Source organism: Gymnodraco acuticeps, unplaced genomic scaffold (genome assembly GCF_902827175.1).
Source record: "Gymnodraco acuticeps unplaced genomic scaffold, fGymAcu1.1, whole genome shotgun sequence".
NCBI lineage: Eukaryota > Metazoa > Chordata > Actinopteri > Perciformes > Bathydraconidae > Gymnodraco > Gymnodraco acuticeps.
The window spans coordinates 17,107-118,129 of NW_022992032.1; the positions used below are offsets into that span (position 1 = coordinate 17,107).

The 101,023-nt window shown below is 40.8% G+C and overlaps 2 protein-coding genes across 2 annotated transcripts; one reads left to right on the plus strand and one right to left on the minus strand.

The window, feature by feature from the left end:
- Positions 1-21,591: 21,591 nt before the first annotated feature.
- Positions 21,592-75,667, minus strand: nudcd1 (NudC domain containing 1). Its single transcript, XM_034201612.1, has 10 exons — positions 75,456-75,667; positions 74,314-74,468; positions 71,476-71,661; positions 68,093-68,276; positions 64,829-65,017; positions 55,605-55,812; positions 48,072-48,216; positions 44,563-44,688; positions 24,965-25,124; positions 21,592-22,272 (listed from the first exon to the last, which is right to left on the minus strand). The coding sequence occupies exons 1-10, from the start codon at positions 75,568-75,570 to the stop codon at positions 21,983-21,985; spliced, it is 1,758 nt and encodes a 585-aa protein (XP_034057503.1). The 5' UTR covers positions 75,571-75,667; the 3' UTR covers positions 21,592-21,982.
- A 181-nt stretch (positions 75,668-75,848) lies between these two features.
- On the plus strand, positions 75,849-78,191 carry LOC117536662 (transcription and mRNA export factor ENY2-2-like). The gene is made up of 5 exons (XM_034201614.1): positions 75,849-75,949; positions 76,059-76,129; positions 76,228-76,298; positions 76,376-76,450; positions 77,924-78,191. The coding sequence occupies exons 2-5, from the start codon at positions 76,062-76,064 to the stop codon at positions 77,998-78,000; spliced, it is 291 nt and encodes a 96-aa protein (XP_034057505.1). The 5' UTR covers positions 75,849-75,949; positions 76,059-76,061; the 3' UTR covers positions 78,001-78,191.
- Positions 78,192-101,023: the final 22,832 nt, after the last annotated feature.

The following is a 101,023-nucleotide window of genomic DNA, read 5'->3' on the forward strand; positions in this document are numbered from 1 at the left end:
TGGAGTTTCTCTCAATCATAGAAAATGTGGTTGTTAGTAGGTGACTAAATAAGACTAAACATTACGTCAAGCATTAGCCACCTTTAGCTTAGCGGTGGTGACCATAAGTCATGTGACTTGTGATGTAGTCCGTTTATATAGCATAATGATAGCTTTTTAATCCTGGCAGTTACGATAATAGGGGTTTAATTATGTAAATATGAATCCCTATTTCCAGGTCTGTCTCCAAAAATATGTCATCACTGCACCATTTTATATACTATTTTAGTATACTTTTAAAAACTCAAACTTTGTCTACACAAAAACGTTACCAAACACAGCTATGCCACCACCATTGTTTGACTGACAGGTGATTTCTGGCAATTGCAGAGCAGAAACACCACAGCAATTATCCATTAACAACAAAAGGACAAAATAAAGAACCTGCAGATTGAAATGACTCTTGAATATGACAGGCTATAATTAGCATGCGGGCTGGGGGCCTTAATTAGATACATCACAGCACTGACCCTCTGGAAGTGAGCATCCTCGCTATAATATGAAGAAGTCTGAATCAGTCTTAATGAAGTGTCAAAACAGACAAGGTGCAGAGGAGGCACTGAAGTGAGAGGAAAGGGAAAGGGAGAAATATAGCACAAGAGGGCAGGGGGAGAGAACATGAGGGAGGATGAGCAGGACATTATTCAGGTGCACAGAGCTAGAGATAAGATACTTTCTGGATCATTAACTATGTAATAAAAGGGTTTCAGCACAATACAAAGAGGGTTGTTCTTTGATAATGGCACTGTAATGTTCCTTAGGACACACTGGACAGAGACGGCAACAAAGACAAAGGGTGGTGTAATTACAGCTCATGCATTCTCTTTTTATGAATAATTACAGAAGAAGAAAAACGCTCTGTTCGAGGAAGAGTCAGATCTCCAACTTTTCATCAGAGTTACAGTAAGCGGCATTATTCTACATTTGTATTATTGTCAATAAATCCTAAATGACTAACAACATCAAGGAATTGATCCACCTACCTTTGAGTTGAACTGATTTATAACTCAAAATGCCTAACTGGGTGACATGTCCTTTCATTACAATGAACAAGGGCACTACATTTGATTTTGAATGAATCATAAATTCACCCTCCTGTTACCGTTAATACAGACCACAGCACTATGTGTATTAATCCACAGATAGTCCTTAGCAAACCTGGGGACAAATCACCTTTGCTAAAAACGACACTTTCCGTCTTTTGTTGGAATATACTTTTTTTGCAAACAAATTGTAGTTTTGGTCTTTTCGTGAGATTTATTGATCATAATAAAAATATAAAAGTTACCAACTTCTACTTTTAAAGCTGCTTTAATCAATATTTCACATCAACAATGGATCAAAAGACAGTGTGTCATGTGACAGTAGGCGATAGATAAATTGATGATAAAAACAATTTTTTCCCCCGTTATAGTACAGCTAGTGTTTAAAGAATAGTTTGACATTTTGTGAAATGTCAAAATACCTTCTGCAGCTAGTAGCTAAGCATAACAAAATGAAATGGGGGAAACGGCTAGCCAGGCTCTCTGTGAAGGTAATAATACCACCTACAGTACCAGACCCTATCAATCTCACTTTCTTACACACTGTTTGTTTGGCTTATTTTAATTTAATATATCGATATTTGTCTTGAGTTTTTTTGTGGTTTATTGAATATAAACCACGATATGTTGTAATGGATAAAGCCCAGGGGCAGACTGGCTATCGGGACGTTCGGGACGAATCCCGATGGGCCGGTAGCCCGGTACCGAAGTGGGCCAGTCGGACCACTCGACGCGGCCCACTGCCCCACTCCGATCGGCCCACTTCGGTACAGGTGAAATTGTAATCAGCTTAATGCTTGGCCCATGTATACGAGTGAACGTGGATCGCTTTATTTAGTGATCGGATACGATCGGAAAAGCATTCCATGTAAATGGGGCTATTGATAGGTTGTCAAACTTGTCAATCTTATGTTTTCGAAAGTAGGCTAATAGATGAACTGAAGGGGTTGGGCCGGGAGAGATGAGTCGTCTCTTCCAATTGGAAAGAGGGCGAGGCCCGCGAGGTCCACTCATCAGACAAGCTCCCTAGCTCCGTATGATGATTGATCAGTACATTAGCTAGCGAAATTGAGAAAGACAAGATGGAGAACAGTAAAAAAAGAAAGGGTGGGGCTGAAAAAGCCAGAATGAAAAAATGAAAATTGCTACACGAAGATGCTGGAACATTTTCGAAAATCACAGAGCTGTTTAGTAGAAGGGCTCCCGCTCCCAGTCGCAGTAATAAGGAGGAGAATGTGTGTGGGGCTGGTGCATCTGAACGTCCCGGGCTGAATTTGTGTCCCAGTCCGCCCCTGATAAAGCCTCAGCTAAAGGAAATGTAATTCAATGTTACTGTGTCTTTTTCACCACAATAAATCTTTTGTGATCACTGTGGGTGTTTCTCAATGTCGAGTAAAGCTGCTCCAGAGCCACTATTTCAAGCATACGACGTTATCGAGTGCCACCGAAGGACTGTTCCAATGTCCAGCATACCAGGGCTGAAGTCGAATAGTCCATTTAGCTTAGGAACCTTCCTAACGGAGTGAAATGACCCGGAAGTCCCTCAGTGGCAGCCATGATAAGTGCCGTTCCAATTCTCTAGATGATAGGAAACTTCCTTTATAACCTCCTTTAGCTTAGGAACCACTGGACCGCCCTCACCAAAAGGAGAGGAGAAAATGCTGCCCCACAATGCCTTGCAGCCGCAGCATTTGCCGTCACACAACAGTCGGCCGTTCACGGAAACAACCGATTATGACCGAGAAATGATATCATGAATGTTACGGTGCTTATTAAGCATTTTAAAACGTATGTGGTAAGTTGCCAAAGTGCTTTTTTTTGAACGTTCATCAGTATTATAATCAAAAAGAGAAATATGAACGTTTGTTTTTACTGAAATGATCAAATAAAGTCAACATCTCACAGTCTTTACTGAGCTGTGTGGGGTTTGTTCAACTTTTAAAATATGTTTGAATGGTGATATACACAGTGATAGATGTTAAGGACTAACGTTTATAATAAATACATTTGTATTGATTTTAAGATCTTTTCATAGTTCATACAATCATACGTATTGGGATCATTTGTATTAATGTGGACCGGAGGGAGAGGGTGAGAGCATACGTTTCACTTTCCTTTTTTATTTCAATTCCAACTTTGGTCATGAAGAATATGTTTCTCTGTTGTCCACGTTCATAAAGCATAAAGCAACAGCATCAGAGCACGGTGCAGAGTCTCTAGATGAGTTTACAGTAATCCATCGTTCTTATTATACATCCATGTTGTAGTCCGCTGCATAGAAAACTGTAGTTTCCATAGTTTCCCCCAGTGGCGTAGCCAGGAATTATTGTATGGGTGGGCCTGGAGAAATGTAGGTGGGTCAGGGGGAGACATATTAAGCGTGGGGTCTGAGCTGAAACTTCATTAATGATTTTAATGATTTTTTAATGCACTAATAGAACATAAGTATAAATTAGCAGTGAAAACAAAAAACATAGGCACGGCGGCCTCAGAATGTGTGTAAAACTGACATCCACATAGGGATGGTATCGTTAAGGTTTTAACGGTACTACTACTTTTATCGATAGCGCTTATCGATCCGGTCCTTTTAACAGTACTTTTATCGGTTCTTTTGGAGAAAAAGAAAAGAATAAGGTAAACTAACTAAACAAATTGTGAACAAAACTAACATTGCTTTTTATTTAAATTAAATACATAATATTTCACATCAAAAGAAACAACAATGTTTTAACAAATCGTATTAAATAATCTGATGACAGAATTGTAAACAGAATAGCTGAAACTTTAACAAAATAAATAACTCAGTTACCTCTAATCATTAACCCATGTTTGTATAATGGAGTTAACTCCGTGTGTTGCTGCTAGCATAGGCTACATAACATACCTGACGTGGAAACGTTACTCGTGGATGGCCGGGGCTACATTTCTCCGTCTGAATGTGGTGTACTTTTGCAAGATGTTTTGACAAATTGCTCGTGTTACCGCCCTTACATGCTAAACTCTTATTCCACTTTTGGTAACGAGTATTGTCCACATCGACATGGCTATAGTTTAACCACACCTCGGAGCGCGTTCTCTCCGCCATCTCCTCCGTGTGTGTGTGTGTGTGTGTGTGTGTGTGTGTGTGTGTGTGTGTGTGTGTGTGTGTGTGTGTGTGTGTGTGTGTGTGTGTGTGTGTGTGTGTGTGTGTGTGTGTGTGTGTGTGTGTGTGTGTGTGTGTTGCTGCATGTAGCAGCTGCAAGGGCGGACTGGCCATCGGGACGTTCGGGACGAATCCCGATGGGCCGATACTGAAGTGGGCCGGTCGGACGATGTGGGCCGGCCGGTAACCGGCAGGGCTCGACATTAAATGGCCCGCTGGCCCGGAAGCACTATTTAGACACCCCGGGCCAGCATAACGTACTTTCCACTTGCCCGCTCGGGTCTCTAAAAATATTTATTTAAAAAAAATTGTCCTGTGGTATTGATATTTTGACTAGCAATTTAGTTAAATTGTTTCGTTTATCAACGCTACAACATAGCGTTCCGTGAGTCGGGTGTAGTTGTTGGGTGAAACGCAAACAGCTGTTTGCTGCGGAGCGCAGCGGGAGCAGGCTCCCGTGAGCGGGAGCGCGCTCCTTCACTACAGACTGTCCCGCCACCTAACCATTCGCCAAATGTTTTTAATACCAGCGGTAACCGGTCAAGCGCCGGGCAAAAAACAATCTTCAAATAAAAGAAAGTCACCGGAGGAGTTAAAGGAGAATGACAGGGAGCATGAGAAGAAGAGGGAGAGACAGTTTCAGCCAGCTTGATCGATGGAGTTGGCTGCAGTGATGCGTCCTAAAACCCTTTTATAATCTATCGATTAGATTTATGATTAGAAAATTATAAAAGTAGGGTAGACATGTGGAGATTATCCGGCTGAACAAAACGTGCATTTATCAAACAGGTTTGTTTTCCACAGACCTTATTTCCAGCTATTTTCCAAAACCCTTGTCGAGGGAACCAGCAGCTTACTTCCTGGTTTTAGGATGCGTCACTGGCTGCACCTCTCAATATGATGCCAATATAAACAAGGCTTTCTGTCTGCTCTGTACGTCAATGCCGACCTATGCTGACAAGTAAGTGAAGAGTAGACAATATAAAGGTATTGGCGAAATGTCCCAGCAGTTTAGGATAATGAAGGTTCTAATCAAATCAAATCAATTACATAGCCATTACATGTCTAACTCCTAATGACAGGAACACTGAAAAAATTGTTATGTTAAATTTACTTAATTTTATTAAGGTAAGTGGTTGCACGAAATTAATTTATCTAAATCCAGATATATTTTTTAAATTCACTGTAGGCCTACTTATTATTTTTTGAGTAATTTCAACTTAATTATACTGATAATTTTCAGCTTAACTATTTTGAGTAGAATTTACTCTCTAAACCCATGTTAAGTATACTAAAATGGACAATGTAACTGTAACCCTTTTTGTACATTCAGATCAATTCAATAGTTTAATTCCTACATACAAAAATTAAGTTGAATTTAATTAAACATTTTCAGCCATTATTACTATGTTAACTTTCAATATATTAAAATAAAACAAACATATTTGATACATACTCTTACTTTATTATCTTGTACAAAATGACGTAACATGAAGCATGTGTCTTAAACATCTTCTGATTCGATAAAAACAACATGCAACTGTCATGGCCTCCACCTCCTGTGTGTGAGTGTAGGAGTGGAGACAGGTGTGTGGGAGCCAGGCGTCCACAATCCAATCACCTCTGCTATAAGACTCCGGCCCTGACTCCTCCAGATCGTAGACTCTGTACCCACAGTCAGTCTCTAGCTTTGGAAAGTCTTTGATTGCGATTCCCTGTTTGACCTGTTTTCTCCTGTGCCTGCAGCTTCAAGCCAGCCTGACTCCTAGCTCCTGTCTCCAGACCACCTCCAACGTTGGACGCTGTCCCGCTCCTCCTGGCTCTTCTCCCTGCACTCTCCAGCCTGGTCAGACCTCCGTTCCCCTCTCCCTTGGACTCCGTCGCTTCCCTGGCCCAGACCCCCCTGCCTACTGCCCAGTATTATTCAATAAACTGTTTTATTGTGCTTGAAACTCTTTCCTCCTGTCTCTGCTCTGCTCTTGGGTTCCCTGCTAGCCTTAACAGTACAATCTGGCCACTGTTAAGGCTTGCAGGGAACCCAGGAGCAGAGCAAGACAGGAGTTTCAAGCACAATAATAACATTTATTGAATATTACTGGGGGTCTGGGCCAGGGAAGCTAGACGGAGTCCAAGGGAGAGGGGAATGGAGGTCTGACCAGGTTGGAGAGTGCAGGGAGAAGAGCCAGGAGGAGCGGGACAGCGTCCAACGTTGGAGGTGGTCTGGAGACAGGAGCTAGGAGTCAGGCTGGCTTGAAGCTGCAGGCACAGGAGAAAACAGGGAATCGCAATCAAAGACTTTCCAAAGCTAGAGACTGACTGTGGGTACAGAGTCTACGATCTGGCGAAGTGGAGGAGTCAGGGCCGGAGTCTTATGCCAGAGGTGATTGGATTATATACACACACACACACACACACACACACACACACACACACACACACACACACACAAACACACACACACACACACACACACACACACACACACACACACACACACACACACACACACACACACACACACACACACACACACACACACACACACACACACACACACACACACACACACACACACACACACACACACACACACACACACACACACACACACCGTTTCTCAATCGCGCGTACACATGCTGCAGAGCCACTATTTCAAGTATACTACGTCATCGAGTGGTGCCGAATGCTGGGCATTTAACATGCATTCAAACAGTCCTTCGGCGCCACTCGATGACGTAGTATACTTGAAATAGTGGCTCTGCAGCAGGTTTACTCGACATTGAGAAACGGCCACTGACTAGGCAGAGGTGGAGGCCATGACAGCAACAAAGTGCAGTGGAAACAGACATAGTGAATAAATCCTGACGTAACATGAAGCATGTGACTTAAACAGCTGAGGAGGATGTAACCTTCCTCACACTAATACATGAAACAAATGTCTTCCAAGTCCATCGAGATTTCCACATTCTTCTCCCAACCTTTGAGGTTTGACTGGTGTTTTTGTAATGCTTTAATGGCATTGGTTCACAAGAGCGGCTGAAGAAATCCTACAGTCCAGCATGTATCTTGTTCTTCAGTCCAAGGACTTTGGGGGAAAGCCTTTCACCATCCATTTGCAAGAGCACTTTCTGAATGAATTCATAGCAGTACCTTAGCTCTTTGGGGTAAGCCATGTTCAGTGTATAGATGACTCCCAGCATGATGGCACAAGCTCGGGCTACAGATCCAATGTTGTCCAGAATAATTAGTCCTTCAACAAAAATCCCAACGTCGTCATAATGTCCAGGTTCTCCACCCTCCTTGTTGATGACATATATGCCCATGGTAGATTTCTGCAGGTCTCTGGTGACGTCATCTCCTTCGATGTCCTGTATATTTAAAGAAAAAACATGTATTTATTCAATATATGTAATTTTAATGACATACTTTATCGTATAATTTTTTTGTAATATTGCTCACATACCTATTAATCCCTTAAAACAAAGCTGGTCATATTGTATATATTTCTGAATCAAACTAAATATGTGTGAGGTGTTTTTAAAGATTTACGTAGGAACCAATAAGCTTGGTGCTGAGTTTCAGGAGTCAGAGACGATTGACAGATGGATTAAGACATTGTTGATTATGGTCTTTCCATTGGACAATAAGAAAAACTATGAATAAAGCCAACCTCGTCGTATAAATAACCAAGCTGATGGTTTGAAATGCTTTAGTCTGTTGTTGAATATCAACATACATACATACATATAAATATTCTCAACCTTCATGCTCCTTATAAGGTAAAACATAATGATCTAAAATGGATGCCTGACACTAGGATCATAAAACACTACATGTGACTGGCAAATGCAATTACAATGACTCACCATATACTCCCGAATGAGATGTCCATCATCCTCACCAAGGTGGATGCAAAGAGCCTTGAGGATTGCTTCCCTTTTAAAGTTAACATCACTTGTTGCCTGTGTAAAAAAACTGCAATTATTAAAATATTTCTAAATACATCAATAATAACAAAATTGTCTATAAATTGTAGAAGATTTACAACCTGTAGTAACCTAAATATACAATATAATATATACAATGACTTCATTATACATGTAAATGGGATGCCCTAACTTAAGTATGTTAAAGAATTGTGACTTACTGTAAATGTATTACAATGTCAGAGGTCTGAATGTGTTAGGGCGATAGCACTGTTTACAAATTCTACTCATCCAGGGGCTTTTCACCAAGACCAATGCTCCGTTCTTCACAGTTCACACCTGGAATCTGCCTAGTACAACCACAGTCTGATCTGTTGGCAACTGAGGATTAAGTGACTTTCTCAAGGCAGGTTCTGCTTTTTCACTTTCCCCACCTGAGGATTGCATTTGCACCTTTCGGAGAGAGAGAGACCGGAGCATCTGCTCACTACGAGGGTCAGAGAGAGAGAGACCGGAACGTCTACTCACTGCGAGGGTCAGAGAGAGAGAGACCAGAGCGTCTGCTCACTGCGAGGGTCAGAGAGAGAAAGACCGAAGCATCTGCTCACTGCGGGGGTCAGAGAGAGAGAGACCAGAGCGTCTGCTCACTGCGAGGGTCAGAAAGAGAAAGACCGAAGCATCTGCTCACTGCGGGGGTCAGAGAGAGAGAGACTATCCGTGCTGAGTGTGCTGACTTCTCGTACAATGTTCCACTGTCTGGCTTCCTGCATAAAGTCAAGTGCTCGGCGCAGTTGTGGCGAAATGTCGCTCCTCTGTTTTCATTTAAACAGCTCCTTATATCTGTTAGCGCAGCTTGCTAGCACCAGATGCTAACAACAACAATGCACGTAAGGTCTCTCTCTCGCTCGGGCCACACATACACACACCCTCCCGGTCCTCCCAATAGCCAGTCGGTGCCTGCCGGTGAGCCTGGAAGTGTGGTCTGCCACAAGCGGGCGGCAGGAGCGGTGTTAAATGGTATTTTAAACTCGATGCGCTCTGAAACTACGGGGCGACCGAGGAAAAAAAATACACATGCGTTAATCACGTTAAAATAATTAGTGGCGTTAATTTTGTTTTGCGTTAACGCGTTAATAACGCGTTAATAACGCGTTATTAACGCGTTAACTTGACAGCCCTAATTTTAATATATCGCCCTCCAGGCAAGAATGGCTCTTTTTTATCCGATCTTGGTGACTTACTCCATCATCCGCTATGAAAGAGTTCTTCTGTACGGGGATTTTAACATTCATGTAAATGACTGCTCAGACAAATTTGCCAGTGATTTCCTTAATGTCACCGAATCTTTTAATTTCTGTCAACATGTGTCTGGCCCAACGCATAACAAAGGTAACACATTGGATCTCGTGTTCACAATTGGTCTAAATATTAGCAACGTTTGTTTTGATGAGCTATCTGTTTCCGACCATAAAGCTGTACTATTTGTCATGTCGTTGGATAACGCTTATGTTCAGGGGAAGCGAGTAAAAACCTCGCGTATTTTAAATGGCGCTGCGGTTGAGAAATTTGTAACAGCAATGTTTTGGTGTTGCATGTTGATGATGTTGATTGTCTAATCAACGCTTTCAATACACACTGCTCCGCCATTTTAGATGACGTCGCTCCCATGGTGACACGCAGCTCTCTAGCTGTAAACACATCCCCCTGGTTAACAGAGGACACCCGTATACTGAAACGGCTTTGTCGCAAAGTTGAGCGGCTGTGGAAAACCACAAATCTCCAGGTACACCGCCTCCATCTGAAGGACCTTTACTGTGATTACAACAATTTGGTCAAAAATGCCCGGGCTACCTATTTTTCTAATCTCATCTCCTCTAGTAAGCACAACCCCAGAGTACTATTTAAAACCATAAATACCATTGTAAACCCGTCCACCCCCTCAGTTCCTATTTATTCAAACGACGACTGCGACCGTTTTCTCACCTTTTTTATAAACAAGGTAGCTGATGTGAGGTCGAGCATCACCCCCTCCCACTCCCCCCTCCCTATCTGTCCAATTAGGCAGGCCACGCTGAGTAATTTCTCCTGCATCACCATAGCCGACCTGACCTCTGTAGTGAGCACTATGAAATCTTCCTCAAGCCCTCTGGATGCTTTACCAACGTCCATGCTAAAATACGTTTTTGCATGTGTAGCTCCACCCCTGCTCCACATTATAAACATCTCCATTGTCTCTGGCTCCGTCCCATCATTTTTTAAGCAGGCGGTTGTTCAGCCCCTTCTCAAAAAAAACAATCTAGATCCCTCCCTCCCAAATAATTACAGGCCCATCTCAAAGCTCCCATTTGTGTCAAAAGTTTTAGAAAAAGTTGTTACTAATCAACTCAATACATTTCTGAATGACAATAAAATCCATGACAAATTCCAATCAGGTTTCAGAAAACACCACTCCACAGAATCAGCTCTCCTCAGGGTCTCCAATGACCTCATGATGGCATCGGATGCAGGCAGTGGCGGCGCCAGGGTATGGCTGGGGTAGGCTACAGCCATACCAAGAAATGGCTTAGCCCTACCTTAGCCCGACCATGAAAAAGTATGTTAAAGTAAGCATGTTGAGAACACGGATTGCGAAAATCTACCGGTCGTGTCCATAACACACAAACTGATCCTGCTGTAACAACAAGTGCACGTTACTGACGCAATATGGTTGAGACCATTCGGGCTTATGCTAGAGGGGTGCAAGGAATAGTCTAATGGCGCGTTTCCACTGCAGCGGGGTAGCCCTGTTTAAGCGTCCCTAAGCGTCCTCGCTCTGGCCTCGGGCTGCCTCGCTGGCCGGCCCAGGCCGTGGCGCATTTCCATTACAGTTTAGGACCTGGGGTAGCAACGCAGTGTAGGCGGGGCGATCGGCTTTGTTTTTGTTCACATTTCGAGTTGTTCCGTCGAGCTCCCGCTGGATTTGATCATCCCCAATGAGATGTAGGAACGTCGTCACCTCCTCGGTCGACCACGGTGTGCTTTTCTTATTAGACGTAGCCATTTTTGTAGCTCATCCGTTTACAAAATGCTGTTTATAAAAATGCTGCAAGCTTGCTTCTAGATATATATGCGACGCTAGGGATGAACTCGCGCGCAGTCGCCATAAGTAGTGGGGGAGTTTTATACACTAAAGGTGTGGACATTCTCTCGCGTTATAATATCAGCGCGGCCACGGTCAGATCAAAATGCCTCCGAATGCAATTTGAACAGACCTACAGCCAATCAGAGCAACGAAACGTTGGGTCTGCTGCGTCATGCATTATTGATTCGTCACGTTCACAGTGAAAAGTCCCCAAACTCGCGCCGAGTAAATTGCAGCAGACAGACAGCAGAACTTCTAGGATTAATTGTATATTTCGGATGGATAGATTTGTTCTTAAACGCCCTCGCATTGAGGTACAAGTCGAACAGGTGCCAGAGTCACACGACCCACCTGAAGAGTGAATAGTGAGTTTTGAATATATTTTGTAATAATGGGTTATTTGAAAAAGTGTTTTGTATGACAATAGAGATACAGGCTACTTGTTGTGTGCTGTGTCTCTGTCTCTCTCCCTCTGTGTCAATTCTATATGCCAACTTTTCTTGTTTCTGCCGCTGCGTAGCATGTTGTAACAACGTGGAATTAGCAGAATAGGCTATTGTATTGTTTAACTCACACCTGTTGCTCTCGATGTAATTTAGCTGATAAAAGGAGACTAATAAAAGCTAATAAAAGCCTCACGCGTGCGTTTCACTGTCAAGGGGTGCGATATAGCGTGTATGTAATTACATTATAAATACTGCTTGAGCCCCACCACTGTATGGGTTAGCCCTACCATAGATTACCCAACAAAAATACTCTGGCGCCGCCACTGGATGCAGGCGATTGCGTGGTTTTGGTGTTGTTGGACCTGAGTGCAGCGTTTGACACAGTGGACCACGCCATCATGCTAGATAGACTCAGGGAGTGGGTAGGCATCTCAGGGTCTGCTCTCCAGTGGTTTGCCTCGTACCTCAGTGGGAGAAGTTTCTCTGTGGCGGTGGGCCCGTTCTCATCACATAGCACTCCCCTATCCTGCGGCCTGCCCCAGGGTTCTGTTTTAGCCCCCCTTCTTTTTGCCCTGTACATGCTTCCATTGGGCCACTTAATTACCCAATTTGAAGGTGTCTCGTATCACTGTTACGCAGATGATATCCAGATATACTTCTCCTTCAAACCTGTCAAAATGTAAAAAGTAAACACCCTCATCACATGTCTGTCTGCAATTGAGGAGTGGATGTCAAGCAACTGACTACAGCTTAATGCATCAAAAACGGAAGTCTTGATCTTGGCGGCTGATAACATCGCCTCTAAGGTAGCAAGCCACCTGGGTTCATTCAGTGGTAACATAAGGGCAAACATAAAAAACCTTGGTGTTACCTTCGATCAGTCAATGCTACTAGACAAACACATAAAACTTCTGACCCGTACCTGTTTTTTCCATCTCAGAAACATTGCCAAGCTCAGGGGCTTTCTATCCAATGCAGAACTGGAGAAGGCTATCCATGCCTTTATTTCATCCCGGCTTGATTATTGTAATGCTCTGTTCTCCTGCCTCAACAAAACATCAATAAACCAGTTACAACAGGTCCAAAATGCTGCAGCCAGATTGCTGACTCGGTCCAAAAAAACATGCCACATCACTCCGATTCTTTCTGCCCTGCACTGGCTCCCTGTCCATCTCAGAACCCAATTCAAAGTACTGGTCTTCACATATAGAGCTGTCCATGGCCAAGCCCCAGCCTACATCAATGACCTTATCCACCCGCACATCACAACCCGGGCCCTGAGGTCCCCTGAGCAAGGCCTCCTAAGGGTGCCCCGAACCAGGCTAAAGACTAAGGGTGACCGTGCCTTTGAGGTGGTGGCCCCAAGGCTTTGGAACAAACTCCCCCAGATAATAAAAACCTCGGCCTCAATAGAGATTTTTAAGGGGCAGTTAAAGACACACCTGTTCTGACAGGCCTTTGGGTTGTCGGAGGAGGTGAGTTATGGCGCGTTTCCACTGCAGTGGGTAGCCCCGTTTAAGCGTCCTTAACCGTCCTCAAGCGGCCAGGCCGGTTTTTGGTGGCGTTTCCATATAGCCTAGTACCGGCCAGCGGGTACTTTTTCCCTCTTTTTCCGGCCTCATAAAATCGTGGTTCCCTCAGACCAGGGCCAGGGCTGAATTAGTGACGTCAACACTCTCGACTGCTGATTGGTCAGAGAGAATCGTCACAAGATTGCGCGCGAGTTCATCCCTAGCGTCGCATATATATTTAGAAGCAAGCTTGCAGCATTTTTATAAACAGCATTTTGTAAACGGATGAGCTACAAAAATGGCTACGTCTAATAAGAAAAGCACACCGTGGTCGACCGAGGAGGTGACGACGTTCCTCCATCTCATTGGGGATGATCAAATCCAGCGGGAGCTCGACGGAACAACTCGAAATGTGAACAAAAACAAAGCCGATCGCCCCGCCTACACTGCGTTGCTACCCCAGGTCCTAAACTGTAATGGAAATGCGCCACGGCCTGGGCCGGCCAGCGAGGCAGCCCGAGGCCAGAGCGAGGACGCTTAGGGACGCTTAAACGGGGCTACCCCGCTGCAGTGGAAATGCGCCATTAGTGGCTGTCTTTTTTTATTGGTGTTTTATCGTATGTTTTATCCTATGTATTACCTGCTGCTGTGTTATGCCTTTTATTCTACATTGTATAGTTGTACTTTGAATTGTGTCCTGTGTACTGTAAAGCACTTTGTACATCCGTGTTGAGAAGGGTGCTATATAAATAAAGTTTTACTTACTTACTTACTTACTTACTTACTTATCAGCAGTTCAGGATCCATGGTAAGTTGAATGTTCTCGTGGTAGCGTTTAGCTTGTTTGAACCGTGACGACGCGCGGCGTGAATCACGGTCTGACTGTCAGTCCTTTAAAGGATGGAGACGAGCAGTGGCCGGAAGTTTTGCCGGATATAAATAGGGGTGGCCGTGGTTCGAGGCGGAGTTTTAGGCGTGGCCATGCTCCTGAACCTATGTTAACAATTTAACCTCATTAGCTCTAACTCGGGGCCGATATTCCGCATTTGACCGATTATCGGTATCGGCCTTTTTTTAATCAAATTGCCGATAAAACTTTGGCTCTGATGCGGCCGTTTCTCTGGCTGCAGTCACCACTCTGTGTACACGAGCAATGTCCCGCCCACAGCGCTATCTGATAGGCTATTACTGAAGATTTTCCGGGCGGGAGCCAGCCAGAGAGGAGGGACCTTCTCAGATTACAGGCAGGTGCGAAAGAACGCAGAAACAGACTGAAGCAAGCAGCAGCGCTGAGCGGCAGAGCCATACATGTGTTAAACCGAAGTTCAATAAACATCCCTATCCCCTATGCTGAAGTTGCAAAAACACCACGATCTTATGATCCAATTCTATCAGTTTCCCAGTTACACAGGGACGCGGGAAGTCAGTCAGAGTTGGGGGTGCGTGCAGCGTCTCGCAGCGGAGTAACTGTGGTGCGGAGGGGGGGGGAGAGGCTGCGAGTGGAGCCTCGCAGTTTTTCAGGTTGATATGTGAAGCTCATTAGCTAGCCAACATGTATCTAGCAAATGTTTAGCAAAATATTAGAAGTGAAGCTACTAGACTAACGTTAGGTCTACTGTAATAGCCTCACTTTTAATAGTTTGCAAAACATTAGCTAGCACTAGTGTTTTGAAGTTGCTAGCAGTTTATTGGGATTTTATGCTAGATAGACAGATATAATAAATTAAGCATTATTGTTAGTTAAGCATGTCAGCCTGCAGCCCCACTTCTTGTCTCTCTCTGACTCATTGCAGATGGCTGCACTAAAGAAAAGGGCACAGAGAGGAAACCAGTTGTAAGATGTTTAAAAGTTAATTAAACATAATATATGCTTAAATGCATTTTAAAGAAGTTGTGTTGAGTTGTGTTGGAGTTTGTGTTATTCTACATTTTGACACCAAGATTTTCTGATTTGACTGCAAATGTATATCGGTTCCAAATATCGTTTATCGGTCTCCTTGATTACTAATAATCGGTATCGGTATCGGCCTTGAAAAAGCCATATCGGTCGATCCCTAGCTCTAACGCCATCGAATAGGACGTAGATGTACCTTCTTTCTCCTACGGAATCATCAAAAGTTGATGATGATTATAAAGAACTTTTGAATGTAGCATGTAACGACTGTAAAGTTGGTAGTAAAGTCGTCCCATTTCTTCCATTTTGTTTCGACAGAGCAAAACGAGTAGCGCTTCAATACAATCGGCCATTGTTGTTGTTGTCGTCGATGTGATGCCGCGCGGTTTGGCTTTATGAAGCAGGCACGCAAACGGTTAGGTCATGACGCAAACGATGACGCAATGACGCAGCACCAGTCGGGCTCTGAGTGGTGTGAACAGAGCGGGAGCTGAACTGAAGAACCGGTTCCGAACCAGAAAAGCTCTAGCACGGAGCTTGAACGGGAAAAACCTTGGTGTGAAAGGGGTACGAGTCCTTTTGAATTCTCCTATCCACTATCCCTTAACCCCGTGACGTTTCACACAGAGGTCAAGGAATAGAGTATAGACGATAGGGTTAGACGTTAGGAGCTGATTTTTTTACTAACCGACCGCAACCTTGGAATTCTACCGAGCCCGGCATACTTCGTAGCAAGAAATGTCGAGGCTGCACATGTGTAGACTCAGTCTTAAAATCCCCACAATGCTTTGAGCATGGACCAATTTCCCCAAATCTGTGGTGGAAAATGTAAGGCGGGGCCTCTCATATGACGCACACCTGCTCGCCTGTTCCACTCTTCGTTTTCCGAATGCCAGGAAGTATTCTTGCCTCGCTTCTGAAGCAAGTAACTCGGAAGACATGTGCTACCAAGCAAGCGTACTCGACATTGAGAAACACCCACTGATATAAAACATGAAGTACAAGCAACATAAATCGGCCAGTGAGAATCATGTTGTTTTAAAGCCTGCACCTTCACTTTGCCGTTCCACTCAGTGCCTTTGGAGAGATGAGCACAGGCCGCAGCTATGATATCCATTACTTTCCCTCCGTCTGCTGATCCCATCAGGGAGGATCTCTATTCATTAACAAAGAATGTGCAATCAACTCAAAAATGAATTACCTTTATGATTGTCCTACTGGAGAAAATTGTGGGTTTGTTTACTTTAATTGTTTAATCATTTATAAAAGGTGCCAATTATAGCTGCAGGGCAGTCTCATCATGAGGAGCACGCTCTCATTACGAACTGATTGTTTTTTCAAGAACACTCCTACAGATGATTACATACTGGTACTTATGATAAAGATAGTAACTTAAATAAAAGAAACCTAATAAAAGGTTATTCACAACTAGAGAATACAATTCCTGAAGAAATTGCTAGTGGGAATGTTTTATGCTGAAAAGCTGACGCTGAATTTCTATGCTGAAATGTAATGTGTAAGAAGAAAGTGAAGAATTTAGATTGAAATTATACATGAACACTGGGGGCTTGAATGTGTGATGAGAGAAGAAAAGAAAGTAAAAACGCTTGGAAAAGCAGCAGAATCTTTGAACTGCAAACTTTTTAACTAACTTGATGGCGAATGATCTGTCGCCATGGCAACGGCATTTGATGACACCCCATAATACGCTTAGATGTGTTGATGGCTGCATCGTTACCAAACCTGGGAAGTTTTTGGACCATTTCGAGCATTTGAACTGAAGTTGTGAGAAAACCGTGTTTGAGCATTGTGTTGCCAAGGCAACGGCATTTGAAGAAATCTTAAAACTGTCAAATAGATGTCTTCACGGCTGGACTATTAGCACAAGTGAAGTTTGAGCACTTTTTGACCATTTGCATTATTATAGCAATATCGTGTTTTACGGCAACAGCTTTTGAGGAAAACTCACTAATGGCACATAGACATGTTGACAGCTGGTCCATTAACCATTATCTGAAGTCTGGTGCTGTTTTGACCCTTTTCATAGGCGTTACGACAACATCGTGTTTTATGGCGAAGGATTCCATGGAAACGGTATATGGTGAGATCTCAGATTTGACGTAGAGCTGTTGAGGCACGGAGAGGTGATAGACAGGAGAAGATTGTGGGACGTCAGGACCGTGTCCATTGGAGTTACAGCGACATCGTGTTTTATGGCGAGGGAAGTGTTTCCATGGCAACAGCCTATTGTGAGATCTCAGATTTGGCGTAGAGATGTTGAGGCATGGACTGGTGATATACAAGCGAAGTTTGGGGGACGATCGGACTGTGTCCATCGAAGTTACAGCGACATCTTGTTTTATGAAGACGGATGTGTTTCCATGGAAACGGCATATGATGACACCTCATAATTGACATAGAGCTGTGTTAACCATTATCTGAAGTCTGCTGCTCTGAGCATGTCAGTTGGAGTTATGACATCATCGCGTTCCATGACACAGGTGTTTATATTTGAGCTAACGACATGTCCAGAGATCAAAGGTTTCCATGGTGAGATGAGAGCATGTTCATTGTTCTGAATGAGAGATAAACCTCTTACATGTGAACGTTTTGTTGAAGAACCGTAACAGATATCGGTAACATTTCAAAGCGTGAAGCATGTCAAGGAACTTGAGCATCTGAAGTGTACTTTTTGTGTACTTTCGGGTTAATAATGTGGCCTTTTTGGCAGATTAACTAAAGGTGTGCGGCTGAACTTACAATGGGGTTTAATGGACACATGTTGAACGTTTTTGTCACTTCATGCCCTCAAGAGGCACTTTATTTAATTATTTTGCTTACATTTTATTTTTTAAGGTACTAGATGTTTTCCTACGTTTCTCATGAAAAATTATGTCTCAGGAATGTAGGGTTTGGGAATTATGGCAGGTTTAAAAGAAAATATGAAGGCAAAATTCAATCTAAATCTAAATTAAATCTGTGCTCCACTCTAGCTGTGACATCACGCACTCTAAAATCTGAAGAAGGCCTGTTTACCAAGGTCTAAAAGTAAGAATCAGATTTAAAAGTTGTGTTACACGAATAATGTCAGAAAGATCTGTAACATTTTAAAGTTGGAATGAGGTTTCTGAGTGAAAGAATGAACGAACAGTTAGCAGTTGAAGTCGCATGAAGATTTGTTGAAGTCTGAAGATTTCCTCCATTGACTTCAATGTTAAAAATGTGATGTATTATGGGATGTATCTCTGGAATTATGAAAGTTATGAATGAGAAAAGTAACAGCCATCGATTCCTGACCGAGCTGAACGTTTTGATGTTTGAACGGAGTTTCTGCGATGTTCAATGTGGAGGAAGAAGAGGCGCAAAATAACCCAGCAGAATAATAAAGAATTGTGTGCGTAGCATAACAGTTGGAATGCTGTATCAGCATTCCCACTAAATAAATTGAAGACCCATAGTTACTTTAACAATAATAATCCATATCAACATATTTCATGTATTTACTTTACCCTCTGCAATTTGATTCAAAGTGGCCATAGATAATAATGTTTATAATGAAGTAAATATTGATTTCACACTGAATGTCACCATCAGTGTTAGGATTGGTTACCTATAAGCCTTGCTTCATAATGCCGTTCGATCTGCCTCCAGGTTGCTATCTCCCTTTCACAATAAAAGCCCTACAAATCGGAACAACTTGAGTAAATGTTAACAGTTGCCGCCAAAATAGCCCCACTGACAGAGGACACAAGGAGGAAAAGAGAGAGGGAGAGTGACTAAAAAAAAAGAGGGAATTCTACATACATCGGTAAGTAAAAAAAACGTTCATCTTATTAATCCTGAGTATTTACTCTGCCTTTAAAATTGTACTTAGAAACAAGTTTCGGGTTGGTTCTTGGTTTGGATCATACGTTAGCCAGGCTTCTAGTGTTAGCCGGAATATTCACTCCTGAACAAAATCTTAAGACCTAGGGAAAAATTACAAAAATTACCATTTTGCAACGGTGGATCGTAACCAGGTTGTAAATAGAGCTTGAAAATGCCAAAAGAAGAAACAGGAGCAAGAGAGCAAACTAGAGGGTAGGCAATTTAATAACATAAAAAAATAGTTTAGGCATGCTTGATGCAAGTGTTTCCATGAGGCTGGTGGGAACGTTGCTCCATGTGGTGAGGATGGCTTCAAGAAGGGCATCCACGGACAGGAATTGACGTCCGTTTTTGTAAACTTTCCTTGCCATCAATCCCCAAACATTCTCAATGTGATTTAGATCAGGGGAACATGCAGGATGGTCCAAAAGTGTGACTGCAGCGTTGTCCTGTTGAAAGACCCAGTCATCACCGCACAGACGAGGCCCTCAGGCAAGAGGGACGCCCGCTGCAACATCTCCACGCAGCCAGCTGCCGTTTGACGCCCATGCACAACCTGAAGCTCCATTGTGCCATTGAAGGAAAAGAACCCCAGATCATGATGGAGCCTTCTCCACTGTACCGCGTAGAAAACAGCTCCAGTGGGATCTCCTTGTCATGCCAGTAACGTTGGAAGCCATCAGGACCATCCAGGTTATATCATGACTCATTGAAAAGGTGAAAAACGTTCTTCCCCCCTTTCAATGTCCCATGTATGTCCCTTGCAAAGTCCAGTTATTTTTCGAATAAATGTTTTGTTCTTTAAGCCCTTCTCTCGCAGATACCGTCTTATGGTTATTGGGCTGCAGTCAGCATTCGTAACGGCCTTAATTTGGGTCGAGGATTGGCCTGTGTCTTTACAGACAGCCCGTAGCACAGGTGCATTTTGTTTGCGTCTACCAATTAACACTCAGGATCTTTTAAGACATTTAAATGACCGCGTTAGTGAGTCCAACCTTGCATGTAAGACATGGCATGCCTGAGAATACAAACACTGGTGGTGAAATAGAAAAAGGTCCCCGAGTCGTTGCTCTCTCAGGAAACACGATTTCAATCACGATCCGGATCAAATTTCCCTGACCCTGAAGCCAATGAAACTCACTCGGAGGGGCTGATTACATTGAGGGAAAGAAAAGAATGGCTGTCAATCTTGAAAAACACTTGTTTAATAAAGTCCTCAAAGAGCCCACTTTGTGAAGGGATGTTGTGATGGCAGCGAGGAGAAGGGTTATGGAAACACAGGAGCGAGCGTAACTAGCTTCCATTACTCAATTCTCTGTGGTCCCATAGCTTGATAAAACGATTTTTGAGTAAAGACAGAGGCCATCCGCGGAGACATTTAGCGGTTTTGACAGACCACCTTCAAGTATTCTAGGGATGCTAGTCTGTACAGCTAATGGATACAAGCGGTGGAGTCTAACTCAATTGCACAGCAGTAATGAAATAAAAACAGAGCAAAAGCGGATTTTCTTGAGAACAACATTGACGGAGAAGAGAGAAAAGGGTGATTATCCACAGCCTTCAGAGTGGCTTAGCTGAGGAAAACAAACCGCCTTGTAAACTGGCAGCACTCGGGGGAACTGAGGACACAAATTGCACATAGTCTTCAGAAAATTGCCCGTCCTGATGAATACTATTGAATGGTGAAGCTGAACTGCTTTCGACTGAGACAACAATGTTCTTTTGTTGGTTCAGTTTACACAACAGGCCATTTGAATCCTGATCAATACCTTTGTTAGAGCAGTTGTCCTATCATTTCTGAAGATCCAAATGTTTTAAAAGGCTGTCTGAATGTTGTTTATTATTGCCTCCAGCCTACCATGAAAAGTCACTGATATGGATCTATTTCTCACAGGAGTCGAAGGCTTTGTTGTGTTGAAGCCTTTTTCAGGTATAATCCTAAGAAGACTTTCATCCCTGTATCTCCCCTGATTGTGTCCCTCTAACCTTTTCTTGTTTTGCTATTAAAGAGAATAGGAAATGGACCATATTTCACTTTTAACATAAAGTCCATTAGTGTCTCTCTTGAATCTTTTTGCATCTATTTTGACGAGTTGGCTCAAGACAGGCATTTTTGTTAACTAGATGGATCTTTAAGATGTGAGCTAATGATGCTGAGGAAATGTACAAAAGTTGAAAACCTGAACTTTTCTGTATGAACCGTTTCTGGTTTCTAAAGGCCACATGTATTGTAGTGTAATATCCTAGAGGAGCAATGCATCAGATGCATTTATAAACATACTCCAAGCATGTATGATTTCCATTTCAACCTTCAACTCCTAAAAAGCCATGATTGCATTTTTAGACCTCCTGAGATGTTAGGCTTCAGATATGATCCGTCCAAGATTGAGGCTAATGCAGCAGGAGCCTGTGAGATGAGTGAAACATGTTAATGGGAATGTATGGAAATCAATGTTGGCTTCTTTCATTCTTCCACAGTAAAGGCTGTACAATGAGCCAAGCAGAGGGATTTCCTCAGTGTCCACCTCCCCACAGACCATCTGACAAATGACTACGACCATACCTTGGTGCAACACTGCAAGCCTTCAGAAAAAACATTAAGACTGATGCACACATTTATATTTATGAGCCGGAATCATGGCATTACAGATGTATGTAATAATGCAGAGAGCATTCAAAGTTATCACGTGTATGACATTTGACAAAAGCGTAATAAAGCATTCAAATTGATGTGATTATTTAAGCATTTACATACATTTTCTTAATGATTATCCTGGAAACAATCAGCTCTAGTAAACATGACATGGCTCCTTGATCTTAAAGACATTTTGCAGCACAGAAGACTAGTGGGAGTTGAAACATGAGTAAACCAACATTGAGAACAGAGAGTACACATTAACACATAAGGAAGTTCAGATAAAACATCTTAAGTTTGGAATGATCACGCTCCGAGGGGGAGGTGAGATGAAGATCTAAAACTAAGAGTCCCAAATCTAATTATTATTGACCTTTAGTATAAACAGGTTACTGGAGGTCAGGATGTAAAGTCTCTCATTGGTTGCTCTGAAGCCCAGGATTGGCTTATCGGAGTCCAGGCTGGCCACCTGTTGCTTGGCAACCTGTCCTACTTGCCGGCCCTGCTTCCTGTTAAAGAGGACGGTTTCCACCAGCGACGGCTGTCTGTAGATGAATGCTCGGCGGAGACACTCGCACAGTGAAGCGTAGGAGAAGTTAGGAGGGCAGGTGGCAAACTTTTTATCCCGTTTGGAGGCCTGGACGTAGCCTGTGGAAACACAATAGTGACAGATAAGCAGATCTGTGAAAGGAGACACCTTCACATTGGAGTGGTGCAGGGATTTTTAGGCTGACCGGGAAGTTAGCAACACAAGGTGTTCTTTAAAAAAAAATCAATGGGATATCTCCATTGGATTAACGATTATATATATAATACACACGTTCATTATACTTACACGTTTTGTTCAGTAGGACAATATCAACATATTAAAACCATTTTTTCAAGTTCAAGCGTAAATGCAATCGTCAGAAGTGAATAGCTTACCTATTGCTAGAAACAAACAACATCACGGTTGTACCACCACGAAACTAAAGGCGTGTGTTAGCTATTGACTCGTAATTATAGCTAATTCATTGTTAGCTATTGCAACAGGGTGATACATCGTAGATTGTACAAAACCACCCACCTTATTTCAGGCATCTAACCAAAATCTCATTCAAATAAAACATTGACTTCAGGGCGAGGGCACCTGAAAGTGATAAATGCTAAGCTATTCCGGGTTTAGGACTCAGAGTAATTATGCAGTGACATGAGCAGTTGGGTTCAGTGAGAATTATGCATAATGTTTTTCAATGATTGAGTATTCTTGTAATATACTCGATTAATCATATGGAGAAACAAATCTACCATACTTGCCTGACTATAAGAAAAAACTAAACAGGAAGATAAAAAAATGCATTTAAAGCATAACGTTGATCCTGCATTTGTGTACTGTGGCTTGTCACTTAGTCAAATCGAATTGATTTCTCCCAAGGCCATAACCAAGTAAGTATTGGCAGAGGAGATTTGTCACATCTTTCATGGGCGCACCCCACATACTCAGCTCTGCTGCTCATCCCACAAATGCTTGTTCCTCACCAATGTGGTACCATTGGAAAGGTCAGAAAACAGGCTTTCCAACAGTATAAGATCTATTGCCAAAAAGCATTGTTACAACATATAAGTCATCTATCAAACACAAATTGCCTTTTAGTTTAGATTGAACTGTCTCACTCAGAGCTTACAACAATTGTGAAGTCCTCGACTATAATTATTCCCCAACATTGTCAAAAAATATTGCTGAAAAATATATATTACATAAGGCTGAGTGGCGACATTTAAACACCTAAGAATTAAATACCTTAGGTTTTGACTGAAAGGAAAAAGCTAGTCATTTGAAGAAGACGTTACCTTGGGCTCTAGATAATCAAACAATAATTGCTACTTTATTCAAGGCCCTACAAATCCCATTCAAACCTTCAACAGTGACATAGCTTCCAGTTTGTATGCTTACACACAGCAAGTTCATGTTTTGTTAAACAGAAGGTCTTATTTCATACCACGAAAACAAGAGAGGACAAAAGACGTGGAGATTGATGAACCCGATGAACTGAGCTTTGTTTTTAGACGGTGCTCCCCATCTCTGCTGAAAAACTAATTATCTTTCACTCTTATCAGATTAGCTACTTCCTGTTTGTCTAGAATCCCCATCTGACACCAGGGTGTTTCAATAACTCTACTGCTGCTCAACATTGGCATTTACTCTAATGACATTAGTTTTAAGAAACAATGTTGCCTAGTAGAGCTTCAACCTGCAGAATCAATACCAAACCAATCGTTGCGTTGTGTAACTCCCATGTCACAAAACCCAGGCTTATTAGACACCTACTCCAGTGCAAGGAGAACAGAAAGAAACTCAGCATGTCATAATGCAGCAACCTTGAGAGCCTTGAAAGGCACCTTAATACATCAAATGTATTATTATTATTATAAGTTTGATTTAAAACAAACAAGGGTTTATATGCAGAGCGGATCTGTCATAGATTCTGTTTCAATTCATTCGTCCCCTTTAGGCTACAAGCAGTGATACAAGCTAAACAGATGGGTCATTCAAATCAAAGTGTCATGATTCATCAAAAAGTCAATTAATGAAGGCCTTCACTAAAATGCTTCTTACGTCTTCACCTACACACATTGACTAACTCACGTCTTAAAGGGACCTTGTGGACCATTTGACCACTAGGGGCACTGCAGAGTAATGTGTTCAGCCATAACAGTTTCTTTAAATGTATTCCTAGTGTGAACTATAGCTTTTGACCGTTTCACCAAATATTTAAAATACATTTTATTGGCGGAATATAAGTCAGACTCTAGAAGATGGCATCAAATGGATGCAAATACAGATATAAACACTGTAGCATTAAAAACATATGTTAGCAAATATTAAATGAAGTGAGAAACGCATTAAGCATGTTATATATAAAAGTAGGTTACTATTAGTGTCGGTATTCATTTCTCATTTGCATGTTGTATTCATTTGTATTTTCTTATTACATTTGAGTTTTTTGTTTCTTTGGTGTGGTTTTCTTATACTTTATTCAAAAACATGAGTTTACATTCTGAGCGAAGTGCATCTGTTACAATAAATAAAAAGGATTAGAAAGGATTAGAAAATGTCAGCATTAAAACATAAATGGCTCGCAGCTCACTCACAGCGCTTTGACATCTAAACCTATACTAGCAGTAAAAATGTTCTGACCTGTAATATCCCCACATTTCTCGACTTTGTGAATCACACATTACGCCTAAAAACGTAACATATTTAACATACTCTGTGTTTTTAGAAAACACTATTGCAAATACAACATATGGACCCCTAAATAGAACCATCAGAAGGCGTGTTTTTGGTTTCTGATCTTACCTAAGGCGTTGAACGTGGCGATGTGCTCCCACATGTTGCCGGGCTGTTGGGGTCGAGGCTGCCACAGCAGAGCGTCCACATCGTGCCTGAGGCAGAGGCAAGGCATCTCAGAGGGGTTCACGTCCACTGTGAACAGGTACTGATGGCTGCCCAGATTCACCTGTGGAGAGGGGGAGAGAATGTCCCCACAGCAAATTAGTGAATGTACCTGCTGCGTTACTATTTCACAACTTTGGCCCTTACTTGCAAAAATGTTCCATTAATAGAGGTGAAACTAATCTGCAGTGTATCGTTTCACACTTCATATATAATTGGCATTTCTGACAGCTGAGACGTCAGAGAAATGCAGCACAGTGAAGCTCTCAAGTTTTCAATGGAAATGAAGGTAGAAGAAACCAGGATTACATTAAAGCATGGAGACATGTCACAGTAGAGGGATAAAATACAAATATTAAGCCCGACATTTTGCATAATATGTCCTCTTGCTACAGAAAAATATATATCTACTATGTATATTTTCTTTAAAAAGTTTTTTCCTGTTTAAAAATGTTTGGGTCAAATACAAATAAACCACCTTAAGGATTTAGCCCATTTAAAACCAATGCACCCGCACTTATTATGGTTTGGCGTATTTCAAGTAAATGTAATGTTTATGTGTGTAGGTCAGATTGTGCGATGTGCTGCATGCTATAAATGTGTTAGCTGTTTGCTGCCTGTAACAGCTTTAGAGGCATAGTCATTTGTAAAACATACATACACACATTGAAACATACACACATGCATTTCATGTGTTGTATACTTGTATTTGTTTTTTAAAGACCTCTTCCTTGTTCTATAACTGGAAGGAGTTACAGTTACAGTTCGTGGCCATTGTGGGTGTAAAGCTGCACTGAATAGAACGAGATACGATGATAATCCGTGTATTGATCCCACATACACTTCTCCATGATTGATGTGCTTGACATGATTGCATGTGTGTGGTTCCAGGCTATTCCAGTTTGACTCCATTTGCTTTGGAGAGACAATGACCGTTGCTCTGTCATAATTGCTCCTCCACATTTGACTGTTCACACAGATCCCTCTCTGAGTCAACCCACAGGCTGCGGGTCTGACTGCCAACATGTCTCCCAGGCTGTCCTCCCCATCTCAACACACACTCGACAGGCATTGAAAACTCAACATAAACCAGCACATATGTTGGTGGTTGACGATCTCTCCCAATGACAAGCCATCACGCCTCCACTCTAAAACTCATTTTCCTGCCACTTGTGTTTTGACTTGCAGCATGCAGCAGACGTTCACTCACGCTTTACTGGAGTGTGTGAGAGTTGCCTGACAATGGCGACTGCACGGGTCAGGATTTGTGAACAATGAAACAGCATAACAATAACTAGAAAACAAACAAAAAATGTTGATTTAAATCAGAAGATTGCTTCTGCTGTGGAGGGCAGAGAGGGTTGAGGATTTCAATGAGTTCAATGATTAGAGATTCTTCTCTTATATCAGCTGCCTTAAAAATGGCAGCCATCATGGCACACAGCTGCCATAGGGAGTATTATCGTTATACTTTGTGTTGTGCCAGGATTATAAGACCATACTTTTGAAACCTATCAATTTCTGCCACCACACCATAACATTTAACTGCATTTGTGCTCATAAGAGCATTAATGAAATACAGATGAAAAATCAGCAGACCTCGAAACAGCTTTCATATTTCTTTAAAAAAAGAAACTAAAGGAGGTTGTCCGTTAACCCTTAATTCATTGGTCAACCCAAAGCCTAACTTTGTGTTTTGGAATGCTGGTCAGGGAAAAAAGGCCACTGTTAGGAAACGCCATGGCCACTGGAGACTACTTGCAAATTGAACAAATAAATGGTTGATTTATCAATACTGAAAGTAGTCATCAGTTCAAGACGTGGTTAAAAGTTATTTCTATAAAAAACGTATGCCAGTGTAAATGAGAGGGGATCTTGGGGCAAGTCATTAGACACACATCTAGTTCTATCTTGCACCATGTGGTCCGTGTCATATTGTGTTGCACCTAACACGAAACCTTTACCAACCGCATGTTTCTTATTTGAAGGTTAACATATATTTTGTCAGTAACTCTTAAAAATCCTACAGCGAACACTATTTTCAAGATAACATTGGAAATACAGAAAGGAATGAAAATCTTCTCAAAGTGTTGCCATCTGTTGGTGGCCCACTACCCACGGATCCTTCACTGAGACCCTGTAAATAGATGTCTGAAAGCAACACGTACACTTTTCTATACCAAATTCACCAAAAGTGTCCTACTTAAAAAAAAAGGTATCTCATATATTAAAAGATTCAATGATCGGGAAACATTTTACACAAAGTAGCCTGAAACATACAACTACCACCAATATTCTTACTTTGCAAGTCCCTTTAAAACATTTAATACTAAATATAGTTTTTATCCAAAAAGAAGTCTTGAATTTGAAATAAATAAAAACAATCTGGCTTAATGACTTGACACAAATATACACTTTTATGGAAAACCTTTCATACTTTCTGAAAATCAATATCTTCATTATATTCATTTCAATCTTACAGCTATGACATACATTTCAGCACGTATTCATAGATGCTGGAAGTGGATGTATCCTCTATTGTTGTTGTTTGATATATATATTTGGTAACTGTAAGTCTGCTAAGTGTCTTAGGAATTACATTAGAGGTCTTCAACAGGGGGTCCGCGACCCCCAGGGGGTCCGCGGAGGTACTGCAGGGGGGTCGCAAAAATCTTTGGTTGATTAGACAATTTTTTATATTTCTTACATTTATTTTTTTCAAATTTTTTTCCCCCACAAATTTAAATGTCTTTAAATGCACATTAACATGAATTCAACATATTGTAGCGAACGGAGAAATGGAGGCAGAAGACGTTATCTTTCAATCAGCAATGCACGCATTCAGCTACACACAGTAGCTATCTCAAGCTAGGCACCGGTTCACTCACAGCAGGAGACGACCCCAGACCTGTCCCACCAGGCCTCCTGTATACAAAGGGGAGGACCCGCCCCTATCGCTGCTGTGCCAATCACGAGGCCGCATGACACACGCTGGCTCTGTCAGGTTCCCCGTGATTGGCCGAGAGCCTATTCAGTCCCCAGTTTACTAAGGACCCAGACACAAGGATGCACGCTGCGATATTATTGAGAAGACCATACCTTTGGATCGTTTTGTAACTCGACCAGAAAAATCCACAAGCACAAGAGAGATACCATCCACCTCAGAAACCACCAGTGAACATGCAAGTGGCGAGGCGGAACCTGCTGCTGATGTAGCAGCTAATAAGGGTAAGCGCAAACGAGAGAAGACCCGAAAATATGCAGATAATTATCTGAAGTTTGGTTTTACCTTTAAGGAGACAGATGGCATTGAATTTCAATGTGTGTCATTTGCTCTACTGTTCTTTCAAATGAATCTATGAAGCCATCAAAGCTGCAGCGTCAACTTGGAGACAACACACAGCCACTTAAAAGACAAACCTGTTGAATACTTCCAAGCTAGCCTCAAATCCCTCCAAGGTCAACAGATATTGATCAGAAAATCAGCCAAAGTTGGTGAGCTAGCTTTGAAATGCTCTTATCAAATTGCTCTTCGGATTGCCCAGAAGAAACAGCCATACACACTTGCAGAGGATTTAATATTGCCTTCAGCAACCGATATGTGTAAAACAATGTATGGGAATGATATTGACATTAACAAACTGAAAACCATTCCAGTGTCGGACACAACCATAGCTCGCCGTATAGACGAGATGGCATCTGAAGTGAGATAGAGATAGAGAAGCTGAGGTTGGCAGTAGCATTTGCATTACAATTAGACGAGTCAACAGATGTGTCTAAGGACGCCCAGCTTCTGGCGTATGTGCGCTTTGTCGATGATAAGGAAATGCAGGAGGAATTTTTGTTTTGTAAGTACCTCCCTCAACGCACAACTAGTTCTGAAATCTTCAAAGTGATTGATATTTTTTTCAAAGAAAATGACATTCCGTGGACAAAATGTATTGCGCTGTGCACTGACGGTGCAAGAGCCATGGCTGGTTTAAAAAGTGGACTAATCGCGCTTGTAAGGGATGCGTCTCCGCATGTGATTTGGACGCACTGCATGCTACACAGGGAGTCACTTGTTGCCAAAGATATGAGCGCTGAATTGGCAGATGTCATGGACTGGGTAGTGAAAGTAGTCAATCTAGTCAAGAAGAGCGCATTGCAAACGCGTCTCTTCTCTAATCTCTGTGCTGCTGAGGGAGAAGAACACACTGCGCTACTGTACCATTCTGAGGTTCGATGGCTTTCACGTGGAACAGTGTTGTCACGTGTGTTGGAATTGCGCAAGTCTATTCGGGAGTTTTTACTTCTCCAAAAGCGCACAGAGCTGGCTGCACTTTTCAGTGACAATGTTTGGGTCACCAAACTTGCTGATGTTTTCACTGAGCTGAACAAACTGAACAGTTCAATGCAAGGCCCCAATACACATGCCATTCATCTGTATGACAAAATGGAAGGCTTTCTAAAAAAAAATCAAAAGATGGAGGGAGCGCATCGGGGAGGAAATATTTTCCATGTTTCCATCAGTGGATGAGCTTGGAGATTCTGCTGGGCTCTCGCCCCCCGTAACACGCGCAATTCTTGCGCATTTGGAGGCGCTCGAGGGACAATTTGGGCACTACTTTTCTGAGGCTGACTCCTGGCGCAGGGACAAGACATGGATACGGTTTCCATTCACAGACAACGCAGCAGACGGCACACGCCTGACAGTAACAGAGGAGGATCAGCTAATCGAACTATCCACGGACAGTATGTTCAGACACATATATGACACAAAACCACTCACCCAGTTCTGGATCTCTTGCCAGAAAGACTTTCCGCAATTGGCAGGAAAAGCTATGATGAGCCTTTCGCCCTTTGCAACAACCTATCTTTGCGAAAGTGGATTTTCCTCACTCACTTACTTGAAAAATAAATACAGGTCAAGGCTGCAGCCTGAGGCTGATATGACCCTCTGCCTGACAACCTCCATCCGTCCAAGGTTAGATAAGCTGTGTGCTACTCATCAGGGTCACATCTCACTAATGTGGGAGTACGTGTGCCATCCACAGATGGTTTGAGGATCCACTGTCCCTTCTACATGTATGTTTAAAGTTAATATCTGTGAATTATTTTTAATAGCTCTGTGTTCCATGCAAGATGTATGTTTATAAATGGCAGTGGCACGGCCACCCTGTACCTTGCACATGTTTAAAATAAAAACATGAATATATTAACCTGTGTATTATTTGAATAGCTTAGTATTGAATGTACAGTAGCTATGTTTATACACGGCACTAGGCCCCGTTTAATATAAAACACAATTGTATGCCATACATATAGTAGGGGGGTCCCTGCTCCAGCTCTCCATCAGTTTGGGGGTCCCTGGCCTGAAAAACGTTGAAGACCCCTGGGACACAAACATAAAACTCAATTTCCGTCTCTAACACATCTCAAAGGTACAATTATTTTGACATTTCAATGTCAGCGATTAAGTATGGCTTTTGAATGACTTAAATATGTTCCGTTGCCTGGTCTGAGTTTTTGAACATGAAACCATTCCCTCTGATATTCTGTTGCTTATTATTGGTCATATTCTTAAAAGGGACAATCTATCATGAGGCTTTTATCAGATTCTTTTCAGTCTGACCTGCCCTCTGTGCACAACCCAGGGTTCAGGTCCTGCCCTACAAACTGAAGAAACAAAACCTCTATCAAAAGTTCATCCGAGCAACAGTAACAAGACAAATATCAAATAAACGTATTTCCTTTTCTATTGAATTGCTTCACAAAGCCTCCTTTGAATGAGGAGGATTTCAGTGCAGGCAGCAAAACAAAGCATGGGAATCACCTCTTTAATCCAGAATCTAAATTCCTGCTAGTTCTTGTGTTTCCTGCTGAACGGAGATATGGTTTCCATTATAGAAAGACACAAACAACAACAAAACACATGAAAGGTAAGCTCAGCTTTAATAGAAAGCTCTGTTCTCTAAGAACTGAGCTTTCTATTAAAGCCTGTGGATGACCCGGACACAGCGGAAACGCTCTCATGGTTCAATATTTTTAAGGATCAAATGAACATTTGTAGATCAATTATTCACCTGGTCTTACCTTGGATTCATTAGGAAAACAGTGTTTTTGTTACATGCCTCTTTTAGCTCAAGCTTGCGGAGAAGAACAATTTGCCCGGAAACCGAGTGCACCATATAAAGCGTGAAATGGTAGTGGAGGAGCGGTTTTCAAAGTACGATTTGAACAAAAATAGAGAAATGAGCATACTGTACATTGTACAGTATGCTCATTTCTCTATTTCCAAGTCTCATGTATCTGGTTGTACAGTGTACAACCAGATACATGAGACTTGGATTGCTTGTAAAAGGATGTTTTTCATGTATGCAGTTTCGTTGTTGTAATACGTTGTACAGATTTCCTTCAATTCATCAAGACTTTTCTCTGTTTATGCTGCGAAAGAGTTTGAGGTAACACAGGGTGAGTAATTGATATACAAATAATCATTTTGAGATCATTTTATTTCTTTAATGCATCCATGTAACAGAAACAGAATGGTGTTTATATGTTTTGTCATTTTGCTGCTTTTTGTCTGCTCATTACACAACTTAGCTGAATACTCCATTCTGATTTGAACAATCTAGAGGTTGTGAATTTTCACTAACAGACCGCTGCTAAGGAGAACTAACCGTTGCTAAGGTGGATCAATGTGCGTTCACATCAATCAACAGAAAGAAGTCCATTAAATGTAACGTTGGTTGGCCGTTTACAATAACTCAGTTTCATCCGTCACTAAACACAGTGGAATTCCTTTTGAATATTCATTTTTATATATATTGGAGAGCGTTAGAGAAATCAGCAGAAAAGGAAGTCAACGAAACAGGAACACATTACGGGCTGTGGCAGTGTTTAAAGACTGGTAATGGAAAAGAAAATATGAACAGACTTGGCAGTTCCAGCTGTTGGTACGCAGTGCAATGGACCCATATTTTCTCTTAGCTGAAGCAAATCAATAATGTCATTTTTAACATGGTGGAAATCTTGTGTTGAAATGTTTTAGTTTAAGATACTTTATATTGTCTTGTTGTATGAGTGTACTTGCTGTACATAATAAGAAATCCTACAGTTGGACTCCGGCTAGGCCAATACCTGTTCCCTGGAAGAAATGTCCTGTTCCCAGTTTTTTTTTAAAAGAAGCTTTTAGCCAATACCCTTTGGTTTTTATCAAAGGTTTTATAGGCTTTGAAGATAAGGGACAGAAAGTGAGGGGATGGTATTACGCAGCCAAAGCAAATGCATCTGTACACAAACGCCAGTCGGCTGTAATAACAGCTGAAATGCCAATTATCTGTCATCCTCATCATCACTTCCGTCACGCTCCTGTAAGGCTGCTGCTGTTCACTTGCTTTTACAACAAGCGGAGACATGATGGGTTATTTGACCTTCCTTTAGTCAGAGACGTGAAACTTTCAGTTCCGTTTGACTATAAAGACATGTTGACCTTGTATGTGATCATAAATGTACAATAGGCATTTTATTATTTTCATTTTCCCTTATTTCAAACCTAGAATGTCTTTTTTTTAACACAACACACATTCACTGTGTTAAGAGATGCCGATCTTTCTCACGGAAAGGATTTTATTGCATCACAGACTGGACACATGTTTTTTTTATTAATAGTTGTTAATATTCTGGATCAAAGTGGTGGACCAAATGACATTTATATTACAACAGTAGATCAATGCGGCTAGTGTGTCTAATATATTTAAAGGATAAACACATCACTTTAAACTAATATCTGCAAATGTAAGGATTCAAACATATAATATCTCTTTTATATAATATGACTTAGTTTTACGATGGTGTTATCAGTAATCATAGGAAACTGAAAATGTCCTAATCTTTTTTAAAGATAGCCAAACCTTCAGTAAATACTGTGAAGAGATGTTCATATTACTCCATTGTAAAAAGATATTACATCTATGGCCAGTGGATATGACTCAGCCTCCCTCTCGGAAACACATATAAAAAACATTATTTTCAACCGGGATCGGAAACCAAAGATAAGCCCATCGACAAAAGGTGCGAAAATTACTAAGAGGTGCCACAATTTCGAGCTGAAAGGTTTTATAAAAAAAGGTCATGGCCCATGTCCTAGTGGGCAGGCGAGCGACTGAAGCATTAAGGCGGATACAATGAGGGTGGGAGGGGAAGAATAGAAAGGTAAGAATCCCTGGATAGACCCAGGCAAACACATACGCTCACACATGTATGGAACAAATAGACCACTGTCCTTCAAAAAGCTGATGGCACAGGTACCATTACAATCCCCTGATATAAGTGCAGCAGCTCACCTGCACTATTTGCAGAGTGAATGGAGGGAGAAACATTAAAGGGCTTGCATTCACATGAAGCCCTTCATCACAGCAGAAACACTGCAGCTTATATTCAATACTCATGAGTCTTTCATTACAAGGTGAAAGGCTGTATTATGGCTGTTTTGAGAGATTTGGTGATGGGGAATTCTTAACCATCAATTATTTTGGGGAAATGAAACAGAGGAACTGAAAGAGGAGAATGAATAGGGCTTATTAAAACTGCTACATATCTGTTTTGGAAAAGGCAAATATTCACTTATGCTTAATATGTTGTATACTTCTTGTAGAGTTATATTTGTATTTATTCATGTTAGCAAACTATGGATAAGCTTAAAATGAGAATAATTTGGGTAAAACTGTGAGCTGCATTTGGGGCCTGTTGACAGGTGTTTTTGAGGACAAAGGAAGATGGGGGAAGGGGAGAGCATGTCCTGATTTGCATTCAACTTAGATCTAGCTGCAGTGTTTGTGAGGTTAAGAGAGGTCTCTTGGGTTTCTCTGGTGCTTATCAATAGTAGCAGTTAAGTGAATACTGTTCAAACAATACCTGTGTTTGTGTTTTATATTGATTTCTCTGTTTTATCCTTTCATAAATGTAAGGACTACAAATGGCTATAAACATTCTGGGCTGGTTGGAGTAAACAGGGTTTTATGGCTCTGTGGGGGAGGTGTAGGTATGCAGGCCTTGAGACCTTTTGTTGGAAAGTGAGCCTGTTTGGTTTCCTGCTGCGTTTCCTGCTGCGTTGCGTCTCCCAATGAGATGACCTGAAAAGATGACCAGCTGACCTAACACCAAACCCCTCCTTCTTACTCTGGTATATATCCGGTGGATCCCTGGCGTTCGGCCTCTTCTTCACATGCTGCCCTCGGGTGAAAGTAGCTCTGCAGTATGCGGACTAGAGCAGGAGTAAGCCGGCATTACTCCTTAAGCATTGCAATATAACTGTAATATATCATGTTGTATTGTAATGATTGTATTGCATTGTCATATTGCCATTAAAGTAGATTATTGTTAACGGTTACTTTGTAGATATGGATTCCTTCCTGTATTATAACCAGCTTCATAGGAACGCGCGGAGATTTGAAAAGCGGACCAGTTATCCCTCCAAATCTCCAACAAAATGGTGACCCGACGTCTAGAGATAACGAAGCTGAGGAAGAATTCAGACGCTTTCAAACATCTCAGACAATCAGCAGGACTCTGCAACTTTGCAAATAAGGTAAGCAGACGATGAAAGTCGCCTGTCTGTAATTGGATACGCTAAAACTTTAGGATTGTCTGTAGGCGTTTCACAGTGTTTTTATAGTTTAAATGGAATATACAATGCATATTTTACTATGTTAGGAAAGTTATATACAAAAACGTAAACGTTGATCGACAGGTAGACGAAAGTCCTGCGTGACGTAAAATAGAGCAGTTTGGCGTGGATCTGCAGGTGTTTATTCCTGAGTGGCGTAGAAATGGTGCAGTTTGTGTGAATGCGAGGTTTGAATCCTGCACGGCAAAACCTGAAAACTCGATATATCAGATCGAGTCGCCGTTTAAAACTGGGGTTTAAATAACAGACCAATGCTAAAAGCTTAAAGCCAGAGGTCTGTTATATATTAAACCAAGGTAGAGCGTTTCCCTTTGTCTGGAAACTTCTGCTGCTGCCATCTAGTGGCTGAAAGGGGGTATCACACCCTTGAAACTTCTGCTGCTGCCATCTAGTGGATGAAAGGGGGTATCACACCCTTGAAACTTCTGCTGCTGCCATCTAGTGGCTGAAAGGGGGTATCACACCCTTGAAACTTATGCGAGCTTAGAGTTTAATCATTACATTGCTGGCCGGTATTGTTTGGTAAACTGGTACAAAACAATAAGGGATTGAACATTTTTTACAACGACAGCACCAGGAGATGAGTAAACTCAAGAATCTGTAGAGTGTAAATACATTGTGCAAAACACATTTTACACTCGAACTGTTTGCAAATGTAGACAATATAAATAAATGTTCAGAAAGAAGACATATAGGCCTACACTTGATTCAAATTTCATTACTGTGATCCGATTGGTGTGCTCTGCAGGTTTACTATTGTTCGAAGTAACAGTGGGATTTAAAATGAGAGAAGATATGGAGATGTTCTTTCATAGTGTGTGGAATATGTGATGCTGGAAACATGTAAGTATTTCAGAGTTGTGTTGGGTAAATATGTAACAATGGATGAAACAATTTTTGGAGTTGGTTTTTGTAATATCATAAGTAGACATTAATTATGTTGTTTAGATGGCATTTAACAACTAAGACAGATAGTATGATTAGAAAGAGACAGAGTGGAAAGGGTTGGATTTATTTAACATCAGTGTGCTAGACTTCTTATAGGTAATGTGTACCGGGACCTGGACTCCCCCTCTGAGTTAGAAAGGCTTTGATCCCGACCCTCCAAGCAGACAACGAGACCTAACCCAACAGGAGACTCCTCCTTCTCCATCGTACAGACAGAGAACCAGAGCTGAACCAACAACAACAACAAGACTACATCAAGACTGCAGCCAGAACTATCTCCACCTGTGGCATCCAGAACCAAACCAGCATGCTGACATACAGAGAGATACTCTCATCGGTCCCTCAAACAGGACATGAAGTTCCAAACTGCGCTGCGAGATTTGGCACAATAGACATGAGAGCAGAATCCGCCCTCCATAAAAACAGCAGAGAGACTGTAAAGGAGGAGTGCAACAACAGTGGCATGATGGGGCTGCAGATGTGACTGGGCCAATGGCTGCCTACAAAAGTTACAGTGGATGGATTCAACAGCTGATGGACTGAAGAGAAGACAGAATCAGAGGAGTTGGCATGGTCGATTAGAAGTGAGGAGGCCGGGGTCACGGCTTGAGAAAACCAGGGGAGGAGGAAAGGAGAACGGGAATGAGTGAGTTACACATAAACACACTTATTCACGAAACGCACATTTAAATAACTTGAATTAACTTCATAAATACGTAAAGACAGAAAGATTTATTAATCATTTGGTAAATTAAAAATAGCAGTAAAGAGGAAACTATTAAAGTAAAATGATAATCATCCTAAAACACACTGACAGAGTAGAACCATATTCTTCAATATTTTCATCATGTTAACAATTCATTCTTTAAGACATTTTTATTCACGTGTGAATAAAGTAGTGATCTCATTGGTTACAATATTGATCACCATTAAAAGGATAGTTTTAGGAACCACTCTATAGGACAAATCTTTGTTTGTATTAATGGCTAGTGCCAAGCCACATATTAAATTCCAATCTAAAGTGTTGATTTCACCATTGTGGCATAGTTATTACCAGACTTCGGTTTTAAATCCTTGATAAAGGAGGAAGTAATTGTTGCATGTTCGGACACCCAAGGTTCCACACACTGCTAAAGAGTTTAACATTGTTTTTTAAGTAGACCAGAATTATAATGAGCTATGAAATGCAGAGCGACACAGATCCTAGTAATGTTTTGACTCAAGATAATAGTTATGTACAAAAGTTTCTGAAATAGATCATTAGACATTTTAATTAGTAGTGGTACTCGAAGGAAGTGAGTTTTGTACCAAGTTTCAGGAAAAGTGGGAGGCGGAAGTCCCAATGACAAGTGAGAATCATCTTGAAAATTATAGTTGAAATCGTGACATATTTTTGTAGACAAAGGATACTGGCCTATGCTGAAATGTCAAAGTCTCTGCAGAGCACGACACATGGCCAAAAAAGACGGAGACCAACTGACCTTTGACCCTGACCGACAGTGTAACTTGACAAGGCACTGTGGATGACTGACTCTGGGGTGAACCTGACCAAACTTGACATGACAACCAGACAGTGTGAGTGTGAATGTATGCCGGCATGTGATCAGTGTAACTGCATGATTCTAAAACAATAACTAACCAAGCATGTTTTTGGACTAACATATTATTTTGGAGCTCCAAGGGAAACGAGAGGTTTCCTAAAAATTCCACAAAAAGGGGAAACCGCACATGTGATATTTTACTCTCACATGAGTTGGCGGTTTGCAAATGTAAAAGCTGAAGATTCTGTTTCTTTTAGGCCTGAAGGACGGAGAGGAACACTTCTTTTCACTGAAGTGTTCACTGTGGAAATAATGATAATAATGTTCGTTATGTCCCTAACCAATTACCTGACAGTTTTTGTTCCCCTCCCATTACAGGCTTTTGTTACACATGATTTCATGTGTAAAAGGGGGGAGTGAGTATAATGTATAAATGTCAACATGGCTGTAAAATTCACAATTTAAATTTTTCTTTTAAGGATTGAGCATTGAATGTAATTAACCTGCTCCATATCTGGGGATAAGATACTGTTTGATGAATGTTGAGATGTTTCTAAATATTGATTTGAATTATAGCAGGTAACAAAGAAGCAGTGGCCAAGGGGCTACTGTGAAACCGAAGAAGTTGACCTGTGATAGTGAAACAATTTTGTAATATTTTAACAGACATTAGAGTAACTGAGGTTTGAAATATAGAAAGAACATATTACAGTTAAGTTAAGCTAAAACATAGTAATGTAATGAGACAGAATTTAATTTAGACAACATCATGTAACTAGCCTGGTAAAGAAGTAAAAGCCATATACTTTATTGTTTAGGTCATTATGGGGATATACATTTCATCTAAATTTAGAATAGAAAGACATTTGATGACAGTTTGTTGGAATTCTGTATTCATTTTTTCAGCGTGATAATATCTAAGCACTGACAGGTAGAAGCAGTATCACCAGGAAATCATTCACTTTGTTAGCATCGTGATTTTGGTTGTTTTTGAATCCATAACATTAGTGTGTTTCTTTACCAGAAACATTAGCAGTTCATATTATATTTGGATTTTAAATAGGATTTCATTTAAAAATAAACACAGATGCTTGTCAGAAATTCAGAGCTATTGAAATATGTTATTTAGTTTACCTAAAGATGTTGGGGTTCTTATTTAGTTGGCACAATCCAAGTATTAAGATTCTGAAGCTGTACTGGCAGATAGGAGGTCTACAATTAATTTAGAAAACCTGTTCACAGACGGCTGTTGTTTCAAGACACCCCACCAACAGGCTCCAAGTGGGTCAAAACAGCTGAGCGTAGGCTTGAGGGAGTTGTATCAGATTTCTCCACACAGGTCACCGGCGCCAAAAGGGGGACCCGAGAAGCACGAGGACAAAGTGGCTCAACCCCAGGCTCTCCGACCCCGACCGAGTGACCCAGCGGACCTCTTATGCCGTCTGCCTGGGAGAAAAGGGGGACAGCTCGTACCACGGGAGCCAGTGTGCGGCGGGGAAACCACCTGCTAGGACCAGGGGACGACATCAGGACGGACGTGGCCCTGGCAGACGTGGACTACTCGGAAGCAGCAGACTGGAGGAGCAGGACCCTGGAGACATCCTTACAACAGACGACCCGGGAGGCATCATCAGCGGGCCGGAGAAGGAGGACCCTGGAGACATCTCTACAGCATCGACCCGGAAGCCGCCATCAGCGGGACGAGGAGGAGGAAGACATCTCTCTAGCAGGCAGCCCAGAAGCTGCTGTCAGCGGATTGGGTGGACAAAGACACGGCAAGCCAGGACGGCGCAGCAGAGGAGTCTACTTCGCTCTGATCAGTTCTACCCGTGAAGGGAAAGCTGCATCTCCCCCTCCCTATTAGCTGTCCTTGTGGGCTATTCCTCGGGGGGGGGGGGGGCTGATGATTCTAGCACTCAGCTACCCCCTCATGGTTCCTTCACTGCCATGGAAAGTGGTGTTCGGTCTCCATGAAGGTTTCAAGTACTCTAAATACCAGCTTCGGATGGATTTACGGACACAGTAGAAAAGAATGACCGTGGGTATATTTCAAAATGCCTTGTCTAAGTTTATCTCTGGAGAAGGAGATAAAAAGGGGGATTTGTAGAGTTATATTTGTATTTATTCATGTTAGCAAACTATGGATAAGCTTAAAATGAGAATAATTTGGGTAAAACTGTGAGCTGCATTTGGGGCCTGTTGACAGGTGTTTTTGAGGACAAAGGAAGATGGGGGAAGGGGAGAGCATGTCCTGATTTGCATTCAACTTAGATCTAGCTGCAGTGTTTGTGAGGTTAAGAGAGGTCCCTTGGGTTTCTCTGGTGCTTATCAATAGTAGCAGTTAAGTGAATACTGTTCAAACAATACCTGTGTTTGTGTTTATATTGATTTCTCTGTTTTATCCTTTCATAAATGTAAGGACTACAAATGGCTATAAACATTCTGGGCTGGTTGGAGTAAACAGGGTTTTATGGCTCTGTGGGGGAGGTGTAGGTATGCAGGCCTTGAGACCTTTTGTTGGAAAGTGAGCCTGTTTGGTTTCCTGCTGCGTTTCCTGCTGCGTTGCGTCTCCCAATGAGATGACCTGAAAAGATGACCAGCTGACCTAACACCAAACCCCTCCTTCTTACTCTGGTATATATCCGGTGGATCCCTGGCGTTCGGCCTCTTCTTCACATGCTGCCCTCGGGTGAAAGTAGCTCTGCAGTATGCGGACTAGAGCAGGAGTAAGCCGGCATTACTCCTTAAGCATTGCAATATAACTGTAATATATCATGTTGTATTGTAATGATTGTATTGCATTGTCATATTGCCATTAAAGTAGATTATTGTTAACGGTTACTTTGTAGATATGGATTCCTTCCTGTATTATAACCAGCTTCATAGGAACGCGCGGAGATTTGAAAAGCGGACCAGTTATCCCTCCAAATCTCCAACATTCTGTAAAAAGAAAGGTTGAACATTTGGAAATACTTTTGCACTAAGTTTGAAAGCTTACATATAACTTTCTTTGCAGAAATACACGTGAATTTTTTGTCTAAAGACATTTCATAAATCCACATTTTCCTTTTCATTTGTAAGCCTGTTTTCTACAACACCTTGTCCCCAAGAAAGAAAGCAACATGTGACCTGTGTTTTCAACCTTGGGACCAATAATGACAAGAGAAGGATGTTTTTTCTCCTCCTCAGACATTATGGATGGGAGGATAGACCGGTTGCCATCCTCCTTGTGGTGTGTGAGCCTCCCAACGCTTTAGATACATTAGAAAACAACAAAGAACACAAGGCTGAGTTTTCGCTGTGCAGCTTCTCCTGAAGGCTACTGCTGTCTTCCCAACTCATCTGACATGCAAACCCTTTTTAATAAACAAAAGAGAAGCCTTTTATCGGCTACCTTGAGTCTACTTCCATTTCCTTTTCATTCTGAAAACCACAAAAATATATAAACATATTGTGTTTTCATCGCAAGTTCTGTGTTTTTTAACCGTGCTACCAGGCAATGTGCTTCAGTCCAGGCTGAGTACAATTTCTCACTCAGGGCTGCACGATTCATCCAATTGCAAACGCGATATAACAGACGCGTCACATCTTCCACGTCTTTGTCCTGGTGCTTTTCCGTGGGGGTGGCTCATCCTAAATGTTATACTGCCGGACTTGGAAAACTAAGCACGGTGGCAAGTCGTTAAAATAACTCTTCTGATAGCAAAGGTTGCAATTTAAAGAAATAAAACGTTGTTTGTGAATGTGACAACATATTCACTGATCATTTGGCGGTGGTGGCGAAGTCCATAGGGACTTGGCTTCGGAATCGGAAGGTCACCGTTTCAAGTCCCTGTTTCAAGTCCCCGAAAGACCAAGTGCTACCGAGGTGTCCCTGAGCAAGGCACCGTTCCCCACACTGCTCCCCGGGCGCCGTACATAATGGCAGCCCACTGCTCCTAACACTAGGATGGGTCAAATGCAGAATGTAAATGTCCCCTCTGTGGGACGATTAAGGGAATACAACTGCTAAATCAAATGCTGCTCAGATGACTGTCCGCTGCGCAGATCAGAGCCAGAGAACAGTGCAAATGGATGCTAACGTTAACGAGCAGGAAGACCCTAGAAAGGTGGCCAAAGAAAAAGGGACCTCTGCCTTAAATTCAACTAAATTGAGCTAAAAGAGGTTCTCTGTAAAATATGCATAACAAAAGTTGCTGGATCACGCGGCGACACAACAAGAGAAAAGTACGACGAATGCACAGCGGCTGCGAAAATTCTGACAAATAAAGAAACAGCTTAATGGGCAAACTAATCGCAATATTGTCCACAATAATCTCAATATCAGTTTTTCAACAAATCGTGCAACACTAATTGATTTCCATGGTGTCAAAATGGTGAACCCTACTTTCTTTTATGTCTTGATTTTTTATTAAATGCGACCATGAGGCTACCTTTGTGATTATAATGAGCTTTTTTAATAACAGACCAAGTCGAGCCGTACCTTTTTGTCAGTTAGTGTGCGTTGCATCATATCTTGTAATTGCTGCAGGATGAGCAGCATGCTAAAAAATTGCTCGGATCATATGAACAGTCATTGTCAAGTGATTGTAGGCTATAGATGTGAATGGTAACAACAAATAAATAGAAATAATCTCATTTGGGTACACATGAGGATATCTTTCCCCTGGGAATCATTCATCTTATCTTCAACACCAGAAAACCATCAACCATCATCCTCAGCTGCACTGTGTATTTATGGATAACTACAAAATGCTACCATGCTAACATACAGAGGTACAGTGGTGAACATGGTAACCGTCACTGCCAAAAATCAACAAGCATTGTCATTGTTGTCCTTTAGGGATGCACGATAATTATCGGGCCGATATTAGGAATGATGACGTCATCCCGATAAACCCGATACCAGTATTAATAGCCCCGATAATATACAATATATTTTTTTGGGTAAAGAAAAAAAATACTGCGGTGTGGGTGGATTGGGATGAGGAGCGCTTGTTTTTCACTCGGCTCCTCCCGTTTTGCCAGTACTGTGGTATTAGTGGTTTAGGAAGAGGGGAGTTTTTCACAAATCCAGCGCTCCCTAACTCGTGAAGCCAGGACAGTAAACAAACATGTCGTCGGTGGTATGGGCGTTGGAGCTATGTGCAACTCAAGGCATATGCTCGAACCGGAGCTGCCTGGACGCTGCAATCATGTTGCGCACTATCCGTGCTGAGTGTGCTGACTTTTCGTACAATGTCCCACTGTCTGGCTTCCTGCATAAAGTCAAGTGCTCGGCGCAGTTGTGGCGAAATGTCGCTCCTCTGTTTTCATTTAAACAGCTCCGTATATCCGTTAGCGCAGCTAGCTAGCACCAGATGCTAACAACAACAATGCACGTAAGGTCTCTCTCTCGCTCGCTCGGGCCACACATACACACACCCTCCCGGTCCGCCCAATAGCCAGTCGGTGCCTGCCGGTGAGCGTGGAAGTGTGGTCTGCCACAAGCGGGCAGCAGGAGTGAGGCTGTCAGCATCAGCTTGTAGATGGTATTTTAAACTCGATGCGCTCTGAAACTACGGGGCGGCCGAGGAAAAAAAATACACATGCGTTAATCGCGTTAAAATAATTAGTGGCGTAAAAAAATGTGTATTATCGGTATCGGTCTTGAGAAGCAGGAAGTTATCGGTATCGGTTTCAAAAAACCAATATCGTGCATCCCTATAATGAGCTCATAGCACTGCTGTTCCTAATTACAGATACAAAGCTGTACTAGCATGGCTGACAACATAAAGATAATAATGACTGTTTGTAGTCATGTATGATGTACGTGGACAGTGAAATCCATTATTAATGCTGGTAGTGGAGTTTATTATAAATCCACTGAGACCTTTTGCTTCAGAGGCTGATGGACAGCCCGGAACAGTCTTTGATCAGAGTCTAGCAGGAAAATATATACATTAACAAATTGATAACAAATGAAGACCTCCTTTGATGCTTGATGCAGAGCACTTTCTGTTAGATGGAATGATGCTATCTGATGAAGGTCAATGAGCCCATATGTGACCTGAACAACATGAAAGGAGGAAAGGCAAGAAACAGGACATCAAAAAGCAAACCTTGCAATGCTTTGATGCTTTAAATCAATATGGCCATTGATTGGACTTTTCAATTATAGTACAGAGTCTCGGACTAATCGACATCCCTCAACGAACACGTACTCCTAAAATTCATTAACAGATTTATACAAATAAATGTTGGTTATGATGGATCAGCTTCTTACTATTTGGGTCACGAGGAGCTCCAAAGGAAATAAAGTGGACGTAATTGTAACACGAACGATTGGCTATATAGCCTGACATGCGCTTGTTGGACACTTGTACATGTCTTTGTGGAATAAGTCCCGCCCCACCTCCACTGTGGTTGGACGGAGGAGAAAAAAATGACAGGGCTGAGTGCAGTTTTACCCAAAGTTGAACCTTTTTTGCTCGCAATGACAAAAAAAACCTCCGAACATGTATCACTAACTGGATGGAAATAAGCGAAAAACATAACAGTGAAGTTGCTAACCATCCCGTGTCTATCTTTTCAGTTCACAGTTTATTATTATATGACCTAGTTAAAAACTTGATTCTGATTGGTCAATTCAGACTTTCAGTGGCCTGCTCTTATTTGATAGTAGACTGTTGCTAATGATTAAATTACATTTGAAAAGATTACATTTTGATATTAGTGGAGAGCAAGAAACTTTGGATTCACGATTGCTGGACTGTTGCCAGCAAAGAAAAAAAGAGAACAGGAAAACAATGAGAGGAGACAGGAAGTACCATTTCCTTTTGATTCTTAAAATGGAAACAGACTTGGAAAGATACATTAAAACCTTGATCAATGTTGCCGTCTTTTTAAGTGTCGCCACAATTCCAGCCGTTTCCATGCAGTAGAACTATGTTTTCTTAGCGGAAGCAATATGGTCTTTTTTAAATCAGTGTTGTGTGAAATTATCCATTTATTTAGTTAGTAGCTGTTTAATAAGTAGGATATTATGCAGCAAGTTGGTCAAGTGGATAGCAGTATAGAATATTCTAACAGCCTAAGTGGGTTTGCTTTTACTTCTTTACTCTCTGGCCAATAGGCTTATTAAAGGTCAAGGTAGTGAGCTGGCTTGCTCACTAGGGGAGCGGCTGGATACAAACGTTCTCTTATAGGCAGAGAGCATGAGGTAGCCAGCAGAGTACTTGAGAGGAATGAAGGATGGGAGGAGCAGACAGAAAGGAGTGAACACTTTTTTACATTTGATGGCTCTGGCTTGAAGGATTGGAGCATCAAAGTGTTTACTAGTGAAGTACAGAGGTGGTACTCACCACCTGAGAGGGCTTGAGTGATTCTCCATCAAAGTGTGTGAGACTGGAGCCGTCTTCTGGGAAGCCATCACAGTCCTCCAGCTCCTGGGAGTTGCACGGGGGCTTGTCCTTGTCAGGGTTTCCATTCTGGGTAAAGAAAAAGGAGGGACAGGGAAACAGAACAGAGGCTAGGGTTACACTTGCTTTGCATGTATTAACATGTACAAGGCTTGATTAGCTCTGAGGGGCCTCAAGTGGACCCAGATGATACATTTGAAGGGTAAGGGCCAGAGAGGATGTTGTTGAGCATGAGACTGAGGGTGACTGTGGTGGGCTGAGTGTGGTGATGTGAACAAGATGTCAGACAGGGAGGGCTCAGAGCAGCTGAAGAGGAAGAGGATGAAGATGAGGGGCCTTTGAGGAAGGGGAGATGGTGAAAGCTAGAAGAGAGGGCTTACAAAAGAAACGCTTGTGAGGTCATGAGAAACCCTCCGGAGAAAAAACAAAACTCAAGCCAAGTTTTGCTTCAAGTGTATGTGTGAGTAATCTTTTTATAACACTTACTGCTGATTGATTTAACACCTCAGTGATTCAACCAGACATGTATCAATGGGGCTGTGCTCTATGAGGATAGATGCCTTGAAACATACACCAAGATGTATTTTATTTACAAACCATTTCCAAAATGATTACAAAATGTACTGTATCACAATATGTATTGATATTGTAATAAATAAATAAAATAAATTATGAAAGTTAGACCTATTTATCATGCAATCGTGTCATGTAATCTTTTCCTGTGTGTCAAAGAATAGATTTCAAAATACTGCTGCTGGTTTATAAAGCACTGAATGGTTTAGGCCCAAAATACATTTCTGACCTCCTGCTAAATTATGAACCATCCAGATCTCTCAGGTCTTCAGGGACTGGTCAGCTTTCTGTCCCCAGAGTCAGAACTAAACATGGAGAAGCAGCGTTCAGTTATTATGCTCCAAATATCTGGAACAAACTCCCAGAAACCTGCAGGTCCGCTACAACTCTGACTACTTTTAAATCCAGGCTGAAGACTTTTCTTTTTGCCGCTGCTTTTAATTGAACTATTCATATCTTAGACTGCACTGTAACTTTTATCCATGTACTTTTTCTTTTAATGTTTAATTTATTATCTTTTCTTTTTAATGACTGATTTTAAATGCCATTTTCTGAATGTCTTTCGTTTTTTGTAAAGCACTTTGAATTGCCTTGTGTTGAAAGGGGCTATATCCTCCTGGGACCCGAGGAAAAGAGTGTCTTCCAATTTCCTTTTTTTTGTGATTTCCTACATATTTAGGGTTAAAAAAACATCTTGCAATTTAGACTTTTTTTATTTTATTTTAAAATGTTACAGTATGTCCACTGTAGAGGACGTCGGGACCATATTAGTTTGAAGAGACAGCCAAAATTAACAGATGGACTATGTAACGTATTATGGTTATAGAGTGATATTAATACAATAATAGATTCACCTTTATTTAAAACATGAATAAGTAATTGATCTGAACATTGCTGTTTATTTGGTCAATACAAAATTTGCTTGTTTTTTGGTGAATCTTTCCAGATCTTCAAAGACTTTGTAGTCAAAGTAGTGGGAAAGTACCTCATTGACTCCAGTCAGCACGGGCTGTAGGGTCATCTTGACTAGTTTTATGGATGTGGTCTCCATTTGACCTGCTCATAGAAACAAAGCTTGCATTCCTGAGGCAATTCTCTTAATTTATTTTTTTTATAAATATATATATATATATATATATATAGCACCAAATTGCAACTAATCTATTGGCGCATTTCCACTGCAGCGGGTAGCCCCGTTTAAGCGTCCTTAACCGTCCTCAAGCGGCCAGGCCAGTTTTTGGTGGCCTTTCCATATAGCCTAGTACCGGCCAGCGGGTACTTTTTCCCTCTTTTTCCGGCCCCATAAAATCGTGGTTTTATAAACAGCATTTTGTAAACGGATGAGCTACAAAAATGGCTACGTCTAATAAGAAAAGCACACCGTGGTCGACCGAGGAGGTGACGACGTTCCTACATCTCATTGGGGATGATCAAATCCAGCGGGAGCTCGACGGAACAACTCGAAATGTGAACAAAAACAAAGCCGATCGCCCCGCCTACACTGCGTTGCTACCCCAGGTCCTAAACTGTAATGGAAATGCGCCACGGCCTCGGACGGCCAGCGAGGCAGCCCGAGGCCTGAGCGAGGACGCTTAGGGACGCTTAAACGGGGCTACCCCGTTGCAGTGGAAATGCGCCATATATCTACTGTCATTTTTCACATTGAACATGAGCTCTTTTATTAAATAAACTAAACGCTTTCATTTGAAGTTGTGAGTTTAGTGTTTTTGACCCTAAGAAACACTGATGCATTAATCAATAACAATAATCCACAGCTCCTCTCTCTGCTCCAGAGGATTTCAAAAGATATCCCAATACCACCGAGCCCCCCCCCCCCCCAGGCAGCATCCCCCCAAAGCAGTAAACCTAGGGGAAACACTGTACTTGTAGGTCAAGACTTGAGACTTGCTCATGACTTGCACATGTAGGACTTACTCCCACCTCTGCCAATAATACAATAAATATAAATTAATAATTGAGACAGTTTTCTGAAGGATATTGGTATTTTTCATACAATTTATATCAAATTATATATTTCTTTCCACAAAACTTCAAAGGAAACATTTAATATAAAGTTTATTTTTTTTAAAGATGGACTTTTTTGAAAAATGTAAAAGTTGCTATTAAATTATTTTCTGATGATTCCTAAAACATGATTCAAAGATTATAACGAAAAATATAATAAGAAAACCATAATGTTATTGGCTAGTCAACTTAACTTTTCATTTTTTTTAATAATTGTCTTTTTTTTATAACAAAAGCAAAAAATAATCAACAGAATGCCATAAAAGAGCTGATTCTTGCTCCCCAGAGGATGATATTTTTCTTCAGAACAACTTCAAGACAAGTTTAAACTTTGCACTCAAAATATCTTATGCTGTTTTTGGTGATCCCTTTTTAAATGGTGGGCACCTTTATCTCCTGATAGTTTGGACAAGGTGTGGTAACTCTGCAAAGTTTTGGCTGTTTTCATGCACAGGACGCAGGTGTTTTTAAGGATGGATATCCTCGTGGATTCATCTTCCTATTATACACACATGCATTTCCAAACATTTGGACTACCTATGTTGCAAATGTATTATCTTTTCAATTTACACACGGCATCTATTGCACGTCTGTCCGTCCTGGGAGAGGGATCCCTCCTCTGTTGCTCTCCCTGAGGTTTCTCCCATGTTCCCCTTTAAACTGTGGGTTTTCTCCGGAAGTTTTTCCTTGTACGATGTGAGGATCTAAGGACAGAGGGTGTCGTATTGCCATACTGATATTTTGTACAAACTGTGAAGTCCACTGAGACAAATGTAACATTTGTGATATTGGGCTATATAAATAAGCATTGATTGATTGATTGATAATGGCTTTTGGTGTTTGAGTTTTCCTACCATGTCTTCAGAGGTGAGGAAGGTCAGCCTCTCGTGGATGAGGGCAGCCTGCTCGTCGCTCATCACGTACTCCCCTCTCTTGTCCCCCATCACCAGCTCCGACCACATCGGGCCCTCTTCACGCTTCTGCAGGGTCAGCTCCAGGCTGAGGACACATGAGCACAAATATCAATACTACTCATTCAAAGAGCTAGTTAGAAATGAGTCATATAAATGTAAATGCTTAAGTGTGCGTACATGCAGCGTCAGAAAGCCCACATTCTGATTTCCTATTGGTTCCACACTTTCAGGAAATGCCAGAGAGCGCTGTGTTTATGTACATCAGAGGAATGGGTTCTTAGAATGAGAATGATGTGATCAACGAGAACACATCCAATCAGGAGCAGTGTGTAACATGCTGTTTTGATGAGAAAGGTCAGGAGAGTTAACCAGGCTGAAATGACTGATCTGGTTTGGAAAAAAATGATATAAGAAACAAATAAATCAAGGGAATAAAAACTGAAACATTACAAGCTGCAACCATTTTATCTTAATGGTAAAAGCCTAAAATGTTTTACTCTGTGCCGATCCACATTTCTGTTCTGTACAACTTCTTTTGGATACATAGAAAAATTATTTAAATATCAATATCTGCAAACATCTCATAGCGTTTTATTAAATTCAGTAACATGAAGATTTTTACGTTTATTTTCAAGCAAATTTCAAAAACGATGTAGTTTTAGGTTCTCAAATGTGAGATATTGAAGTTTTGACTGTGTTATTGACATTTCATTCATTTGAATTTGGCTCCAGGATCTTGTGATGGGCATACCATACAATTTGTCACATTTCTAAACAAATTTTTACAAGCACATCATCAGTCACATAAGACGTTTTGTGAATATTGTTTGTTGCCAAATTACTAAAATCATATTCAAGCATCAATCATTGCTTCTACGTGGCTAATATTTCAACAATTCAACAATTTGCTGTGAGCTACGCCAACACCTACTGTAGGAGCCACATTTATTTTGATTTATTTGGAACCTTTATTAATACATTTTTCTGTTTCAGTGAGAGGTGCGCTTTGCTCAGGTGAAGGGGGCGGGGCTAAAGCTTTAAATTGGAGGTGTGGTGTGTGACGGAGGGCGGCAGGCAGCAGCAATACCGCCATTGACCTTATGTTTAGTAAAATACGGATGATTAGGATCTGCCGTTTAAGTTTACGTTAAATATTGTTTTCGTATTTTGTTTTGGCTGGAAAATAAACGTTGAAAGAGCAACCAAAACTTCCAGTGGATTTGTTACTGCGAGTCTGACACTGCTCCCCAGACCACATGTAGAGCTTCTACATGTGGTCAAGAAAAGGAACCTTTGAAATATAGGAGCTACAAGACAAACTTTTGGACTTTGGCCACTACACCTACAATGCGTGCATATATAAATATTCAAATGATATGCTACTTTGATGAGTCTGCATAATGTTATTATGTTCTTCTGCACATGAAATCTATACACTTGATTCTGTTGGACTAGCTAGCGGGAGCGCCGTGAACTCAATATCAGGACACGAGCCAACTCATTAACTCTCATTCTTCTTTCACTAAATGATGCTAATGAAGATCTGTCTTTATGGATTCAATCCAAATTATGAATAAATTAGAATAACATCTGAATACCATTTTCTTCTTTTCCTTGTAATACATATATGTTTGCACAAGTGCATTTTGCCCCGGGCACTCATATTAATCTCTCCTTTTCCAGCGTCAGAGAACATTCAATCACATCACTGTTTTGCGTTAAGCAAGGACAATATTACAACTTCTGTATGTTATCATATTTTCTGGTACTGAATGTATCATGCATTATGGTCCTCTGAATAAGGCTATATGTTTTAACTGCATGACAGAGGTGCACAGAGCTACATGTGCAAAATGTGCAAAAATTGTCATTTAGCCAAATAATGATTCTAAAATAATTTAACTGTAATCATTGTGTAACTTTTCCCTCAAACTTTATTTTTCTCCATTTTCATCTTTGTGCAAAGCAACTTCTGTTTTTGAAAGTGCTATGAAACTAAATGTATTTATGTTGCTATGCAAAACCGTAACTAACACAGTCTCTCCAGGGAATAGAAGCCCATACATGACTCTGAAACAACACAACATGCCATGTGAAAGCATTGGCAGACTAATGTAGCTAAATATATTTTCAAATGAAAGATTTCATATTGTAGATTCCATCAAATGTCTCAAATCAAGACATTACAAGTCGCATTTGAAAGGGTGCAGGGACACAACAGTGAGGCTGATTTATGGTTCTATAGCATATTATCATAGTCCAGTATTAAATCCCTTATTACATACATAAGATGAAGCTCTCAACATTAGCAGGTTTAAATGATAAAAAGCTGAGAGATAAAGTTCTCTTTTTGTGTTGGCTTAGAGGGCAGAAACACACACTCGCATCAAAAGAAGAATAACAGGCGCTGCTTTGAAACCATATTTTGCACCGTTTATTGTGTACACAGGACTTTTGACAGCTAAAAGTTTCCCTTTTGTCCTTAGAAAATTACAGTTAATAAGCTACCACTGATTGGTGTCAAATTAACAAACAACAGGAATGGTAAGCAGCGTCTACAAATGCTACCAAACCTACCTAAAAAGGGATTTGCTGTAATGCCAGATTTAGTGAAACAGAAACCTTGTCCAGGTCCAAATCGTTAACTAATGCTCATTCACTTCATATTTGTTCTGGTTTTCATGACGTACAAAATGTAGAGAAATGTGTAACAACACTTGATTTGAAAGAAACTGGACTTCATCAGGGTGTCATGTTGTTGCTTCCAGGTTTCAGTCCTAGCAAAAGAAAAGACCATTTTCCCTGCGAAAATAGTCAACAGACTACTTCAACACGGCACAATGCGCACGTAGCGTCCTGAATCTAAGAATGTGGGTATTCAGAGAGAAAAATATCATTCATACTGTCATTCATGCGGATGTTATGAAACAACTCTAAATATGGGTAATGATGAAAAGATATGAAAGAGACACAAAGGGCAGCTTCTTAATTCAGTTCCGGACAGAGGGAAGCAGGGTGGTGCTCAGCCGTCTGTCTATAGAAGAATAACCCATTGGTATGGAAAAACATGCTCGATACAAACAAAAGGGTGATTTTTTTCTAGTTATTTACGTTGCAGAAGGACATCCAGATGGAACGTGGATGCATACACCCACAGATTAACAAACACACTTCTAAATATCCATCAATAAAATCTATTTTATGTTTTGTTTGACTAGCATAATGTCCTTTGAGTATCTATGGAAAAAAAACAAGATGATTTTCGATATATTCATAGCTTTAAAGGGCATCTAGATGCACAAAGCCCTCCAACAGGAGACAAAGAGAAAGTGTCACTGTATGGTACTATCATCCCTAAAAGACAAATGTCACTAAAATGTGCCTCCTTAAAGCAGGGATCAGCTTTAATAGTGTGGACCACCCGTTCAAACGCCCTACAACGGCCCAAAACACTTACATTAGGAGAACACTTTCAAAAATAATGTAAAAATTCAAACGAATGCAAATGAAGAAACATCTTCACCAACATGAGCAATAGAGATCACTTTCACCAACTTGGAGAAACATGCTCAGTGTTTACAAAAGCAGCCTTAAACCTTATCCAGGATCATCGGAAATCTAGCCTACAGTACAGTATGTAACGTGTGCATGGAGCTGAGCATTGAATGACTCATATTGAAGTAATAGGATTCAGAGATGAAGAGCTGATGGAGACGAGGATGAAAGGACTTAAAGTGGAGGATGTGACTCAAACCATTCTGTATTAATACATCCAAGGTTTATGAAAAGGATTCAACTCCCTTGCCTTTATTATTGATGTGCATCACTGAAATACAGTGGCTGCCATTTCAAAAGAAGTAGAGAAAGAGCAGATTCGCTGTTCCACAACCTGGACAGGGCCACATGAATCTGGTGTTAAACAGCCTAATGAGGTCCAGTACCACATATACTGCCATAATTAGAGTGTAGACAAATGACCTCCATGAGACATTGGGGAAACGTAAGACACTCCCAGCAATCTAAGAGTAAATTGTATCCACTCCTGTTTTTTTTAAATTAAAATACCCCAATGCCCACTGCCCGGGAGAAAACGTCTTGGCCAGACCGGTCCATTCTGTGAGGAAATGGGTGGGAAATATTAGCTTAAACTCACAAACTGACCCAATCTATTTTTGCTTAGACCTCCCAAAAACATTTGCCGATGCTGCTTTCAGTCATTTCAAAGGATCTAAGAGAAGCTGAGAATATTGATATATCCAGGGCTGCACATAACTGGTGCGCAGGTGCGCATGCGCACCTCCGCCAAAAAAAGAGCACCGGGTCATTTGAAACAAAGCGCATTTGCGTACCAACATTGAGAGAGGGAGAGAGAGAAGGGAGAAGAGAAAATAGAAAATAGAGGAGAGAGGAGAGATGAGAGAGAGAGTAGAGAGAGAGAGAGAAAGATATTTGCGAGTTGCATACATGTATGAACCATGATATGAACTCAGGGTCGGCCCGTAGCGCTGGCTCGATGTTCGCCTAGGGCGCCAGATCTGTGGAGGCGCTGCGCTGGCAGTTCTGGGAGGGAAAAAAACATTTTGACCGTTGGTGCTCATCCTAATTTTCGGCCTTGATGTAACAACATTCATAATTAAGTAAATGTAACACCCTTTTCACCCCGGTTACACGTTTCATTTGCCCTGTACGATGGGCGCTGTAAGTGATGAAAATGGGGGATGTTGGCTTGTCTGGCGCCCGCAGCTCACAGCCAAAGCGAGGGAGAGAGGGAGAGAGGGAGGGTGCACCGGTACCGGCGCTGTTGTTATTAGAATCTGGTGCTAGCTGCTCTAATGGATATAAGAAGAAGATGTTTCTACAATAATGTGGAGGGAGAGTCCTCTCCAGTCAGACTGAGAGGCTGATAAGTTAACTACAGCTCAGTGAGGTAAAGAACTCTGAGTGTTTAGATAGTTCACTTTAGTCTAAGTTCAAACGGTTTGGTCACAATTTATGTAAACACATATTTCCAAGGCACTCCTTTATAATTATTGGGATAAACAGGTTTTAAATCATTCCAATGTATACTATAGGACAGTAACCAAAAATATCCTTTAAAACTGGAGAGATAAAAAAAAAATGCATAAATAAATGTTAAGGTAAAATAAGATATGAATGAACAACACAAATAAAATAAGTTACATTAATTTGTTATTGGCTATGGTAGGTTATTGGTTATGTTCACATACTTATTTGATTACATCCACTTGTCTAAGATGACAGAGACTTTCGACCCAAACCCAGCTGTTGACTTGTGGATGCAAGCAGCTAATCACAGACTCAACCAGAGAGAAAGAAGTAGGCCTACATCATCAGCTACCATGTCTGACAGAGAGGAAGACAGTGAGGAGAACAGTCAGGAGGGTAGTGATGACAGCTTGTAGGATTACTGGTCGTGCTAATGTTGTCTTGTGTTCACCTCTGCATGTGTGTTCTGTGTTCACCTCTGCATGTGTGTTCAGTGCCGTGTGTCTGGCAAATAAAGTCAAGACCCCCTCAAAAGTTACGGTTTATTTCATTTTAAGGATGAGCACCAAGCAACATCTCCAGGTGCTCCTTTGAGAACCAGGGCAAAAAAGTGATGTGCACCCCTGGATATATGTCTTTAGGCGCTTTCACACTGCGGTACTTTTCCCACAAAGGTTCATGTGAACTTAGTTCATGTGAACTCTTTAGTTCGCATGAACTAAGTACAGATCGCGTTCACACTGGAAAAAGTCCATGGGGGTGGATTAGGCAAATGAAGCCGCTGACGTCACTTGTTCTTCTTCTGCTTTGGGTTTACTGGCAGGCCGCAAACCACTTCACGGCGTATACTGCCGCCCAAAGTCCCCGGCCGGAAGTCCCCGGAGTTAGGGACTGGCTTCAGTAGAAGCTGCTGGGACTCCCAGCAGCTTCTACTGAAGCCTTCCGAGTAAATCGCCAGAACGCCGACACCTCCTCATCTCCACCACTCCCATGTTTTATTTTGTGTTGCCATAAGTTAGTCTCTCTGCGTTTCTGCGCTGGGTTAATGCTAATGCTAATAATGCTAATGCGAGGATAATAAAATGGCGGCTTCACAAAACTTTTTGGGAGTTTTACGGGGCGTGGTTTGCAATCCGCCCAGCCAATCAGAAATGTAGCTCTTTTCTCACAAAAGAGCCGCACGAAAGTCCCTGCTCTCTAGCAGGGACTTTCGAGGGGGTAAAAAGGTTCACATGAACTAATTTTAGTACCGGCTCTTTTTGGTGTGAACGCGATAAAAGAGTTCACATGAACTAAGTTCACATGAACCTTTGTGGGAAAAGTACCGCAGTGTGAAAGCGCCTTTTGTGTTACAATTCTATAGTTGTATTATTCTTACTTATTTTTTACATCATTCCTATATTCCTGCATGTTGTTAACACTTTGATCTTACTGTTGATCCTTATGACTTGTCTTATTTCTATTCTAATTTTATCTTAATTCTGGCAGAAAAAATGTCCCTTGTTAAGCCGTTTAAAGTGCATTTAATAAAGTTGAAATGTGCTCTACATAAAGTTTGATAGATTAATAAAGTAAAACCTATTGGTTGCGTTTTGTTTTATAACTGCATGGAGAAATAATATTGCAGCAGAGGTGGAGGGGAGCAGAGAATGGCTCTCATAACGCGCAGACTCACATGCTCCTCCGATGGTCACATTTGTAAACATCTTTTCAAACTGTGTTTTTGTTTTTGCTGCTGAATTGTAAGGCACTTTGTGCTGCATCCTCAACAAGGACACAGTGACCAGAGTCACAGGGACACACGACAAGGAGGCAATTCACAGATGGCTCTCTTGCTCGGTGTCATCTAAATCCCTTTAAAAAAAGGCAGCTGAATACTTTTCACAATTATATTATTAATAATAAAGAAAATAAACTCTACTGCTCCATGCCTTGCATACTTGACACCCTTAAAATATATGACTTTCTTGATGATATCTTGCTTTGCTAAAAAAACAAGTAATATTCTGCAATAAAGCTAATGTTAAGTAAAATAAATGGATATACAGTACATCTAGAGAAAGCGCGCTGTCCTGCCAAGTGGGACTGAATTAACGTTTTCCTTATACTTTTCTGAAGCCCTCAATAAGGATTAAAAACTGCAAAAAATGAAATACAATACAAACATTTCTCATGTCAGTTCTCTTAAATCGTTGAGACAATGCATGAATACTGCACATGCAGTATTCAATCAATGCGGCTGTGGCTCAAGGGGGTGATGCGCTGATCTACCGATCAGAGGGTCAGTGGTTTGATCCCGGCCCCTACGGTCAACATGTGGAGGTGACCTTGGGCAAGATGATATGTTAAATGTCAATTGCCACTTTTGAAAACAGAAATACAGCTGGAAGGTACCATGAGGAATCCTGTGTCACTGTTGTTTGTATAACACAAATAATGAAATCCAAACTCAGAAACGTTGCACACCTTTTGTCCTCTTTGATGATCCAGGCGCTGGCCTCGGGGTCTGCAGGTGCAAACAGCTGGCCCTCCAGCAGAGGAGGGAAACCCTGAACTCCCAGCATGATTTGGTCTGCGGTCAGGCTGAACTGCACCTCCTCTTTGGTGACACCCTCGGGCATGCGCACAAACACCGTGACGTCCTCCACCGTCTGCTGCCAGAAGTAGATGGGGTCTGAAACAGGAGAGAAATGAATGGTGCTAAAGTTAGACAGTATTTACAGAGTCATACATAAAACATCTGATACAGAGCCGGATTTAAAGGAAATGACTGCTGAATATTCAGTGGTACTGCAGACGGGGGACTATTACAATAAATGAATAATCAATATGCCAGGGAGACTACGAGGACTTTTTCTCAGAGTGAAGCCATCAAGCCAATTCTCCTGCACCAGTTCACATTTCAGTTTGTGCAGAAATATCCTGTCAAAACTTTTTATTGCACATTTTATTGTGCTACAGTATTTGTAGTCATTTACATAGTTTACTGTAGACAAAAGCTCAGTTTGATTAAAGTAAAAGCGTTTGATGTTAAAATGCTAAATACATCTATATAACCAATAATCAAAGTAGCACAAGTTGTATAACATGGTTAAAATTAATTTTTTAGTTTTGGATTGAGAAAATACATAATATGAAATAATTATAGGTATAAGTGACAGTATTAGGTGCAAATCGTGCTTACTGAATGTTTCATATTTTTGTCAATAAAAAGGACAATGCTCAAAAGGTTTTTAATCTGAAGAAAACGTATAATTAACAAACTATACAATTTTGTTTCAATTATATAATAGATGTTAGGCGCTTTGAGCACCAGGAAAATCACTATATAAATAACATGTATTAGTATTATTATTATGTTGCATTAAGTAACAGCATTTTCATTTCCCCTTTTATGAGCAAATGGGTAATTTTCTGACATTAAAGGTAGAATTAAAGGTAAGAATACAGAAACCAGCTCGAGTGCGCTAGAATTTGAAAGTACGCAGGCGATATAAATCTGCCTCTTCCTTCAGACTTCCTTACAGAGCCCCTCCTCCAACACACACGAACGCGCACATGACCAATGAGGGCACGAGATAAGTTTATGCACAGATGGAAGGCTGACAGGCAGGTAGGCCATCTAGTTACTTTAGCCGGGCCGGCTCAGATGATTGGTCGTGCTTTTTACAGCGCCACGGCTTCCACTGATGACATTTTTTAATGGATTTATTGTCAAAGCACTTAATATATTCATTACTATCGGGATGTTAAGAGCATTCCATGGAATATAACAACAAGTGTTTCTGAAGTGAATGACCTACCCCACCTTTAAGCCTACTAGCAAAAGACAGGATGTCCGTGTGTTTAAGTTCAGCTCAACCTCTGAACTGAACAAAGGACTCCCCATAGACTCTTTCTCTTTGTCCTCTTTGGCTATCTTTTACTACATTTATGAAAAAGAATTGCTTTGCATTCCGTCTGTCTGAAAGTAACTGTTGACAGATTTTGATTAAAACATTTCTGCACATCGAGCAAATAATGCCATTAAGAAAAGCCCAGACAAAAGATCATTAAAGAAAGTCTCTCCCTCTGTGAAATAACCAAAACGGTTTGGTCTTAATAATTGTGTTCATGCATCACGGAAAAAAAGGTTTTCAGGGCCTTCAAAATCTTAATAAACACAGTGTACAACTCTTACCTCAGCCTGCGATAGATCTGAGAGGATGGAGTTCTGTTCATCTGTTGGTGAAAATGACCCCTTGAAGTCTATTAATAGATCTTAAATAAATATAGTCCGTGTTAGACCATGGGTCAAGGAAGCTGTTTTCAGAGTGGATCCAAGCTAAGTGCTAGATCAAGGTTTTCTCTTTAAAAGGATTTCTAGATATTGCAAATAAAGCGTTTTATCTCATAAGCTGTTGCTCTTACTTGAATCGAAATCTGGCGCATTGAGGGTTTTAGTTTTCCTCCGATTCCTTCAGAGGTTTTTACTGGGAGCCGAATTATCGGCAAAGGTCCTTTACTCTCCACAACAAAGAAGCCAGGTGTTTGAAACCAGTAAAAACTCAAAATAAAGCAGGTCAAATAAGTGTTTTCTTGGTGGAAACAGGACAAAGTGGCTTCGAGCTAAAGACTGATGTTTGCTAGCTTGTTTCTCTGAAGACTCAAGATCAAGACGTCTGATGACTTAAATACTACCAATGTAGTAGAATTTTTTTAAAAAGTACATTTTTAAAGCTTCCGGTAGAAACAAGGCTTACGCATGTGCACAGGGATATGTCAAAATGGACTGTTGGATTCCTCGAGGTTTGGAAATAGTTTGAATCATTTGGGAACAGTAATGTGGAATGTGGAAACAAATCTTTCTCACCATTGCCCACAATGTTAAGACGCCTATTTTCTGTTGTTTCTGACTCAGCGCCTCCCCTGGCCTGTTAGCATTCTGTTGTTCAAGCAAATCATTTTTCTTTTTAGCAGACAGTGAAAACACCTGGTGCGCTTCAATGAAACACAAAATAATTACCATCTGAATATTGCTGGTGAAAAAGATTTATACCCTGATACGGAAGTCACCAAGGACATCTTTGTAAATAGCCTTGTTGGAAAATGTACTAACATCCGGCCTTGTGTCCTTCGTAGACCAACAGTCTACAGAAGCTCGATAAAATGACAGGCAAGTACAGAATCAGAAATGAAAAAATCCAATCGCAAATCTGATCAGAAACAATTTGGCAGCTTTGTGTTCAACTCGCAATTTGAAGGAAGAGTTACAGGTTGTTCACGGATACATTTCTATAATACAATCTATTTGAGTCCCTTTCATCACTTGCTGTTCATATTAGAGATTCAGACATTATTTTCTTTCAAACTACAGTTTTTCAGAGATCTTGGCTCAGGTGAAAAGTACCTACCTCATGGACAGCAGGCATTCATTAAAGGAGGATAATACAGTGACCCCATCACTGAACAGTCCGCCTCATTTCACCAGCTGGGAAACCGAATAAGAAACAAACTAAATTCAGAAATGCTGCTTAGTAACCTCTTAGCAACATATGGTTAGCCCCCATTGATGTTGGGTGAGGAGGGGTTCATTACAGGATTCACCAGACAGAACATAGCAGAGAGGCAGATAATAATAATCTCCCTCACACTCCTCTGCACAGGCATAACTGTGAGCGGTCATATCAAATCGTTGAATATTATGAAGTATTTGAGGTACATTTGACTTGAGTCTTTCCATGTAATGCTTCTTTGAGGTAACTCATCTACCTTTTCAATTGAAATATTGTTCATTTGAATGCAATTATCTACAGTACATGCTCTAACTCCACCACCTCATCAGCAGACTATCTGAAAATGGCAGAGTGATGCACGCAGGTTTTTCATTCGGACGGGCGGAACGTTTTTCTAAAAAATCTCTGTGAGCAAAGGCCGATGCACAAACACACATTCTCGAACAACTCAACACAAACTGGATTCACAAATGCCTGATCGAAAGTAGATTTTTAAACTCCCAAAAATATTTGGCAAATATAACAGGGATGTGCGTCACTCGGCCTTCTTCAGATACCCTGCTGATAACGTAAGAGCTTTTAATAGTAAGAGCATGCAGTCGGGTTCCACCATGGCGACAGAAATCAAACCGGGAATTGAGATCCACAAAATACAAACTCGTATTGGCATACGAGTTGCATCAATCAATCAATCACCCCCTCAGATGTATTCATCGTCCAACAACCTGTAATGGGGTAAACTACTCAGCTGTAGTCAGCTGCCAATTAAAGAAATGTAGAGATGCTTCAATCCTGGCTAGAGTTATACAATTAAAAAAATAAGCCATGAAACAACTGTAGAGAAACATTTGAAACGACAGAGGGAACAGATCACTCCAAGCTGAATCATCTGATTCATAAGCAGCAGAGTGAATGTTCTCACATACAACACTCCTATAGAGAAAACGTAGTGCCAGAACTGTGATATCTCTCACTCTGTGATTACTGCCAGAGCCTGAACACTGAAATTGGTCCAATTCCGATTTTCCAAAGCAACAAACCTGCTCCATATCTGGCAGGGATGTGGGGAACTGAGACAGGTTCATTATCACCTTTTGTTGTCGACTGAATCAACAAAAGAACTAATGAGAAGGGGAGAAGGGGGCTGCCAAATCTTCTCTTTCATTTCTCAATCTCCTCTTTGCCTCTCCACTGTTCACCGTTTGAACTTCTCTGTCGGCCTAACTGCTGTTCAGACACATCAAATGCCAACCTAACACAGCCACTCTCCACTTACGTCATATATTTATCCAACCACACGTTTGGACACTTTCTCTATTTACACTCTTAATAGCATATCTGCACCTGTTCTCCATCTGCGCACCACAAATTCAACTCCATCTCTCCTCCCCCCTTTCTCATCACTTACAAGCGCTTTGAAGATGCCTCCTCTCCTGACATCTAATCCACTTCTACTACTCCGAAACGAGTGGCTTCTGTGCCATTAACACACAAATACACTGACATATACGATGCGCTATCTCGGTCACCCCAAGGTTTTTATATATTTTGAAAAAGAGGGGAATGTATGCCTTTTTAGAGGGTGTAAATAAAAAATATTTGGATTAGAACATCTGAGTCAGTACAGAAACAGGATGTATTGTAAATGTACTGCTAGACATGGTTATAAACAGGGGTGCACATAACTTTTTTGCCCTGGTTCTCAAAGGAGCACCTGGAGATGTTGCTTGATGCTCATCCTTAAAATGAAATAAACCGTAACTTTTGAGGGGGTCTTGACTTTATTTGCCAGACACACGGCACTGAACACACGTGCAGAGGTGAACACAGAACACACATGCAGAGGTGAACACAAGACAACATTAGCACGAGCAGTAATCCTACAAGCTGTCATCACTACCCTCCTGACTGTTCTCCTCACTGTCTTCCTCTCTGTCAGACATGGTAGCTGATGATGTAGGCCTACTTCTTTCTCTCTGGTTGAGTCTGCGATTAGCTGCTGGTTTTGGGTCGAAAGTCTCTGTTGTCATCTTAGACAAGTGGATGTAATCAAATAAGTATGTGAACATAACCAATAACCTACCATAGCCAATAACAAATGAATGTAACTTATTTTATTTGTGTTGTTCATTCATATCTTATTTTACCTTAACATTTATTTATTTATGCATTTTTGTATCTCTCCAGTTTTAAAGGATATGTTTGGTTACTAACCTATAGTATACATTGGAATGATTTAAAACCTGTTTATCCCAATAATTATAAAGGAGTGCCTTGGAAATATGTGTTTACATAAATTGTGACCAAACTGTTTGAACTTAGACTAAAGTGAACTATCTAAACACTCAGAGTTCTTTACCTCACTGAGCTGTAGTTAACTTATCAGCCTCTCAGTCTGACTGGAGAGGACTCTCCCTCCACATTATTGTAGAAACATCTTCTTCTTATATCCGTTAGAGCAGCTAGCACCAGATTCTAATAACAACAGCCCTAACAATCCTCCCTCTCTCCCTCGCTCACTCACATTTTGGCTGTGAGCTGCGGGCGCCAGATAAGCCAACATCCCCCATTTTCATCACTTACAGCGCCCATCGTACAGGGCAAATGAAACGTGTAACCGGGGTGAAAAGGGTGTTACATTTACTTAATTATGAATGTTGTTACATCAAGGCCGAAAATTAGGATGAGCACCAACGGTCAAAAATGTTTTTTTCCCTCCCAGAGCTGCCAGCGCAGCGCCTCCACAGATCTGGGGATCTATAACGCCAGTGCTACGGGCCGACCCTGAGTTCATATGCAACTCGCAAATATCTTCCTCTCTCTCCTCTCTTCTCTCTTCTCTCTTCTCCCTTCTCTCTCTCTCTCTCTCAATGTTGGTACGCAAATGCGCCTTTTTTCAAATGACCCGGTGCTCTTTTTTTGGCGGAGGTGCGCATACGCACCTGCGCACCAGTTATGTGCAGCCCTGGTTATAAGGGTGATGTATGTAAAAGTAAAGCAACGTGTATAATAGTGAAACATTTAGTCAATTTAGAAACATTTTGGCAAACTCGCCTATTTTGATTTTTATGTAGAGTTAGATCAGAAGATTGATACCAATTTCAAGTTTGTAGGTTAATTTGAATCTACAGCCAGTAGCCAGTTAGCTTAGCTTAGCCCTGTCAAAAATGTATCAATGCAGGTAATATGCATTGAAAAATATACAATGTGATAGTAAGTTAGCTTTATGCTAAGCTAACCTTTCTAACTCCTGACTTTATTTTACTATTTATTGTACAAGTATGTGTGGTAGCACTCTACTCATCTAGGTCTCAGCAATAAAGTAAAAAGGACATTTTACAACAACAAAAAACTAAAACAATCAATATCAATACATTCTAAATAATATCATTATTTTTTAACAGTTAATACAAAAACAATTATTGTTTTGTTCCAGTCCCAAAAATTTGAGAATTTGCAACTTTTCACACCTTTGGGTTTTTGACTATTGGTCATCAAACACTTGAAAACATCCCTTTGGACCCAAATAACTGGCATTCATCATTATTTTGGCAATTTTTAGACAAATCAGTTCAACAGTTTCAACAAATTAGGACAAATAATATATTCATTAGCAAATTAAAACCTCAACATAAATCATAAATCATAATACAGATTATGTTCTGGTTTTATGACAAGCATTAATAAATGTTCTGGATAGTATCCATGGACTGAGACAGATGATCAGATCCGACAGAGACCCCCGTCTGATTGGGAATATTGTGCTGCCTGCTCCAGCGTTTCTATGGCTACAACCCAGAGAGTCACTTTGAGCCTATGAAAGGTAATGAGCAGAAGAAGCTTACATGTTGTTTTCTTACTGGAAATAACCAGATGCAACTGCATGATGAATCTTAACAGGAAATACTCTCAACATAGAAATGAGTGTGATCATGATCATATCTTTGATGTAGTCAGAGTCCAGATGATGATTGTGTTTCAATTTGTTTCAACGCTTGTACATACAGGCTGGTACACTCTCTGGCGAGAGATGGCACTTTCTCATTATAAATATGATTGATGCCAAAGCGTGACATAACCTCTTTCTCTCGTTTCTACATCATGAGTCAAACTGGGTCTTCTGAATTAACAAAACTTTTTCTAAATTAGTTTTGCAACCAGAACTAAAACTTTTGACAGAGAGATATGGTCATGTTCATGATGCACTTGCGAGTACAACCGTTCACTTTGACACTGGTGTGGGAAATATGACTACTTATTTCATTGGGTTCATTATGTATCAATCTAGCCCAGTTGGTGTATTTTTACTACACCAACTAATCACACATTTTATTGTATTATATTCATTTATTTGCAACTTCTACCCAATTTTGACAGGGCGATTCTATTTTAACCGCCGCCGACAGGGGGCGAGAGAGACGAGTGAGCGATACAGGGAGAGAAACATAGAAGAAGAGACGAGTGAGCGATACAGGGAGAGAAACATAGAAGAAGAGATGAGAGCGCGATACAGGGAGAGAAACATAGAAGAAGAGACGAGTGAGCGATACAGGGAGAGAAACATAGAAGAAGAGATGAGAGCGCGGCAGAGAGAAGCGGAGAGGAAAGTGAGTGAAGAGAATAATTAGCGATACAGGGAGAGAAGAGGAGAGGAGAGTGAACAGGCGTGTTAGCGGCAGACAGGGAGAGACATAATTAGACAAGAGGAAAGTGGAGAGTGAGAACAGAGCTTTTAACCCTGAGTCGACTCCTTCATGTTCATCCTGCCCACTGGGAGCACAGAGCCAGTGTGTCTCATTTGTTCAGAGACCGTGGCGCTCATTAAAAGTGCCAAAACGCCACTATGAGACAAAACACAAAGTGTTTGACCAAACATTCCCTCTCAAGTCAGAACTGAGCTCACAAAAAATAAGCAGTCTCAGAGCCCGATATGATCAGTCCACCAGGATCCAAATTAAAACTAAATATGGTTCCAGGGCAGGCTAACCGAGGCTAACCAATGAGCACCTGCATGTGTGTATGAGAATGGCCCTGACACCATTTCAGCCCAGATCTAAACTCCTGGCAGGACAAGCTCCAGCTCAATTCTCGCACTGAATTAAAAAAAAGTGAGTGAGGGACTGCAATATAAGAGGGAAAGAAAGAGAAACTTTAAAACTGTTCAATTGTTATGATGTGTAAAGACTGATATTGTTCTATAATCGGCTGAAGCTGTTAAGTCATGATGTGAAACGGTTAACAAAGAAAAAGGGAAACTCAAGCTGCTGCTACACTTTATTTTATTTATCTAAAATTAAGCACTTTTAAGATGCACATATTTTCAAAAGCTATTTTATTTTTAAATGCAGCCCGAGAGGAACATTACACATATCCACAGTATTTACTGTATATCTGTATAGTTCAAAGTTAATTGACCATAAATATAGTTGTTTTTGAATTGTACTTTCTTTATTTGATTGGCAGTCAGTTGTTGATTACATGCAGACGTTGATAAAGCTGCAGCTACTTCAATATATATCACACTAATTCATAAAGCAACTTAGACATGTTGATGTTCCGGACCTTTCCATGGGGAGATTTTCTCTAACTGGACCTCGTTGAATTTTAGTTGAATACCCCTGGTCTAAATCATTATAATAACAATGGCTCAAATGAAATCGTGATATGAAATAGGAGGTTCATAATGAAAAGAGATGTATCCCCTGCAGTTGTACGAAACCTTTGACCCCTCTAAGCTGGTAATTAGTGGGGTTTTTTGCCAAATGATGCAATCATTAGCCCTGTTTACAGAAACTGCAGGCAACCGTTTTAACCTAATGTAAGCTCCCTAAACAGCACTGAACGCTAAAGAGTTAAGTTAGCAACTAGCTGGTAAAGGACCGTTGAGCAGCAAAATATTCAGATACCTTTCCAAACTAAGGTAGGTAGAGACCAAAATAGCGCTAAAAGGAGGGTGAATGATGGACTTAAATATGTCAGAAGGCAGGAAATGTGACATTAAATTAAATGTTAATCAATATCTACTGGTTGTTAACAGAACCCATAAGAACTATATAAAGTAAGCAATTGTCTTTCAGCGCAAGCAATTACTGAAGCTTTCAATGACTGAGATGGAGGTATTTTTGGATGACTTTGGTTAACGTATAAAATAAAAGGTAGAATGAAGTCCCTAACCCGGCAGCCCTGGTGACACACCTGTCTTCTCCACCTCCATGGGCTCGGGGTCTGGCAGCTGCACTGGGAGCCCGTCCACATGAGTGAAGGCGAACGGTTTCTCCGAGGCCACCATGAGCCCCTTCCCCTTCGGCTCCACCGCTGCATAGTGAGGCACCGTCTTCCCATTGAGGACCCTCCTCTTCTTCACCTCGTACTTCTTCTCCTGACCTGCATGTGGAGAGACAACAGTGATAAAGTCCATTCTATTAGAGCAGAGGCAAGAGTAATGTAAACTTGTTATTCCAGCAGTTAATGGACCTTTGAACAAAATGTCTGCTGATTTCTGTTTTATCTTATTTTGATTACATTTTGTTTTGTATGTCATCAGTGATTACATCAACTTGTGTATAAAGGGCACTTTTGGTTTGTATTGCTATTGTTTTAGTTATTGCTGTGCCTTTGGTATCTATTGTTCATTTCACAACTGACTCGTGATATCAATTAGGAAATCTAAATTGATAATCAAAAGCACAGAAACCCCACATTTGCAGGGAAATATAATATGAAGATTGAACATATTGAACTTCAGTTTAATATATCTATTGTTTTTATTTGATTGACTGAATATAAAATGTGCCCAAAAAAAGAATGCAGAAAAATCAAATGTTACATAAATCTCCAAATGTCTATATATTTGGAGATGAAATCAGTGCATGGATTTTTCTATAATGTTCCCCAAGGTCTTGGTGTATTAAAGTGGCTTATAAGACATCACTTAGCATGATAATGGCAATGATGTATCTATCGTAATGACCAGAAGTATCTTATACCCTCTGACACAGTTTGACAGAGCCAAACTCAAAATGAATCTTCATATTCCCAGATGTTAGATCATGAAGATTTACGTGGCATATACTGTTGACTTGCTATCTGGTTATCTGCTTATATTTAGATAAATATCTTTATTTGATCTTTCTATTGCACATTTTTACTTTAACTTCTTGATGCTCTTTTTATGTCTTTTTTTTCCATTCCCCTCAGGGATAAAAACAGTATTCTGAAAATAAAAGATCACAGGAATATAAATGAATGCATTTCAGTTATTGAAAGGTTTTGCATATATGTGTTACAAAGTGTGATGGATTTCCTTAGTGGCGCAAACCAGACTATTTGCCCGAATGAAGCGGAAAATAACTTTTTCATTTCATATCCTCCGTTTGTTATGAGAAAGTAATAACATTGTGTCAGGCCTGCATTTACAGTCCAAAATGTTGGTAACTTTTGGTAATATGAAATTGTGCAAGGTGTACGTGAATGTGCGCTTTCCATGCTAAAGCACATGTGGCTCTCTGTGAAATAAGAGTTCTATCATTTTCCACCCATTTCGGTAAAATATTGAATCAAGAGACATGATTCTGTGGTTTTCTATATCTGTTTCGGAAATGTAGGAAATCCAATGACCTAACAAACACTCACACCTTCTTTTGTAGAGGATATATTATGCACATTTTTCGGTTCACATTTGCCTCTACTGGGACAGGTTTCCATGCTTTAATGTTCAAAAAGCTCTTTATTTTTCTGCAGCACCTCTTTTCACCCTCTGTCTGAAACCAGAGCCCAGTCTGCTGATTGGTTAGCTGGTCGACTGAGATGTCGCACCCCTTAACATGATAGGGCCACACAAACTGTCTACAGTAGGGAGTTGTCTAGTGGAAGAGGTACAACATCAAATCAAGTTTTATTTATATAGCACATTTATAAACGATTTTTGGTGGAGCCAAAGTGCTGTACATATAATAAAAATAGCCTACAGTAGAGACACTTTACAGCAAATACAACAACACAGATTGTTCAGAATATCAGCATATTAATGACATGCTTGACTTTGGAGACTTACAATCCCCTTTACAATCATATCAGATCAAATATAAAGCCATTGAGACCTAAAACAAATAACAAACAATTATTCTACATCGCGCACTGCGCAGGTATCAAAGGGTTCCATCTATAAATCCAACTTAATGAAGAAAGCACTCTCAAAAGGCCAGAGGTGGGGGACTCGAGTCACATGACTTGACTCGCATATTTTTGGACTTGATACTTGCTTGACTAACATTGATAAAAGACTTGACTTGGTATTCATGACTTGAGACTTGATGTGTGTGTGTTTGTGCTCTGCGTGTGTGTGTGTGTGTGTGTGTGTGTGTGTGTGTGTGTGTGTGTGTGTGTGTGTGTGTGTGTGTGTGTGTGTGTGTGTGGTGTGTGTCTGACAACAGCATTTGTTTTCAAATTACCATGAACAGTATTTGACACACATCTGACCAACTCCATATGTAAATGTGGGTGTTTCCCAAATGAAAGAAATGTGTTTCATCTTAATGTCACACTGTCTGCACACAAACACACACACACACACACACACACACATATTATGCGCTCTGGTACATACACTATTCCGTTGTATTGGCTTTGATGCAATATGTCTTTGTGCCTAGGCAGTTAGGAAAACAATGAGACAGTGTCATATGGGAGCACCTTAGACAGGAGAAATGCTGGGACCCTGCTGAAGGGGAGCCAGGGCAGGAGGCTTCACATGTTGAAGTAAAATATTTGTGTTGTACTCCTGTTATCACTTTAGAGCCCTTTTAGAACTTATAGGGTCATCATTTCAGCGCCCCACTCTACATTGCTGTTTATGTTGAAAATTAAATTAAACTTTTCATAACCACAATATTTGTAACTGATTTAAATGCGGAAACTGGGGTTATTCATCAGCATTTTGTTGGACTTGACTTGTGACTTGCTTGACCTGAGCAATGACTTGACTTGACTTGCTTGACTCTCACCACAGTGACTTGGGACTTGCAAGAGACTTGTAGGCTAAGACTTGAGACTTGCTCATGACTTGCACATGTAGGACTTACTCCCACCTCTGGTAAAGGCTGCTCCTGTTTTTTCTTTCTTCCCAATCTTTGAATCATTAGTCAGGGTGTCTCTCATTCTCAGAAAGTGCCGAGAACTTTAATGAAATGTCTTCTTGGCAATGTCTGCTTTAGAGATTACGAATGTCCTCTGAGACCTCTTAATTAAACCGCATTAAAGTCAGACTATGACTAACTTCCTTGTAGAGTTTAATTATAAGGCTTTCTGTCGCCTACTGGGTATTTGCACTGTAAAAAAAAGAACATGAAAATGAAATAATAGGCTTGAATTTGAGACCCTTATTATGTATGACACACTTGTCTTCTCTTATTTCACTCCATGCTACATTACTGAGATGAAGCTGGCCTGTGCACCACCCACCTTGTCCCGCACTGTTGGCGACTGTGATCCACTCCAGAGACACGCAGAACCCGCTCCCTTTAGTTTCCTGCGGCTCCTTCTGGATGCGGAGCAGCAGCACCTCCATGGAGTGGACTCCCTCCTGGACATGAGAGGTGCTGTGGAGGAGGCTGAAAGGCTCCCCCGTGTCCTCACTGAACAGCGGCTGCCAGGACAGAACCAACACACAACAAATCAGGGTCTCATTTCCCAAGTTGGGAAGTTGTTCTTCAGCGATGAGCAAAGACAATGTGTTATTAAGGATTATTTGATATGAACATCAGGTTTCATTTCTGTTCCCAGATTCAGAACATATCTGGAACAGACTCCAATGCTTTTATTAAATCAAATAACTATTCATATTTGACAATGCATTGTAACATTTATTCTTGTATTTGTTGCCTGTTTTATTCCATTTGAGCTTGTTATTTTTGTATGTTCTTGGTTTCCTAATGACCTTTTAAATCTATTTAAATATCATTTTAAAAAGGAGTTTCTGTCGCGCTATATCTTAATGCTATAAATAAAATGTTTGTCTCATTTTTAAATCTGATATATAAATAAAAAGAAATCTTTCCTTGCCTTACAGCTCACACTATTTTAACAGTTTAATTATTATTATTATTATTATTATTGACCCTGACCAAAAAGTCAAGTGTTATGGTCTTCATTGCACTTCATAGGATATTTGTATTTATTTCATCAATAAAACGCTAATTGAATGTAGTATTTCTACACCAGTGTTTATATTTGCCTTTTTGAAGATATATGAAACTTAAAATTAGAACGTTGGAAGTTACTGACTTGCATTTGCATAACAGTTAAAAATAAAAAAAATGCTTCTTTTGACAAGTTTTTATGTTGAATAAAAATAAGTTGTATTATACCACGGCCAATTTAAAGGCTATAATCCCACTGAGTTCCAGACTCCAGACTGCTAGATTTAATTAATCATAACATTGATTTTTTTTTATTGTATTGCATACAGTAATTGAAATATTAATTTGTTATCCTCTTGGAATAGGAATATATAGCACACGCAAGATTAAAGAATGAAGCTGGGCTCACAATGTTGTATATTCCTCTTATGAGAGTCAACACTACGTGTTAGTTTGTCTCTCTTTCTGACTTCCTCACCCTTTCACCAAATGCTACTCAATATTTGAAGCCACGGATAAATAAACATGTCAGTATTGTGACAACCCTGTGGTTGTCCATTGTATGGTGCTGTTGAAACCTGAGTGTTTTTCTTGCAGAGAGTCTGGAGGTGGGGTCCGGTCCTGTAATCAGGAGAGATGAGACCCACCTGTGGCCCCTGGTTCCAGACTATTTAAGAGGGCTGCAGAACAGTCCCAAGCTGCTTCTCAATGTCAAGGAAGGATCCTTCAGAGCCTCTATTTCAAGGATGCTACGTCATCGAATCCCGCCGAAGGACTGTTCCAATGTACAGGATCCTTGGAATTCTACCAAGGACTGAATCCTTCGTTGCAGAAAATGTCAAGGCTGCTTATGTGTATCCTTGGCTGTCTTAAATGACCCACAATTCTTTATGCACGGACCAATTTCCAAAATCTTAGGCGGAAAATGGCTGAATCCGTGCAGTACACATTTAAATGTAAGTATGTTCAGTGGCGTAGTAAATGTGTTTGTAAATATGTGACTTTGTTAAATTTGTTATCACCATAAATGTGTTCCGTGAAAGTAAAGCAAGTTCATAATCAGCTAGGCACATCGTGAGGTAGGCTAATTATTGGCTAATTATAGATGCATATGACCCACACCTGCACACTTGCTAGTCTGTTCCATTCTTCGTTCTCCGAATGCTAGGAAGGATTCTTGCCTAGCCTCTGAAGGACCTGACTCGGAAGGACATGTCCTACCAAGTAAGCGTCCTCGACTTTGAGAAACGGCTCCACTCTCTCTCCCGGCTGCCATGCCCTGTGCACCAGGCCAGCACTCCTCAATTTGCTTTTTTGTTATTTGTGACCAGTTTGGAATAAATTATTGCTTTGGGCAACTTTTGTTTGAATATTCTTTCCTTTTGTCCCAAAAGGAGCCAGCTTATACAGTATGTAGGATGGATTCATATCATAGAGCCTGTGTTTACGAAGGGTGGGAATTTTTAGATTTGGTATTCAGTATATAGGGATGCTAATTTGTACTGTGCTGTGTACATATAAAGGCATTAGTGCTTTGTAAAGTATGTTCAGGAATACGGAGCTTTCGTATTTGTTAACTCCACTGTTTCTGATTAACTGAAAACTCACAGGCAATTCTAACACAAAAGCTCCCATTCATTCATGCTAAACTTGCTCAAATAAACACTTTTTAATAAATGTACTCTCAGTGACTGCAAGATTTTTACAAAAATGAAATCTAACTGCCTGATCAATTGTGTCGGCCTAGCCTTTTTATTTTTCAGAATATTGACAGTACACAAACTAACATGTAGAACTGGTATTTGTTGGATTTTTTTCAACATATCAAACAATAATGCTTCACCAGTTGTTCTCCGAGCTTGGTGTGTTGAATCACTGTGCGTCATTAGCAGAATCTAGTTTCTATTCTTTTTACATTTTTAAAGCTTTTAAGTTGTCGATTCAGAATCTTGTCTTCATTCTTACATAAATCACCGCCACCTCTAGTGTTCATCATTATATATAACCATGTCACCCAGTGCAACACTGCGACTCACTCATGTGTTTTTAATAATGATATTGCACAGAGGAATATGTGTATCAGGCTGTGGTCACCAGCCATATCTTTGAACTATTTTACAAGCAATCCAAGATTATGAGAAATGATAAAAAGATCAAACGTTGACATCAGCTAATGTGTCTGCTGGCATGGACAAACATATTTGTCACAATCAAAATGAATGATCTTTAATAATAACTAGGAGAGCTGCTCCACAAAGATGATATCACCTGTTGCTGAGATGTCTGGCTTGACTCCAGAAGTCATTAAAAGCATCCCTCATCTCTCCCACTACTAGCCTTATTTTCAGCTGTGAACTAAATATCAATCTAGTGCCATTAGAAATACAAATGTAAATAAACAAAGATGTCTTTTGTAAAAGTGCCAGTGTAAATATGAAATTATTTTTGAGGTTACACCTATCCGCTGCAGATATAGTGGACTTTTGTATATCATAGAATGGTCATGTAATGTTGCTGCACTACCATCCAGTCACCAATAGAGGTGGAGAAACGGCTACTTACTACTACTACTTACTGCTCTTTCAACTACACATCGACTGCTGAAAACATTGCAACTCAAACACCTAATACCCTATCAGAGATGTATTCATGATTGTAAAATAGTAAATGTTTTAACTAACAACAGTAAACACATGTTATTCTTACCTCCCACTTCATAAAGGTGCCGTCTCCCCTCTTGCCGGTGCGGAGGAGGGTCAGCGTGCCGGCTCCGTCAGAGACAGCCGCCCAGGTGGCTGAGGTGAGGCTGAGCGACGCACACACACGACCCTCACACTGGCTGGGGTCAGAGGTTAAACTGTACACCTCTCTCGGTTTTCCCAGGGCGGTGTCCTGAAAAGCACAACAGACATTCAATACTGCACCGACAAAACCAGAAAACATATAACTGTCTCTACATCAGTCTTAGAGGGGCTGGCCAATATTTTATGAGATCTTCAATCCCAATAAAGAGTTGTTTCATATCCTGATAACGACATAAATCACAATATAGCATGTTTTCTGCTAATTCAACAAATCAATAGCCCATATAAAGTAACCACATGTTAAAGCCTGTTTTAGTGTACTCTTATGAGAGTCCTTTACTTGGCAAATGAAAAGTAGTTTGCTCACAAATACAGAGTTATCAGATTGAGACAAAGTTACATGTCCTTTAATCTAATGAGATTTTCAGAAGAGATTTGATTCAGAATGTGCTGGTTTATATCATATTAGAAGAAGTGTATAGGGATATCTTTGAAAAGAAATAGGCCTCAAGTAGCTCAGTCTGTATGGACTTTGCATTTCTTCTCCTGGGCATTGCCGAAGTGTCCTTGATTCAGGCAGCGAACCCCCAACTGCTCCCTGCCTCCGGAAAAACCTGGCAGCCTGTTTGCTCTGACTGACACCTCACCATAAATGCATCTGTTTGTATGTGTATATATGTATTCACCTAATGTGTGTGTATTGTGTGAACAATTAGATTTCCCCTTGGGCATAAATAAAGGTTGTTCCTATTCTTCTATATGATTCCACCAGTACAATTCATTATTATCTTGAAATATTGCGAAACCCTTAATATAAACTATGCCTAATTCATTCAAATGCAAGGAGCAAACAGTTTGGAATAAGTTAACAATTATTTATTTTGTGTTTAATCAAATAAGAAGAAAAAGAATGCCAAAAATGCATGTTACAGTTGTTCGGAGCCTAAGGTAACATCATTAAATTGCTTGTTTTTTTCTGATCAACAATACAAAACCCAAAGGTATTAATAATAAGTTACATTAATGTCATTAAAAACTCACCTTTTTATTAAAGCTCTTAACTTTAAGCTTCTATATTGTTGAAAACGCTGTATATTTTATTGGGTGTGTTGCGGAATTCTTCATTGTTAGTTTCCACATGCCTAAAACAACCTCAAGCTACATCTAAAAGTTGATGGCTAAATAAGAGCGTTTGAGAAATTGTGCAAGGCATACAGTAATAGTCCGAATAGTCGATTAATCGTTTCATTAATCGATAGATTAATCTTTTATCAAATGAGTCGTTTGTTGCAGCCCTAGCTGGACGGATAGCAAATGAATCACGATTTGATTTGGCTGTTTTGCTTGAAAGATTAGTTAGTTATTTAAGCTGTTTGTGTCCATCAACAAATACATTAATCAACTAATTTGTAAAGCATCATTTGTGGAGAAAAGCCTGGGAATGGCAGAAAGTAAAACAACTGTGGGATATATTTTTGAATCATGTAAAAATGGTTGATATATTTGTCGTTTTTAAACTGCCATCCATAAGCACTGCCGTGGGGTCATGACTCACAAAGACGCATACACTTAATAAGAGAAGGCTTTGAAGTCGTGAGGAGCAGAAAGGTCACTTCCTTCGTATTGAATAGGGCATCTGATCCCGCAGGAAAACTCTCCTCTTAACATCTGATATGAATACAAAGCAAAACATCATTACCATAAAGTTATTCTTATTAAAAGGCCAAAAGAAGATTCCTTCAACATGAGAGCTGAAAAGTAACTCATCCAGGAGAGACGTAGATGCCACCTGTCACGTTGCTGCCCATGTGACTCGGCTTCATATTGTCTCAGAGCCTTATTACTAATACACAGCAATGCCACCACATGAGCATCAATTACTCATCCCGTGAACTAACAGATTTTCAAAAGGACCTCACAGCAGCTGCCCTGTTGTTTCCATGGAGCGTGACACTGCGTATTATATCGCTACCTAATGCACGAGGCACCTTTGAGACCTTTTTATCCAGCATCCGTTACTGCCCTGTGTGAACTGCCTATGCCGTGCACAAAGCCTCATCAGGGACCATAATTATCATGTGATGATTGTAATTAGGGTTTGAGCAACACATTTTCATAAAGAGTCACGTAATGACGCCACTGAAAGCCAGCAATAGTCTCACAGGATGATCCTCTTTCAGGCTACATCTGATTTTAAAAAACACTGATGTAGCACCAATTATCTCTAATCATGGTCAACGATGTCTTATACATAAAAGAAGCCTGCGGAGAAGGTCATTTGCTCCTCATCTGAGTCATCTTCCTTAACAAACCTGGATCAGTGACTTGGGTCAATTATGTAATCACTCCTGTCATTAACCAGATCTTGTCTAAAGACTGTGCCCTCTTAAAACGTACTCACCGCCTCTCTAGTTGCCTCTGAAGTCAGTTAGGGGGAATAATAATGAGCCACATTAAAAGTGCCGCTTGTAAATGTTTTTTGGAATTTGAGCAAAATAGGATTTTTCTTGACATCACCTGCCAGAAATGCATCGTAGGTTGATGCTGCTATTACACAAGTACTTGGTCACCACCTGCTGGTGTGTCAGATGCATTAAAGACCACTTACACATATTAGATCACATTAGTATCACATCCATATTAATTGACATCAAGAATAAATACAAAGGAATTGGTTGGCAATCGATCAAGCCAGGAACAAGGAGTTCAAAGAGAAAAATAAGAAGGATTGAATTCTTACCAGAGTGACGGTTAGACTGAGAACTCTTCCTTTGCAGTCCACAAACAGAACACTGTCTTCGTACCAAGGGTCTAAGTGGAGGTAATTGTACATGCCAAAAGCACGCATATGTTCCAGGGTGTACTGAGTATCCTTCAACTTCACCTCCTCCACGGCTGCAGAACAGATAAAAAGAGAGGGTTAGAAAAAGGCATCACAGGATCATATCATATTTTTGTTATTAATAAAGTGTTGTGCATGTGAGACTACTATAAGTATATTCACCATCCTTTTAAATGTATGCTTTACAACTAATAACCAACAACTCTGGTTCCCATACTAATCATTGTAGGCTTTATTTTGTGGTTAACTGGCTGTTATTAAGTCTTTGTAAACGTCTACTGTATATTTTGTTTACAAAGTTATTCTGGGTATATCAAGCAGAAAAAAACATTGCGATTTGGAAAGCAAATTAAATTGAATGACCTAGTCCCATTTGAAATTGTAAAGTCAGGTTAAAAGTCCATGTATGTGAAATAAATCTGTTTCTTTGTTTTGTGTGAATTGTATGTGTAAACATACCAGCATAACACTCTCTATCATTACTTTATTATCTGATTACATTTATGAATATGATTATTTCACTATAGCTTTTCACTTTTAGAGTTTTAAATAGTAAATGTTTAGTAGAAATGCAGAAAGTGCAGTATTCTGTAAGTAGTGAACATACTGGATGAGTATAACTTGGATTAACCTGCATGTGTGGAGTGAGTTGTGTTGTATGTCCTGGATGTTTTTGATAGTATAAAACATGAACTAATGTTTGTGAGTCAAAAATTGTTCTCATAAAAAATATTTGAAGTAAATAAAAATAATGATGTTAATATGTATACACTTTTGAATGATGATGTCACACTTCTACACATTTTCTTAGGGAGACTGAACCCAATAGCATAAAGTATAATTGGAGCAAAATTACTACAGCTACTAATATTAGAATTAGCTTTCAATATTATTAATAAGCATTAAAAACGTACTTTTCAAAATTATTAACAACCTGTTAATTCATAACTGAACTTCTTACTAAGGTTAGCTATCACAGTGTGGCATCCTCAGTGCTAGGCTAGCTGGCACCCTTGCTAACTGTGTTAAGTGTCTCTCACCAGCATCCAGCTCAACGTTGTACGTCGGTATGGAGTCCAGAGATAACCTGTAGCTCTCAAAGTTGGGGTCCAACAGCTCCCTGTTCACCTTCAAAGAATAATTTGACGCAGCCATATCTATTTTTATATGACTAGTGTGTGCATAAGTTGATATGAAGCAAGAAAATGCTGTTGCAGAACACGTTTCCTGTTTGGCAGACCCGGAGCCATTTCGCAGCGGACACAAAATGCCCTGGTGCTCATGGGAGTTTGAGTTCTTGTATTTCTCTAAAAGGGTTTTAATAAGTGATTTGATAACTATAGTTGTCCTAAAATGTATTAATTTGTTATTAAAGTGAGCTATTTTCTACATGCTGTGTTTTTTTTAAGTAGTGACGTTGTTTGCTAGAAATAATTAACGGCCAAAGCGGAACCGTTACACTACTGAGGGTGTTTTAGTCGGTATGGTTTTGTGAAGGGACTGTGTGTTCCCAGCTGATACATCTCTACATAAGGTAACGTTTACTTTATAGCTGGTGAAATACAGATGGTTTCGTAGCTAAATTCCCATGAAGTAGTTGCATTTAAACGGAAATTCTAACTGTGTGTGTTCGGCTTTGACAGACCATGAGCAAAGACTCCCAGATGAGGGCTGCAATAAACCAGAAGCTGATAGAAATGGGGGAACGGGAGCGGTGAGTTCAGCTGTTATCTTCACTGAGGTCGGAATAATGCTTTCAGAGACCATTTAGATGTTTAAATAGTGTTTACTAAATGTATATGTTGGCCGCAGGTTGAAGGAACTGCTCAGGGCAAAGCTGGTGGAGTGTGGATGGAAGGATCAGCTGAAGGCACACTGCAAAGGTATTGGATTTGTGTTTGTCTTTGTGTGTAACGGTGCTTTTAATGAAGCTGCATTGCTGATGAATTATTTTGTGCAGATGTGATCAAAGAAAAGGGCCTTGAGCATGTCACAGTGGAGGATCTGGTTACAGAAGTCACACCAAAAGGCAGAGGTATGTGCAAACACAACAGCAGGGGGTGGAAGATGCACACAAATACAAACCATACTCAAGTTGTGCTGCTAATGTGTTCCCGTGCTCCTGGACATAGGAATACAATACAGAGAAACAATTAAATAACATACCGTATAAGATATCAAAACAAACTGCAAGCTAAACTGATTAAAATCTAACAATGAAAGACACTTTACTTTAAGCATATGAAGTGATACTAAAGCAAGTAGATTAAACAATAACCAAATTAAAGAATATGGGAATATAATCTTCTCAAGAAAACAAAGAGGCACGTTATGGCATTGTGAATAAAAACAGCTTTATTTAAATTTTGAAGGTTTCTAGAGATACAATATTTTGGGGGAAAATGTATGCAATATTGCTCAAAACACGAGATAGAATGAGATGAGGTGTGTTTAATATTTAGTGATCTCACAGAGAAATTCAAGTGATAATAATTGGAAACAAACTAGAATACTCATTGCAGGTGTCACCACTTAAAAACCGAATGGAGCAGCCACGAGAAGCGAACATTTCACCCATTCCAAACAGCGTATAGATTCAATTATTCAAGACAGATAACCTAAGAAATTGTGCAGGAAGAAACAGAATAGAAATAAAATAGTACAAGGTGATGTTGCAAGTGACCAATGTACGAGTCAATGCAGAAGAGGTCAACTATATACATGTAGAATAAGATTAGCTAAAATGCTAGGCTGACACACACACAATACATCTGTGCGCTGTACACATGAATGCTATAAGGATATAGGCACTTCACAGAACTCATGCGTTCAATCGACTTATGGCTTGTGGAAAAAACAAAAATGACATGAAGAATGATTTGATGCAGAATATGTGTGAAAGTGAGACAGGTGGGCTATCCCAAACTTAAAGCTCCAAATAGAGAACAATATCAGGGAAACTAAAGGGCTTTAAGAGGTTAAAATAACTAACAGTTATATTCAACCACTGTTTTTTTTAACTGCACGGTTAAAAAATTCCATTTCATAAAATAAGATTTCATCAGTAAGATTGTCCAAAAAGAGCTTTAAAATATATATATATATATATATATATATTGTCTTTCTTACCCTGCATGCCAATGTCTTTCAATCAGAGCTTCACAGTAGAAAGGCTGCACAGTAAAGAACACATTGTTGAGCTATGTTTGAACAGATACGTCTGTATGACAGCAGATATATCAGACAGATATGCTATGACAGACAGATATGTCAGACAGATATGATATGTCAGACAGATATGTCAAATGAGGTTATGTTGAGACAATGTTACATTTAGAGCAATTCATGCGTGGCGCAGTTGTTTTTGTGCTGCTGTACACTGACAGGTGCTGTCTGGTTTCAACATAATGCAGTCTAGTACAAAATAAACAGTGTTTTGAATGATATTAATGCTTAATGCATTACTGTAGTGTACACTAATATATCCACCATTTTTCTTCCTATGCAGCACTCGTGCCAGACAGTGTGAAGAAAGAGCTCCTGCAGAGAATCCGAGCTTTCCTAGCTCAACACGCCACCTTGTGAATGAGACGATTCCCCGTCTAGAAATTTTTTTACTCTCTGTAGATCCACAATTAAAATCCAAACTGATGTTTGTTCTCATTGTGAGCAATGCTGAAGTGTTATTTTTATTTTCTATTGTGTGTTTTCATATTGATTTTAGTTTGTTATGCAGCAGTTTTGGAAAAATAATAAAGTCATGCCTATTTTGGTCATTGGGGTCCTGACATTTTCTTTCTTAGAACTAAACACCTGTTTGACATGTGCTTTTGAAACGTATTCCTATTGTGTTTCGAGAGACAGCATGATGGATTTTGTGTTTAAAAAAAGACTGCTGACGGGATGGGAGAAATGTCTTTGTCTCTCTCTCATACCTGGCTGTGGGACTGTTTCAGATGTTTTGGTAAGTACTTATATTATTATAATCACACCAGTGAAAAAGTGATTTTAGTGATGCTCTGCATTTCTCAAAAAGAAAAAAAACCTAATATATATATATACACAGTTATATTTATTTATGTGTATATAAAAGAAGATTATATTTGTTATTCTTAATGTTTCTGCATTATTCAGTCATTTTACTGAGGCATTGGTAAAAACATAAACAGATATATATTTATATATAGCTTTTCAGAAATAAATGATTTATGTATATAAATAATCAATAAGTATGAATTAATAACCAATACATTAATATACAATATATTTGTTATTCTTACTCATAACTGCATTATTTGGTCATTTGACTGAGGTTGTGCATCTCTATGAAAGAAAAGACCGATAATGTAAAACAAATATATATAGATATATATTTAACATAAATAACTTGTTTATGAATACATAATTGATGTACACTGAACAAAAATATAAACGCAACACTTTTGTTTTTGCTCCCATTTTTCATGAGATGAACTCAAAGATCTAAAACATTTTCTATATACACAAAATAACCATTTCTCTCAAATATTGTTCACAAATCTGAAAAAATCTGTGATAGTGAGCACTTCTCCTTTGCCGAGATAATCCATCCCACCTCACAGGTGTGGCATATCAAGATGCTGATTAGACAGCATGATTATTGCACAGGTGTGCCTTAGGCTGGCCACAATAAAAGGCCACTCTGAAACGTGCAGTTTTCCTTTATTTGGGGGGTCTGGGGGGGTCCGAAAACCAGTCAGTATCTGGTGTGAGGGGTAGGATTAGGGTTAGGGTTAGGGTAATGTTGTGAATTGAGTGATCTGTGTTCGTCATCCATAACATACGCCTGCCCATACCATAACCCCACCACCACCATGGGCCACTCAATTCACAACATTACCCTAACCCTAATCCTACCCCTCAAACCAGATACTGACTGGATTTCGGACCCCCCCAGACCCCCCCCAATAAAGCAAAACTGCACGTTTCAGAGTGGCCTTTTATTGTGGCCAGCCTAAGGCACACCTGTGCAATAATCATGCTGTCTAATCAGCATCTTGATATGCCACACCTGTGAGGTGGGATGGATTATCTCGGCAAAGGAGAAGTGCTCACTATCACAGATTTTTGCAGATTTTTGAACAATATTTGAGATAAATGGTTATTTTTATGTATATAGAAAATGTTTCAGATCTTTGAGTTCATCTCATGAAAAATGGGAGCAAAAACAAAAGTGTTGCGTTTATATTTTTGTTCAGTATATATAAAAGATAATTATCTATTTGTTATTTATTTATTGATATTTTTTATTTTCATTTAATTTCAAACCTTTATTTAACGAGATTGGTCCCATTGAGATCATAGATCTATTTTTCAAGGGAGACCTGCAGCATATAGGTTCCACATGAAACATAAAACAATAAAGGACATTATACATTATATTTACAGGATACATTTACATAGTTATAGACATTTACAAGTGGCCATAGTATCAACGAGCATTTCATTTAGCCTAGCTTTAAAAACATGCAGAGGAATGAGATTGCTCAGTTTAAATTCTTACTGAAGATTGTTCCAAGCAAGTGGAGCTGCGCACATAAAAGCTGTCTTACCTAAGACAGTCCTTGCTCTTGGCACATCTAACAATACTACATGCGATCTCAGACAATAGCTGCTTGCAACCCTCTGTGTTATCAGAGAGCAGATATAATACGGGAGTTTACCCAACAAAGCTTTATAAATAAACGTGTACCAATGACTGAGCCTCCGTACAGTAAGTGATGGCAGACCTGCCTTAGCATACAGGGTACAGTGATAAGTAAGTGCTTTACAATTTGTGACAAATCTCAGTGCGCTGTGATAGGCGGCATCTAACTTGTTCAGGCAATGGGCAGGTGCATTCATACAACAAATCACCATAGTCCAGCACAGGTAAAAAGGTCACAGTGACTAGCCTTTTCCTGGCCTCGAGCGAGAAACAGGACTTGTTTCTGAAAAAGAAACCTAGCCTAACCCTCAGCTTTTTAAGCAGGTTATTGACATGAAGTTTACAATTAAGACAATCATCAAGCCAGATACCAGTAAGACAATCATCAAGCCAGATACCATCAAGCCAGATACCATATAGATATTTTTAAATGAGCCCGGAAGTTTTTACATTTGGAAATCATACAGTGAATGATTTTATGTTCTGAAAGTACAACATTGTCTCATTGAAAATATCTCTTGCTGAGGTGGAACATGTTTCGTGCTCCTTATCAGTAGATATTGTGTTCAGTATCACGGGAAGCTCTCAGGTGACACTGTCTGACCTGCTGGACCACATATCTGCCGCATGGTGATTCCAGACATCAGAGAGGAGCTGTCAGTGTAGCGTGCGCTCCTCAGATTAATACTGATGGCTATTTGTTGTTTTAGGTTGTTTTTAGTTATGGCGTGCATGGTGTGAGAACCTGCTTGTGTCTTCAGGCCCGGTTCTACGGGAGTGCATAAGGGTGAGTCGTTATGCACCCTCATTTGAAAAGTGAAAACAATTAGGCCTACATATATAATAACAATAATAATAATAGTAATAATAATAATAAGAAGAAGAAGAAGAAGAAGAAGAAGAAGAAGAAGAAGAAGAAGAAGAAGAAGAAGAAGAAGAAGAAGGAAAAGAAGAAGAAGAAGAAGAAGAAGAAGCAGAAGAAGAAGAAGAAGAAGAAGAAGAAGAAGAAGAAGAAGAAGAAGAAGAAGAAGAAGAATATAGTTGAAATAAAATAAATTGTAATTGTGGTGTAATGGGAGGCGTGTGGTGCAGTGGTTAGTGCGTTGGTGTTCAGATCAGGTTCAAACCCCACTGCAGTCAGCATGTCGTTGTGTCCCTGGTTAAGACACTTCACCTTAAATTGCTCCTGGGATTGCCCACAGTATTGAGTATGTAAGTCGCTTTGGATATAAGCATCTAACAAGTGACATGTAATGTGGTTAAATAACATTGCTGCATTTATTTGGTCAATTTAAACGGTAAGTAACGTTATGTCAGGTGCGCCGTTCGTCATCTGCAAGGTGCTTACACAGCAGTCAATGATGGACATCAGAAAATTGTTAAAACAACCAGCCCTTATCGCCAGCAGTAACACTGCATCTACTGCAGGTAATAACAGTTCAGACCATGGAGACATTACGTTACCCGCGCGGCCACTGTCGTGGAGACTAACTTCATTGCCCCAAACACCGCCACCCCTCGGCGGCCCGTATACGTGCCAGAGGACCTCGGCAAAACAGAGCCTGCCCAGGTATAAGTACCCAACTCGCCTGTACAGTGGGGTAAGGCGCTCATTTTGCAGCTCATGGTTTCAAAACAGAGATTGGCTGGAATATTCATGTAAAAAACATGTCATCTTCTGCTATGCATGTAGACATTTCGGTCTTAAAACGGGAGTGATTTGTAAAATATCCATAAAGAAAAGAAAATCTGTTTACAGTTATTTTTCATGTGGGTGAATGAGAGATGTATCCATAGATCTCTTCATGTTGCTCTCAAAGTGCACCAGATTGATGCTTTTAACTTCAATATTTAAAAACAAATCTTCCCGGGGGAGCATGCCTAGGAGGTGAGGTCCCCCCTAGAGGGTGTTAGGTCCACTCCCCACAAAAATGGCACTTTACCACTGCACCCTCTCTAATCTCAGATAACCCTGAGTCATTTTGTTCTGGAACTGGGCCTGGTCTTCATACAGCAGCCCCTGTGTGTATCTGTGACATCTATGACATCTGTGTGCCTGTTTGCCAACATATTAGGACACGTGCACAATCCTGGTCAGAATGCTTATGGAAGAAACGGTAACCATTATTCAATTTATAGAGTAAATAATGTGCTTTAACTCCACTTCTTTATTTTACAGCTTTATTCACTTTTTTATTTTGTATTAAAACAAACGATTAAATCATCTACTTGAGATGCAAAAAAGAAACATCAATCATTTTTGTAAACATTAAATTCCGACATGATGATACTGATACAATACTAACAATCTCCAAATGTCATATAGTATATCACATGAGGAGGCCATGATTCTGCCATATATATTCTGCTTTTCCTTTTGATGCTTTAAGTACATTTTGCTGATAATCTTCTGTACTTTTACCAATGTGAGATTTTGTTGGTAGGATTTCTACTCCTAATGGAGAATTTTTACATAAATGTGTCAGTACTTCGAATAGAATAGAAATCCTTTAATGACATTGCACCAGGTTCAAACTAAACAACATTTAAAAAACAAATCCTGACAGTTTATATCCATATATAAAACAAGAAATATACATACACATACATACGAACTACTACACACGCATAACTACAATTTACTTAAGTGAAGGATCTGAATTCTTCTTTGACCAAAAAAATCCCAAAATGTTGAGGTTGACTTCTCATTACAGTGGGATTATTTGTTTGGAATTTAGGAAATCCAGCAATTTTAGAAGTTAGTTAAAGAAAAACATTTACATGTTTTGCTCACAATGTAACACATGTTATTTTGAATGTTTGTTTTGCACATAATGAATGATTTTTCTCTTTTGAATGATGCCATCAATGAATAACTTGAAGACAAGGAGCATTTGATTTGTCTCTCATCACCTTCCTCTTCTTTTCTTAACAACATGACTGATGGTTCGAGCTGACAATAAAATGACAGTAAAAGAAAGGATGACAGAAGTCCCTTTGTCTTGTTAATGGAAAGGCTTGTGGGCTACTGCTGTTCTCACGGACGTTGCGTAAGAATATAAATGTCTCTGTGGAAGCTGCTTCTCCTACAGCGAAGGCCTGGTGATGAAAGGCAAGGCAAGTTTATTTATATAGCACTTTTCAACTCAAGGCAATTCAAAGTGCTTTACAAAAAATGAAAGACATTAAGAAAATGGCATTTAAAATCAGTCATTAAACAGAAAAGCTAATAAAATAAACATTAAAAGAAAAAATACATGGATCAAAGTTACAGTGCAGTCTAAGATATGAATAGTTCAATTAAAAGCAGCGACAAAAAGATAAGTCTTTAGTCTGGATTTAAAAGTAGTCAGAGTTGCAGCGGACCTGCAGGTTTCTGGGAGTTTGTTCCAGATATTTGGAGCATAATAACTGAACGCTGCTTTACCATGTTTAGTTCTGACTCTGGGGACAGAAAGCTGACCAGTCCCTTAAGACCTGAGAGATCTGGATGGTTCATAATTTAGCAGGAGGTCAGTATTTTGGGCATAAACCATTCAAAGCTTTATAAACCAACATCTGCTACCCCTCCTGTGTTATACTTGGGTGAAAGTACTGATACCACTCTGTGAAAACACTCAATTTTAAGTAAAAGTACTGCATGGAAAATGACGCTTTAATAAAAGTATTTAAGTATGATTAGGAAAATTAACTTAAAGGAGTATGAGGAGTAAAACAAATCATCGCTCAATTTTTTTAAATACATATTTTAAAGCAAAAGCAGCTACTTGTTTTAGCAAGATTGCTGCTAATTCATGATCTCTTAACCCAATCATTGTTATTACTTAAATATAATGTTTGAGGGTTTAATCTATACCAAATAATCATATTTTAAAGTTTTTTCTAAGTATTGTGTGCCAAAATCTGAATAAGTAGTAAATACATCCGTGAAACGAATGTAGCGGAGTAGAAAGTACAAAGAGTAGAAGTTTAAAGCAGTCAAATTGTCTCTGTACTGGAGTAAATGTAGTTAATTACTGACCACTGCATTTTTGTCAACAAAAGAGTTTTCTCAGAAAATCTCAAGTGACAATTTTTAGCTTAAAGGTTTGTAATGGATGTGAAGCCATTCAAAACCTGAGCGGTTGATCCTCCAGAGGGTTCAGAGGGATAGCTTCCCACAAGAGTGCAGCCTAATGAAAGCTGGTAAGCCAGTTCTTCAAAGCAGTCGACTCCTCACTCTGTCTCCGGAGTTAGATGAGAGTGGAGAACTCATCCATGTTGGAGGAAGACTACGTCGGGCAGAAGACCTGGAACTGACAGCTCTTCCCCCTATCATCCTAGACCCAGGTCATTGGATGGACTAATGGCGCGTTTCCACTGCAGCGGGGTAGCCCCGTTTAAGCGTCCTCGCTCTGGCCTCGGGCTGCCTCGCTGGCGCATTTCCATTACAGTTTAGGACCTGGGGTAGCAACGCAGTGTAGGCGGGGCGATCGGCTTTGTTTTTGTTCACATTTCGAGTTGTTCCGTCGAGCTCCCGCTGGATTTGATCATCCCCAATGAGATGTAGGAACGTCGTCACCTCCTCGGTCGACCACGGTGTGCTTTTCTTAGAAGTAGCCATTTTTGTAGCTCCTCCGTTTACAAAATGCTGTGTATAAAAATGCTGCAAGCTTGCTTCTAGATATATATGCGACGCTAGGGATGAACTCGCGCGCAATCTTGTGACGATTCTCTCTGACCAATCAGCAGTCGAGAGTGTTGACGTCACTAGTTCAGCCCTGGCCCTGGTCTGAGGGAACCACGATTTTATGGGGCCGGAAAAAGAGGGAAAAAGTACCCGCTGGCCGGTACTAGGCTATATGGAAACGCCACCAAAAACCGGCCTGGCCGCTTGAGGACGGTTAAGGACGCTTAAACGGGGCTACCCGCTGCAGTGGAAACGCGCCATAAGCTTCTGATCCTCAACAATGCCAGCGACCCAGATCCAGTGCTGGAATTGGGCCGGTACTCACCGGTACGCAGTACCGGCACTTCTGGTTCTGACCCATGGAGTACCGGCACTTCTTGCTCAGTACCGGCATGCTGGCGGTACTCCGGTACTCATGCACCGTGCCAGTACTCAACACTCTCCCGCCGTTCTTATTATACATCCATATATATATATACAGCCGCCCGGTACTCAGTAGATGCGTCATGAGGTGCCGAACGGACATTCTCATCGCTCTAACCGCTGGAGTTTCACAGCGGCTGTCAGCTGTTTACTCCTGTCATTCAAACAGAACGTGCTGGAGAGGGGGCGGGGCTTATCTTCTCCATGTAAATACTGTGGTGGAAACGACTATGTCAAAATTAACCTATTTGACCGTGATTTAATAGTAATACACGTTTCAAAATAATAATAATAATAATAATGCCGAAGTAACAACATACTGAAAACTGTTAGTAAAACCATGTTTTAATGCTTTACAATTTACATACCTAGATGCACGTGTGTTGTGTTTATGCAGTGCAACTCCCACCCAGTGGGTGGCTATGTAGAGTGATAGAACAGAGCAGGCACACCCCCGAGAGAAGGAAAGCAAGTCACGTCACAAATTAGCATTTCTAAAATGTTAGCATGGATTAATAAAAGTGCAAAAAGACAGCGGTTGTCGCCGGAAGAAACTTCAAATACAGAGAATGCTGTGCCTGTGTTGGAAATTGTGTCTGATGGGGAGCTTTCTTTGGTTGATCCTCCTGCTCCAAGTTCTAGTGCATTAGCATTAGCACTAGCTCCGCCGCCTCCTCCAGAGCCTCTAACGTTAGCTGCTGCTGGCGCAACTGCCACCACCAACACCGGGCAAAGCGATGCACCTGACTGCTGGACAACGGACCAGGTGCAATATTTTTGCAAGACCAATGCATGGCTCCTTCTTAAAGATAAGAAGCTAGGATGTCGGATATGCAGAGATGTCAAATCTTTGGGAATACACACTGGACAAGGACTGAAACTGTCAACTGAATGGGGTGAGTGTGCAGTGTCTCATTTCGGTGTTGACAAGGGCAAACAACAAGCTAGCCTGAGAAAAAAAATCAAAGAACATAAAGAATCACAAGCCCATGTAAAAGCTGCTGACATCCTTACATCTGCTTCACGTGAAACTATTCAACATCAAGTGCAGTCTATGCATAAATCTGAATTAGACACCACTATCAGAGTTTTTCGAAGGGCATATACAATTGGCAAACATAGCCGGCCATTCACAGACATGCCAATTGATTTGAATGTACAGAAACTGAATGGGCTGAACGTGGGCAGGGTTTTGCACTCCAATAAAACCTGTGGCGAAATCATCGACCACATAGCTCATGAGCTGAAGAAAAAAATGGCAAAAGACATTACAGAAAACCAAAGAAAACTCTGTGTTTTGGTCGATGAATCTACCAATTAGTGGTAAAACGGTGCTTGTTGTGTGTCTACGCTCAGCATTAGCTGATGCTGAGCCCGAAACGTTTTTTTGGGAGCTGATCGAGTTGGATGGAACAACGGCTGATGACATCACAAAGGCGTTAATGGAGTGTCTTGGAAAAGATTTTAACGAGGACTTTTTAGGTCAGTGTTTCGTTTCTTTTGCATGTGATGGGGCTTCAGTCATGCTAGGGAAGAGAACAGGCGTTGCTACCCAGTTGTGTAGTAAATTCCCAAGCCTGTTTGTGTGGCACTGCTCCAATCATCGTCTAGAGCTGGCAGTTGGGGATGTGGTCAAGGAGGTCTCAGGGCTCAATCATTTCCAGATCTTTTTTGACAAACTCTATTCCTTGTTCCATGCCTCCCCCAAAAATCAGAGGCAGTTAGCGCAGTGTGCGCAAGCAGTCGGACAGCGTCTCCTGGTGATAGGGCGTGTTTTGTCCATCCGCTGGGTGGCTTCAAGTGAAAGGAGCGTCAGAGCAGTCTGGGAAAACTACCGAGTGCTTCATGATCACTTCACAAATGCTGCAAACGACACGAGCAGGGATTCCAGAGACAGAGCAAAGCACAAGGGCCTGGATGATGTGCTCACATCTGCAACGTTTGTCAGCAATCTGGGACTGATGTACGATGCACTCACAGAGCTCAGCGACCTCTCTCGGCAACTCCAAAAAAGAGAGATGACACTGCCTACAGCAGATAGGCTCTTAACTCGAGAAATACGAGTTTTTGAATCCATGGTCACCATGCCTGGCCCACACATGACTACAGTTCATACAGCTCTAGCTGAGAAGTCCTTCAAGGGTGTTGCCCTGCGTGAGAATGGCCAACACATCCTCACTCCCAGGTCGGCCTATGTTGACGTTATGTCAAGTCCCCTGTCGGCTTTTTCCAATGCAAGGGGGGGGGCCTTAGCGTCCATTTTCAGCTTTCCGGGATGTCCATATGCTTCTATGGACGCTCATGGAAGCACGGCATTCGTTTGTGTCGGCTGCCCTTAAAGGCAATGTGAGCGTCCATTCTCATTGGATAACGGAGAATTGTACACCCGGAAGTAAGTATTCCCCTTACTGTCGATTGATTTTACAGTGATATCTGCACTACTCATCGACTAAAAAACACCAGATTATCCTTGTTAATTACACAACATTGATTGGTTTAAATTGTGTGCAATGCTTTTGTATTTTTCCCCTTCGATTCGGAGAACATATATTTTTTCGGAGTAAAGGATGGCAGAAGACACTACACTACCCAGAATCCCCAGCTATCGTTTGGACTACACCATGTGCTCTGTTTGACGTCACGTGATCTTCACATTTCTCCCTGCAGAAAAAAAAAAACATGGCCGAACTTCGTTTTATTCTCGATGGAAAATGCCTATTTTAAAGTTAGTTTGGCCATTAAAATGCGTTTTGATGTCATTTGATGCGAGAAATATGAGTTGTTATTTCAGATTATGTGTGCAGTGGATGTACAGGATCTTTAGTTTGCTAGTTATTACGAAGATTACTTCAGGAAATTGCGTCCATAACGTTTTCATTGTTACCAAGGTGGTTGCTAGGGACGCTGCTATCGATATTATTTCTGTTATGTTGTGTAACTGTTTAATGGTGTTATCTTTATTGCTACCCCCCTTCCCCGTCAATGTATAGTGTTGGTCCACAGCGAAAACATATTAGTTTAACAAAATCCGCATCTAAAGATAGCCTACGTTATTTTCCCCTGTGCAATTCCAGTCTCACATCTCACAGCACATCGTCATTAACAAATACCGGAAACAGACCGAAAACATTTAAAAAAAAAAATAATAATACTTTATTCCGAGTGTGCTTGCTTTTCTCTTTGGAAGTCATCACATAACGGCATGGTAATACACGGTTCGGCTGCATTAAATATTACATATCTGCCGTAGTTCTGTATTTATAGAGCCCTGATGAGAAGACTTCTAGACAAACATGAGGAACTGAAAACGTGACGTGGATCATAAATATATCAGCCATTAAACAACATCTTACATTTATTTTCACACAATACGTCTCCTTGCAGTATCAACACTAATTCGGCTGACTTTTATATTTGATCCAATTGGTAGATAGGCTGTATTTACACCATAAAGGTGCACAGCTGATATAAAGGGACACCTAGTGGTTAAAGCATGTTATTGAATTTCATTATTTTTATTATTAGATATTAATCGGATCCCTATAAAGTATATTAATTACTCGTTATTCTCTACTAATAGTTCATTAAAGACTGTATATAATGACTATTTTGCACATCCCTTTCAAGATTTCAAGATTTTCTAAGGTTTATTGACATATCATATAGGCCTACACAACTATGGTGTAGTTATAAATTGAATGAAAAACTTGGGTCGCAGGTTTCTCAATAGTGCATTACAAGACATCTATCAATATTTGTGCATACCTCCAGCAATGTTAACTATGTTGAAGCAATTATTTTAACTGATATTATACATAATGTATTATACTCTTATAAGATGTATGTAGATATTTCATCTCCGACCTTGTCAGGTATTGAACAATCAATAAATAAAGAACACAGAATTGTTGAATATAAAACACAGAATTTGTGTGATTATACTAAATGATTTACAAATAAACACCACTGCATATTTAACTGTAACACATGCTGATGTAACGCAAATGTTCCAACTTGGGATCAATAAAGTATATATTATCTTAAGCTGATCGATGGCGACTGCCATATTTGCAAAATGTGCCTCTGAACCTTGACAAGTGCATGTTTCAGGCTTTTCAATTAATGTAATGTAATGTTATCAATTAACAACAGGGGTCACAAACATAAGACCAGCTGTTAAATAAAGCTCTTCTGACCTTAGCTGGCATGTGTGTATATATATTAATGCTGCCCATTATGGGCACAAGCAATTTTCACCCATTTATTAATTATATGTTTTAAATGTGAGTGTTTCCTATCCCCTAAACCTCCAGGGATGTACACAGTTTAATACTTATTATGGGAAATACGAAAACGTCTTTTAAAACTACAACTCCAAGTAGAGACGTGCCATAGATAGAGAACATGTTGCGAAACAGAATAGCCAGCATGTGTAGTTCTGGGGATGGGGTGGGGGAGGGGGGGACGCGGTGGACCCGTTCAAATCCAGTTTTGGACAGTCTGCCGTGATTCCATCCCATTTCAAGTGCTGTTCGAAGCTCGGCGTAACCCTCGGAGCACACTCTCCAATCACAGAGCTTGAGGACTATCACGGGGTTTGTCAAACAGAGCACATGGTGTAGTCTAAACGATAGCTGGGGATTCTGGGTAGTGTAGTGTCTTCTGCCATCCTTTACTCCGAACAAATATTTGTTTCTCCGAATCGAAGGGGAAAAATCCAAAAGCATTGCACACAATTTAAACCAATCAATGTTGTGTAATTAACAAGGATAATCTGGTGTTTTTTAGTCGATGAATAGTGCCGATATCACTGTAAAATCAATCGACAGTAAGGGGAATACTTACTTCCGGGTGTACAATTCTCCGTTATCCAATGAGAATGGACGCTCACATTGCCTTTAAGGGCAGTCGACACAAACGAACGCCGTGCTTCCATGAGCGTCCATAGAAGCATTATGGACATCCCGGAAAGCTGAAAATGGACGCTAAGGCCCCCCCCCTTGCGTTGAAAATGGACGCTAAGGCCCCCCCCCTTGCGTTGGAAAAAGCCGACAGGGGACTTGACATAACGTCAACATAGGCCGACCTGGGAGTGAGGATGTGTTGGAATGGCAGGCTTGTACAGATTCATGCAGGTCAGTTTTTCCGCAGTATGGTAGAGAATCTGAGACACAGAATGACTTCCACAACCTCCTCTCATGTCAGCACAAGAGAAATCCCATTACATGGCCGGGAGGCCCGGGACAATCAGCTAATCCAGGACATGAAAGTTATCCATCCTGGAAGTTGGCCTGAAGAGGAGTTAGACGTACAGTATGGGGACGTAGAGGTGCTACGTTTGTGCGAAGTGCTGAAAGTGGACAGAAGAGAGACTGTTCAGGGCTTTCGCGAATACAAGGAAACCAGGGCATCCCGTACACCTGCTGCCATGGAGCCTCTACTGAAAGCAGTCCGAACCATCGCTGTCTCCACTAGTGAGTGTGAGCGGGCATTCAGCTGCATGAACGATATCCTTACTGCAAAAAGGAATGCTCTCTCTGTCAGCCGACTGTCCAGCCTGGTTTTCATTAAATGTAATGGACCATCACTAGGACAGTTCAATCCGGAACAGTATGTGAGGTCCTGGCTGGCAAAGGGAAGGAGAAGTGCTGATGAAAGAGCCTGTCCAGCTCCAGCCCCTGATACTGATGTCCCCAAGGCCTTCTGGAGCCTTTTCTAACAAGGTGAAGTATATTGCAAAGCAGCTCACCCAGTGAGAAGACTTTTGGCATAATGTGCCGATTTGTACAGATCCTGGAGATAGAAGGACTTTAGACCAACCAGGGAGTTATCTGATCAGCTTGGTGTTCAATGTAACTCTTTACCATGGCTCAGACTTTGTTACTTGCAGTTACAGTTTCTCATTTTAGATTGTGCAAATTTTGCATTTGTTTTTACATGTTCTTTGTTCATGCTCTTTATCATTTTTCTGAGTTGGAAAGTTAGATTGCATCATAGTTTACTTTATACATATTTGTATTCTTCAGTGGTGAAGTATATTGCAAAGCAGCTCAGCCATGTGAGAAGACTTTTGGCACTTTTTCGTTTTTCGTTTTCTGAGTTGGAAAGTTAGATTGCATTCAAAATGTACAGAAATACTTAATTTTGTTAAAGCTTTTTATAAAAAATGCTTCTGACCAGAGCTTTGTTTCCTTGTCATTAATGTTGAACACCACCAGAGGGGCTCTCACCTGAAAGGTCTCTGCTTCATGTGTCTTCAGCAGAAGATCTAGACTTTGATTGCTATATTTTCAGTTAATATTGACCTTACTGAGCTTTAGCCATATCCGCTGCCTATCATAAAAAATGTTAAGTACAGTGAACCTTTCTAAAATATACAGTAGTAAAGAGACAAACCCACCAGCATTATAGTAGCCAAATTCTTGTTTGTGGGCTGTATATATAAAATTGACTTGAAAAAGTTGCTGATTTTAGAGTACTGGCACCTTTTTCATTCCAATTCAAGCACTGCCCAGATCCAGTGACTCCTAATGTTCTTCTCATGGGGCGGCCAGATGGTTTACTATACCCCAGGTGGTCTATCCGGAGAGCGAGCTCATAAGTCGCCGCCGTTGGAAACACTCCTAAGTTCTGGCTGACCACTTCTGGGCTCGATTCATGAGGCTCTACTTGCCAAGTCTTCAAGCTCGTCAGAAGTGGCAAGCTACACCTGCCGACATCAAAGAGGATGCCGTGGTGATGATCGCTGATCCGCATCTTCCAAGAGCCCTATGGCCCATAGGGACAGTTGTCAAGACGCAACCAAGCAGCGACGTACATATAAGGTCTGCCGACGTGAAGGTCAAGGAGAGAGTCTACACTCGACCAGTTGCCAGACTGGTGGTCCTCCCTGCACTTCCATCTGGAGAAGATGAGGACAGTTCTACTCCTGCCATCACATCAAGCTTCAGGACTCTGTTGCCTTTATTGATGAGCAAATGTATTATATACATTTGGGGGCGGCTGTAGAAAAGGCCCCAAAGTTATAGTTATTGATATATATATTATTTTATTATACAGAGTTGATACCTGTTAAGTTGTGCCTTCATAGTGGGGAGGGGCTAACCCACGTGTTTTGGGTGACGTCACACATCAGAGGGTAATGTGCGTCAGTAGTTGCAGGAAAGTTATGCCGTCTTAAGCTTCGTATTGTGTGCGTAAATGAACTTGAGTGTTTGTCCACAGTGCTGCCTGTTATGTTGTTCTACACTTCATTATTATTGTGATAACTTCTGTGCCGATGTGGCTTAATGCAGAGTCTCCATGCTCATGTGATCGGTGCATGCTGCGTGCATGTTTATTATGGCTGATCATTAAGTCACTCGTCAAGTGAGTCTGCACTCCTGTCTCAAAGTTAGGGGCAGTGTTGGGACTAACGCCGTTATTTTTGGCAGTAACTAGTACTCTAACGCATTACTTTTTAAATGCAGTAACTCCGTTACCGTTACTACATGGTGCGTTACTCCGTTAGTTTTTTTATATAGTCAACAGCCAGGCGAACAGAGATGAGAACTGTACTTAAGTACAGTACTTGAGTAAATGTACTTAGATACTTCCTGTGTCACATGCGGAGACGCGCTGTGGGCGTGTTTGTGTTGTTTACTAACAAGACTATCATGGCGGTGGCGGAGCTCAAGTCTAGTTTCTCCACCTGGAGATATTCTCACTATTTCACTTTTGTCGAGCACAAAGAAAAGAAAGTTTCTGTTAAATGTAAGTTGTGTCCTGGCGGGTCAAAGAGCCTATCTACTGCCCAAACCAGTCATTCAAATCTCTTAAAACATCTGCAAAAACAACATGCTGGGACGAAGCTAGTAACTAAGACCGGCACATACCCAGACTCATCCAACGCCACACCACCTCCACCTAAGCAACAGCGGCTGTATTTTAACCAAGGGACTGCTAGCCAGGGAAAAGTCGATAAAGCCATTGCCCGGTATGTTGTAGAACACATGCAGGCTATTGCTACAGTGGAGTCACCCGCTTTCAGGGAGCTAGTTAGCATGATAGCATGTCCGGGCGGCACACGGCATATGGGACGGAATTTTTTTTCCAACTACCTGGAGAAAGAATATACAAAAATGGAAAGCCAGCTAATATCGATGCAATCCAGATTGCATATAATGCATGTCAAGTTGATCAACAGATTGTATTATTCTCCAATGCAATAACAGTACTGAAATGAAGGCTATAAGGGCATTAATGGGAGCTCTATTTGTAAAGTAACTAAGACGTTACTATTCACAGTAACGCAGTACTTTTATTTGTGAGTGATTGGTAAAGTGCCTGCGTTACTTTTACAATGGAGTAACTAGTAATGGTAACTAGTTACTGGTTTTCAGTAACTAGCACAACACTGGTTAGGGGTAGGCTATATACACCGTGTTGAGTGTCACAGATCTATTATTAATGTAATAGGATGTAGTTTATGTGGATACATGTTTATGTGGCGTTAGAGGTGAGATATTATGTGTTAACAGTTAATTTATTGCTCCGCTACTCGGCTACCGGAAGTAGCATGTCTGTAGCGTTTCACAATAAGAGCATCGGCTGCCGCTTCCCGCCAACCGGAAGTGGAACGTTATTCATTAGCGGTAGCATAACTTTGAATCTTTGTGTTGCCTGGTAAAGAGTGTTTGACATTATATGTTAATGTGTTTATGATAAGAGAAGGGAGACATGTTGTATTATAGCTTGTCTAGATTATTATTTCTATAGGGTTTGGCATTTATTATGTATATCATTTATGTATGGATAAGTTATCTTATATTGATTGTATTTTGTTTATTTCCCTTGTAGGAAAAACCACAAACAGACAAATATCTGTATGTCTGCCTAAATAAGTAAAGAAGTCAAGCCTCATTTTAGCTCCTCATTTCCTCTATTCTGGACCTTTGGCCTTAAACACCCTGTGACAGCATCCCAACAACTGTTGTGCAATTAAATATTGGGCTACTAGTCATCTCGAACCGTCAGTTTAAAAAAGAAGGTGCCGATAAATATCAATAATTTCGAACATCGCGGGGAAATTCCTTCGACTCATTTTGAAGTTTTGGGGGAAGCCGGAAGTGACGTCAATGCGGGAACGCTTCACTGTGCGGCGAGAGAGCCAAACACGGACAAAGTGTGTTGTCATGCGTAGAAATGGTGAATTACTGAGTTTAGTCACGTTAATAACGTTTTAATGAAGTTGACTACAGTATATTCATATTTGTCAGTGCTTTCATGTCAATTCGGCGAACATAAACATAAATGATCGTGGTGAAGATGATGATTAAATTAGGATTAAAAATCGGTAGTGAGAGCTGCAGAATTTCCTCCCGTAGGATGTGATATGAAAACAAATCGATTATTTTTGTAGTTGTAAACTCAAGTGGATGAAACTACATTTATTAGTGCTTTCATGTCAATTCGGCGAACATATGATACATTAAATGATCGTGAGGATGATGATTTAAAAATCGTTTGTTTGAGCCGGTCTGCATTTCCTGATGAGAAAACAAACCGATGCGTTTTGTAGTTGTAGTACACCAACATGGATTAAATGTGTGTTTTTTTTACCACAATGTTGGGGAAATGAATGGATAAAATGCACGGATTATTATTATTATTCCCACTCCGATCGGGACACTAGGTCCACCGTTTCCCCGCAGCGAGGCTTCCCCCGTTGACAGTTTACGTGGGCTGGGTGCAGTGGCGGACTGGCCATCGGGACGAATCCCGATGGGCCGGTACCGAAGTGGGCCGGTCGGATAAGTCACTAGCACATTCCCCATAGGCGGTGCGTGAGGCTCAGGTTTGGGAAGGCTAAATAACTTTTTTTTACCTGACGCTGCCCGCCTCCGGCGTCTATAGAAAAGAGATCAACTCAGTGTGTGGAGTTTACATCTCTCAAGTCATATTACAGGATAAAGGAAATACAGTTTAAACTGCTGTATGCAGAGAAGACGCCGACGTGTCGCACTTATTATTCACATTACATCATCAATCAGATCATCGATCATATAATATCATAATATATCATATATTTCCTTATCTGAGTCAGCTTCCCCAGCCGTGCAACACTTATTATTGACGCACCTAATTCCTAAACTTCTAACAGATACAACATAAACCGATCCTTCAGCCTCATATGAGCTCTTATTCAAAATTAAACTGTCATCGCTGTCTGAGCTTGCTGCTGTGTGCGCCATCGTGCGTTTACATGCAGATGCTGGGATCCTGAATGGTGCAGCTGGAGCGCTGTGCCCGCAATGACGTCACACATAATTTGGCGGGACTTGAAGAATCCCCGAGAAGATCAAGAAAATGGTCAACATTGAAGGGCAGATTAATGGTTATCAAAGTACAAATATCCAAAATCAGTTCAGTAACGGTTTTCAAGGGGACAATATTTACTCAAATTGATGGGTTTGGATGATGGGGGAAACTCGTGTCACAGGCTCTTTAAGTGGTGTTCTGGCCGACACACCTGGGTGAACCTAGTGATAGACACACAACTAGTGCCAACATTGAGTTATCTCTAACTCTCCTCTACAGCTACAGTGTGGGCATTGGCCTGTCATCAGATTTCATTTTTAGTTGCTGCTGTAGCGGAAGTTTAGTACAATTATTTTTTTGATGAAATACTCCAAATCTCCACCCTCCATAATTGCACTTGCTTCAGTTGCTTGCTACTTTTTAACAGCGGTGATACAGTACGAACTGAAGTTGATGCGATTTGATTGGATTGTGAGGCATGACGTGAGCCTCATCTGATTGGTCAATCCCTAAATTTTTTGTCACCAAGGGAAGCCAATTTCGGCTAGCCTCCTCTCGCAACAGAGAGTGCTATCTACTGTTTCACCATAACATCTAGAGGGGCGCTGTTTCACTCTTTGTAAAATACTCAATGAGAATGGGGGAGAGACGGGCCGGCAGAATAATTACCGAAACTAAACGAAGTGTTTTTATTTATTTATTAAAATTATAACTACAATCCAAAATTCAGGGGAAGCCAGGCCCTTGGCCTTCAGGAGAAAACGCCACTGAGTTCAAGGGATAATTCTCACCCACCTCTTGCACTTGTATGTGCCAGTTGAGATGGTTCTTCCACCAGCTCAACTCTGTCCCTCATCATGAACGCAGGAGGCTGGCTGTATCTGAACCATCTGAACTCGCGCCCTCATCATTCTCTTCATCATCTTGCACTTGTTCTAAGCTGCTGCTGATAGTGCTTGTAGCAGCGCTGCTGCCAAAAAGGTCTGTCAATTTGCGACATTTATATGCTTCACCTGCGAGTGACTTCACCTTTTTTTCTCTTGCCTTCTCGGCCCCACCTTTTTCTTTTCGTTTTCTTTGATTTGTATCCATGTTTTTTCATTCTCCCTGTCTGCAGTGGCGTTTAATCCATGGATGTATAATAAGAACTGGATACAGCGTGGGAGGCGGGGCCTCATTCATTCCTATGAGAGTTGCTCATTAGCGCATGATGATAAAATGGCCCAATTTTTGAGAGAGTGAAACGTCACAGATTACCCAGCATGCCTGAGAAGTACCCGTATGTGTGCTCATAGCGCATGCGCAACTTTAACCAAAATGCTCGTTCACATCAAGCACGTCAATTTGCGTACACGTAACAGCACCGCGCGTTCATGACAGCATGGTAATGGATTGTTATCATGGATTTGATATGAACGAGGCGGCAGTTAGCAGCTAGCGGCTAGCTAGTAATGATGCTAATGTACACATCAATCGTTATGTACTTATATTTAGTGCTTGAATTGGAATGAAAAAGGTGCCAGTACTCTAAAATCAGCAACTTTTTCAAGTCAATTTTATATATACAGCCCACAAACAAGAATTTGGCTACTATAATGCTGGTGGGTTTGTCTCTTTACTACTGTATATTTTAGAAAGGTTCACTGTACTTAACATTTTTTATGATAGGCAGCGGATATGGCTAAAGCTCAGTAAGGTCAATATTAACTGAAAATATAGCAATCAAAGTCTAGATCTTCTGCTGCAGACACATGAAGCAGAGACCTTTCAGGTGAGAGCCCCTCTGGTGGTGTTCAACATTAATGACAAGGAAACAAAGCTCTGGTCAGAAGCATTTTTTATAAAAAGCTTTAACAAAATTAAGTATTTCTGTACATTTTGAATGCAATCTAACTTTCCAACTCAGAAAACGAAAAAGTGCCAAAAGTCTTCTCACATGGCTGAGCTGCTTTGCAATATACTTCACCACTTAAGAATACAAATATGTATAAAGTAAACTATGATGCAATCTAACTTTCCAACTCAGAAAAATGATAAAGAGCATGAACAAAGAACATGTAAAAACAAATGCAAAATTTGCACAATCTAAAATGAGAAACTGTAACTGCAAGTAACAAAGTCTGAGCCATGGTAAAGAGTTACATTGAACACCAAGCTGATCAGATAACTCCCTGGTTGGTCTGAAGTCCTTCTATCTCCAGGATCTGTACAAATCGGCACATTATGCCAAAAGTCTTCTCACTGGGTGAGCTGCTTTGCAATATACTTCACATTGTTAGAAAAGGCTCCAGAAGGCCTTGGGGACATCAGTATCAGGGGCTGGAGCTGGACAGGCTCTTTCATCAGCACTTCTCCTTCCCTTTGCCAGCCAGGACCTCACATACTGTTCCGGATTGAACTGTCCTAGTGATGGTCCATTACATTTAATGAAAACCAGGCTGGACAGTCGGCTGACAGAGAGAGCATTCCTTTTTGCAGTAAGGATATCGTTCATGCAGCTGAATGCCCGCTCACACTCACTAGTGGAGACAGCGATGGTTCGGACTGCTTTCAGTAGAGGCTCCATGGCAGCAGGTGTACGGGATGCCCTGGTTTCCTTGTATTCGCGAAAGCCCTGAACAGTCTCTCTTCTGTCCACTTTCAGCACTTCGCACAAACGTAGCACCTCTACGTCCCCATACTGTACGTCTAACTGCTCTTCAGGCCAACTTCCAGGATGGATAACTTTCATGTCCTGGATTAGCTGATTGTCCCGGGCCTCCCGGCCATGTAATGGGATTTCTCTTGTGCTGACATGAGAGGAGGTTGTGGAAGTCATTCTGTGTCTCAGATTCTCTACCATACTGCGGAAAAACTGACCTGCATGAATCTGTACAAGCCTGCCATTCTCACGCAGGGCAACACCCTTGAAGGACTTCTCAGCTAGAGCTGTATGAACTGTAGTCATGTGTGGGCCAGGCATGGTGACCATGGATTCAAAAACTCGTATTTCTCGAGTTAAGAGCCTATCTGCTGTAGGCAGTGTCATCTCTCTTTTTTAGAGTTGCCGAGAGAGGTCGCTGAGCTCTGTGAGCGCATCGTACATCAGTCCCAGATTGCTGACAAACGTTGCAGATGTGAGCACATCATCCAGGCCCTTGTACTTTGCTCTGTCTCTGGAATCCCTGCTCGTGTCGTTTGCAGCATTTGTGAAGTGATCATGAAGCACTCGGTAGTTTTCCCAGACTGCTCTGACGCTCCTTTCACTTGAAGCCACCCAGCGGATGGACAAAACACGCCCTATCACCAGGAGACGCTGTCCGACTGCTTGCGCACACTGCGCTAACTGCCTCTGATTTTTGGGGGAGGCATGGAACAAGGAATAGAGTTTGTCAAAAAAGATCTGGAAATGATTGAGCCCTGAGACCTCCTTGACCACATCCCCAACTGCCAGCTCTAGACGATGATTGGAGCAGTGCCACACAAACAGGCTTGGGAATTTACTACACAACTGGGTAGCAACGCCTGTTCTCTTCCCTAGCATGACTGAAGCCCCATCACATGCAAAAGAAACGAAACACTGACCTAAAAAGTCCTCATTAAAATCTCTTCCAAGACACTCCATTAACGCCTTTGTGATGTCATCAGCCGTTGTTCCATCCAACTCGATCAGCTCCCAAAAAAACGTTTCGGGCTCAGCATCAGCTAATGCTGAGCGTAGACACACAACAAGCACCGTTTTACCACTAATAGTGGTAGATTCATCGACCAAAACACAGAGTTTTCTTTGGTTTTCTGTAATGTCTTTTGCCATTTTTTTCTTCAGCTCATGAGCTATGTGGTCGATGATTTCGCCACAGGTTTTATTGGAGTGCAAAACCCTGCCCACGTTCAGCCCATTCAGTTGTACATTCAAATCAATTGGCATGTCTGTGAATGGCCGGCTATGTTTGCCAATTTTATATGCCGTTCGAAAAACTCTGATAGTGGTGTCTAATTCAGATTTATGCATAGACTGCACTTGATGTTGAATAGTTTCACGTGAAGCAGATGTAAGGATGTCAGCAGCTTTTACATGGGCTTGTGATTCTTTATGTTCTTTGATTTTTTTTCTCAGGCTAGCTTGTTGTTTGCCCTTGTCAACACCGAAATGAGACACTGCACACTCACCCCATTCAGTTGACAGTTTCAGTCCTTGTCCAGTGTGTATTCCCAAAGATTTGACATCTCTGCATATCCGACATCCTAGCTTCTTATCTTTAAGAAGGAGCCATGCATTGGTCTTGCACAAATATTACACCTGGTCCGTTGTCCAGCAGTCAGGTGCATCGCTTTGCCCGGTGTTGGTGGTGGCAGTTGAGCCAGCAGCAGCTAACGTTAGAGGCTCTGGAGGAGGCGGCGGAGCTAGTGCTAATGCTAATGCACTAGAACTTGGAGCAGGAGGATCAACCAAAGAAAGCTCCCCATCAGACACAATTTCCAACACAGGCACAGCATTTTCTGTATTTGAAGTTTCTTCCGGCGACAACCGCTGTCTTTTTGCACTTTTATTAATCCACCCTAACATTTTAGAAATGCTAATTTGTGACGTGACTTGCTTTCCTTCTCTCGGGGGCGTGTCTGCTCTGTTCTATCACTCTACATAGCCACCCACTGGGTGGGAGTTGCACTGCATAAACACAACACACGTGCATCTAGGTATGTAAATTGTAAAGCATTAAAACATGGTTTTACTAACAGTTTTCAGTATGTTGTTACTTCGGCATTATTATTATTATTATTATTATTATTTTGAAACGTGTATTACTATTAAATCACGGTCAAATAGGTTAATTTTGACATAGTCGTTTCCACCACAGTATTTACATGGAGAAGATAAGCCCCGCCCCCTCTCCAGCACGTTCTGTTTGAATGACAGGAGTAAACAGCTGACAGCCGCTGTGAAACTCCAGCGGTTAGAGCGATGAGAATGTCCGTTCGGCACCTCATGACGCATCTACTGAGTACCGGCAGACCCGGCGTCATGGGCGGGCCCCATGGGGCCGGGCCCGCCCATCCAGGATTTGGGCCCGCTGTTTTAATCAGGGCTGAATACAACATTTTAATTGTTTTATTATTATATTTATTGTTATTTGTAGGGCTTTGTCCTAATATTTATTTTTGTTTTAAACTATGTTGAAAGATTAGTTTAATATCATTTTTTTATTTTGCTATGAAATTCTGAATGAAAGGCTGCGCGCGAGACTGGTTTTTCGCTGGGTTGAGTCGTGTGGGTTTTTGAGTGAGATGCGGCACAGCAGCCTGTCAGTTTACTCTTGCTAGGTTAGTTTGGCTATTATCATTTATATTTATCTGCAACAATGGATATCAGGAAGTGGTTCATGAAAGGAATATGGCAACTCAGCGCCAGATGCAGGCACATTATAAGACATCAGTTACGTTACCAACGAGCTAGAAAGCCAGCCAGGGACAAGGGAGGCTGGCAATCAATTATATTTTGAAGAGAAATTGACTCTCAAGCCGGCTCTCTCATAAACTCCGGCTCTGTGCGC

Excerpts from the sequence above, each read along its gene's own strand:
- nudcd1 (XM_034201612.1), bottom strand. The coding sequence starts at position 75,570 with ATGGCTGCGTCAAATTATTCTTTGAAGGTGAACAGGGAGCTGTTGGAC. Across the intron at positions 25,125-44,562 it reads CACTCAAGCCCTCTCAGGTG|GTGAATCTGGGCAGCCATCA; the intron begins GTGAGTACCACC and ends CCCTCTCCACAG. Across the intron at positions 22,273-24,964 it reads CGCCACGTTCAACGCCTTAG|GCTACGTCCAGGCCTCCAAA; the intron begins GTAAGATCAGAA and ends GTGTTTCCACAG.
- LOC117536662 (XM_034201614.1), top strand. The coding sequence starts at position 76,062 with ATGAGCAAAGACTCCCAGATGAGGGCTGCAATAAACCAGAAGCTGATA. Across the intron at positions 76,299-76,375 it reads GCTGAAGGCACACTGCAAAG|ATGTGATCAAAGAAAAGGGC; the intron begins GTATTGGATTTG and ends TATTTTGTGCAG. Across the intron at positions 76,451-77,923 it reads AGTCACACCAAAAGGCAGAG|CACTCGTGCCAGACAGTGTG; the intron begins GTATGTGCAAAC and ends CTTCCTATGCAG.